Source organism: Phodopus roborovskii, unplaced genomic scaffold (genome assembly GCF_943737965.1).
Source record: "Phodopus roborovskii unplaced genomic scaffold, PHOROB, whole genome shotgun sequence".
Lineage (NCBI taxonomy): Eukaryota > Metazoa > Chordata > Mammalia > Rodentia > Cricetidae > Phodopus > Phodopus roborovskii.
Window position 1 is genome coordinate 1330558 of NW_026126439.1, and position 144179 is coordinate 1474736.

The 144179-nt window shown below is 41.4% G+C and overlaps 4 protein-coding genes across 6 annotated transcripts in view; 1 reads left to right on the plus strand and 3 right to left on the minus strand.

Annotated features, from left to right (window-relative positions):
• Positions 1-4244: 4244 nt before the first annotated feature.
• Aco1 (aconitase 1) lies at positions 4245-60198 on the plus strand. Its single transcript, XM_051187530.1, has 21 exons — positions 4245-4335; positions 21706-21824; positions 22559-22727; positions 25184-25321; positions 35173-35242; positions 35362-35545; positions 35985-36124; positions 36886-37057; positions 38154-38254; positions 39085-39201; positions 40248-40407; positions 41628-41763; positions 42417-42501; positions 43117-43273; positions 44731-44855; positions 47154-47258; positions 48331-48473; positions 49775-49922; positions 56647-56769; positions 57921-58106; positions 59415-60198. The coding sequence occupies exons 2-21, from the start codon at positions 21728-21730 to the stop codon at positions 59526-59528; spliced, it is 2670 nt and encodes an 889-aa protein (XP_051043487.1). The 5' UTR covers positions 4245-4335; positions 21706-21727; the 3' UTR covers positions 59529-60198.
• Positions 60199-66517: 6319 nt separating this feature from the next.
• Positions 66518-112883, minus strand: Rigi (RNA sensor RIG-I). 2 transcript variants are annotated; one of them, XM_051187531.1, is made up of 18 exons: positions 112713-112883; positions 103583-103717; positions 99787-99968; positions 98677-98824; positions 97405-97527; positions 96027-96134; positions 95497-95650; positions 89278-89536; positions 87415-87577; positions 86021-86125; positions 83288-83445; positions 82234-82369; positions 79593-79741; positions 78690-78780; positions 76496-76666; positions 75263-75414; positions 70268-70411; positions 66518-68742 (listed from the first exon to the last, which is right to left on the minus strand). In XM_051187531.1, the coding sequence occupies exons 1-18, from the start codon at positions 112816-112818 to the stop codon at positions 68446-68448; spliced, it is 2781 nt and encodes a 926-aa protein (XP_051043488.1). In that variant the 5' UTR covers positions 112819-112883; the 3' UTR covers positions 66518-68445. The 2 variants fall into 2 exon arrangements, with proteins under 2 accessions (XP_051043488.1, XP_051043489.1); XM_051187532.1 differs by lacking the exon at positions 97405-97527.
• A 12002-nt stretch (positions 112884-124885) lies between these two features.
• Positions 124886-135475, minus strand: Topors (TOP1 binding arginine/serine rich protein, E3 ubiquitin ligase). Its single transcript, XM_051187533.1, has 3 exons — positions 135337-135475; positions 133971-134168; positions 124886-128395 (listed from the first exon to the last, which is right to left on the minus strand). Exons 1-3 carry the CDS (start codon positions 135337-135339, stop codon positions 125459-125461), a joined length of 3138 nt encoding a protein of 1045 aa, XP_051043490.1. The 5' UTR covers positions 135340-135475; the 3' UTR covers positions 124886-125458.
• A 671-nt stretch (positions 135476-136146) lies between these two features.
• Positions 136147-144179, minus strand: part of Ndufb6 (NADH:ubiquinone oxidoreductase subunit B6) — a 9059-nt gene continuing 1026 nt past the window's right edge. Inside the window, exons 2-4 of one of the 2 annotated variants that reach the window (XM_051187534.1) lie at positions 142806-142898; positions 137085-137129; positions 136147-136322 (exon numbers count right to left, since the gene is read on the minus strand). In XM_051187534.1, coding sequence (XP_051043491.1) covers positions 136254-136322; positions 137085-137129; positions 142806-142898 — 207 coding nt within the window. In that variant the 3' untranslated portion in view covers positions 136147-136253. The remainder of the gene's footprint in view (positions 136323-137084; positions 137130-142805; positions 142899-144179) is intronic. The other variant, XM_051187535.1, reaches the window with a different exon arrangement.

Sequence of the window (144179 nt, forward strand, 5' to 3'; positions counted from 1 at the left end):
TCCTCGTACCCTAGCAGAATGTAATATTCTATGGCTTTCTGAAATGACACTACTCAAATATGAGTGTGCAGTTCTGCTTTACACTGGTGGTATTTCTCAGAATACAGAGAACACATTAAAAATATAGCTTCCCAGGTACCCTATCCTAAAGTGTCTGACCTAACCTCCCACTCCCCCCTTCCGCGCCCCCCCCTCTTAAAAATTACATCTACATGGTCATTTTCTACTGTTTTCCTGTCAGAGTCAGAAAACAGCCACTTTAACTTTTCTTCCCTGCTTAATAAAGGATCTCTCTGTGAAAACAGGTGTTTGGGTGTGGTTCATGCCTAATCTGGGGCCTAGAAGGGAGCCCCCACTGTGTGGGAGTCCCCTTTAGTTATTGTATAGACTGGCCAGACAGATGGGAAGGACAGATGAGAAGGACCAACATCTAGCTAGAGACTAAGCATGGTTAAAGACAGATGTCAGGGCTTTATTGCAAGCTCATTCCAAATGCTTAGTTTCCCTCCTAATAGGTTAAGCTGTTGGGGGCCAGACAGGTTGACCTTTAGATTGACGGCTCTACCAAGCAGCTCATCTTGGCAACTGGCAAACCTCTCATCAGGGGATTATGGCTGCTTTAAATGCACCATAGATGCTAAGGGAAAATGGGAATGTGAATAAATGTCTACTCACTTGACACAGGAAACTGATGAGAGACTAAAGTACAGACACTGTCAAAGTCCAACTTGATAAACCAATTGGATTTTATTTGTGTTGGTATCTTTTCACAAGAATAGATATTGGTGCCCGGGTGGGGTATGTAACAGCTCTCTTACCAAAGAAATCACCCATCTCTCTTTAAAGGCATAGGCTGTTGGGACTTAAGTTTTTCTTTTTAAGTTGCAAAAACAACATATGAATGTTACAAGATAGATACAAGATAGATGAGTAACTAATAGTACAAAAAACAAGAAGGAAAAGGTTCCCGATTTTGTTTCACCCGCATCCACATCTCAGAAATGGCTACTCTGAATAGTTTACTATTTCCCTTTTACATTTTTGAGGCAATTTTAAAATTCATGGGTATAAGATCACACATGAATACGACTTATGTATGTATACGGGTAACAAATATGCATATATCTACAGTATGTGTACAAATACATACAAATATATAACGCATATAATTATAAAATACACACGTATAAGGAAGATTTGTCCGTGCCCCTGAAGTCAGCATAGGTGTTAGAGGTGCTACTGTTTTGTGCCTACAGTCAAAATCCACACTGTATTAGGAAACAGGTCCATCTACCCCAGTATAATAATAGAATTGTATGTGAGGGGTTACTTATAGGAGCAGAAATTACTCAAATCCCATCCAAATCCCACCAAATCCCATCTTAGCAAAGATGACATTTCACAAAAGCCAGAGATCTGGAACACAACACACAGCCTACAAGCAATTCAGTGGTTTGGAGAATATCATTTTTAGGTGGCACAGCTAGTCTGAATCTCTTCCAGGCAGCTCTGCTGGTCTTTGCTTCTTTTAGGCAGTTCAGCTGGTCTTTGCTTCTTACAGGCAGCTTGACTTGTCTAAGAGTGACTCTGAACGCTTGGGGGAAGATGAATCTGGTCAGTTTCAGGGATTTACTGAAGCTATTCTGAGTGGTTTACTTCCTGTCTTAAGAAGCTTCCCTGCAGGTTGGAGTGTTTCATCTCCCTGTAAATATCCTATCTTTAGGATACCCTGTTGTTTCAGATCCCTTTTATAACTTACATCATAAGAAATTATCCTCCAAAGTGCAAGGTTGGGAGGGTACTGCTACTAAACAGATAGCTACTCCCCAGCGGCAAGGAGCACTACAACCACTGGCAGTTGAAGCATCTGCTCTGGGAGCTCCTGCTCTAGGCATGACCTCTTCAGCAAACTGCACCCGCTCTGGAAGACTCTGCAAGACAAAGCTAGTACAACTATATGATCCTGCCACTGGGAAGGTATTCTTTCTCCACTCTCTACAGACTCCAGAAGAAAAATAAACTGTGATTGGTATAATGTGAGGCTTGGTTTGTAAGAGAAGTTTGTCACCTGCTAAGGCAGCACTTGTGATTGGTAGAACTATGCATATGCAGGGCTGTAATTGGTGGAATTACAACCCTTACACAAGCATGCCATGGTCCTCTTCTGACTATGTAAGCAGATAATTTCCCCTAATTGTCTTGTTAGTCTGGAAGGATCCTCTCCTGTGTACTGCCTCCTGGGATTGCGATATTAGGCATAGTAACAGCACCTCATTAATAATCTCTTTGCCTACTTATGGTCTTTATCAAGCTAGGCAGGTTGAACAGAGGGGAGGTAAGACTTTGAGACATCCATCCGTGTCTGATGGCAATGGCAGCAGCATTGACATTGGCAGGGGGAGGTAGCTGAAGTGTTTTACTCACATGAGCTAAGGGACTCAACAGCCAAAGCTAAGAGTGCTAAGAATTCCAGAGTCCTCCAAGAGCTCTGAGCTATAACACTAGGGACTAGCTAAAGGTTTCCTGGGCAGGGAGGATGGGGCTCTGAAGAACAAAGTATGGACTGCAGATCTTGGTCTATTCTTATACAGAAATTCATGAGTTGTAACTCTACCTGCCGTATCTGGGCTCTCTAACATTCTGAGCAGCAGGCCTCAGCCTTGAGTACCTGGAGCAATAAGAAGCTTCAGGCTTTGACAGCTTGGAACTGAAGCCCAGCCTATGAGTCCCTGGAAAACTCAGGGTTTTCAACACGAAGGGAGCAACCTAGAGCAGCAGAACCCCATCCCTAGCCAGGTGTTTGACATATTAGTTACCAGCCATTCACCCTATATGTTGCTCATTCAAGCAACACTACATTAACTCAATGTAGAAATCTCCAGTGATTTTCCAAGTAATTTGGGCAGGAAAAGCTTACCACCTTTCATGTAGAGTTAGTCACATCTTTGAATTCACATGGACTTGAGAGGCTAACTGCATGTAAAGTACCTACGGAAGACCCACCCAGCGTCACTGCTCAGCCTAGACCAATGGACATGTATTATAAAGGCTCACAATAGGTTAAAAAGGAAATGTATACCTAGACATCTTGCCTTTTTGAGTAAGCCACAGAAATGTTGAGGTTGTATTTCTAGGGAGTATTGCTGAGGTCCACTTCCCATGATTTGTCCAAGTAAAAACAGGGAAACTGACTTTTTAAAAGGGCTGGGCATGCTGGGTCACACCTGCAACCCCAGCACTTCAAAGATGCAGGGAGTTCAAGGTCAGACTGAGTTCCACCCAACAATGAGCTCTAAGCCTGCCTGCACCCCATGGGATTCTTTCTCAAAATTATACCAAACCCTCAGACCAACTAAAACCCCACGAAGAACCCTAAACAAAACAAGAATTGGGGTGGGAACAAGAAGTGAAGGACAAGGGGTAGGGGCGGAATCGGAGGCAGGGAGATGAATGATCATGTAGTGTACTGAGGCTCTCAGAAAATGACGCCTGTACTTACCGCTAAGCTTTTAAAAGAAAGGTGGGGAAAGGGTACCTTTCTTCTTCGGGCTCCCTGCGCCAGTCGGGCAGTTACACATCACACCCTGCGCCACGTGAGCGTCAGCCAGCCTTCTCCCATGCTCCCGACAAGGAAAAGCCTACAAGTCAGCTATCCACTTCCTGGGACTGAGCCACTAGCAATGCTGGTCTCAGCCCCAGGTCCAGTTTCTCCCGCCTACGGGGAGGAGCCAGGAGGATCTAGGGCCAAAGCTCCTAGGCATTCAGCTTCAGGCCCAGGGGCCTGGGTAGTACTGATAGGGGCGGAGCAGGTCCCAGGCTCTGCCCCCGCGGGAGCCCAGATTCTCCGGAATCTAAGAACTGGGCGGGGCGAGCCCAAGCTCCGCTATTCGGCTTCAACTCCCCTAGGGCCGGCCCTCGGGGCGGGGTAGGTCACAGGCTCCGCCCCTCGATCATGGCCCACCTTCAGGTTCCATAAAGAGGTGTCCCAGGCTCTGTCCCTTGGCCACAGCTTCAAGTTCAGACCCTTGGCGGAATAGGTCCTAGACTCCGCCCCTTGCCTCGGCCTTAAGGTTTTGAAGGGGGTGGGGGGACTCCAGGCTCCGCCCCTCGGCGATGGCCCGCCGCTCCTGAAGGGAGGAGGGGTTCAGGCCCCGCCCCTCTGGGCGTAGTGAGCCCAGGCCCCGCCCCCTACGGCTGCAGCTGGTTCCGGCCCGCTCACTCACCGTCCCGCCTCGCTACAGGACTGTTCCGAGGACCGCTCCCCCGGAGGAGCGCCGAGTTGGCCAGGGTCCTTGGTAGCCCCAGCTGTGTGCTAGCACAGCCCCACTGTGAACGGTGAGTACCACGCGACCCCGAGGCGTCCGTGCAGGCCTTTTCACGTTGCAGACCGCGGAGACAAGGGACGAGCTGGGGGAGGCCGCGGAACTCGCTCCTGGGGTGACCTCTCCGCCCGCTCCTCAGCCTGCGCCTCTTTGGACTGGGAGTGGCTCTACTCGGCGCCCCGGGAGTTCTCGCCTTAGCTATGCGAGCCGCGCCTGGGAGTATGCCACGCCTGGCCTACGGGATAGAGAAGGCTGCTATTGTGGCCGGCAGATTAGGGACTCCCCTATAGGGGACGAAGGAAAGTGGGTTGAGAGCGAGAGACTCTCTTAAAGGAATGGTGGAGCTCAAATCCCTAGAAACCCAAGGAGAACAGGAGAACGGGGCTGTACTAGCTGGTCAGGCCGGTACACTAGAACCACACATCTCCCTGCAGCACTCATGACAGCCTCTAAGCAAAAGTTGATGAACCTTTGGACTTAGGACTGTTTGCACGCTTAAGGAACCTTTGTTATATGGATTGTACCTATTGATATTTGCCGTGTATAAATAAAATTTATAGACACTTAATGTGCTTAATAATTCAGAACAAACCAATTATATTTAACATTACACTTTCTAAAATCCTATATTTTCCAAAACAAAGTTAAGAGTGGCATTGTTTTACATTTCTGCAAATATCTGCTTAGAAGAAGACAAGTGGAAATTATTTATTTATTTATTTATTTATTTATTTATTTATTTATTTATTTATTTATTTTGAGACAGCCCTAGCTGACCTGGAATTCGTTCACTTTGTAGACCAGGCAGTCCTTGAACTCACAGAGATCCTCCTGCCTCTGCCTCCGGGAGTGCTGGGATTAAAGGATGCACTACCACCACCTGCTGACAGGTGGATTCTTATATCTGCTTCTGCGTTGTAGTATGACATGTCATGTAGCTTCTGGAGACTTTCGTGGAGACCTTCAAGTACCCTCCTGAAAATGTAACATCTTCATATTGTTTGGAAGTGGTTTTGACCTTGCAGATACCTAGGTGTTCTCTGTATCACACATTAGAACCATTGTGGTAGGGTATGCTTGGGAGGCTTAGTTCACAGGGTTGGCTACTTTGTTTATGATGAACCTTCTACCCGGCACCATGGAGAGTGTTAAGTGTTAATCTCTGACATGTAGGACCATTTGACCTCACTTTGGAACTAAGTACTGGATCCCCACACTTGATGGCTTTGGCCTTCTGCAAACTCAGTGGTGTTTATGTGTGTCTTGGTGCTTCTTTACCTGCTGAGGTGACCCATATAAGCATCAGGATTGCAGGACTGATGTGGCAAACTGGACCGGTGGGTTCTGAGAAGTGTGTATAGAGAGACCTTGCCAAGTATGTACAGATTGGTGTAAGATTGCCAAGTAGTTGAGAGGTCATTTCTAAAGTATCAGGCTGTTGTGCCCAGTGGTGGTGTTGCAGATCTTTCTTTAATCCCAGCACTTGGGTGACAGAGGTAGGAGGACCTCTGTGAGTTTGAGGCCAGATACTAGGTCTGGAGTGTGTTATTCAAGTATTCCAAAATGTTTGATAGAAGAAAAACAAAAAACTGTGTTAAGAATATGCTAATATGGATCCACAAATTTCTTGTGTAAGGTAGCAGACAGCAAAAACTACAACCATGAAGTTCTTACACTGCTGTATGAAGGCAGCCATAGGCAACATGCCAGGCCAGCTCTGGTCTACTGAGGGAATTCCAGGACAGCCAGGGCTACACAGAGAAAGCCTATCTTGACAAACCTAAATAAATAAATATCAGGGTTTTGCCTCTTTTGCCGCATGGTTAGTTCTGTTTGTAGTTTCTAGATTTGGATTTGTTGAGCTAGGCTTCCCAGTCCTTGAACTCTTTCACGTCCACATTCCTGGCTGTCACTGTGAGAGGTCCTCTGTTGTCATTCATTAAACACTGTAGCTGCCCCCTAAGCAACTACTGCCCTTGTCGTTAATTACAACTCTGAAGCTACCAATAGGGGTTTGGCTGCAGTGGCCATAGCCAGGCTGGAATTCTGTTCCCTCAGGCACTGGTCTATCACAGTCACTAAAGTGAACTTTATGTAGGTCTCTCTCTCTCTCTCTCTCTCTCTCTCTATATATATATATATATATATATATATATATATATATATATATATCTGGATTCAAAGGTTGAGCTCAGAGATGCTACATAGCAAGTAGCTAACCTCTCTCCTAGCTCATCTCCCCAAAACCAGGTATAATTTTGCTTAGCCCCTACTCAGGAACCCTAGCTACACATGAATCCTCCCTACCAGTTCCTGTCAGCTAATTGCTGACTCAGCCTCCTGACCTCAGGTTAATTTTATTTAATCAAATATAACACATCTTTGCATCATTAAACAGATATTCCACAGTATAAACAAATGTAATACACCTTAACTTAATATTCCACAACAATCCTCTCTAGGCCCCATTAGAAAGCAGTTGTCCATCGTGTTTGTGTTTGTGTGATGCATGGGATCCTTTAATAGATTCTTCCCTGTGCTGTATGTTCTGTCTACACAAACTTGGAATATAATTTTTGTACATATTATCAATTACATATATCGAGACCAACAAATTTTTCTGTCCTCTACCCAAAGAGGCTGTCACATTCTGATGGAGCAGCTTCAGCACTTTGGCTGACAGAGATGAATTGTACACAAGCTGCTGTTCCCATAGGTGGGAGAAGGGAGTTAGGATCTGAACTCTCAGCACTTGTGTTCTTTGTCTATGTCTCCACATTGATGGTGGAGACCCACCCCCCATGCATCCCTTGAGGTGTTCATCTCATTCCCAACTCTTCTGCACCTAGGGAAGTTAATGAGGGTAAAAGATGCAGGGCCTGTCTGAACTTCCAGTCAAGAGCATAGGTAACGACTGGTCAATTGAGACAATTCCCTCTGTGAATGTGTACATGAAACACGGTCCAGCAAGAAGAGCAATACCCATTGTAAAGTGTGCTTCAGAAGCATATGTAAAGGAAACCAGAGGCCTAGGCTTTGAAGATGACAATTAAAACCAATATTTATTGCCAAGTGCCTGGCAAATAATTATCTTTTTGTCTTGTTTTGTCCATTCTATCTCTTAGGAGAAAATACCTCATCATGAGGCAGCTAGAGTCTAGACAGGAAAATCCCTACCAACCTGATGTTAGTTCTTGGACTAGCCTTGTAGAGGACACTTGATCTCTCAGAACCTTAATGTTTCTGACTTCACAATTAGGTTGTTGTTAGTAGGTTATCCCAAGCACCCATGGTTCCCTGAAAGAGATTTATGCTAGCATTTATGTATATTTCTTCTCAACTCTGTATTCAGCAGTGTTACCTTTCTATAGCTTGAAATAGGCCATGTTAAGAATATTAACACCATGGAAATCATCCAGCATCCCTTGTATGAGTCTTTTCTACTGGGGGAACAAATTGCTAAACATTTACCAGCACACTGCAGCTGTGGTTGGAGACAGTTTGCTAATATGGATCAGCAAATTCCTTGTGGAAAGGAGCAGACAGCAAAAATTACAACCATACAAGTCTCATGCTGCTATGTAAAAGTAATGTACGAGCAAAGAAGCATGGCAGATGCTGGGCCATAGTTTACAGACCTTTGTATTAGACTATAAAGAGGTACCTTGTTTCAAAAATACCTTCTTTTTAAGAAAAAGAGATTAGGCCAGGCAGTGGTGGTACATGCCTTTAATCCTAGCACTCAGGAGGCAGAGGCAGGAGAATCTTTGTGAGTTCAAAACCAGCCTCATCTACAAAGCTACATAGAGAAACCCTGTCTAAAAACAGAGGGGGGGGGGGGAGAGAGTCAGACAGAGAAAGAAAAGGGAAAGAGAGAAAGGGAGAGAGAGAGATTCTTTAGGAATTCTGGGACTGGAATCTCCAACATGGATATATATGGAAGTAGGAACTACAGAAGGCTTAAAATCAATCATAGAAGAATCCGAAGTAGGTTGTTCACAGAAGGACCACATGGAATGCACAGTGAGTGGGAATCCTTACTCCTGACTCTGGAGGTGTCTCTGATTATACTGGGGTAGATGGACCTATTTCCTAATACAGTGTGGATTTTGACTGTAGGCACAAAACAGTAGCACCTCTAACACCTATGCTGACTTCAGGGGCACGGACAAATCTTCCTTATACGTGTGTATTTTATAATTATATGCGTTATATATTTGTATGTATTTGTACACATACTGTAGATATATGCATATTTGTTACCCGTATACATACATAAGTCGTATTCATGTGTGATCTTATACCCATGAATTTTAAAATTGCCTCAAAAATGTAAAAGGGAAATAGTAAACTATTCAGAGTAGCCATTTCTGAGACGTGGATGCGGGTGAAACAAAATCGGGAACCTTTTCCTTCTTGTTTTTTGTACTATTAGTTACTCATCTATCTTGTATCTATCTTGTAACATTCATATGTTGTTTTTGCAACTTAAAAAGAAAAACTTAAGTCCCAACAGCCTATGCCTTTAAAGAGAGATGGGTGATTTCTTTGGTAAGAGAGCTGTTACATACCCCCACCCGGGCACCAATATCTATTCTTGTGAAAAGATACCATCACAGCAACTTTAGAGGTTTAGTTTCAGAGGTTTAGTCCATTGTTATCATGACAGGAAGCATGGTGACATGCAGGCAGACGTGATGCTAGAGAAGTAGCTGAGAGTTCTACATCAGATTCTCAGGCAATAGGAAGAAAGACAGAGTGCCTGGCTTGGGCCCACCCCCTGTGGTACACTTCCTCCATCGAGGCCACACCTCCTAATCTTTCTCAAACAGTGCCACTCCCTGACAACCAAGCACTCAAATGTATGGGGGCTGTTCTTATTCAAACCACCTCATCAAGTGATATTGCCATGTCACATTTCTGAACTAGTATGTGTAATACTAGTATATATTAACTCAAAAATACTCAGAGCAGACCCTCTCAAGTCAAAACATTTAATTATTCATTTCTGCTGTTTGACTTAAGCTTTTGCCAGAGGTTAGAAGTCCTAAAAATAAAGAGTTCCTTGATGGGCCCTTATGCAAACCCTTACACTGATGTTGCAAAAATCTGGTGTATGGTCTTTAAAGTAAAAAGTCTAAAAAGACTATTTCCCTTTTTTCTGTTTTGGAGGAGAGAAAATGTGGGTGTGTGTGAGTACATATGTGCATTGTGGGCATGTGTGTGTGTGTGGGTGGGTGTGTATGCACTCTCGCTCACCTGGGTAAAGAAATCACACTTGCCACAGTATTAAGTGGTTTTTCTCATAGTGATGTGGTTAACTTGGGTTTTGGGTTTAACTCAGCCTTGCTTATCAGTGTTTTCCAGCACAGATTCTAAACTTGGTTCTGATGAAAACCAACCTCTGCAGTTGTTTTACATAAACACACTAAGGAAAGAGTTTCTCCATTCTTATGCTGAGTTACCTGCAGCCTGCCTGGCAGCTCAGCTTTGCAGATCTTTTTCCCAGTGGGAAGGGGAGGAATAGAGAGCTGGGCATGGGGAACTGAAAGCAGGCACACCTCGTGCTGGAGTCACACGTGCAGTGTGGACTTCCCCCGGAGTCTGCTGTGACCCTTTGTCCTCTTGACTGAGAGTTGAGAAGTTCTTCATAGGTTTAGTGCCATCAGCTGGCCATCTTCCTATCAATCAGGTGCTCTCTTCCCTCCCCTCCTCCCTCCCTCCTTTCTACTCTCCTTCCCACTCCCTCCCTCCCTCTGCCTCACTCTCTTTCTCTCTGCCACCTCCACCCCCATTAACTCTCTGTCTCATTTTTAACTTTTATTAAGAAAGTTGAGGCACACAGTCCATGGAGAAAAAAGTGACTTGGCATCTAAGGTTCTGAACATAGCTGTTTGCCACACTCTCATTTTCATCCATGCTGTCTTCCACCTACCTCGCCTTCTTTTCCTCTGCATTTTCAGCTACTTAAATTAACAACAAGAAAAAACACTTTTCTTTGTTGTGTTTTTGTGTGGCCCTTTGTCTGTCTCTTTAAACTGCTTAATGTGATCCTGCCAAGCCTCCTTGAGTCCTTGAGCCCTGTTTGCATTTCTCAATTTCCACCTTTGCTCTCCCTCTGCCCCAATTGACTCTAGCTTTCCTAAAGCCTCCCTCAAATCCCATTGTAGTTATTTTTATCTTCTTTTCTCCTGTGGTACCTAGTAATTGCTGCAAAGATCCTCAAGAGATACATGCCAAACTGAGTTGACAAGACTCCTTGGAAGGGGGCTGGAGAGATAGCTTGGCAGTTTAAGAATACAAGCTAAACTTCCAAAGGGCATGGGTCCTATTCCCAGCACCCACATAATAGCTCACAAACATTTGTACTCTGGTTCCAATGCCTTCTTCTGACCTTTCCACGTGTACCAGGCACCCAAATAGTACACATACATACATGTAGGCAAATACCACTCATATGCATCAAATAAAAATATTTTTGCAGGGCAGTGGTGGCATACACCTGTAATTCCAGCACTCAGGAGGCAATGGCTGGTAGATCTCTTGAGTCCGAGGCCAGCCTGGTCTACAAAGTGAGTTCCAGGACAGCCAGGGCTACACAGAGAAATGAATAAATGGTAGGTAGGTAGGTAGGAAGGAAGGAAGATAGAATGAATAAAAAGGTATTTTTAAAAAGAATCATTGAAGGAAAAAAAATGAGTATAAAAGATACATTCTTGGACATTACCTATGGCTAAATTAAGTGTCTCTCATCTGCATAGATTTTTGAAAGTTTTAAAGAGCTGCGGTAGACCAGTTGTTTGCTTTGCTTTTTTTGGAGAGTTTTTTTGTTTGTTTTATTTTTTTAACATCTGTATCTGGAGCCTTAAGTCTGTCCAGCCTTATAATGCTTCTGATCCCAGGGAAAATACCTAAAAATGATACTTACTGGGTCACTTTTATTAGGTAAAAGTGCTTCTTGACTCTGCTTAATAAATGTGTTTTAAGATGTAGATTTAACTCTTTAGTAAGAGAAATAGTCTACTTTTCTAGTCTTACCAGCTCTGTGAAGTAAGGGAGTAACAATCTCATCAATTACTGTCACTCATGTCATAGAGCTCCTAGAATGCACTGTGCTGAGTGTGTTATCCCAACACCTCTTGCCATGTGGGAAAAAACATACAGGCAGGCATTGTGACCTTAAATATGCAAAGAAAAAAAGTGAGGTTTAACAAGCTAGAAAGAATTCTTTTCTATAGCCCTAAGGGGCAGTCAGACTAAGGTGCAGATTAGAAACCAAAGAATTGGGGATTAAATGTTACAGACTTGCATGGACATGAAACCACTGTGCTTTGTAAGTACTCTGATGACTTTGCAATCAAGAGTTTACCCACTCTGACAAGTTTGCAGGCATATGTCAATGTCCCTACTCTGGCTGTCTCTTGGTCTCTACTGACCTGTGACCAATGGGGGTAAGATTGTCTTTGTATGATTTGCCCTGGACCATTGCTCCAAATGACTTATACAGAACACTTAATTATTCATTGTCTTCACCCTTTGTGAGACCATTATAGAATTACAGAACAGATTATAGGTTGTGGCATGGTTCAGGAAGATGCATCACCCTACGTTGGCCTCTTACCTGACTCACTCATTTGAATTTTTGATTGAGAAGAGAAGCAGTGAATAGCTTTGATCAAGAACTGACAAGAATCCACCATGTCTGAGAGCTGCACCAGGGAGATATAAGAAAGGTTGAGATCAGAATTCCATTCTCGAGCCTTGGGACTCAAGATGGTGTTGCCTGCATCAGTTGCCCTAGTGCTGGTTTTCAACCCATCCTTTCAAAGATAGTATACAAATTTTGCCAAAACTTAAGGTCATTTTAGGGAGCTTGAGGCTGACTGTCTGCTCCTCACATAGATGCCTGAGAGTGTAAGATTATTTGTGGGTTTAATTTTTTGTTTTTGTTTGAGACAGGGTTTCACTGTGTAGCTTTGGAGCCTGTCCTGGAACTCGTTTTGTAGACCAGGCTGGTCTTGAACTCACAGAGATCAGCCTGCTTCTGCCTTCCAAGTGCCGGGATTAAAGGTGTGCACCATCACTGCCCCGCTGAGTTTAATTTTTTTAAGCACTATTTAATTTGGATATTTGTATGTGAAGTGACTCTGCCTGTAGCAAAGAGGTTGCACCCTGGGTGCAGGCGAGTTGGCTGTGGCATGGGGAGGCCAACTGAGTTCAACTGAGTTAGCAGTAACCTGATCCTTCTTACTGACTTGTCACCTATAAAATAGGAGAGTGGTGCCTTTGTGGATAGGTTGCCTAAAGATTTTATCAGCACTTGTGAGGTGCCTGGTGCTAAGGTGGTAACCCACACATATTGGGTAGTAGCTGTTTCTGGTCTGTAATGCTGCATACTTCCCAGCTTTGGTCCTGGCCCCACCCATTTCCTGGGCTCCCAGCCTGCTGAGCTGACTCTGATGCTTTCACCAAAACAGGGGCAATAATGACCCCTCATCGACCTCACCTGCCCTGTTTCACTTTTGTAACTCTCCTGTATCTTTCCTTCTTGCACATCCTCACCTCCTCCCCACTTCCAAGCTTGGGGACTGTAAAAGCACCTGCCTTCCTGACACCAGTCTAGCATCATGGCTGATAGGAGCTGCCTAACAGCCTCAAACACTGCCCCTTGCCTACAGTGTAAATTCAGCCTTGAGTGGGGTCCCTCGTGACCTAGACTATGACCATCCCTTTTTCTTAGTCTTCTCCCCTGTGCCCCGTACTCCATTCACACAGAAGGACTTCGTGATTCCGATGACATCACTTCATTATATATTACACTGTTTCTCTGCCAGTGTGTTCTCTTCAGTCTCCTACTTCATGTGATTCTGGAAGGTGCATGGTGTCACCTGTCCCTGGGAGCCTTCTCCATGATGGGCAAGGGTCTCTGCCTAGATGCTTCCCTATGCCCATTGCTGTAGTGTTGAGACATGAGATTCTTTCCTGGCTACTGTGGCTATTCTCCAGCCTTCTTGTTTTGAGTACGAGAGTAGCTGAGGACGGGAATTTCCTCATCCCTTTAAATAGCAAATGCATGAGTAAATCCCATCTGTTCCTTCTCTCACATCAGGAGATGTTATAATATGGATTAGGTCACATTCATAGCTATCCTAACATCCACAGGTTGGATATTTCTTTCTTAGATAGTCCAAAGAGTCAGATACCAAGATTTAATGTCACTCTATTACTTGACACATCTTGGTAAGTAGATTTTTCTTTGAGCCACCAACTCACAAAAAATGACATGGAGACTTATTAATTATGAAAACTCAGCCTATAGCTTAGGCTTGTCCCATTAGCTCTTATAACTTAAATTAACCCATTTATATTAATCTGTGTTTAGCCTTGAGGCTTTTTACCTCTCTTCCATGTAGCACCTCCTATTTTCTGTCTGTCTTCTCTGGCGTCCCTGTGCCTAGATTCATTTCTTCTTCTTTCTCTGTCTGGAAGTCCCGCCTAACCTCTTCCTGCCTAGCTATTTGACATTCAGCTCTTTATTAAACCAATCAGAAGGTGCTTTGGCACCTTCCCTCCCTCTCCCTCTCTCCAGAGCAGAGGATGAGGCAGGCTGTCTAGAATTTGAGGAGCCCTGCCTCAGAACCTCTGTTTTGTGGATGAGGGGTTCTATGTCCTGGGGTGACTATTTTTTTTCTAGATATCTCAGGAATCTATGAATGCTGAAATTCAGCAACATTTTATGAAACTTTTATTACCCCCCCCCCCAGTGATACTAAAAGTGAAAATGAGTCTTCTGTTGTCTTGTTTTGCTTCAACTAACTTAAAATGTGTAACTGGGTTAATCTATGTCTTTGAGATCTGGGTATGGACATTGCTCCCTCCAGGTTGGGAAGCCCCCAAGAGGAGAGAGCTTGTCAAGCACAGATGTGACTTGCCCTGTCCCCCAGATCCTGACGATATCTGCTAAGTAATACTGATCATTTCTGTGATGTACCCCAAGAATTTCCAATATTACTTAGTAATGAACTTCAGAAAAACAAAAGGTTAGGGTAGATTTAGGAATTAGCCACATCTTAATTATAATCTAATATTTTCTTACTGAGTTCATGTCTCATCAAATTTTAAAGAACTCTTATGTTGAAAACCTATAATTTGAATCAGGTAGACAGCCAGGAATGTATAGTGTTTATCAAAGCCATTCCAGTGGCTGTAAAACCTCAAGTAGCCCCTGCTATAGTCCCAGCTCAGTGTTTTCCCTTCTGTCTTTGCTCACCATGGCCTCCATGCTGTTCTCTAGTCCCACCAGAGGCTCTATCACAGGGCCTTTGCATGGTGTCTCACCCTCTTGCAAATTGCTCATACCTTGAATTGATAATTGCATGTAGGAGCAATGCCTTCAATTCTGCTTCAATGAGGAATCTTCGGTCACCTGATCTCCCTTCCCATTGCCCCTGAGCTGCCTACTGTCCTTGCTCTACTATACCAAGAACAGATCGCCACCCCACATCCTGTTTGTACACTTATTTGTTTAGTCTGTGTGTGTACTGCTCTATAGGGGAAGGAGTTTGGACTCTGTCTCTTTGCTGATGTCTCCCTGGGACCTACAACAGTCCCTGGTACACATTAGATAATATATATATACGTATCCATTGAATGCACAAGTTAGAAATTGTTTTTTCCTTAAAGATGACGTTTTACTTTTTGGCCATCTTTATTTTAGACCCTCAGTCTAGCTTATTTTATGCACTTTGAAAGTGAAGCACAGGAATGTTAACTGCCTAAATGAAAGCTAATTATTTAACATCTACTAACAAGTCTAGAAGTATATGGCTTAATCTGCTCAGTTATCTAGAATAATAGGTCAGATGACCGAAAGGAAATAGAGCAGTAACTTCCAAATGTAACAAGAAGAGACAGAGGGATGCTTTCACCTCTATGGCCGCCCCACATCTGGCATATAATTAGATGCTGCTTGAGCTGATGACTATATTGTTTTTGTTTATTGGTTGGGTTTGTTTTTTTGTTTTTTGTTTTTTTTGTTTTGTTTTGTTTTGTTTTTGTTTTGTTTTGTTTTTGAGGTGGCAGGGTCTCACTATAGCTTTGACTGTCCTGGAATTCACTATGTAGATTAGGCTGGTCTTGAACTAATAAATCCACCTGCTTCTGCATCCCAAGTGCTGGGATTAAAAGTGTGCACCATTATACCCATCATTTTTTTATGATTTATTTGTGTGTGTATTGGTATGCAAATGTGAGTGCATTGCCTGCAGAGGCTAGAAGTGGGCATCAAATTAGCTGGAGTTGGAGTTACAGGTGGTTATCAGCCATGGATGCTGGGACTCAAAACTCAGGACCTCTGGAAGAGTAGGAAATGCTCTTAACCACTGAGCCCTCTGTCCTGCCTCAGAGCTAATTGTTGTTATAGAACATTTGCTTTCTCTAAGACCTAATTTGCTCCACTGTGGTTTTCTATTCTCTCCCAAAATAGATAATTGTATTGGCTTCTCTTTCTAAGTTGTTTAGTTAGAAATGTCATACAGTTCCAAGGTTTTAGTTATAAGTTATGAGTTTTGTTTGGTTGAAATAGATTTTACAAACAGCTAGAAGGATCAGAGTTGCCTTATCTCACAAAATCCATTTCCCACAGGCACCCACAGCACATGGAACAACATAGCCTTTCTAGGGCTTTGCTTGTGAGAAAGCTGGGTGGGGACAAGCCATGATAATCTTCTTGGAGACATTTGACCTCCATTTATTCTGACGTAGACATCCTTGGAATCATTCTTTTCACAACAACAAAAAAAGCTGTTTATAAGTAACATAATGTTTAGACACAGAACCATCAGTTTGGAAATAGGACCAATTAATTTCTCTTTAAATAGAAAACGGAGCAGAGGCAGCAGAATAGCTGTATCTCCAGTGAACTAAAGTAACCCTAGACATGTGATGGCTTTGACCTTGGAGTTGAGCTATGAACATTCGGGCTGTCTTCATTTAGAAAGGACTAGGAAGAAAGAGGCCACACAACAAGAAATGCTGAAGAAACCTGCTCCCGTTGTCACATAGACTTTCCTCAAATCCGTTCCTGTTTTTCTCTGGGTGTCCCAAGTGAGAAATCCTGTAGGTATGCTGTCTGTGCTTCAGACCCCAGAGTGGTGATTCCTACCCTATCAGGCTTGTACAGAACATGCAGTTTCCAGGAAGTGAGTGTACTGCCCCAGGCAAAAACCAAAAACCCCAAACTGCCCTCACCCCACTACTAATGGGGTTCTGTTCTGCAGGACCATTTCTCTGCTTCCTCCTCTGAGGGTACAAGTGCAGTGTTGACTGTAGGACCTGTTTAAATATGAGGCAGCTGGACAGAATTCTGCTCTGATTGTGAGATGTAACATAGGCCTAGTTAATCTGGAGGCTGTGAAAGTGAAAAGAAGCATCCTTTTGTTTTTTAAGCCTGACTATTGGCAGTTAGCTGATACATCGCCTGTTCCAAACAAATCGGCCTTTGGTGAACAAAAATAGCCTGTACCCTTTGGTACTGATGCTACCTACCTAGAATATGGCTAGGAGTGCTTTTCAAGCAAGAGTGATGGTGTGGCCTCCATTCATAAGAAGTATTGTCTCTACAACCCTCTTGTAAGAGTTCTGCTTGGATGTAGAAGTTTCGTCTGGAACCACACACGGGAAAGCACCTTGACCTAGATGGGCATTTTGCCCACATTTAAACTGATGAGCCTCTTACCTTGATGAAGGCAGTAAGACTCCAATTTTCAAGCACAGAATCAGTTGTGCAGCACATTTTAGAGCTTCATTTATGTACTGGTGGGTCTCGAGTCCAGATAGAGTAGCAAGGCAGTTCCATTCTCTCTGTGATTACAGAACCAACTCTGGCCCACATTAGTATGTTGCTTACATTCCTTGAAGATGAGAACATTTGGTCACCAGAGGCCATCTCAGTTTGTCGCTCAGTTTGACCTTACTGGCAGATAAGCAGTTTATTTATTTATTCATTCATTCATTTATTTTGGTTTTTTGAGGCAGGGCTTCTCTGTGTGTAGCCCTGGCTGTCCTGCAACTCTCACTTTGTAGACAAGGTGTCCTCAGACTCATAGGGATCCACCTGCCTTTGCCTTTCAAGTGCTGGGATTAAAGGTGTATACCACCATGCCCAGCCTGGATAAGCAGTTTACAAATAAAGAAATTCATACATAGAAGAGAAATGGGAAATATACCACTTTACTAGCTGCTAAAGAAATGTAAGGATTGGCTTTTTTATCTCTCAACTTGGTGAAATGTAGGAACAATTATCTGGGCTGGTTTTTACACCTCCAGAAAAGGATCATTACACTAATACAGCCTTTCCTGGGTGCTTGGGCAAAGGCAGAGACATACAAATCCTTTCACATAGCTGTCCTGCTTCTTGGAACTGGCAGCCAACAATTTATTAAGTGGCTTAGGGGACTGCTAAAGCTCTGTGTACAAAGGTACAGCATTGTTTGGCAATATGTGCAAAGATCAAAGTGTGCCTAGGGTGTGAGGACAGTTAACCCAGGGTGGGTATGCACAAGCGAAGGCTCCAGATCCCCACAGATCTCCTACACTGAGGCCATAGGGCAGTTACCAGCAGGACCATAGAGCCCAGACTCAGAACTCCTCACCTCATGGCTCCCTCTTTATATATCTACTTCAGATTCAGCTACTTATGCCTGATGTTTAGGTTTTTGTTTGTTTTGTGATTTCCTCTAAAAACTCAGTGTTTGTATACTCTCCCCTGTTCAGAGTGAACTGTGAGAATCCTGTTGTGCAGTTCATGCAGCTGTCACTTCACAGAAGGTTAGCTTTGAACCATCATCTTACCAGATAATTATCTTTCCTTTCAGAATGTGGGTACAGTGAAGGGTTTCCTGCTTAGTACAAGCATCCCTTCATAAAATCCTGTTGTCTAAGAACTCTTAGCACCTTCACTAACTAGCCAGAGGTGAGTGTTCCACACTTAGTATTCAACTAAGCCTCCAAGGAGGATGGGCCCAAAATGGTTACTTTAGCTTTGCTCTTAAAGATAACGTTGCCCAATATTTTATTTATTTATTTTTCCCACCTCTTGAACTTGTTCACTTCTCCTCTTGCCTCTGATATCACCCCATTCTGTGAAAGGGAAAAGACAGCAGCCTAAACATACTGCCTTGTTTTCCCACTTCCCCAACAGAAGAAACTAAAATAATGTGCTGGCTTCACCCCCAAATCCACAGTTCACTTTCTGGTCCATTCCTGTCTCACACAGTTACTATATGCAGATTAGCTAAATAAAACAGAGAAAAGAGGCTGAAACAAAGCACAGAGAAGAGGAAAGCTAGAATCCATGTTTGCTTGAAAGTTGGTAGGGCCCCTCCTAGCCAGCTGGTGGATATAAAGCTGCAGATCTTGGGACAGTTTTGGAGATTGTGAGAGTATGGCAATACTTGAGGAGTGGGAATAGGTTAGAGTTTGACCAGGGAAAGGGGCTGACTTAAAAGGCATTAGCCATGCCTAGAGTCTGTGCTAGATTTGGACCTATCCCCAAGTTAAAGTTCTTCTCCCTCACTTCCTCATTGAAATGTGGTCATTTGGGGTTTCTTGTGGAATTACTGAATCACTGACACCTCCAGAGTAGATTGCACCAAGAGAGATAATGTGGGCAGAGCCTTGGTGTGCCCCTGGATTCTTGAGTCCTCCAGATTTATGGAGAGGGATTATTTCCCAACTTCTAAGCAAAACCAGTTTTTAGTTGCTTTAACAGTTACTATTGTTTTTTGACCTGTGGCTCAGTAAAGATGGGCAGGGATATGTAATAAAATATGGCTCAGAACCAGTGCCAGAGGAAGGAATAACTCCACCATTCAATACTGAGCTTGTCCTCAAGATTTCTGACAGTGATCTTCAGCTGGGGAGGGGGGGGTATCCCAGTCATGCCAGCATTACTATCACAGCAGGGAGTCCTTGTCCCCATAAAATGGAGTGGGGCAATGGAATCAGCCTGAGTTCAAACCTCAGCCTGCCTTTTCCTATGATAAATATGTTGTGCCATATCCCTCAGAGCTGCCTTTCCTACAGAGGTGAACCAGGAATGATGATGTGTTCCATTAATGGCGCTCCCACCAGGACTGCAGAAGACACATCTCTACCTCCAAGTCCCATGACCTCTCGAGTATAAAGAAATATAGTTTAAAACAAATCTTTGATATTATGTGTATTAATTGCAAGTATATGTATAGTTTTGGTATCTGTTAAAGAAAGAAGCAGTGGGATGGATACCTGTGTTTTGTTTTATATGAAGAATTGAATCTTGGCTGAATACTTGATCCTGCAGAATTAGAGTTCATTGTATTCCTATTTTGTAACCATCAGTGCTGAAAACACTGCTTGACATGAAGGCAGAGTATAAAATGGTAAACACATGCTTGGGGACATCTCAGAAGCTGTTAGAAACTATGGAAATCCTAGCTGGGCAGTGGTGACTTATGCCTTTAATCCCAGTACTCCAGAGGCAGAGGCAGAGGCAGCCTGATCTACAAGAGTTAGTTCCAGGACAGGCTCTAAAGCCATAGAGAAAACCTGTCTCCAAAAAATCCAAAAGAAAGAGAGAGAGAGAAACTATGGAAATCCCAAATCCAAAATTTATGTAATGGTTGGTTTTTAATGAAACTCAAGTTAGCAATCAAATTGCATGTTTTAAGATCAAACTTTTTGTTTTGGTTTTTTGAGACAGGGTTTCTCTGTGGCTTTGGAGGCTGTCCTGGAACTAGCTCTTGTAGACCAGGCTGGTCTCAAACTCACAGAGATCCACCTGCCTTTGCCTCCCGATTGCAGGGATTAAAGGCATGCACCACCACCAACTGGCAAAATCAAACATTTTAATACAATACAACCCAAAGATATACTAATTTGATATTTTCAAGAATGAAAGTAGATAAGCCGGGCATTGGTGGCGCACACCTTTTATTCCAGCACTTGGGAGGTAGAGGCAGGTGGATCTCTGTGAGTTTGAGGCCAGCCTGGTCTACAGAGTGAGTTCCAGGACAGGCTCCAAAACAATGCAGAGAAACCCTGTCTCAAAAAAACAAAAAAAAAAAAAAAAAAAAAAAAAAGAAAAGAATGAATGTAGAAAATATAAAGTCTTTGTTTTCCGTAATTAAATCACTTATGTTTCAATAACAACAGGAAAGTTTGTCTGCAGGTCATAATACACAGTAATCTTGAATCATTTGCCTTGTTAAATGAAAGCACCATTTATATGTGTGGTGGACCTAGGAATAGTGTCTTCCTGAGCTGGGGTAGCTGGTGTCCTGCAAACATATATGGGGAGTTGGAACCTGATCTGAAGCTCCAAAGAAAAAGAGAGACAGCAAGAGAGGGGTCACCTGTGTCACCACACTGTTCACCCTCAGATGCCAAGACAAAGCAGGAAGAGTCCTTACTGTAGTATTCAAGATTATTGAAAATGCTGCAGAGATTTTAAAAGCTGAAACACATAGAACGGTTTCAGAAAACAGTCTCTCAGTCCCTATTTCCACAGATGAAGCTTGATATAGTTCTACCAGTTGTAGGGGCTGTGCTAAGACAGAGGCAGAAAAATCACAAGATTGGTACAGATGTATAAACTCGCCTGCTGGCTTTCTGGCATCTGCTAAAAGATGAGTCCAGCTTCCAGGTCTGTTCATATAGCCAAGACTTTCTGTGAGATGCATCTTTGTTACCCCCTTTCCTATATAAAGTTTGTAGAAGAATGTTAGAAGATACTTGGGCTGTTTGCTGTTTGAGAAGCTAATGCTGGCTTTCAGACATGGTAGCTTCACAAGAAACATGTTTTGTTGAGACTGTCACTTTTATGTTGATTTAAGTCCCATCCCACCTTCTATTTTGAAAAGTTAATAATTATTTATATAAATGTGTTCCATAATTTCTACAAAAGGCCTAGCTTCCAAAATAAAAATTATCTTCTGTAGCACCTGTGCTACGATCTGTTCCACGAATCTGGCGAAGGCCTAGAGATTGAAATAAAGAGACAAAACAGCAAGTCATTCATTCAATGGCAATGTCAGAATGCTGACGCCGAATGCCATTTATTGAGAGAATGGATGGAACAGGCTTAAATACTGACTTACAGCACAGTGGAAAATAACAGGATTTTTAGGCTTAGCTCCTCCCCACAAGGTGTGTGTTATCAAAACAGGAAGAGTACCAATAATAGCTTTGGGGCAAGGAGTTCTGGCCAATAGCTTCAGGCTTGTTCAAGGTGCCTTGGGGGTCTTCTATTTTAAAATTTAATTTTTTATTAAGTCATGAGAATTTTATATACAAATAAAATATATTCATCCTCTCCTTAACCCCTCCCAATTATTTTGTTTTTCAGGGACACGTGACCAACATTAATCATGAAGAACCCATTTGCACACCTTGCTGAGCCCTTGGATCCTGCACAGCCAGGAAAGAGATTCTTCAATTTGAATAAATTGGAGGACTCAAGATATGGTGTGTTCACCACTCTATGATGTAATTGCTCTGTTAGCAACTGGTTTCATGTTTATATAATTGATTATGCAATTCATTTGCCTTTGGAGGGGGGTTGGCAAAGCTCATAGGAGACAATGGGTGAATGTAGGTTAAACACACAACCACATACTTTTCCAAATAAACATCTTATTATCTTTTCTAGTTTGTAGTAGTAATTTTCGTGTATTTCAAGACAGAATTTTTGTTTTGTAAATAGATTTCTTTTTAATGAATTATTGGCTATATACAGTGGCCATGCTACATTGTGTCTAGGGTGCTTAATTGTAAATGGGTCATTTTCTCATTTCTTGAGCATTAGTTTCTTAAATATTATTCTGTATATCTATAAAAATTCATATTGCTTGCTAAAATACCACACAATGAGAGTCTACACTGATGGTGAACTGTGGTGGCTTATGGGAACTTTTCTTTTTGTTACTGAATTCAAAATAAGCAACCATTTAACATAAATAAATATTGTTTTAACCTAGTCTTTGAGTATTTTCAATTACTGATGTCTCTTAAATCCATTCCCTATATATGGTTTTCACCATATATGCATTTTAAACTGACCAATCACTTTACCCCCTTACCCTGTTGGGAGAATAATCCATTGCCTTGTATCAAGTTTATCTAAAGATTGGCTTTAAAGGGAACGCTGAACTGCAGGTGCCCTGTAGTTAGTTTCTAATGTTTGCTACCTTTACTCTTAGGGCGCTTACCGTTTTCTATCAGAGTCCTCCTGGAGGCAGCCATTCGGAACTGTGATGAGTTTCTGGTGAAGAAAAATGACATTGAAAATATCCTGAACTGGAATGTCATGCAGCATAAGAACATAGAAGTGCCATTTAAACCAGCCCGTGTCATCCTGCAAGACTTTACGTGAGCCTGTCACTTCCCTCTCCCAACTCCCTTGTCAGCATCTCAAAGTTTTCACTTTGTCTCCCACTGGGGTGGATAGAAGATAGCATGCAGGGATGCTTTGTGGAGTGTTTTGTGCAGGAGTCAGTTGCAGGCTGCTATGACTGCACACATTTGCAGTGTCTGAGAGGAGAGGAGAGGTGCTTTGTGAGGCCTCACTTGCCACCCTCAGCTCACAGCCTGCTCCTGGAATTCGTGCTGCCAGTTATGCACAATTGCTCAGACATTATCCTCCCATTTGCCTTGGTGGACCCAGTTTCTTTATGTAGAGGAAAATCACCAGATTTTATTTATGTATGTATGTATGTATGTATGTATGTATGTATGTATGTATATGTATATATTTGCAGTCGCTGGTGTTTTGCCTGCAAATATATCTGTGTGAGGGTATCAGAAGTCCCAAAACTGGAGTTACTCCATAGATTTAATTTTGTACTTTAGGGCCAAAAGCCTTTGTACTGTGTGTGGTATAACACTTTTTATCCACCATTCTTTCATAGATACCTAGTTGGTTGCATAACTTAGAGGACAGGGCTAGGGTGGACACTGAAGTGCAGTGTCTCTGTATATGATGTGTTCACTTGGAGTCTTTGTTAAATACAAGGGTATGGCTGGGTTATTCGGAACATCTAAAAATCATTTAGGTTTTAAAGAAATCCATGTATTGACTGCCATTGTGGATGGACTAATTTACATTCCCACCACAGTGGTGACAGTCCCCTTTTGTCCATGTCCTCCATATATGTTAACTTTTTTCTTAATGACTTCCATTCTGACTGGAGTGAAATAGAATCCCGATGTAATTTTAATTTGCTTTTCTTTGGTGACTAGTGAGGAATTAAACATTTTAGTATGTTAATCAGACATTTGTATTTCATCTTTTAGGAACTGTCTTTTCATTTCATTGTTCTGTTTATTGATTAGGTTGTTTGCTGGTTTAGTTTTGAGATATGTGCATAGTCTAGATATTAGTTCTTTGTCAGCTGTATCGCTAGCAAAGCTTTTCTCCCATTGTGTAAGCTGCCTCTTGACTTGATAAACTATTTCCATTAGTGTGCAGAAGCCTTTTCATTTTATGAGCACTCATTTGTCAACTTTTGGCCTTATTTCTTGAGCAGACTGCAATCCTACTGAGAAATGTCTTGCCCACACTTATATCTTAAAGTGTTTCCCCCACTTTTCTTCTAACAACGGCAGAGTTTGAGGCCTTACATTAGGTCTTTGATCTATTTGGAGTTGGTCTTTTTGCAAAGTGCGATGATAGCGCGATAGTGGGATCTAGTTTCTTTTACATGTAGATAGCCAGTTTTCCCAGCATTGTTTGTCCTTTCTCCAACATAACGTGTCATTTTTCCAAAAACCAGGAGGCAGTACTTTGTGAATTTATATCTGGATCCCCATTCTGTTTTATACCTACATGTCTGTTTGGGGAGCAGGGTTGATACCATCGCCCTGCAGTATAACTTGAAATTGAGTATGATGAACCCTCCAGTGATGTGGGACTAGATGGATAAAGTCACCATTTGTATTCCAGCATTATTCTTTTTGCTCAGTGTGATGGTTGGTGTTGACAGCTTTACAGAACTAGAGTCACCTGAGACATAGGTCTCTGAGAATGTCTGTGATGAATTTTCTTGATCACATTAATTGATGATGACAGGGAAGACATGTCTTAATTGTAGGTAGGACCATTCCCTAGACAAGGGAGCCATGGGTTACAGTAAGCCTTTTCTCCCATAATAAGTGACATTTGTCAATAACTTAAACAACAGTGAGGAAAAAAGCTAAGGCACAGGGGGTTGCTTTGGCATCCTGAAGTTTTTTTTATGTGACCATGTGAATTTTAACATTGTATTTTTCTGTTTCTGTGAAGAATAACATTGGAATTTCATTGAGATTGCATTGAACCTGTAGATGATTTGGTAATACCATCTACAACAATGTTGATTCTTCCAATCCATGAGTATGAAAATCAGTCCATCTTCTTAGTGTCTTCAGGTTCTTTCTTTAGTATTTTGATGTTTCATTATAGAAACCTTTCACTTCTTGGATTAGTCTTATTCCAAGATATATATCTACTCCTTTAAGTTTGGTCTAAAATTGCAGGGATGATCTGGGAAGCAGTCACTCTAGTCAGGGTTCTTGAGTGTAAGCATCCAGGCTTTCCCATGGTTTCTTGTATTCAAGTTAATTTCCTACTGGAGTTCTACAAGGAAACTCTTAGCAGTTGTGCCACTTAGCACCTGTGTGTTTTTTGCTCACAGAAATATACTTAGAAACTTTTACACGTTTCTAAGTCACCTATTGCTGATGCCTCTGATGAGATTGTCCCTTGTCAGTATTTAACATTGGCAAACCTCCAAAATCCAGTCACACACATTTACGGTTGTTTTCTGCTTGCTTCTTTCTTTCCCTAGGGGTGTGCCAGCTGTGGTTGATTTTGCAGCAATGCGTGATGCTGTGAAAAAGTTGGGAGGAAATCCAGAGAAAATAAACCCTGTCTGTCCCGCTGACCTTGTAATTGATCATTCCATCCAGGTTGATTTCAACAGAAGGTGAGGATGGTTAGGAGGGATTCCTTGGTTTTCTTCTTTGTGAAAAGTCTTGGAATACACATTTAAAATAGAAAAATGTGTGTATGTGTTGGGCTGATGATAGCTCAAGCAGGTCAAGGTCCTTGCTGCCAAGCCTGAGGATCTAAGTCCCTGATATACAGTGTTGTGGCACACTCATGCCTACACATTCCCACATACAAATAAAGTAAATGTAAAGCAGTTTCTTAATGTGGGTGCATATTTAAGAATATCTTTAAAGGTATTGCCAGAAAACTAACTTTCCAGTGAATAATATTAGGAGAAATGGATTGTGTAAACACCGTCATAACTTGTCTGTTTGTTTTGAATAGTATGCATCTGGCAGACCTAGCTTGACTCTAGCTTGAAGAATGAACCGAAGTATACATGTGCATTTTGCTGTGAGAACTTGTCAGTGCAAGTGCATATCTTGCTCTTAGAAGAGTTGAGGTGTTTTAATCCATTTTATTCCTGTTTTTTGTTTTGTTTTGTTTTGTTTTAAATACAGGTAACTAACTGTTCTGTACCTGAGCATAATCCCCACACTAGTTTTGCCTTCCATCTCTTCTGTCTGGGATATGTCCTCATCCCACTCTCTCCTGCCAAAGTCCATGTCCTCTTTCCTAGCCAGCTTACAAGTCAGAAATCCGAATTGTCTAGCCTGTGTCATGATCATCTTGCAAGACTCTTCGTCTAAAGTGGACCTTGAGTAAGGCGTCCTTTGAGTTGCCTGGTTCACCATACTGGAGCTGTGTGTGTAATAGGCACTTCACATAACTAAGTGACCTTGAAAGTATCCCCAGGTTAAAGGAGAAGCTGAATTAACATCACTGAGATACCTTTACACAGGGGCAAACTAAATCTTTTCACCTGTCTCTCTCTCTCTAGCTTGGCAGCCAAAGGTGTGGGTAGTAAAATGTCTTTATAAAGAAATTAAACATAAAACTTTACAGTTGCAAACTTGCAACTTAGCATTTGTCATCTTAATAAACATTTAAATTAAGTGAATACTTCTTAAGCAAATATGTGCAGCATTTATTTATAATCCTAACTTGTGCAGATAACTGAGGTTTATGTTTATAAGTCAAGTAGTCTTCCTGAGCTATTTGTTTTATTGAACATTTAGTCTTCATTTTCATTTCATTCTCATTCTCCAAAAGCCTTTGCTTAAATTGGAATCATTGTGAGTGGGTCTTTGGACTAAATGGCATCCAGATAGCAAACATTACTGTGCATTTCCAGTTCCTTTATGATGCACTGGAAGGTGCAGAAAGCCTACCTATACCACAGTAGAATCCAGAATGTGCACATGGTACATTGTGAACCCAAAGGACATATGAAACTGCCAGGGTGTGGTAGCACACGCCTTTAATCACAGCATTCGGAAGGCAGAGGCAGGTAGATCTCTGTGAGTTTGAGGCCAACCTGGCATACAGAGCGAGGAGCTCCAGGACACCCAGGGCTACACAGAGAAACCCTGTCTCAGAAAAAAAAAAAAAGAAAAGAAGAAAGAAAAGATTTGCCTTTGCCCTTTGAATCAAAGTGGTATGGACAGACAGAAAAAGGATAAGAGGAAATGCTATTGTTTGTTATTTTCTCCAAAAGGCAGGGTTTATATTATTAAGCCATGAATGTTCTTATACAAAAATGAACATAAAAATCAGCTATTGTTGCCAGGCAGTGATAGTGCATATCATTAATCCCAGAGCTTGGAAGACAGAGGCAGGTGGATCTCTGTGAGTTAGAAGCCAGCCTGGTCTACAGAGTGAGTTCCACTACAGCAAGGACTATACAGAGAAATCCTGTCCTGAAAATAAATAAATAAATAAATAAATAAAATAAAATAAAAAACCAGCAACAACAACAACAAAAATCAGCTGTTGTATAAAAATAACTGAAGGATCTCAGGGACAGTCAGTCAGCATAAGAATTTCTTTCTCACATGTTTGCAGGTTGTTGGACATCTAGCTGACCCTGATGAGGGTGGTTGGGCACTTCTGTCTGGTGTGGCAAGGGTTAGGCTGGCTGAAAATGCCAAAATGCAGGGCAGCTGTGACAGCTTCATTCCCTTTGTGTTTCTTTGGCATGCAGGCTAAAAAGCAGTTCGCTGGTACTCTCAGAGTTGGGGGACAGAAACCGGAAGTGTCTCATGAAGCTCACCGAGTAGTTACAGAGCCACTTATGTTCACAGTGCTCATGATTTGGTGATGTGGTTGAGTCAAAAAAAAAAAAAAAAAAAAAAAAAAGTAGAAAATACAGTCCTGCTGTTGTAGGTAAGGAGGCTGGCATCTGACAGAAGTATGACTGCATAATGATATCTGTAAATGAAGAAGGAATTTTTCCACATTCTACTACATATTTAGTAGGGGAAGCAGTTTATATTTTAGTTTTAATTTAAATTAACTGGGTGTATACAGTAATTTTAATTATAAGGAAATAATCTGCATATGTTAAATGTGTTGACTAGAAAAGACTTCTAAATTTAGAATCAAAGAAAGGAAATAAGAGGGCATCTATAGATATAGTAGCTTCAAAGTTAATAAATTATTTGCAAAAAATAATGGTAAAGGTTATATCTTAATATATATAGTCACTTGGAAGGCAGGCAAAATTCTGTGAGTTCTAGGCCAGCCAGTGCTGCAAGGTAAGACTGTATCAAAAAAAAAAAAAACAAGAAATATGTAATCCATTTAGAAAATAGACTCAGCAGATAATTGCAGAAAGAACAATATGTTTCTTGCTTTAAAAAAATAATACAAGAGGTAAACAGAATGAAAAGCCCTTTCAACCTTGCAGATAATAAGAAAATGTTTCTAATACCATTTTCTCTTATCAATACAATTAAGATTAAACCATAACTATAAAAGTAGCATGAGGGAAACATCTATGTGTACTACTATTAGCACTGTAATTGGAAATTATGAAAGCAATATGTAATAAGATCTTAGAAATTTCTGTGTTCTGAGGCTGGAGAAATGGCTCACCTGTTGAGAGCTCATACTGCTTAGTTTCTAGCACCTATCTTGGGAGGCTCACACTACAGTACCTCTAGCTCTAGGGACCTGACACCTTCTTCTGGTTTCTGGGGGCACCTGTACTCATATGCACAGACACACACACTGACACACAATTAAAAATAAAATTAATATTGTTTAAGACAAATAAATTTCAGTGTCCTCTGTCCTGGGATTTCTGCAGTCAAGCACACTTTTAACTAATACTGGAGAGCCAGAAAAAGCTTCACGGCCAGTATACTGGCTAGTTTTATGACAGCTTGACACAAGCTAGAGTCATTAGAGAGGAGGAAGCCTCAAATGAGGAAATGTCTCCATAAGATCAGGCTGTAGAGGGCATTTTCTTAAATACTTATTGATGGAGGAGAGCTCAGCCCGTGTGGGTGGGGCCATCTCTGGGCTGTTAGTCCTGGGTTCTGTAAGAAAGTAGGCTGAGCAAGTCATGAGGAGCAAGCCAGTGAGCAGCACCCCTCCATGGTGTCTGCATCAGCTCCTGCCTCCAGGTTCCTGCCCTGTTTGAGTCCCTACCCTGACCTCAGTGATGGACAGTTTGTGAAAGAATAAGCCAGATAAACCCTTTCTTCCCAAGTTGCCTTTGTCATGGTCTTTTATCACAGCTGCAGTAACCCTAATTAAAGCAGCCAGCAATTAAAATGCTATTTTTAATTAATTTATTTATTTTATGTATGAATGTTCTATCTTCATGCCAGAAGAGGGCATCAAATCCCACTATAGGTGGCTGTGAACCACCATGTGGTTGCTGGGAATTGAGCTCAGAACCTTTGTAAGAGCAACCTAGACCATATCTAAATGTCCCATAAAGGAGAATAATATAAATTATGACATACCCTGAAGTGGATCACTCTGTGACCCATAGTTACATTTATGGATAATGCTCAGAACATGCTCACCTTGTAGCTCAGTATGCCAGAATCTAAATTGTATGAATTATCACTGCCAGATCCAGGCTTTTTGAGTGTCAAAAGAGGTACCAGGCTGCTAAAACAGCCACCTCTGGGGTTTTAACTGGTCTATTTGAAATTTTTAAAAAGTCAGTTAAAAATATACACACACATACAAAGATCCAAAGGGAAACAAAATCAACCCCCCACTGGAGATGAAAAGTAGTTTCCATACACTCTCAAAGGAATTAGGAAATAAGCCACTCCCTAATTCATATTGAGATATTTAAAACAGATAAATTCAGCATGAAGAGAGAGATGTTCAGTCTTTGATCTGACAGATGGTGGACACACTGACTTTCCCCACCTTCTCCTTTCCCTTGGCCCTGGAGCCATCCTTAGGTGTTGTCTCCCTCTAGTACCTCCTTTAAATCACACAAGCACTGCTCAATGGTTCAGTTTCGGAAAGAAGTTAAGTTAGGATTTTCTGAAGTCCTACCTCATAAGTAATAACAGTCACCTCACAAAGTCATAGGGACTTCACCTTAGTGGCTCACAGCTACTAAAGGACTTGTCTTCATTGTACTTTCCTGGAAGGTGAAGGGGCTGGAGGCAAAAATGTGGTAATTTTATGTCTGGCATGATGGCCTCAAACCCCAAGCACTCATGCTGTCAAACCCTCTGGGCTATCACTTTGTTTGTTTGTTTGTTTTTCATTTAAATGATCTTTCACTTTCATTACATGATAAAATGCAAGGGTGAATTCAAATACCATTTTAAATTTAGTGCACACATATTAGAAACACTTTCATTGTTAAGATTTTAAAAACCGTTTTTAGGTTGATTTATTTTGCATGCATTTGTTTAGGGTGTGGGTAGTACAGGTATACAGGTGAAAAGACATCACCTCCTTCCAACATGTGGACTTCAGAGATGGAACTTAGATTGTCAGCTTAGTGGCAGGTGCCTTTACACACTGAGTCAGATTACCAGCCCCAATTGTGGTTGGTTGGTAGGTAGGTAGGTAGGTAGGTAGGTAGGTAGGTAGGTAGGTAGGTAGATAGGTTGTTATAATGCATTTTTGCTTTATTTATTTATTCTGATTTTCAGTTTTGGAGATTGACCTAATCTTTTCCTTACCCTTTAAAAGAATTAACTGTGATATGTGCAGACTATTATGGAAGTGAATGCTTCATTTTTGAAATGAGTTGGGAATGTGGGTAAAGAGGTCAGGGTTGTACAGGGAGCTCTTTGTCTAGTTCGAATATAATTTTCCTTTTGTCCTCCTTAGCAACTGAGGACCTAACTAGCATGGTGCTGTCATATGTCCTGTATTTATCTCAGAAGTGCCACTGGCTTTTCCCCAAGAATTTTACAACAGTTTATGACTAGGTTTCATAAAAGCTATTTTATCTGTAAACATTACTTGTGAATTTCTATTCTGAGAGAGACTCAGACACTATAAATGTGAATTCATATCAAATAGTCAAGGAAATAATCCCTTCTGTTTATGAGGACATTCACATCCAGAGACCTCATTAAAAGTTCTCTAGATTGGAGCTAAGCATGTTGACTTTGTGAACTAGAGTATTTGTTTAACTATGTAAAGATGTGCTACATTTGTATACTTATGTAAAGGTGTGTTGCTTTTGTTTGTGCTGCATTTGTTTAACTGCTTAATGTGTTGCTGTTTCACCTTGCCTGCCTAAGGCACCTGATTGGTCTAATAAAAAAGCTGAACAGCCTGTAGCTAGGCAGAGGAGGTATAGGCAGTGTTGGTGGGCAGAGAGAAAAGGGCAAGACCACCAGCCAGACAAGGAGGAAACAGGAAACAAGATGAACAGTACATAGATGATGTAAACAAGCCTTGGGGCAGCACATAGATTAGTAAGAAATGGATTAATTTAAGTTAAAAAAAAAAAAGCTAGCTAGCTAGAAACAAGCCTAAGCTAAAGCTGAGCATACATAATTGGTAATAAATCTCAGTGTCTTGATTTAGGATCTGATTGGCCTGTCTCATGTTGACATCTGTGTATTCCTAGTACCTTAAATGCTGAGACAGGAAGATCAAGAACTTGAGGGCAGCCTGTCTACAGGCTACCCTGTCCCCCCCCCCCCCCCAAAAAAAAAAAAAACAAAAACAAAAACAAAAAAAAAAGAAAGAAAGAAAAGGCTCACTATATTGGGCTAATTTGGGAGAGTTTTGAGTGATAATAAAATAAATTTTAAAAATTTAAATTTTAGGTTTGTTTGTCTATCCTAATAACCATAACAAGGCTAATTGAGCCACACTTAGCACAATATGGTTTTGTTTTCATAGTGTTAGGTTTTTGTTTGTTTGTTTGTTTGTTTGACCTGAAATCGCATTTCTAGCTTCTTACCATTTTGCCCACCATGTTCTGGGGCAAGCATTCCCTGCTTTAGCTCCAACGGCCTCCTGATGCTGGAGGGTAAAGTCCAGAAGTGTTCATATGTCACAGAATACACAGCACCAGCCACATGATTCTCACCTGCACTGGTATAAACAATACTTGGAGGTCCCTTCTCTGGTGCTTTGGTTTTGTTTTCTTTTCAGTTTGACAGACCTGTGTTGTACCCATATTTGTCCAATAAACTAGTAAATTTCTAAAAGAAGGTTTAATGACTATATAACTTTAATGCAATTGCTCAGCGTGGTCACCCTGAGAAGGCACAAACCATCCTGACTTGGGAGCCAGAAGGCTTCCCAGAGGCCACTTGATCAGAGTCCTGAAGCGTAAACACAAGGAGGGACGAGACAAAAAGTCCACCCAATGAGAAGACTAAAGCAGCATCATCTGAAAGCTGCCACACAGTGCTGAGAGCTGGACTGGAGAGTATAAAGGGTCTGGTAAAGCTTAGGTCAGGTGAAGACCTTAGCTTTTTAAACAAACTATTAGAATATGGCGAGCTGATAATGATCTGTGTACATAGAAAGCTCAAGGTGAGCTTATGGGACTGAGAAACTAGCTGGGGGTTATGTTTATGATAATTATTTTGGTGGTTGTAGGTGCTAAATAGAAAGAGAGGAGATTGTTAGATGAAGAATAGATAGAGGAAAAAGTACAACAAAGAAGGCAGGGCACTCAGGTTTCCCCTTGATGCAGATGCACCAGGGACTAGAGTCCTCAGGAAAACAGGGACAGGTGAGGATGAGGACTGGCTGCAGGCATCTGGAGAACCCGCTGATATGGGTGTCAGCTCCAGCAGAGCCCCTTTCTCCATCTTTCTTTGCTTTTCTCTAACATGTGTTTTCTCAAGTGTGGTAACATACTATTTATGATTTATTAAAGCTTGCCTGAGAATTCAGAAAGAAAAATCAGCCACAAACCGTAGAAGCCAGGCACACACCTTTAATCCCAGGATTAAGAGGTAGACGGATCTCTGTTAGTCAGGTAGCCACACTGAGCTACATGAAATACATTGAGTCCTAAAGAGAAACAGCTCACACAAAGATGATCTCAAAACTTACACATTTAATCCCAGGATTTAGGAGAGGTGTTTAAGACGGGAACAGGGTCTCAGAGCTGGCACTCATTCTCCAGCCTCATTGAGGATGGGGTGGTATTCCGTCTCAGGACTGTCCAGCCACGCTGAAGAGAGGCAGCAGTTTGAGGCTTGGTGAAGAGCTCATGGATCGGCCCTTTCAGCCTGAGCTTTTCTGATCTTCAGCTTGAAGTTTGAACTCCAATATCTGTCTTTGGGTCTTTTATTTATTCGTGTTAACACTCAAGGATCAATAAATTTTTTTTTCTACAAAGTTCAGAAGTAAATATTTCAGGTTTTGCTAGACACTATCTCTGTCATATAACTCATCCCAATCTTTAAAACAAAAAATCATCTTGTCAGGATTGAGTATAGTTTATAGACCCTTGCCCTAATGTGTCTCAGAAATTGGTCCCATTAAAATAACTAATAATTATTTTGGAGAATATTACCATTACAGTAGAGGTCGGGGTCAATGTATTCACTAAAAGTCTTCTTGAGGTAAATAATATATACATGCTGGCTGTGTTTTGGGTTTTTTTGGGGGGGTTATTTGTTTCATTTTGTTTTCTTTCTCTTTTCCCACACAAGCATAGCTCTCACTTCAAAAGGAGTAAGATAGTTTATTCTGAGCCAGATATAAGTTCCCATGGCCTCAGAGTGCAGATCCGGTTGCCCCTGAACAGCATGTTGTACGTGGAACTGGTTACATAAACACCTTCATGTGTCAGTGCATTTGCAGTACACATTGGTGGGGCCACCAGATAGGCAGCTAACAGAAAGCAGGGGGCTCTGATGTGCTTAGCTTTTTGGATGGTGAAACCTAGTGGTCTGTTAATAGTATATTCCAAAGGCTCTACTTGATAGTCAAAAGAGTGTCAGGTCAGAAACAGGTGGGTGATGCATATCTGTTAAAAAAAAAAAAAAAACAAAAAACTAACAATGCCCTCAAATAATCTTAAATAATCTTAGCTCTAGGTCTGCAGCATTCCAACTCTGCCCAATCAAAAGTTCTAAGCAGAGCAGAGTGCATATCCTTCAACATTGGGCTGGCATTTTCAGGGAACTTCAATTCACTTCTTCTTGAAGAGTCTGTCTATCTGTCTGATTTTCCTTGGCTGGTTCCTTTCATCCTTCTGCCTGGATTGATGTCATTTCCTTCTGGAAGCTTTGCTAGTCTGAGTTCATGTTCCTTTCTACACACTCCATGTTGTATGTCCAGAGTTAATAATAACACCTCACTATCGCTAGATTTCTTCTCTTTCCCACCAGGCCCTGAGCTTTACCCAGGCAGTAAAAATGCAGCCTTTGCATTCCCAGTAGCTGATTTGTAAGTGAAAGGAAGGCTGACTATGAAAGGGAGACTCCAAGGACAGACACACTTGGGTTCAGGTGACCGCTCTGTAATTGATCAGTCATCCGACCATGGCAAGTTATCCAGCAGGTGGAAGGAAAGGAACTGTGATAACAGCATGGTGAGATGATGGATATAGAGCTGAGCGTCTGGGCACTTGGCACCTACCGTTGTTACTGTGACGATGATTGTTGCTACAGCCCCAGTCTCCCTGACTGTGCCGGTAGGAGGTGATAATGGAGAAAGTAAAGAGTGTGGACTCTGATGCCTCGATTTCAGTTCCCTTTTCACCATTTACTAGCTATGTAGCACCCAGCAGCTTTCCTAACTTCTGTGTATCTCATTTGCTCATGAGTCATGTCCAATCCAAGATACATACACCCCATGAGAAAATTAATCAAGCAGTTAGAGTAGTAGCTGTTTCCTACTAATGTCAATAGTTAATGATTATGTAATAATAGGAGCTTGACTTGAATCTTAGCTGTGTATTTAGTGTTTCCTCGATCCATCAGATACAGATTGTGTGCCTTCTCGCTTCTAAACCTGCAAAAGTGTGACTTATTCTACCTGAATGACCTTGCATGTAATCCAGGGTTTACAGTTGTTCATGGAGAACCTTCTGAAGCAATGGGTCCTTGGCCTTGCTGTTTTCTGTTTCCAGCATAAACACATGAGCATGCCACCCACATGTGGTTCAGCAGAGAGAACCCATGGGGCCATAGATGAGAAGCAGGTGCAGAGAGAGGGTTCCTGACATGTCTCTGCTGCTCTTGTCATATGTGTCTCGAGTTTGTCCCTGAGAGTCAGACTTGGGGATTAGCTTTCAATGGAACTCAGCTCATTTTTCCAATGTGTGTAAGGGCTTTGAGGGAATCACTTGAAACAGGTAATTTGTTACATGTTTTTTACAGCTTACCTCGGTTTTCCAGCTGGTAATAGGTGTACACCAGTCTGCCCGCTTGCAGATGCAATTGCTGTTCGACTGATTCATCACCAGCAGATTGGATGGGTGACATGTGAAGCCTTGCAATTTATACATTTAGTCTTTGTCTCTGACAGGACAGACAGCTTACAGAAGAATCAAGACCTAGAATTTGAAAGAAACAGAGAACGATTCGAATTTTTAAAGGTATGGGCCAGAGTTTGGCTTTACCTTTTGGTTTTCCATGTTTGTGGGGTTTGAGGAGAGGTGTGCAGATGACTAAGTTAAAATGTCTTCACTGTGTTCTTTCTGTTGTTCAATCGTAGTGGGGTTCCCAGGCCTTTCGCAATATGCGGATTATTCCTCCTGGCTCAGGAATCATTCACCAGGTGAATCTGGAGTATTTGGCAAGAGTAGTATTTGATCAGGATGGATGTTATTACCCAGACAGCCTCGTGGGCACAGATTCACACACTACCATGATTGATGGTCTGGGAGTTCTTGGTTGGGGTGAGTCTTCCACAACATTCCTATCACGTATGCGCTTCTGGAGCATGTTCCTCGTTCATGGCATGTGTATTCCAGTGCTCACAGAGGAAGCTGTGTTTGTCTGCTTTGCTTACTGCTGTATTTTTCGGTGCCCAGAAAACAAGACATTCTATTTAGAAAAATAAACTGAATTACATTCGAGGACATTTGCATAAGTAAAAATCATATAGGTGTTCCTTAACAACAGAGCCTCCTAAATCTACTCTCCATTGAGTGTGGCACTGAAGAGATTTTGGTTCAGGCACTGGGGGAGGACACTCTATAGAGGGAGTAGAGAAAAACAAGTGTTCCTTAGGAAAATACAGCTCTGTACCAGATAAGCATACTGACTGGGTTTCATGAGTCTGTGGCTGAGGGACAGTGAGGTCTCTGAACATTTCTTCTGTGCTGTTCACTGCAGGTGTAGGTGGTATTGAAGCAGAAGCTGTCATGCTGGGTCAGCCCATCAGCATGGTGCTTCCCCAGGTGATTGGCTACAGACTGATGGGGAAGCCCCACCCTCTGGTAACATCTACGGACATCGTGCTCACCATCACCAAGGTAATTATCTATAGATTAAAAAATATGTGTGTGTATATATATACACACACACATTACACACAGCCACAGATTCAGATTGTCACAGTAGTTTTCAAAAATGGACTAACAAGGCTGTCCCCAAAAGTTTGGAAGAATGCACTTAACTGACAGGCTTTTCCAAGAACATAGCTATCTGTGAAGCTGACCTCCTTGTAAAGTTAACTAACCAGACCTGGAGCCCCAGCCCTAATTGGTGGCTTAAGTGGAGAAGACAGGAGATGGGCAGTCTGTAGGATTTGTAATAGCAAGAATTGTGTGTGCATTATGTCCTTAAAAACAAATCAACTATTTAAATACTGTGATTATATTAAAAAAAACCAGTTTATCTAAGTTGGAAAGAATGTAATTTTTTTTTAATTCTTTCAGTGTTTCATCCTAAATGTTTGTTATTTAGAACAGCTAATCCTGATGTAATTCATACTTGTGGCATTCTTTTTATTTTTAAAAAATAAGAGTTATTTTGGTACAATCTCAGATTTTTAGTAAGGTTGGTGGAGAACTAGTAAAGTACCTGCCCATTTCTTCCCAATTCCCCCATGTTCACGTCACAATGGCCTTTTTAATGTTGATACACAACTCTTAGCTACAGCATCACCCATCCTTTGGGGGCATCCCTGTTCCATCCTGGGATCCAGTCCCTTTAGGGAGCATTGCAAAGGGATAGTTCTGTGTTTTAAACGGGCTATCAAGCCTCAAACTTTCCTGTTGTTTCTACTGTATAGCACCTCCGGCAAGTTGGGGTTGTGGGCAAATTTGTGGAGTTTTTCGGGCCAGGAGTGGCCCAGCTGTCCATTGCTGACCGAGCTACGATTGCCAACATGTGCCCAGAGTATGGAGCAACGGCTGCCTTCTTCCCAGTTGATGAAGTTAGCATTGCATACCTGCTGCAGACGGGTAAGTGAAGGGCTGAGAGCAGAGCCCCTGAGAATCCTACCCCTGCCTTCTGCCTCTGCCACACCATGCTCTCATGTTAGACTTACTTGTCCTCTCTGTGGAGACAAAGTATGTTGTTGGATTTAAGGAGGTGTGAAATGAACCTATGATAGCCAAGAAAAACAACTCTCCCTCTGACCCCAGAACCCAGATATGTATACTGCTTTTCAACTGCCTCTTGATTTATATTGACACAAGAGATCTTAGTGATGGTAACTGTTGTCTCTGGGGGGTCCTGTTGGGTACCAGGCATTGGTATCCACTTACTGCCTTCCCCTTCATAGATAGATAGGATAAATTGATGGATTACTTGCTTAAATGATAGGATAGAAAACCCAGAATCAGAGCAATGTAATTACCCAATGCTAATTAGTAAGTGGCAGAGCCAGAATCAAAGCTTATGGCCATCGTACTCAGAACAGCAGTGGGTTCCAGGTTGTATTTCTGGCAACAGGGCGCTGAGGATTAAGACTTTGGGTGTAAATTTAGGTTCTTTGTTCTTTCGTTTCCTAGCTGTATTCCTTAAAGAAGTTACCTAATGATTTTCCTGCACTAGCATTTCTTCATCAGTAAATGAGAATAATAATATTACATGCCTCATGGGATCATGATAAAAGACCAGAGTTAGAAGTAATTCATTTGAAGCATTTAGCACCCAGTTCCAGGCACACCACAGTGCTTATGAGCTGGAAGTGTGAGGTGGTCAGGATGTATTTTAACAAAGTAATGCCAGGAGTGACTGTGTCAAATTGAGGACAGATGCATGGGTGCCCTTCAGCTTTCAGCAGTGGGCTCAGGCTTAGGATCCTCTTGAATGAGGGCTGTCACCAAAAAGATGAAGCCTGTCTATACATAGAGCCAGGATCTGTTCTGTACACATTGCTTTGGTAGGAATAACAGATGACGCCTGATGGAAAGCAGTCCAGAAGCCGAAGGAGCAGAGCTGTTGGTGTGTGTCCACTTTAGATGGCATGACCTACAGAATTGCATGTGGGCTCTCAGTTTAGTCTTTAACCCAGAAATTGTAACGTGTTCATTTGTTACTAATGTCATTTAGGTCGGGAGGAGAACAAAGTAAAGCACATTAAAAAGTACCTTCAGGCTGTAGGAATGTTTCGAGATTTCAATGACTCGTCTCAAGACCCAGACTTCACTCAGGTATAGAGCACCTTGGAAACATTGATTCTTCTTTCTGAGGCTTCAGTTGCAGTGGTGGTCTGTGTTTCTTCATGGTTGGAAAAATTGTGGTAAATTAGTCACTGTTGTCATTATAAGTGAATGAGGTGATAAATGATGGAAAATGAGAAGGTTAAGGACATAACATATAAAAGTAACTTCTAAATGTGATTGTTGACCTGACCTTTGTGAATTGTGTGTACCCTCCCCCAATTACTGACTGACACTAATGTTAGACAGCTGCAGTTATTTAAAGGCCAAGCCTATCACTGTTACACTCCTGTAAAGAAATGGAGGCATGAACATGTCATTGGTTCTGTTTACCCAATGATTTGTTTTATTTTCTAGGAATACAAACTGAATCCATGTTTTCATAAGCAGCCAAGATTTAGAGAATAAGCCAGACTTGGAGTCCCAGTTTTCATGTACCATCAAGGGAAGGAAGTAGTTACTGAGTTGACAGCCTGTCTTCTGCAGTGATGGCTTGTGGCTACATCCCTCAGTAGAAAGCTCATTTCAACCTAAAAGCAATATGTTAGCTACTCTACAGAGCAGCAAGTGGAAGAGACCAGGCAGCCAGTGTCTGCCCTGTCTCTCCAAGGCAGCAAAGAGTCCTGCCAGTCCCATGCTGCTCCCATGCCCATCTTAATATTTGGAAATTAATTTTTGATGTGATAAAAAGATCGCTGGATCCTCTGATTTGGAACATGGCAGCTTGTTTGACTGTTTATTGTTGGGATGTTCCAAGGTCTCTGGTGTGATTGTATTATTTTTCTGTAGATTCTATAATTGCTTTTGGTTTGGGTGAACAGGTTGTGGAGTTAGATTTGAAAACAGTTGTGCCTTGCTGCAGTGGACCAAAAAGACCCCAGGACAAAGTTGCTGTATCCGACATGAAAAAGGACTTTGAAAGCTGCCTTGGGGCCAAGGTAGGGCTCTGGACTCTACCCCATAACCTGCTCTTTTGTGCCCACGCTTTCACCTTGTGATGAATCTTCCTGAAGCCTGATGCCAAGGATATTTCTTCTCCTTCCCAAACTCCTTCATGATTTCCCATTAGCTATGAGTTCAGCAACTTCTCCATAGCACATCTGCCTAGAAACATTACCCCTGTTTATGCATATACCCTTTTCGTGTGAAAACCCGCCTCCTGCAGTGTGGTTCACCCTATGCACGCAGGCTCTTGTTCATGCCTCTCTGTGTGTGCATGTCTCTGCTTCATACCTGACATCCTATTCCATCCCAAATCCATAAAGTTCTGTTCAGATACTCTTCTTTGTGACATGGCCCCAAGCGTCCCCTAGTAGGAAGTCATCTTCCCTCACTTGAAACTCCATGGTGTGAGACCTGAAGCTCTTCCCTTACTGACCTGTACCTTTGAGAATAAGGTGTAGGTCGTTATAATTGCATCATAATCAGTCTGCTACCCACGAGCTCCCAGCGTGATGGCTGATACTCAAATTTTCAGTGACTGTCTCCCAAATGAGAGGTTGAGTTGGAGTTTATCCATGAGGCATCAACATTATACCAGATGTTCAGTGGTATCTTACATTACTAATTAGAGTTGTTGAAATCGATATTAATACGAGTCACCTTTCTCCAAATCTCCATGAGATCAGAATCCATAGTCTCAGTTAGGCCACGAGAGCTAACTTTGAACTGTTAATAAATTTAGTCTCCTATTCTTGAGGAGGGAAGAAAGCAATTGTTACTGATTTTGTTGCTGAGCAAGATTCAGGACTCAAGGCTGCCTTTGTAAATATCTAAAAATAATAAAGTGACATTTAAGTTTTCTTAATTATTTCAAAGTTTACTCATAGAAGTATTTATTTTGTTAATAATTGGCACTTAAAATTACTATTAAACTTCTTCCAAAGTGAAAATTTTTGATCACATATATTTTCCTTTTTATAGCAGATTGTGTGTGCCCAGTTTCCTTCTTGCATTTAATATTTTCAACCTTCCTTTCCCACAGCAAGGATTTAAAGGTTTTCAAGTTGCTCCAGACCATCACAATGACCAGAAGACATTTATCTACAATAACAGTGAATTCACTCTGGCTCATGGCTCTGTGGTAATTGCTGCCATCACTAGCTGCACAAATACAAGCAATCCATCTGTGATGTTAGGAGCAGGTGAGGGCATCTGGTTCCATCCTCCTGGTCTGGGAGGAGAATTTTACATTTCCAGATACACAGATTTGACCAGAAAATTCCCACAGCCAAAAGCATCCAAAACAAAAATTTTGAAATAGAATTCATAGCATATGGCAGCCTTTCCTTTTGTAATTAGCACAGAAAATAAGCAGAGGAGAGCAGAGAATCTGGGTCCTTCCGGAGGAAGAATAGAAAAGAACCTCTTGTCCTGCCATACTCTGCCCCTGTAAGCCCCCAGAAGTAGGACTCTGCACTGTCTTCTGCATTGGCGGTTGCAGCTAGACCAGGGCACAGGTCACTGGCTGAGGTAGCTCAGTGAGCCAGCCTGTTGTGCAATGCTGTGAGGTAGTTAATAGTTACATGTAGAGTTCAATGTTATAAGATCACCTTAGTTCTGGTGTTTAATCACCCTTGAGAGCTTCCCTTGGGTCCAGAGACCAGGGTCAATAGTTATTTCTTAATGGCCTGTATGAAAAACCTTTTTAGAGTTCATCTTTGCCACTAAATTTTCCATACTTAACTGGAACAAACCAGGTTTCTAGGGAACACCAGCAGCTGTCCATGGCTTTTGTATCCTTGTTCCCTCCCCTCATTTCTTCCCCTCAGCTCTCATGCTTCCTGAGTCAGAGAATGCCCATTCCATTATGGTCCTGATCAGGCCCCAGGTCTCTGATTTTTGCTGTAGGAATATTTGTGGTCTAGATATACTATAGGCTATGTTCCCTTCCAATCAGGACACAGTTTGTGTATCTCAGATAAGGCCTTTCCTGTATAATTTCCATCAATATCCAACATAATTATAGAGAATTTTCCCTCTAGAAATTAAAAACTCAGCAGATATCCCTAAGTGGTTTAGGATTTATTTCTTTTGTTTGGTTGATTGGTTTTGTTTTGGGCACTTGCTATGTAAGACCAGGTTGATCTAAATAAAAAGGTTCTGCCTGCCAGATGCTGGAATTAAAGGTATGTGCCACCATGCCAGGCAGGGGCTCATTTATTAGGAGGAACAGAAGCCCACCTGTGTCTTGCTTCATCTCCATGACTCATTTGGGCTTACTATGTGCATGAACTGTCTCTGGGTAGTGAACTTTTGACCTGTTGGTCAAGAAATGTAACTGGAAAAAACCTGGTCTTTTCCTGAAGTGTTCTTAGCACCTGAATAAACAGCCATCCATGTGTGTCTGCTCACTGCTTCACAGGACTGCTAGCAAAGAAAGCCGTGGAAGCAGGACTGAGTGTGAAGCCTTATGTCAAGACCAGCCTGTCTCCTGGAAGTGGTGTGGTCACCTACTACCTTCGAGAGAGTGGAGTCATGCCTTATCTGTCTCAGCTAGGGTGAGGGAGAGGGGTTTATGTTTGGTTGGTTGGTTGGGTTCATTTATGCCTTAGCCATTGTCCTAGTCTTTTACCACCTGTGTGCAGCTGTCACCTTATCTGATCCTATGTACTTTTCACAATATTTTATCACATGGTACACCAACAAACCCTAGCTTTCCTGGGATGGTTATGCTATAATTTATCAGAGTGAACCCTGTGCTTCTGTGTGGCATTCCCTCCTGTCCCCAGAAGAGGGCACCTTTCCTCTTGCTGAGAAAAAGCATGGTCTGGTAGTGGCTGAGCAATTGAGCCTGCCTTAAGCTCAAAACTAAGTACTTGGCTGCAGACATACTAGTCCTTGAGGCAGATGAGTGATTATTCATCATAACAGTTTCTCCAGTTACCATGTTATTTACTAGTTTGTATAACATCTGTTTTCTCCGTGTGTTTCATGTACAATAATAGGAAATGGAGATATTAAATGACACATCTGGTTTCAGCTTTTAAATATTCTAGAGCATTCACCTCCTTGTGATACAAGTTTAAAAATGTGGATAGCATCCTTCTTAGGAAGGAAAACTTTTTGGAATGACCCTGTCTTAAACTCACTGTTACTGTTGCTTTATGACTCACTAAGAAGAACCATTTCCTGTGCCTTGTTTGACACCTAGGTTTGATGTAGTAGGCTATGGCTGCATGACCTGCATTGGCAACAGTGGGCCCCTTCCTGAACCTGTGGTGGAGGCGATCACTCAGGTAATGGCAGAGGAGCCTGTCTTCTGCAGACCTCTTGTTTGTGTTTGTGTAACATGTGGCAAATTCTGGAAGTTGTAAGGCAGCCCTTGGAATCTGGGTGTGGTAACAGGAGCAAAATTCACAAGGAGAAATCACTAGCTGTGTAACTCTAACTGGTCTGTGCCTTGGTTTCCACAACTATAAATAGAGATGATCGCAGCTGTTTTTGAGAATCATGATGGTAAAGAAAGGCTTTGAGCAGTGCCTGCACCCAGGCAGGGTTCAGTGCATGCTGGCTTTGACTACAAAATGTTTGTTGCTGTTTATTACCCAAATTTCCTTAGAAATGAATGAAAACTACATTGTGTTGGCTTGGTTTCTGTTGCCATAGATCTGTAGCCTTGAAAAGTACTGTTGGATGTGTCATTATGGCTTCCTTCAACTGGCAGCCTCTGGTAGCCTCACCTGGTCTTAGATTCTAGCAGCAAAAACTATGATGTTAAATGCTGACCTATCTGGTATTTTCTCAAGACCAGAAATCACTGACCACTACTCTCTCCCCTTGGGATACCCCTCCCTTCCCTCCCTGCAGCAGTGCCTCCCTTTGTGAACTTATAGTTCTCTTGCCTCACACAGGGAGACCTCGTAGCTGTTGGAGTGCTGTCTGGGAACAGGAATTTTGAAGGTCGAGTCCATCCTAACACCCGGGCCAACTACTTAGCCTCTCCCCCATTAGTAATAGCATACGCAATCGCCGGGACCATCAGGATTGACTTTGAGAAAGAGCCTTTGGGTAAGATTTTGGTTTCATAACTCTTTTTCCAGGATTGAAAAATATGACTAGAAGGAAGTTGCTGCTGCTTTTGTTAATACAAAATGAAGTTTGGAATCTTGAGAGTTGGGTGTGATGATGGCGCTGCATGTCTTTAATCCCAGGACTCAGAAGGTAGAGGCAGGCAGATCTCTAGAGGTGAATTCCAGGCTAGCCAGGGTTACACAGCAGGACCCTGTCTCTAAAAACAAAGACTCTGGAGAGTATTAATCCCACGGGTAGAGAATAAGACCACTACCACAATTTAAAGCCAATTTTGAAGCAAGCTTAATTAAATACTGGCCATGTGGATGAGCCCTGGCCAAGTTTATCTCTGGTTTCCCAGAAAAAAAAAAAAAAATGGCCATGAGTCCTGGTTTACAGCAGCTATTTTCCATGAGGTCCAATCAGGGGCAAGCATACATCCTGATGTAAACCTACCACCCCCTTGTGGTCAAGCGCATCCAGTGCAGCTGGGCCAAACAAACTTGTCCAGGGGAATGAAAATATGTGGCTTGTTAGCTCCCATAACCAGTGGCCCCCAGCATTTCAGGAACTATCTGTCCTTGGGCAAGGGGCTTGCCGATCAGAGGCGTTTTGTTTCACAGTTCTCTAAAGCATAGTAATTAAAATGTAATTTTGGCTCTCACAAGAGGGAACAGAGAAGTCTTTTTACTGTTCTTCAGTATACACCCAAAACACAAAGGAAAGAAACAATATTCTTTTGGGGCCAGTAAGTGTCAAAAAAGATATAAGACCTAAATGTATGAGCAAATTGCTGTTCTGGAATCTTCAGAGGGCGCTGCCTTTCGCCTCCTTCTGGACTTCACTTTATGTACACCCTATAGGAGCACGCTGCAGGTCAGATTCTCTCACTTCTAAGTTCTGCTTTGTCTGGGCTTTTGCTCTTGACGGCCTCCTCACTCCAGCCCAAGGAGGTTAGATAATGTGGAGGGCATCCCTTTTGTGAGCACAGGGTGAAAGCTGGGTCACACAGTACACATTCAGTGTGACACAGCCTTCTTGTTCTGTAAGTCTAAGTAAATAAGCGCCCTTTTCACAGTCTAGTTACTGCTTTTTTTTTATACTTTTTGTGTATTTTTGTGATAATTTTGCTTTTTTTAGATGGCCCTGGAGCATAATACTGAACTAGTATCCAGTGTTCTATACACAAGAAACCTGTGATGTCCCTGGCATTGGCACAGACTTCATTCAGTTATGAATTAGTGTGCTATTGGCTCCAAGTCCCCAGTTAATGACAGAATTATACACCTTCCCCATGTCCATAGAGCATTGGCTTCAGAGACTTCTGAGGATACTGAAGTCTGCCAATGACTCAAGTGCCTAATAGAAAATGACAAAGTATTTCATATTATGCACAGTCATTCATTACAATGGGTGTTAGAAGAAATTTTTCATTGGTAACATGTTTTCCCCAGGAGTTAATGCACAGGGCCAGCAAGTATTTCTTAAGGATATCTGGCCAACTCGAGATGAGATCCAGGCAGTGGAGCGGCAATATGTGATCCCTGGGATGTTTAAGGAGGTCTATCAGAAAATAGAGGTGAGTCACATCACAGTGCACACATGCACGGTTTGCTTTGTGTTATCTCAGCAGACCTGAGGCCAACAGGAGCACGAACCAGAGTGAGACATTTCTTTCTTCCTCTGACTAGGGCAGGGCTACAAGTTACTCTTCTTCCATGACTCACCTTTTTACAAAGCCCACATGACACAGATTGGGACAGGGATGTGACACATTGCCTCAGTAACAAGCTTTAGATCCATGTTTTTGGTACCTCCACTCCTTTTTCAGACATCCTGGAACATCACCTGTGTTGAAGACCATGGTAATCACTGTATTTTGTTACCAAGTGCAGTCAGTTGATTGAATACATCTCAAAAAAAAAAAAATTATCTGAATGTTAAAAAGTGTTAAAATCAGGATGGATCACCTTGTTGAAATGAGAGTAAAGTTGCATATTCTAAAGTAGGAGAAAAGCCAGGCATGCTGGCTCACACCTTTAATCACAGCACTGGGAGGCAGAGGCAGGTGGAACTCTGGGAGTTGGAGACTGGCCTGGTCTAAAGAGTGAGTTCCAAAATGAATGAATGAATGAATGAATGAATGAATGAATAAATAAATAAATAAATAAATAAATAAATAAATGGCAGGAAATAACTGGGGTTCAGTCCTCTTTACCAGGCCTCAGTTACACCCTTCCTTGTTGTCCAAGGTCTTCTGACAGGGGAGGGGGGATAGTTGGAAATGAGAACAAGACTGTAGGACAGGGGTCATGGTACAGAATCCTCTCACTGCCCCCTCCACAAGCATCTAGGAGCTTGTCGGTCATCTGATTGAGTATGTTTCTGCAAAGATCAAGGTAAGGGATCTGGGAAGAAAAGTCAAGCCAACTTAAATACATGCACAGTGGCTGCTATTTTGCTATCTAGTATCCATGTGACCTGGATTAAATGTATATATTCATTATCTATTGGTCCCATCATGGACTGGGGTGGGATTCACAAGTCTCCATTCCTTCCTGAGGAGCAATGACAATAATTAATGGTTGCTTGGAAAAGAAGAGTCATTTTCTTCAGTAGTATAGCTACTGATAAGCTATCCACCTGACCCATGTTCCTACAAGCAATGCTATTAAACTCAGCACATCAGAAAAAAAAAGAGAGAGAGAGAGAGGCATGAAAATAAAAGGGAGATTAGGTGGGAAGAAGTGAATACAGTTAGAGTTGGAAGGGGACATGAGAGGGTAATGGGGAGATATGCCCTAGGACATTGTATTCATGTATATGAAATCATAAAAGGGGATATATATATATATATATACACACACATATATTGGAATATATGTAACTAAAACTTAGCAAATTAAAACAAAAGCATTTTGTGTCTATGTGCAGAGCCAGTGGGAGCCTCGGCCTGTACAAGCAAAAGTCATCCCATCTGGAGTGACATCATCAACTGAGGCTCACCCTGGGGATTGGACTGAGGTCCTCAATTTCCCACTGACCATTAGCTGGAGGCTTTCCCTCAGCACTGCCTCCATGGCTTCTAAACAGCTCATAGTAGATAGCACAGTTCAGAGCAACTGTGAGAAGGCAGTGTCTTCATGGGACGGTCACCTGCAGGAGTAAGGGTTCCTACCTTTTGCCAGGGCTTGCTTAAGATTCCTGTCACTTCAGAAGCAGACACCCACAGCCAAGCACTGAGCTGAACTCCTGGAATCCAGTTACAGAGAGGGAGGAGTGATGAGCAAAGAGGTCAAGACCAGGCTGGAAAAACCCACAGAATCAGCTGACCTGAACAAGGGGGAGCACATGGACCCCAGTCTGATAGCTGGGAAACCAGTATAGGACTGACCCAGTTAGGATCTCAGTTAGGACTGGGCAGACTATGGGGGCCTCTGGTAGTAGATCACTATTTAATTACTAATATGGATGGACTTTTGGAGCCCATCCCACACAGAGGGATACTCCCTCAGCCTAGATACATGGGGAAGGGCCTAGGCCCTGCTCCAAATGATATGACAGATTTTAAGGCTCCCCATGGAAGGCCTCGCCCTCACTGGGGAGCAGAAAGAGGATGGGATGAGGAGGGGTAGTACAGGAGAGGACAGGGAGGGTGAGGGAACTGGAATTGACTTGTAAAACAAGCTTGTGTCAAATTTAAATTAAAAAACAAAAAGATTCCTGTCACTTAGCAAGACAAAGGAACCAGGAACCACTTTGTGTTTGACATAGAACCAAAGTAGCTTTTAGTAGACCTCTTCTGGATGTTTTGTATTTATATATCAAGTTTTTCCTAGCCTGGAATGTGATTAATTTTCCCCCTTTCTTATTTAAGACTGTAAACAAAAGCTGGAATGCCTTAGCAGCCCCATCAGATAAGCTGTATTCGTGGAATCCCAAATCTACATACATTAAGTCACCGCCGTTCTTTGAAAACTTGGTATGATATTTTACTGTATTTTTCAATATTGTGTATTTAAATTGTATTTATTATTGTGTGTCTGTGCTGTTTGTATGTGAGCATGGGCACAGGTGTGCCATGCATGACACAAGGGTGGAAGTCAGAAGACAATTGGCTCTCTCATTCCAGAGAGTTCCAGATTCACACTCAGGTTACCAGGCTTGATGCTGGTGGCAAGAACATTATCTGAAGCCATCTTACTGGCCTAACATGTTTTCTTTAATGTGTATGAGTAGTTTGCTTGCTTGTGTGTCTGTGCACCACATGTGTACTGTGGGGGGCAGAAGAAGGCATCTGATCCCCTAAACCTAGAGTTTATACAGTTGTGAGCCACCATTTGGAAACTGAAGAACAGTTGGTGCTCCTGACCTCTAAGCCATCTATCCAGCCCCTGGCTTTTTTTTTTTTTTTTTTTTTTTTTTTTTAATGTAAGCTCTTTAAAAGCTGTTTTTCCTTGTACAGTCTTACCCCACAGCTTTGTGCTGGCTGCTCATCACAGTAAAACCTTTGCATACTCAAGCAGATAAGGCTGGGAATTATGTAGAAGGCTTGGAGATCTCAATGTAGGCAGCTTCTCTAGCCAAAGGTTCTGTATGACTGCCGAGACATCCTAGTGAATAGATAAATACCACCTAGATTAGGCCCAGCTAAGGTCTGCAGGACTGGTCCAGGAGAATATCCAAAGGACTTGCCATGTTGATTTAATCTTACACCCCATGATGGATTGCTATGGAGGGAGTAGGAAAGGATGTCAGAATCTTCAGATGTCTTTGACATTTGAAGAAGTACATGGAGCTGCAGAAGGAATGTCCTTGTAGCTGCATGCCTTTGTCTTTGAGGGTTGATGCTGATATTTCACCTTCTCTCCAAGGTTTGGATGTGAATGTTTTCAGTTTACCTTACTCTAATCATCAGCAACGTTGCTGTGAGCCAGTAAACTAGAATTGTCCATGCATTGATTCAGAGCTCTCAGTCTGGCCCGCCTGGTTGAGCTCACCTGGTGACCTGTCTGTGAAACCTGGCAAATGCTGGCTTGTGTCTTCTTCTGTAGACTTTAGATCTCCAGCCACCCAAGTCTATAGTGGATGCCTATGTGCTACTAAATTTAGGAGATTCAGTAACAACAGACCACATCTCTCCAGCGGGGAATATTGCAAGAAACAGTCCTGCTGCTCGCTACTTGACCAACAGAGGGTAAGTATGGGTGAGGCAGAAAGACTTGGAGCCAAAGGGAGGAAACACGGGGAAGCTGGCATTTCTCTTTTCACATGCTGCTTTTGGGATCACACTGTTTTCTCTCTTTACTGAGTTTATTTGTTGCCTAATAGCACCATAGGAGAACTCACAGTGGCCAGGAGTGACAGCTTCCTAAGCAAGTGTATGCTTTAGGCTCACTGCCAGCCCTCTCCCAATCCATGGCAGAGCCTGTTTAGATCCAGCAGTGATATAATCGGGCATTCATTGCCCTGTCCTGCTGAGACAGTGTGAACAGAATTGCCTCAAGAATGTGCAAGTCACTCCCCCATTCAGCCCCTCAGACGTGCCAATATCCATAGGTACATCGGCACCATCTGCTGCTGGCTGAATACAGACAATGGGTTTGGGGGTTCCCAAGTCTGATGAGACTCATGTGAGGTAAAAAAAAAAAAAAATCCTGATTTCTGTCCTCCCTTTCAAATCAGTTCCCTTGGAGAGAAGGCTCGGAGCAAACTTGAGAAGCAGAGCAAATTTTCTCAGAGGGTGATTGTCTTGACATAGGAACTCCTGAGGAAAATGAATGCAAGCAATTATAATGTTCTCCTAACCACAGTGTACAAACCCAAAACATTCTGAATAGGATTTCAGAGGTTCTGAGGCATATATAGTTCTAACAATAAGGTAGTGTTAACATTCATCCCAGCATTGTAAAAAAAATAGGCCAGTGAACTGGCTACTGTGCCCATTGAAATAAGCTGTTCTTGGTATCACAAAGTTCCTTTCATTGGTTCTCATGCATAAGGAACAGACATTACTCTTATGCCTCTAGCCCTGCCATGATTCTTTTCCTCTGGAAAGTTATATGCTGTATTGCCACTGTGTTGCTTCCCTTTGCCTTAAGGCCCTGATTATTCAGGAACAAATCAGGCCTATTTCTGGTTAGTTTATGGAACATATTTAGTTGTCTACCATTCTCTGGTCCATCTGACTGGCTTCCCTATTACTTTTAATTCCGTTTTCATCTAATATGTGTGGGCATCCTGCTGAGTTAAGAGGACAAACTCCTTGCAGAATTCTTCTAATTTTCTATCCAAATCTGAAAGACTCTTGAGTTGACCCTGGAGAATACTTATCCTGACCTTCTTTGCCCCTGGTTGGCTCTCCAGCTGAGGCTTTGAAAGCAGCCTACAGAACAGTACTTGGCAGATTCAGTAACATGCTAGGTTTATGATATTTGTGTGTAAACTGTGTTTTCTTTACTCACATCAGTAAAGAGCTCCTCCTGCTTCTGTTATTAGCCTGACACCACGAGAGTTCAACTCTTATGGCTCCCGCCGAGGAAATGATGCCATCATGGCACGGGGAACATTTGCCAACATTCGCTTGCTGAACAAGTTTCTGAACAAGCAGGCACCACAGACTGTGCATCTTCCTTCAGGAGAAACCGTGAGTACAGTCTCTCTTCCTTCAGAAACCAGTGTCTGTCAGGATTGAGAGCCGGGCTCTTCATAGTAGCTTTCTTGGTTTTTGCAGTTGCAGCCTACCTGATTTCCTACAGTTCTTGCTAAGTGTCCATATGTGTGCCATTTATCATGATAGAAATTACAGTCTCTTGCTGATTAGTTAAGTACCATGGTTCAACTAAGTTTCATTTCCTGGAAGTTGAGCTCAAAAAAAAAAAAAAAAAAAAAAATCTCTCAGTGAAATTTCATATGTATTTAAAGTACTTGAAGGCTAAATTCCAAATTATTCAGGTTATTTATCAAGATCAATAGTGTATCCCCACTGGTATTTGTTTTAATTTACTGCATCCAAAGCAAAAGAAAGGCTATGGGAGCCCTTTGAGGTTTGCCCAGTCCTGAAGGACCTGTTTGAGGCTAGTATATATGCTGGAGTTGTTTATTTGTGGATGTGGGTGTGTGAGGTAGATTCTGTACTCAGAGCCACCTGAGGTAGGGTCCTAGCACGAGTTACTTACCTCTCTGGGCCTTTCTATAAATTTTTGACCTAGAAATAACACCAGTCATATGTGGCTCGTGGCTCTGAGGATTAAAACAAGATGGGATGCCCAGTAAGATCTGGGACAGTAACATATCTGCAGGTCCCCAAGGAGTATCTGCCTTTTTTTTTTTTTTTTTTTTTTTTTTCTTCCTCTTTTATTGAAAATATATACATATTTTTTTTTCATACAGCATATTCTGATTACCACTCCCCAACAACAGCTTCTCTGAGTTCCTCCCCAATTCCCCTCCCATTCAGGTCCACAAAACAAATCAGAATAGAACACAACAAAGAGGCCAGGCATTGGTGGCACACACCTTTAATCCCAGCACTTGGGAGGCAGAGGCAGGTGGATCTCTGAGTTTGAGGTCAGCCTGGTCTACAGAGCAAGTTTCAGGATAGCTAGGGCTACACAGAGAAACTGCCTCAAAAAAATAAAAAACAAAACACCCATCACAAGAATATTCATCATAAGAACACCCATCACAAGTTCATCCCAGGCCCAGGTCAACTTGACACAAAGTAATCCCATCTGTGCCACCATGGCTGTTTGTTCAGGCCACTAGTCATTGACAAGGATAGCTGAGAAAAGAGGCTGACTGTCCACAGAACAGGTGATGTTTTCTACTTAATTATTGAAATTTTCCTCAGATGAAGTTATCTTTTGGTGAACATTCATATGGAACACAAGTATGTTCACATACTTTGCCCATTTTGAAGAGATCTATTCACACACTTCTTCCCCAGATGTCTTTCTCACCAATGTCCATCATGTTCTTTCTAAGTCCCTGACCATCCAGCCAATCCATTGGCTACTGCCAGAACCATCAACAAACCAGGCTACAGGTGCATGTTTGGCAGCAAATGACATTGTAATGGGAGTAGGAACCATAGGCATTTGTACAGCTTCTTCATTAACTTGTTTGGTGCCTTCAGAACCTGCTCAGGCCCAATCATGTATATGCCACTTCCATTTGATAATGGATTGCTGCTGTGCATGTCCTACTTTATGACTTGGTAAGTCAGATAATACCCAGCTCATGATGAGCAGCTCAGGTCACATAGTCACTTGGTGATCCATTGTCAAACATTCTACTAAGGCCCAATAGCAGGGCCAGAGCTGTCTTCCAAAGGAAAAATGGTTGTCTACAATGATGATAGAGCCTTGCTCCAAAATCCCAAAAGTGTTTTCTGTGATTCAACCATAGGGGCCTGCCAAAGGCTCCAAACAGCTTCTCTATTTGCCACTAACACCTCAAGGACCATCACGTTCATTGAATCATGTGGTCCAAATGGTAAAGCAGCAGACACAGTACCCTGGACCTATTGAAGAGGCTTCTGTTCCAGGCCCCATACAAAGCTAGCAACTTTCCCAGCTTTCCAAGTCACTTGGTATATGATTCAGAGTAACACACCCAAGTGAGGAATGTGCTGTCCTCAGAATCCAAATAGTTCCACTAAATGTTGTGCTTTTTTCTTGGTGGTGGGAAGGACCAGATGTAAGAAGGAATATCTCTGAATGCCCCACACCACTTGTAATCTTAAGAATTTCACTGCGGTAGAAGGCCCTCATATTTTTGGTTGGGTTTATTTCCCATCCTCTGATGTACATATGTACTGCTAGCTTTGTGTGGGGCCTAAAATAGGAGAAGGCTTCAACAGGTCCAGAGTACTGTGCAGACTGCACAAGTCAAAAGTGGTTGCTACCTCTTGCTCCCTTGGTCCAAGTCAGCATAATGTTATCAATATAGTGCACCAATATGATATTTCATTAAAGACACAGTTGTTCAAGGTCTCTCCAAGTTATAACACAGGTTTGGGGAGATAAACTGTGAAGGTATACTGTTGGCTTTGCCAACTAAAAGGAAATTCCTTCTGGTGGTTCTAAATGTCAGGTTCCAAGATAAATGCATTTGCTAGATCAATAGCTACATGCCATGTTCCAAGAGGTGTGTTAATCTGTTCAGGTAAGGACCCCACTTCTGGTACAGCAGATGCTATTGGAGTCACTACTAGAGTTTTCGATAGTCAATGATTATCCATAATCCATCTGTCTTCTGCACTAGCCAAATAGGAGAGTTCGTGGACCCACCAGCCCTGCAACTTTCAAGTCCTTGATGGTGGCACCAATTTCTCTAATTTTTCTGGAGATGTGATAATGTTTTGAGTCACTATTTCCCTGGCAGAGGCAACTCTAATGGCTTCCATTTAGCCTTTCCAACATAATAGCCCTTACTCCACAGATCAGGGAACCAATGTGAGCATTCTGCCAACTTCTAAGAATATCTGTCCCAGTTACCTGGAGGTCACAGTGTTTCTTAGGGTCTCCTGCAATCAGCATCAATTCAGAACCAATATATCCAATAGATCCCAAAAAGTTTATTTCCTTTCCCCCATTGTATAAATTATTGTATAAATGCCATATGTTCCTCTGGGGAAGGACTAGAGATGGGATAACAGTAAAATCTTAGTGTTTTATCAAGGTCCTTCCTCAGAAGAACCTAGCCATCCCATCATTCAAGGGGTTCGGGGTCCACAAACTGGCTCAAGTAGGGAAATCGGTTCATGAGCCAAGATTCCCTTTTGCCACAATCCAGTGGAAACTTTCATTTGTTTGAGAATTTTTCCACTAACAGAGATCAAAGAAAAAATGATGTAGGCTTTTTATCTATTCCATGCTTGTAAACACCATGATTGAGTACCTAGTACCAAAGGACCATATGAGTCATGGCACCATAAAATTCACTTTGCCTATGCTGACCATTACAAATCAGGCCATTTTTGGACACTGCCTAGTCTATGCTAATTATAATCATGATCACCTTAACTATGGCAGTTAAGTGATGCCACCTGGCTCCTGCTATCCCAGTTAAACCCATCGCATTTAATTCATCCAACTGAGCAGCAGCATCACCACTCCTGAGGTCTGGCACAAGAAAAAGGGCATCAGCAAAGCTCTTTGGATGGGCTGGTGCCCCTCACCATTTCTCCTCTTACAGGGTTAGTGAACGGCGTGTCTTCTGGGCCTTCCCATTGTGGAGGATTAGGTTTCACACAGCACACTAACTCTAGCATTGCAATTTTCCTGAGCCTTAAAATCCCTTTACTTAAGCCAAAAGATATCAGGCACCTCCTACTTCTTTTTAGGAGGCTATCTTTTGACAGATGTTTCAGCCAACCATTCACACAAACTTTTGACATCTTTTAAACTTTGTGGGTTCTGTATTAAACCTAAACTCTCCTCTCAGTGGGCCCATAAAATAAACTCAGCCTGATCCAGTTTTATGTTCCTTCTACCATTATCTCACACCGTTCAAATCCATTCCCACACATGTTCCCCAGGCTTCTACATAAAGGAATTAGCAAACTGATTAAGCTCTCTCTTTAGGAGTCCTCATTGAGTACACTTTCTTTCTCTTCTCTAGGAGCCTGCTAGCTTTTAGTCTGGTTATAGGTCTAGAGACAACTATTGGTGGGCCCTGAGGGACATCAGTATTGTCTTCAACATTGGCATCTTCAGAGAAAGTCACACTGCTGGTTTATCAGATAATGAAAGATTAATTTCCTAAGTTATAGGTGGGAAAGGCAATATTTCAGGGGGTAGGAGTACATCTACTGCTGAGAGTGGAGACCTTGACAGCAGATGAATAATGAATGGAGATAAGATACTATATGATAGGGCTAGAGAGATGGCTCAGAGGTTGAGAGCATAAGAGCACTGGTTGCTCTTCCAAAGGTCCTGAGTTCATTTCCCAGCAAACACATGGTAGCTCATAACCATCATGAGATTTGGTGCCCTCTTCTGGCCTGCAAGAATACATGAAGGCAGAATGTTGTGTACATAATAAAAAATAAATCTTTTAAAAAAATTATATGATAAAATAGCACATTAGAGACCAAAGAAAAAGGCAATTACATGAAAGGGAGACAGGCCCAATCAATAACTATACTACTTTACTTCCTATAAGTGTGATAAAATATCATGGCGGAAATGACTTGGGGAGAAAAGAGGTTTATTTTATTTTTTTTTTTATTATTATGTATTTATTTATTTATTTATTTTCTGGTTATAAGTCATCATCAGGGAAGCCAAGGCAGGAACCTGGAGGCAGGAGCTGATGCAGAGGCCATGGAGTAGTGCTGCTTACTGACTTGGTCCTCCTGGCTTCCTCAGCCTGCTGTCTTAATTCAACCCAAGCCCTCCTGCCCAGGGGTGGCCTCACCCACAGTAAACTGGGCCTTCCCACATCAATCATGAATCAAGAAAATCACTGCAGGCTTGCCCACAGGCCAGTCTGGTAGGGGTATCGAGGTTTCCTCTTCACAGGATTCTAGCTTGTATCAAGTTGATGTAAAATTAACCAGCACAGTAGTCCTAAACATAGCAGCAGGTAGGAAGGAAGGAAAGGAGGCAGGACATGGAGACAATGCAAAAAGTAGGAAACTTTAAGAAAAACAGTGAGCTGGGCGATAGTGGTGGCACATGCCTTTGATCCCAGCACTTGGGAGGCAGAGGCAGGTGGATCTCTTTTGAGTTCAAGGCTAGCCTTGAACACTCTACAAAGTGAGTTCCAGGACAGCCAGGGCTACACACAGAGAAACCCTCCCTTGAGAAGGAAGGAGGGAGGGAGGGAAGCCATCACCACAAAGCAATTTTTTTGTAGCAATCAGAAGCCTTTGTTCATTAAAGAAAAAGATGAAGAAAGCATTAAAATATTCAAAGGCAAGGCTGATCTCTTTAGAAAATCTCTGGGAATATAGAGAGGGACAAAGGGAAGGTTCATGAAGAAGGACTAAACTCATATAGCATAACATCTGTTTAACGGGGGACCTGAAAACAAAATGGGAGCTGGAGAGATGGCTCATTAGTCTGTGACTTGCTGCTGCAGAAGGTGTTACCAGCACCCGCATCAGGCTGCTCACAGCCACCTGCAACAGCAATTCCAGGGGCCTGATGCCTTCTGGCAGACACAGGCAGCTCTACACAGGTGGTATACATATATTTGGACCTATACACACAAATTAAATACATCTTTAAAGAGAGAGACAGAAAGGAAATTACAAAATTACTGAAGAAACAACACAAGGAGTTTATTTTGAAAAGGCCCACTGAATACTAGCCACATGATTGTGAAGACCTTGTCAAGTCATAACATTTGAAATTAAGGAAAATAGAAATTAAGAAAAGCTGTATGAACTTCTGGAGGGAATGCAGCCTACAGTAACTGAATAAAGCTGCTTCCCTGCAGGACTCTGAGCGCTGCAATCTTGAGAGCACTTTTCAAGACACAAACTCCCACTCTGTTAATTCACATGGCTAGCTATTGCTGTCTTGGCAGGTAGGTTGTTTCCTTCTGAAGCTTGAGCAGGGGAAGGCACATCCTGTTGTGTAGCAGTTTCCACGTGCATGAGTTCTCTCTAATCGAGACATACAGAAGCTTTCCAGATTCAGGTGGTAACAAATGAAATGAACCCAGCCCACCCATCCACCCAGGTACTAACATGTTAGTTAAACCCTGTTTTAGAGTTTAGAGTCTTGTTGAGCCCCTTCAGTTGACTCCCTTTCAGGGTGTTTATTTTCTGATCTGCTTATCTGTAAACAAATAATTGTTCTTCAGTCACCAGCGATCCATCCCATCAGATGTCTGGGGAATTCTCAGCTCAGCAGAATATCCTGTGAGAAGCAAATTTGTTTGTGGAAGATGTTTTTGTCGTTGTTGTTTATTTAATTAGCTGACCCTTCCTGGCCTGTTGTTTCATGCTTCCGTGCATGCTTCTGCTACCTCTGCCTTGGCCTGCATGTAGAGGGGCAAGAAGACTGCATTTGATATCATTTCTAAACATACCATCTTCCGTTTTGCTACCTTTCCAGACTAGTCACTGCTGAGCCTCTAGTCCTGGGCCAGAACCCAGGTTTCAGGGGATTTTACCTTTTAAGTTTCAAATAGTTACAACAGTGAAAGAGGAGGAAGAGAACATCAGATGTAATTCCCTTTTTTCTGCCTGATGCCCTGGGATTTGAATTTATAAAATTGTACAGCAGTTACATTTTAGTCAGAATTAAGTTCACTTTGGTGGGAATGAGAAGAGTTAACTGGAGACTTACAGACAAAGCCCGTGGCCAGGATTTCAGTTTTTCATTGATTTAACTGTGTTTCTTCTTCCTCAGCTTGACGTGTTCGATGCAGCTGAGAGGTACCAGCAGGCTGGACTTCCCCTGATTGTTCTGGCTGGCAAAGAGTACGGTTCGGGCAGCTCCCGAGACTGGGCAGCCAAAGGCCCTTTCCTTCTGGTGTGTATGAGGTCGAGGCTTCCTAGTGGGAAGTCTATCAGAACTGGGGCAGGAGTGGGGACGGTACTTGGTGGCTTTGTTTCTAAGACATTAGGGAAGAGCAGATTGTGAAAAGCTTGTGATATTCGCCCAGCCTGCTTCTCTGTAGATCTAGACTTCTACTCAAAGGGCAACAGTCCAAGGAGAACTGGCTCACATATATCAGGTGGGCTTGGGCCTGGCAGCCATCAGCTCTGTGGGTAATTAACTTGGAGGAAAGCCTGTGAAGGCTAACACATTCAGAATAAAGCCAATAAATGAGGTGAACTAAAGTCTCATGCAATAGCCAACTTTATTCAGAGCCTCAGACAGTTTATACTGTGTTAAGAAAGGTCACATGAATAAAGCTCTCATGAGTTCAAGCTGTATACAGTCACAAAGACAAGTTGCATGTGGAAAAAAAAACATAGAGACATGTAAAGGATAATTTAAACATTTAATTGAATTGAATAACAGCAAGCAATAGTGAGTAATCTGAAGTAAACTCACTCCTATCCACTACACCTGGGAGGAGCACCAAACACATTCCAAGAGCAATTCCACGTTTTAAAGAAACTGGAGTCACAAGACTTTTGTTTCTTGGAGTATTCGCAAGCACTCAGAACTCTCCTCACATGACTCCATTCCTGGACCATGATCGACACATCATTTATTAAGACTGTTGTCCTCGGGGAATGTAAGGGAGCAGTGAGGAGTTGGGCTCCTTTAGAAGTGGCTTAAAGTAAGAGTGGGTGCTTTCATTCTAAATTACATGTGTTTAGTATGTCACTTGAGCATGAGTATATACGGTGCATACACATGAGAACACATACAACCACAGTCCGAGGAAGGATAACTAACTTGCAGTTGATTTTAGCCTTGTGGGACCTAACGCTTCATGGAAAACACCTTTACCCACTGAGCTGTCTCACCAGCAGGAAAGAAGTCAAGTTATTGCTTACGGAGTGCTGGTATATTGTAGGCAGTTGGATAAGACTCACTACCAAGTTATTTATAAGTAGAAAATAGTATTTTAGGTGGATGACTAGCAGGTACTTAGAAGCTGTAAGTTTTTGTGTGTCTCCTGAAGAAAAAGTTAGAGCTGTGTCCAAACTTCTCTCTTGGCTCACCAGGGAATCAAAGCTGTCCTGGCAGAGAGCTATGAGCGTATTCATCGCAGTAACCTGGTCGGGATGGGGGTGATCCCCCTTGAGTATCTCCCTGGTGAAACTGCAGACTCTCTGGGACTCACAGGGCGGGAACGGTATACTATCAACATTCCTGAAAACCTTAAGCCGCGCATGAAGGTTCAAATAAAGGTAAGCAGAGCTTCTGCAGGCAGGACCTGAGGCAAAGGCCTATTGCCTGTAGTCAGAAATTAGTGGAGGGAGGGGAGGTGACTGGGGTTGGCATTAGATATGAAGCCTACTGGTACTACACAGTTCTACACAGATTGGGTAATACCTGCTGATTATCATATTTGTCTTAATTCATAGTGTTTATCAGTCCGTTCTGAACTCCCATCCCCAATTAACCCCATTCTCTGTCTCTTTTAGCCCAAAGCATAGTGATGAAAGTTTAAAGATGATATTTTGCTGGTATCCAAAATTTTCCTTTTTTTTTTTTTTAATGAAAGTATGATCAACAGATCCTGTGTTCACTCCCTCCATGAGCCTCATCCTAGGCCTCAGACTTTAATTAACCCCATGGCTGTAGTTTAAGGGCGAAATGTCCCCCTTGGCTCTGGCCTTTAAACTCTTGGTAGCCAGTGGTGGTGTTGTCTGGGCGGTTTAGTTGTGCAGCCTTGTGGAGGAAGTGTGTTACTGGGGGCAGGGTTTGAGAGTTCAAAGCCTCACAATTACAGTTCCCGCTCTCTGCTTTCCACTTGTGGGTAAGGAGGTGAGCCCTCAGCTTCCTGCTCCAGCAGCCGCCTGCCACTTGCTGCCATGCCTCCCCACCATGATGTCTTATCCCTCTGGAAACACAAGCCAAGATAAACTCTTTCTTCTCTAAGTTGCTTTGGTCATGGCAGTTTACATAGCAACAGGAAGAAACTAATGCAGAGGTGGTGACACATGCTTAGGGGAGGCAAGAATAAACTGCCCAGCACCAGAGTCCCAGGGGGACTTAGCACTACAGAGGCAGCTGCTGAGGTCCCAGTGAGCAGCTGGATCAGATGCCGAAGGAGCAACCTCAGTGAGACCTCTGCTGCCCAGAGCATGTCCAGAAGAGGCTTAAGAGAAAGCCTCACTGTCACCCACAGCTGCTGTCCTAGGAGGCTGTCCTCTTCTCACATGCCTCTCACCTGCATCATAAATTCTGCAGTGCTTCTCAGCCTTCAGGGGGCTTGTTGAAATACACATGCTAATCCAGTAGGTCTGGCTGAGTGCAAAGGCTACTGGTTCCATATGCTTCCTGCACATTCCAAGAGCAATTCCATGTTTTAAAGAAACTGGAGTCACAAGATTTTTGTTTCTTGGAGTATTCACAAGCACTCAGAACTCTCCTCACATGACTCGAATATGGACCACACCGTAACTGAGGCTAGTGGGCAGCCAGGTGGGATTTCCCTGAAGCAGGTGTTTCGACCCCTCCTTCAGCAGCTCTTTGCCTCTTTGCCTTTGCAGCTGGATACTGGGAAGACCTTCCAGGCTGTGATGAGGTTCGACACTGACGTGGAACTCACTTACTTCCATAATGGAGGCATCCTGAACTACATGATCCGCAAGATGGCCCAGTAGGTGCTGTCCTCTCAGGATACCTGCCGTTGGTGCTAGACCCAACGAGGTACCAGGCCCCAGCTGGCAGAGGCCTGGTAAAGCAGCCACCTCTACCTCTAAAGAGGGTGCTGCCAAGATGAGCAAGTGGGCACTGCCATTCCTGGAGTCACAGAGCCAGGAGTTTCTACATTCTAGATTTGTTAATCTCTGTGTTTTTCTATAATTTGGAATCTAGAATCATGGGAAGGTCAGTAATACCAAAAAGAGAACTACTACCTTGTCTTTAAGTTACTGATCACCGGACATTGATTTTCACCCTGACTAATCTTCAGCTGAATACTAGCCAGTATTTTCAGACATGTCTCCTACCCTTTGTATTGTTTTTCTGTCCTCTGCTCAATGAAACCTTCCCCGGAAAACCTGTTCCTCTGTACATTACACCAGTGTTAACTAACTTAGGCAAGAACTTCTTCACACTTCAAATCATAGTGGTGACATCATCCCCTTCTACGTGAGCAAGGCCTGGTGCATAGGTCAGCCATCAAAAGTGTGTGATTATGTACTTTCCAATCAACAAGAGAACATCTTCTACCATTTTCAACATCTGTTGAGAGGGGGGCTTTGTTTGAAAGTAACTGGGAGGGGGACAGGATTTCTAATTTGAATAAGATTAAATATATTTTCATGGAAATGTGTTGGCTTTGGAATTGAGTTCTGTTGGGAATGTGACCACAGTGCTATGATGCTGAGAGCCATATGAGCCTTGAAAGGCCTTCATGTCTGCTGTTTCTATCACTGTATCCGGACAGCAGACACAGAGGGATCATCGAGGAACTAGTGTGTGAGCTGCTGTTTGAGAGCAGAGGACAAGAAAGCTCCTTCTACCTCAGGCACAGCATAGCAAGGAGCAAATCATGGCTTCTTGGTGACCTAAAATCTGTTCCCTCATTTTCATAATTGGAATTATTTCATGGCACGCCTTGTTCTGCTGCCGTAACAAAATGCCACAGGCTATAAATCATACATCGCAATGCTATTCAAGAGTATGCACATGCACACACAGGAGCACACACACACACACACACACACACACACACACACACACACACACACACACACACACCCCTTTACTTTCTCCCGGGAGGCTAGTTTGCTGCCATTCCCTTGGCTCTCACACTGTGAGCCTGGCTTCCTTGGGTCTCTATGAGAACTAGAGCTGAGGGTGTTACCTGTGCTGTGCTATTCATGGCCTGAACCCTGAGACCAGCCAGTGTACCTGTTAGGGATTAAAATTTCCTCTGGGGCAGGGGCTGCCTTGTATCTCTTAAGTTTTTATGAACTAAAAAGTAAATTGTATTTACTTTGTACATGACTTTTTTTAACTATGCAAACATTGTAGAGTGACTAATTTTTTATAGTTATTTTTTGTGGTGAGAATACTTCCAAGTATATATTTTTGAAAGAATATAAAAGTTACAGGTATTAATAGCGGTCACTTCACTGTACCACAAAACTCCTAAGCCTTCCTCCTAAATGAAGCCCCAATCCTTTCGTGTTTTCGTGTATGGCTGGCAATACTTTATCCCATGTCTTCCTCTCCCATGTCTTCCACAGCTGACTCTTCACTGGTCTTTTTTATGTTGATGCTCGTCTTAGCCCCTTGCAATTACTGCTGCATGCATTTAACTTTAGACATAATGAGGTTGTGCACTTATTTTTCTTCTGTGTATGGCTTTTTCATTTTACATAATGACCATAAGGTTCACCCAAATTGCCACAAATAGTATATTTGTGTGTACACACATGCACCCTCTATATTTCTTTGTTGATTCATCCATGGATAGGCACTAGACAATAGGCAGATTTCATACCTTAGCTTTTGTGAATAATGCTGAAATGAATATTGGTACAGGTGTCTCTTCAACAAGCTGATTTAATTCCTTTGGATGCATGGCTAGAAGAGGGATTTCTGGGTCATGACAGTGGTCTTCTTGTCTAGTGGGCTGCATGGGGTCTTTACATGTACATGGCCTCTGGCCATGTACGCACATACCCTTCCTCCGTGCTCTCCCTAGTACTAACCTCTTGTCTTTTTGACAGTGACCATACTAATGGATTTGGAAGTGCTAACTCAGGGTTTTATTTGCAGCTCCCTGATGATTAATGATGCTGAGTCTTTTCATATACATGTTGGTCATTTTGTGACTTCTTTTGAAAAATGTCTGTTCAAGTCTTTTGTCCATCTTTAATTGAATTATTTCATTTTGTTGTTGAATTTTAATGCCACATAGTCTAGATAGTAGCTGTTCATCAATGTTTTCACCTGTTTCATACTCCATCTAACTCTTAACTATTTCCTTGGCTATAAAACTCGACACAGTCTTGTGGGCCTATTTTCATTTTTGTTGCTTTTGTCCTTGAAGTTCTGACCAGAAAAACCATTACTATAACCAGTGTCATGGCATTTCCCCTATGTGTTTATCTAATATTTTTGTGGGGTGAGATCTTATGCTTATATCTTCTATCTACACACACACACACACAAACACACACACACACACACACACACACATACACACACGGTAATATAAAGATATAAAGGTCCAGCTTCATTCTTTTGCATGTGACCATTCATTTTTTTCCAACAGCATTTTTTTTTTTTTTTGAAGAAACAACTCTTTCTCCATGACTCCATGTCAAGTCATTTAACCATACCTGTGCAGGTTTATGTTAACAGTACGTTTTTCCTGCCAGCCTGGAACCACCATGGTGCCAGCCCCAATTAACACACAGAGACACTGTATTAGATATGATTCTGTTGGCCAGTTACTAGTTTCTTATTGGCTAGCTCTGTCTTAAAAAATAACCCATTTCTATTAATTTAAGTGTGTCCACGTGGTCTCATCTTACTGGAGAGAGGGCCAGTGTCTGCTCTCGCCAATCTCTACATGCTGACTTCTCCCTACTACTTCCTCTTTCCTCCTCGTCTCCTAGTCCCTCCTATCTTCCTTTCCTATTGGCCAATAGTGCTTTATTCATTAACCAATAAGAGAAACATATTTACAGAATGACATCTCCCATCAGGAGGGGGGTCTCTGTTCTTTTTCATTGGGTTATACATTGAGTTTTCCTGTTTTTATGTTAGCACCATGCTATTTTCACTGCCATGTCTTTGTAATATCTTTGAAGTTAGGTAACAGTAGTAACTCCATCTTTGTTTTTATGCTCAGTATGCCTTTGGCTAGAGGGAGTCTTGTGGTTTTATGTATGTAGTAAAGTTGCTTTTATATCTTAGAAAAACATCATTGGGGAAAAAATGGCATTAGGAATTTCATAGGATTACATTGAATCTGCAGATCATGGGGTTAGTGCAGACAGATTAATAACTTTAATTCTTCCACTGCATGGAATTCAATTTCCTTAATTTCTCCTTTGGCTCATTAGCTGTTCAGGAATATAATATTTACACATTTTTTGCACATTTTTAAAAGGCCTCCTGTTATTGGTAGGCAAGCACTTCCTTCCGTGTGGCTCTGCTTGTTTAGCAATGTGTTGTCCCTTTGTCTTCTCAGCACCGTCCCTTATGAGTAGGTGAAGTACCTCAGTGGAGTCTTTTAAGTATCTACCAGATATCTGGAGTTGTGCTCACCACAAGGCCTTCAGGGGGTCATGTTACACTGCAGGCTCTTTTAAAAGTGAGTGACACTCTGGTCACATAAAAACTGTCTCCCAAGTTTTGTATTTTAATGCCACACTTGACATGTTTTCATATTGTACATCTCTTAACAAATGGTTGTGACATTTTAACATTTTAATAGTGTTATCTTTAAACCTTAGGGTGGGAGTAAATGGTAGTAAAAGGTTTATATACCATACAGCAGTGTTTTCCATGGGTGTGTACCTACTTTCCCTGTGAGTTTCATGCTTTTGTCTTTTCTTATTTGTAACTTCAATTACACATAAGAGCTGCCTGTGGCATTTCCTGTGACAGCTGTGTTAGAAATGACTCCTTCATCCCATGTTGGGAAAACCTTTATTCTTTCTTCATTTTAAAAGAATGGCTGTTTTGGAAACAATATTCTTGACTGGCAGTTTTAGGGAAGAAAGTGTTTGATCCTGATCTTCTCAGCCTCCATTAATGTCTATGCTTAAGCTATCCAGACTGTGAGATTTTGTAGCAGCCTTTGTGGGCTAAGACACTGGTTATGAGGGAAGTTTCTTGTGGCTTTGACTCCAGAATGAGACCTTTTCACTCTTACCTCTATCTAAATGTATCCTCTGTTCTTTTTACTTTAGTATTTTTGGCCTGTGTCCTATGCTGGTCCAAAATAAAATAAAACTGTACAGCCTTTTACCAGAGTTCTCAAGGTGGTACTGGCCCACTTACTTTTCAATTGAAAGAATAGCTCTTGCTGGTTCCATTCCCTCCTTCCCCTTGAAAAGGGGATGATAATCGCCTGTGTGTTTATGATTTTCCAAGTCTATTACTGCCTTATTCTTCCAAAGGACAGGCATTCCTTGGCAACCAAAGTGAGTTAACTGGCAAATTTTACTTAATACAGTAATAAAGTACATTTTGGGGTGTGTGTGGTGTGTGTGTGTACATATACAACATTTGTGCTACATAAAAAATACTATATAAAGAATGGATATGTAGTCATGTCTGTCTCAGGGTGTTAGAAGAACAGCTCAAAGTTGATGGGGGATGTCATTATCCTGTGAATATATGTTTCCCTATTTGGTTGATGAATAAAGCTATTTCAGCCAATAGACAGACAGGATTTAGCCAGGCAGGAAATCCAAACAGGGATAGAGAAAGGTAGTAGGCAGAGGCAGAGAGATGCAATGTAGCTATTGGGGAGGTAGGATTCCCCAGGCATTCTCCGGTAAGCCAAGACCACGTGGAGATACATAGATTAATATAAATGGGTTAATTAAGAGAGAGCTAGTCAATAAGAAGCCTGAGCCATAAGCCAAACAGTTTATAATTAATGTAAGCCTTTGTGTGTTTATTTGGGACTAAACTGCTGAGGGACCAGGTGGGACAGAAATTTCGTCTTCACAAAGTTGGTTAAGCAAAAGAGAAAACTAAATTGGCCTGTGTTACTAAAAGGATAGTGACATCATGGCCTCAGGCTTAGTTGGTTCTGGTAACTTAAACTCGGGCTCTTTACCCATCATCTATCTCCCTCTCAGCTCACATTCTCGTAACTTCTGAGACACATCTATTTGTATTCTTCTGAGTTCCTCCATGGGTCAGGAATATGGCTACCATCCGCTGTTTGGTGCCAGTTAATCGTTTGTCATCACAAACATTTGCCGCAGGCACAGACAGGACTTTGTGTTCATCAGTGAAGGACCTTAACCTTGGCACAGCTTCTTCAAGACTGTATTAATGTCTAAGTTACTTTTCGTTTGTAGGAATATGCCTTGGGCCAGCTTCTTAAGGACTGTGTCAGTGTCTGAGTTACTCTTCTGTTTTTGGAGGAATAAGCCTTGGCCAGCATCCTCAGGAATGCATCAGTATCTGAGTTACTCTTCTGTTTTTGGAGGAGTACACCCTGACAAAAGCAGTGTACAGGACAAGGGGTTATTTTGGTGTAGGGCTCCAGAACAATACCACTCATCCTGGAGGAGAAGCAGGCAGGGAAGCATGAGGCAAAGGACAAGAAGTGGAACTGGCTATAGTCTCTGGATACATGCCCAGACTTCCAGAGAGGCTCCACCTCTGGGTTCCACAGCCTTCCCCAACAGCACCACCCTCTGAAGACCAAGTGTACAAACAGGGTGACTTCCGACCACAGTTGAGATAGTGTGGGGCAGCCAGCCCATGGGTTGTACAGGAGTCAAAAACCATTCCACTGGTCACTGCTGCTTTAGGAAGTTGTTAAATGCCATCACCACAGATGTGATTTGGCACTCAACGAATTTCTGTCTACTTAGGCAAATTGCCATAAACAAAACTAATCAAAGCTGCTCTTTTTATTACAGGTTTTAGAAGTTTGCACCCAGCAAGCCTGAACCTGTCTGTTAAATACAGATTTTTAGAGTGAAATGGTAGTTATATTTACAGTGTATTAAAACATGATCCAGAAGTTTATAGTTCACTTTGCTGGTATCCCAGCTACATATCTACTCCTGAGTTTCTACATGATGCTAATTAACAAACAGAAATGTTTCAGGACCACTGGCTTAAATGGATGTGGATATGACAGAAGCAATACTATGGTCCTGTGTGCTGTAAACACTAAGAAAGGTCTAAAAGCTTCCCAGGCCATGCATTGCATCCCTCAGAGGACCTCACAGCACCATCCCACAAGACTTGCTTGCAGATCCTGCCATCCGGTTGGTCTGTTATTTGAAATCTGGTTCATACCAAGGGTTTTAAGTACAGGAGTCAGGACTTCAACCTCACTGCATAATGATAAGACCTTTGAAGACTCCATTTCCAGATGTAAATGGAACAGTATCAGCACTTGATCACAAAATAGCAAGTCTATGACTGTAGAACTAGTTGTATCTGATCTCTAAAAAGGATTCATGCTGGCAATCTGTGAGGACTCTAGTGGGGACCGGTGGGTCATGTGCTCGTGGGAGGTTCCAGATGCAACCTTCCATTAGGAAGTCTAAAGACCAGCTACCAGCATTCTAGCATTTCTCAAACCCTGCCTATTTTACTCATGCAGTACTTACTAACCCAGAGTTTGCTCCATTCCAGGGTGTACCTGGAAGTGGCTTAACTTCATGAACAACAAAAATTCTCAGTTCTGTTTCAGCTTTAGTCAGCTTTTCCCCAATGGCAGAGAAGGGACTATTCCACTTCAACTAAATTATCACTGTCAGGGGCTGGAGAGATGGCTCAGCAGTTAGGAGCACTGGCTGCTCTTCCAGAGGCCCTGAGTTCAATTCGTAGCACCCACATGGCAGCCCACAACCATCTATAACTATAGTGCAAGGGATCCTATGACTACTTCTAGTTTGCCTATGTACATGCAGACAAAACACCCATATACACAAAATATATAAATGATTTTTAATTAAATCTTGTAATGTTTAAAGGGATTTTTCAAATAATTTCCAGTACATATTTCATACATGCTATTATGTTCTTAAGCTGCAGCAGCAAGGAAAGGTATCACATTAAAAGTGATGAATGAAAGTCACCTCCCAGAAAATTCATTTAATCCATTTATAACATATTAAGAATTTTACCAATAACCATTATCATATACCCAAAGGAGGCACATTCACAACACAATGACATTTGCTCAACTATGTTCGTAGCAACATTATTTGTGATAGCCAGATCTTGGAAACAACCTAGATGCCCTTCAACTGAAGAATGGATAAAGAAAATGTGGTACATTTACACAATGAATTATTACTTAGTGGTAAGAATTTTCAGGCAAATGGGCAGAACTAGAAAAAATCATCCTAAGTGAAATAACCCAGACCCAGAAAGACAAATATAGTTTAAGTGGATACCAGACATAAAGCAAAAGATACCCAGCCTACAATCCACAACCCCAGAGAAGCTAGAAACCTCTTCCAGAAACAGATGGAAGCAAATGCAGAAATCTACAACTAATCAATGAGCCAAGCTCCTGGAATACAATCAAAACAAACGGGGAGCAATAATATGAACAAAGGAGTCAAGACCATGATGGAGAAACCCACAGAATCAGCTGACCCGAGCTACTGAGAGATCGCTGACTCAGGGCTGACAACCTGCATAAGACCAAACTAGATACCCTTAATATAGGTAGCAGTGGTATGGCTTGGACAATATATGAGGCCACTGGCAGTGGGTCTAAAATCTAACACTAATGCACAAACTGACTTAGTGGAGCCCATTCTATATGAAGAGATACCTTGCTCAGCATAGACACTTTGGGGGACTTTGGCGGGAGGATGTTCCCCTGGGCCTGCCTCAATGAGATGATGGGACAGACTTAGTAGACTTCTAGGGGAAGCCTTACCCTCTCCAAGGAACAGATGGGGGTGGTAAGTGGGAGGAGAGGAGAGGGGATAGGGATTGGAATGTAAGAAATAAATAAAGGTAAATATTTTAAAAGAGGGGGGGCAAGCATTTCATCATAGCACTAGAGGGGCAGAGACAGATCTGTGAGGTCAAGACCAGCCTGGTCTACATATCTAGTTTCTGGCCTACAGAGATCCTGTCTCAAGGGAAATGAGAGAAAGAGAGGGAGAGAGGGTGCTGGGGTTGGAGGAGCACATGGCTTGAGATGTCTAATCAAGGATGGGAAATTGCCCAAGTTAAAATAGCAGACTTTAGAGTAAGATGTGTAGTAAATGAGCAGGACAGAAATACCTTCTCAGCAAGCATAGCTGTCCACTATAGTGTTTTAAATTTTAAAGGCATGTGTCACTTTAATACATACATTTGTGCATATTGAACCTTGCAATCACCTATACTGTCCACAAAAACCAATGAAAAAAGACTGGAAAGGAGCAGAAACCAATAGAATCCGAAGAAGTGCAACAGAGCCAAAAGCAAGAAAGGAGTCCAATGCAAGAACCAGAAGTGCCCATTGGACTTGGCAGTCAGTCTGGTGGCCTTGAAAAGAACAAATTCCTAGATTAAGGGCAAAGCCAGTGTGTGGCAGGTTGAGCAATCCTGATGTATTCAGTGGCTATGTGTTCACTGGTGGGCAGTTCTGAAAAGTATAAAAAGTATAAAAAGTATAAAAGGGAAGTTCCCCCCCCCCCCATTGCCAAGTGCTATGAGTTATTGGTGAATAAGGTTTTGAGTGCTACAGTTGGTGTGTGTGTGCTTTGTGTGGATGAGAACTGCTTGGTACAAACAGGTCAGGTCATCTGGCATTCGACACAGTGTAAGCGTGTGTGGGAAAGGATTGGTTCATTGCTTCTGCCCTCCAAGTCATCGCTCCCTGTGTGAGACTTGGGAGCCTCAAGGTCAATGAGACATTTCTGCAGGATCAAACTCTACCCTTTCAAAGTGAAAGTCCTTCCATTTTGAGTGCCGGCTCTGAACTCCACTTGCAATGTCTTCCACCACAAAACTTTCAATTTTTATGACTGGAATCTCGAACATCTTGTATTTCACATGGATTCCCCAATCATGGCGGCAGTTCTGGATGGCACAGAATATTTTTGCTTTCTTCTCGAAGCTATCATAGCTCTTTGGTTTAGGGTGTAGCTTAGACACAAAGCGCTCCTTAAAAGCCTTTCCAAGGACAGTGTAGTGGGATTTCTGTGAGGAAGAGATTGAATGCAAAAGGGTGTTAGAAGCAGTCAGAAAAGGACATAAAAACTGCTCACCAGCCAGCAAGGATGAGTGAGTGGGATCTCTGTCATTTTACAAATGCAAACAAGAGAGACTATGGACAGTCTCCTGCAGGTCAGGGAAGAGCCCATTTACTGGGAGGAGGTACAAGTTCTGTATGTTGAGCACTTACGAAAAGTGTGTGTGTGTGTGTGTGTGTGTGTGTGTGTAGAGGCTCAGGAGCTGGATTGTCCACAGGCCCGGTCGATAGTTGATTTAAGAGTGTAGATAGTTGGTTTAAGAGTGTACCGTGCAGAAACAAGCACAGACCCAGCATCCCATCCTCCAGGAAAATGGTCTAACAGGGCCACAGTGAACAAGAAGCCATTGAAACTGGATCTGAAAGGACCTTTTCCATCTGAAGAATCAGATTCAGAAAACAGATGTCACTCTTTATGCTCCTTGCCCAAATGGACCTATGTAGCCCATCCCCTAGCTAGTACAGCCATCCATCACCCTCCATTGGTAGCAAGAATTACACCAGCATTTATCTCTGGAGGTTTTGCTAACCTTTAATTAAAAGTTTTAAGGGGACAGACATGGTGGTGCATGCCATTAATCCCAGAACTCAGGAGTCAGGAACTAGTGGATCTCTGTGAGTTCAAGGCCAACCAGGGCTATATAGAGACCCTGTCTCAAAGGGGAAAAAAAAAAAAGTTTTAAGGGGTTGGGGGAGTAGATGGCTAACCTGGCAAGTGTTACTTTTTTGTTTTGTTTGTTTTGGTTTTTCAAAACAGGGTTTCTCTAAATAGCCCAGGCTGTCCTGGAACTCTGTCTGTAGACCAGGGTGGCCTCAAACTCAGAGGCCCACCTGCCTTTGCCTTTCAGATATTGCCATTAAAGGAGAGTGCCGACACCACTGCCCCCAGCTGTGTTATATTTTTACATTATAAACGTGCTCTCTGGAGGTAGGCAGAGGTAGGCAGAGCTCTGTGAGTTCAAAGCCAGAGTGGTCCACAGAGAAAGACTTTCAAAAGAACTAACTTATTTTTATCAAACTGACACAACTGTCAATGCATATGGTGTGCAGTGTGATAATTAATCTAATCATGGAACGATCTCATCATAGTAATCAGCATTCCCTTCTGCCTGAACAGTTGTCATCTCTTCATGTTACAAAGCTATGAATTTCCCTCATCTAATTTTTGCCAGAATGAACTGGAAACTGTAAGCAGTGCTCACCCTGCTGTGTGGTAGAACCCTGAAGTATCTATCCTGCCTGACTGGGGCAGCTGTAATTACATCTCCCTCCACTCCCTGGCCTATAGCACCACTATTCTGCTTTGTGCTCCCATGATATCAGCTTTTCAGGCTCCCACATAGAAGCAAGATTTTATTTCTTAATACAGGGACCATAGCCAACAATCACAACAGAATAGTGCCCTTCCCACAAACACTTCTCCAGGAGATGAAAAAGCTTTAACTAGTACTACAGCCTGCCAGGGCTACTCACCTCAACCACTCGGATGTCAGCCGTGTAGCACGCAAAGGCCTTGCACTTCCCACACAGCAGTTTCTTATTTTCTTTATCAGGGACAGGTTGTGGTTTGTGTTGACTGTCTCTGATGAATTTTTCATTCAACTGTATACCGTGAACCTACATGCCAAAAGAAAAGTCTCTTGAATGACCATAAATAACTAGCATGCAAGGATAAATAAATGCACAAGGCCACATCATATGTACATGTGCACACACACACACACACACACACACACACACACACACACACACTCAAATGTAAGTTCCATGAGCACACAGTATCTATTTGCGTTGTTTTGTTTGTAAAACTCAACTTCGTAATTCCTTTGGTTCTTTTAACTCTTTAGTAGTCAGTGTTTATCCTCCATTAATCTTTCAGTTACTTCCACAAACATGTCTGTTAAATAGTCACATGAGCAATGCTTTCACTTTAGTGGTTTGCAAAACTTTTAAAAATCTTCACAAATGGACCCATCATATCGATGCTTCAGGCATAAGCCAAAGGAATGGATAGAGGGGAGAATAGCCCTCTATCTGAAACCTCCCCTCAAACACAAAACATACTGCTGAATTCCAGTACAGTATAATGCCTGTATAGTACGTCTGTATTCTAACTCAGAATGTGGACTCTGGCTGAGGAAGGAAAGGATTGGGCTTTATGGCAAACCAAATGAAAGATTATAAAGAGTGAGGAGAGGGCAGACAGGCCAGAAACACTGGGGTCCTGGCAACAGCGTGATGGTCGATCCCTGTGTTTCCTTTCGTCCGATATGTGCAGACTTGAAGCTGAAGCAGCTGACATCAGAAATCCCAGAGGGAGAAACAGAAAGTCCCAAGAAAAGCCTGCTGTCCCCCAGCAAAGGACCAGAAAAGAGCAGCCTCACAGACAAAAATCTTTAGAGCCTAAAGTTTAGACAATATAACTGCTTTCCTCCCTGGGAGAGAGCACTGTGGCCCATCCCTTCCCTGCCTGTGCCAGTACCAAGGGGGAACTAAGATTTCTACTTTACAAAGCTTTACTTGGGCCCCAATTATCAGGATGGAGCAGGGTCATCAGCCCTGCTGATAGGAGGCATAAACCCCATTCCCCCTCTCTGCTTACCCACGGTCCAATAAGACCCTATGAGGAGACAGAAGTCCCCCTCCCCTCAGCGGTACCAGGTGTGTCCTTCCCCCTTGGTCCTATCAGAGGCTGGACATCTGCTTCCACAGATGGGGATGAAAGCAGTGGCCCTACTTCCTAACCAGAGCTGACCCAGGAGCCAGCTAGCACAGAGGTTCAGAGTGTCAGGAGCAGCAAATGAAAATGTCTAAGTTTCAACATCTGTATCATGAAATAGGAAGATGACGATCAATGATGCCGATTGCCGAAATGACAAGAATTATGTGGTGAGGAATTTAACAGCCATGATAAAATGCTTCAATGAACAATCACACACATTTGATTATGAGGAAATCTACATGTTCATAACAACCCAAACTAAAAGCTCAACAGATGGAATGGACTAGAGGGGACCAAGGAGCAACTGTGAACTAAAAACTAGAACAGATGCTGGAGGGATGGCTCATCAGTTAATAACAAGTCTTGGTTGCTCTTCCTGAGGACCTGAGTCAGTTCCCAGCATACACACAGCAGCTGACAACTCTGATGCTTCAGCTCCGGGAGATCTGATGCCGTTCTCTGGCTCCTTGAGCAACAAGAAGACATGTATGCTGACAACATGTGCATGCACACTAACACTATCTGTGTCTGTGTATGTGTGTGTGTGTGTGTGTGTGTATAATATATTATATATAGTATATGTACATACATATATTTAAACTAGAACAAATGAAATTACCCCCAATCAACACAAAGAAAATAGACTAAAGAAAAAAGAAAGAAAGAAAGAAAGAAAACAGACTCTTTGGAACACATGTGGCTACTGAAGATTTTTTTACATCTAAAATCTATGTCATTAGAGTCCAGAAACAAAGAAGCAGGATTTGGAAATCATAGAAATCATGGTGAAACAATTCTGAAATGTGAAGAGCAGTAAGATCTCAGATTCACAGAGCCAAACAAGCCCCAAACAGGATAAAGCAAAGACGTTTACTCCAAGGTACATACAGTTATGCTTTTGGAAACATGAAATCTCAGCATCACCAGGAAAAAAAAAAAGAACACTATCTCTACACATGAAAAAATAGTCTAGTTGACAGTGGGCAGTCCTCAGAAGCCACACAAGCCTGAAGAAAGTGGCATAATTGTTTCTCAAATGCTAAAAGAATTGTCACTCTTGCCCATCAAATCCACATCCCCAAAATGAAGGGGAAAACAAGGCATTCTCAGAAGAAAGAAAACTAAGAATTAGCCACCCTCACACCTACAATGAATAAGCTAAAAAATAATCAATGTATGATATTCCCAATTCCAAGCCTGCAACCTTCATGCTATCACACTGGGCATTATCTTGAACATAGGAAACATCAAAGCCCACTCCAACAATGACACACTTCCTCCAACAAGGCTATAACTACATCAACAAAGCCACACCTCCTAATAGTGTCATTTTCTATGAACTTATGGGGGCCAATTACATTCAAATTACTATATAGGGGTTATATTTCTGTTTAAAAAAAAACAAAATAAGTTTTCACTACTATGAAACCATTTATGACATGTACTTAACTCTTTATAAGTAACTTTGGATAAATTTCTAGAAGAAAATTTAAGGTTACATGATTTACACATTCCTTTATGAGTTTTTGGGTTGGGTTGGGTTGGGTTTTTCTAAACGGTTTCTCTGTGTAACAGCCCTGGATGTCCTGGAACTCCTTCTATAGACTGGTCTTAGACTCACAGAGATCCGTCTGCCTCTGCCTCCCAGGTTGTGGAATTAAAGGCATGTGCCACCGTGCCCAGATTTTAACTTCCTTTTTTAAGATACAGATCAAGGTGAATGGAGAGATGACTCACTGATTAAGAGCACTAGATGTTCTTCCCAGGTTTGATTCCCAGAACCTACATCAAAGCTCCATTCCCAGGGGATCTGACACACTCTTCTTGCTTCTCAGAGCATGAGGCAAGAACAGGGGTGATAGAAATGCACGTAGGCAAAACACCCATACATATAAAAAATAAAATAAAAGATTAAGAGCTTCAGATCTATTCGATATCTCTGTTAGGCTGGGATTGGGGGACTGTGACAGCAAAGAATAAATATATAAGCTTTCCCTTAGATATCCAATTGTCTTTCATTCAGTTAAATGTAAAGGCTCTTTTAAATTATATACTAAAGTTCAATTAAATACTAGTCATCTCAAGCTTCTTAAATGTACTGTTGATAATTGATCTAAATGCTAATGAGTTAAAGCTGTTACCCCTATAGTTAAAACTTTAAGGCAAAGCAGCAGCTGGTGGAGATGCCACTAAGACACTGCCCCACCTAACCCCACACAGGTGGCTGAAGAGAAACAACTCCACACACAGGCCATCAAGCTTGGTGGCGAGCACCCTCATCCACTGATCATGACAGCTAAAGATGTATTTTAAATTTAAATGTCTGTGCTTAAGAGATCTATAAAACAGAAATGCCTCTAACCAGTAAGCCCCACCTGCCCAAGGACAGATAACTTCCTCAAATGCTGGGAGCTGTTGTTCATATTAGATAACCAGCCATGTGTTTTCACCTCCAGAACCAAGCTTGGTTGCCCCAAAGACACAGGATGTGCTTGATCACACACAGGGAGGTACTATATCAGGGTGTATGCCTGCCCCTAACTGGACAAAGGCAGGAAGTATGTAGCCTTGTGGACTTTGCCTATATAAGCTTCTTATGTAATTTGTAGCAGTTCACTGGAAATCCTAGGTACGGACCTGGCCAGTGTCCATCACCCTAGCCAGTATTAAATAAAGCTTGCTTCAAATTTGGCCCAAAACTTGTAGTAGTGGTCTTATTTTCACCTGGTGGGGTTAACATGAGCCATCCTCTATGCCTATTCCCACCCCCACCCCCACCCCCATCCCCACAGGTGGAGAAAGCAAAGTGAAGCCCTGACAGCCTGGACAGCAAGCTGGAAGTCCTTCCTTCAGAAGGGACATTGGTGTCCTATCTTGGCCCCTTGAGGAAGGGAACACAGGCTTCTTCGTTTAGATTTCAGATTACTCTTTATGGTGGTTATAACCAGAATAGCCCAGTAATCTTCACCATCATGAATTACCTGAATTACCTTCGTGGCCTGAAGTTCCCATCGTGGACATGAGTTCTTGGCTTCCCCAGGACTGTACATGTTAAGCTACCACACGGTAATCAGAGAATTCTCCAGGGCACCGTACTCTAATGATGCTGAACCATACTCCATGCAACCTCCTAGCAAACTGACTCAAACCAATCTTCAAGTTCAAATCTAGCCCCAGTTCTCACCCCAAGAACCACAGTATCTTTTTGTTTTTCTCCTAATGGCATTTTCGCACAGGTCTATAAGCCATTCAGTTCTTATTGTCCCTCCCCACGCTGAGTTCCTCCTCAACTCTAGCTGATCTACTTCCCTTCCTATATGCCCTCCATTTCATGCCTCATGAATTCCATTACTCCATTTTTATCTCTAATTCCAACACTTGAGAGGTAGAGACAGGAGGATGTGAAGTTTAAGATCACCCTCAGCTCCATAGCAAGTTAAGTTCAAAGCAAGCCTAGACTTGGGACCCTCTTAAACACACACACACACACACACACACACACACACACACACACACACACACATGCACACTCACACCATACAACCCAAGCCACACATGCACACACACACACCACACACATGCACACTCACACCATACAACCCAAACCACACACACACACACACACACACACACACACGTACTCACAAACCACATACACTTGGCACCAACCATGTTCATTTGTTATTTCCAGTCAAATTCCAAAAGAGTATAGCACACACACACACACTAAAAGTAAAAAGACTTACCATTTTTTCAAATTTCATTTCATCCCATGCCTGAAGTCCTGAAATGGATTCATGCATTATTTTTTCCTTGAACATGTTTGCCTTCTCTTTTTCAATTACATCAGCATTGCTGGTCAGCAAGAAGCACTTGCTATCTCTTGCTCTTCCTCTGCCTGCCAGAAAACATTTTATTTGTACTTTTGATGTAAAACTCTAATGATATACAAAAATACATGCAAAAAAAGATGAGGCGTATCCCTAGAATTTGACTCTGTCTCACTGCCTCCTGCTTTCCAAGAAAGCAGAACTTCGGATTGGACTCAAATGCAGGTTTCAGCCTGCATGGCAAACGTACAGATAAACCGGGAGCCACCTGCAGCTCGTTTTCTTAGGGCCTCCAGAGAGGCAATGTGATTCACAGCCACATTATCAGAAACACTGAATCATAGATGGTCCAGCATGAGCCCCCAGTAAAAGCTCCCATGAGAAACTCCTACCTGAACCTTCTTGCAATGTGGAGAGAGGCTTATGCCCTACATTGGTGGCGCACACCTTTAATCCCAGCACTCGGGAGGCAGAGGCAGGCAGATCTACAGAGGGAGTTCCAGGACAGTCTCCAAAGCAATACAGAGAAACCCTGTCTGGAAAAACTCTTGGAACACAGGTGAGAAATTGTCGATGCTCTCGCAGAGACAGATATTAAGGGGCATGGACATTTGAAAGAGAGATCATCTGGGTTATGTGCAATGAAGACAGAAAAGGACATAAAATGCAAAGCCACAGCCTGTGAGAAATTTGACAAGCAATAAACAGAGAAGAATGAAACATAGATGGGAATGATGAATGACGGAGAGACATTATTCAAGAAGGGTAAAGTGGGACCTGTTCTTGGGGAAACAGGGAAAGGAGGGTTAGACTCTGGACCATGTGAGACTGAAGGAACCTGGAATACAGGAGCTACTCACTACTCGCCGACTGGCAAAGCCTTAGGCCTAGTGGATATTATACCCTCATAAATATGCCAGTGAATCCTGGGCATTAAGCAGTACCATTGTGAAGAGTCACAGTGAAGTGTTATGGCAAAAACCACAACCTCCAAATCCTGACCAGGGACATCAGCTTTTAGACTAATAAACAGTACCAGAGTCGAGTGTGCCAACAGTCACATAATATAGCTCAGTAAAGAAGAAAGGACAAACACCCACAAGCCAGACAAAATGGGAGCCAGGCAGGAATGGCGTCAGCTCCTCTCACCTCTAGTTTGGATCATTTTGATGACATTGCCCACATACTCATACAGGATGACCAAGTTGCACTGAGCAATGTCAATGCCTTCATCAGCAACCGAGGTAGCAATGAGAATGTTGTTATCCCCACTGGCTCTGAATGCTTCCAGGGCATACTTCTGTGCTGGGAGTGTCATTCCTGTGTTGGGTGAAGAGGTCACTGGACAACTTACTCATGAAAGAGTTATGCTCTTGGAAAATCAGCTACTAATTGGGAACCATTTAAAAGTGGAAAAGTTCTTTTTTTGGCATTTTTAAATTTAAATTAGAAACAATCTTATTTTATATATCAATCTCAGTTCCCTCACCCTCCCATCCTCCCATGCCCCCCACCAACCCCCATCCCATCCCTCTTCTGCTCCATAGAAAGGGTGAGGCCTTCCATGGGGGAACCATTAAAGTCTGTTGCATCATTTGGGGCAGGGCCTAGGCCCTCCCCTGTGTGTCTAGGCTCAGAGTAAAAGTGGAAAAGTTATTTTTACTGCACGAAACAAAGAAGCACACAATACATCAGATTTCACCTAACTCAGATTTCACTGTTCCCATTAACCCTATGAGTTGGGTATAATTATTATTTTTCTATTTGACAGATGAAGAAAGTAAAGCACAGACATTATAACATGTTTCACAACCCATGAAATAAAAGTGTACAGATAAGGAAATTAGAAAATGTTCAGATATCAAACAACCTGTAGCTTTTTATAAAAGTTCACTTGCCCACCCTCCCTTGGTTAGCAATGAAAAAAGAAGGAACCATCCAGAAAACAAAAATAGTCAACATCATCTTAGCCCACATATTCATTCATCTAACACTCAGGCAGCAATTATGGACTATGGTGTGTCAGATAAGACTATGATGACTAAAGATTACATTTTTATCTATAAGAACTGAAGATGGGAATATAGAGGGAGTTTGGCTCAGGTGTTACAGGACAAGGGTGGCTACTTGGTAGAAGCAGGGCACTGAGTATGGTCTAAATACATGATGGAAAGATGGATGGATGGATGATGCATCGATGGAAAGGAGAGAGAGAGGGAGGGAGGGAGGATCCACACATGCATGGATGAACAGATAAGAAAATATTATCTAAGTATCTATTTGCATGTCAATGACAAATTTGAAAATCAAGTCGGATTGATGTTGGAGAGATGACAAAGAACATTGAAATCCAGTCACAGGAGGGAAGCATTAGACTTGAAACCACACTTTCAAAACTTGAACCCATTCTATGTCTATGTGACCTGTAAATCCCATGTGGGAAAAGTACCAGAGCAATGAGTGAGGACCAAGACAGCAGGGTCGAGACCTGTTTAGTCTAAACGATGGCAGGAAGAACCCAGTGAGGATATGTCATGCATTGTGAAATATTCTGGGATTCGGGCCAAAGCTATGATACTAGCAGCACCAGATTCTTCCAGGTGACGATGACTTCCCACCCTGTGACCACACAAACTAAACAGAGTTCAGAATTTCCCAGACTGTTTTTAAACTATAAAATATGCAGTCAGTAGATAAAAATCTATTGTGTAAAGAATAAAGATACAAGAAACACAGTATGTTTTTATTTCCAGAATTTGAAGAGAGGGATCAGCTAAAAGAATGCTGAAATAGCTTTGTGTGGGGGACATAAGAGAAGGCAATTTCCTGCATGGAACTAGACTAGTGTGGCTTTTGGCATTTGGGAAGTGTCAGGCAGAGCTATGGTTGCAGCCATTCTTGTGGCTGCTGCTCTAGAGGGAGCCTGTAGACAGTTAAGATCAGTTGACACTGAGTTAAACCAGGAGTGAGTTCATCTAAGTGGGCTGGGCCTGACCTATTCTCATGACCTTTTGAACAAGGGCTTAGGTCTTCCCTGACCTCAGAGACTTAAACGGTTCATATGCTGAGAGTTCCAAGCTGCTCTTGGTTTCCATCTCCTAACTAAATACACTGCAGGCTTCAGGTTTTATTGCCAGCCTTATTTTGTGTTCGTTTTCAGGAACTCTCTAAGTACTGGCTGGATACAGACATAAATTCACATTCATACCATATACTCATGTGTAATCTACTAGTAGCTTTATCTCTCTGATTGAACTCTGACTGATATAAGCACAAAATAATGAAACATAGTATACACTTTATATACATACTATACTAAATCTAGTTCCCTATATATAAATACCTGTTGCCTGGTTTGTTTTGCCACGTCCAGTCAATATGCCAGGCTTTAGAAAGCTCAAGGCAGGATTTTCTTCAATCCATTTCTTTAAAGCCTAAAAGTGAGAAGCAATGACCACTTTAAACACTACTTATAAACATTAAACATTGCATTAATTCAATACTAAATATTATATAGATAACTAGATACATACATAGATGATAGATAGAATATAAAAACCGAAGACATAACTAAAAATCAGACTGTAGGCCAGCACAAAACAGTTCATATCCCCTGTCTCAGAGAGGACTTTTCTTGGTCATCCTACAAAAAGAATCTTAAAAACTTAACAATAAGATGGTATTCTATTTTCTTCCAGAACTGGGGATTAAACTACTCATGCATGCTAGGCTAGTGCTGAACCACTGAGCTGTAGCTCCAGCCCCAAAGCTCAACTTTGAGATAGGTCTTTTAATCTCACTAAATGAACTTTTTAAAGATGCTTAAGACAAACTTCTAAACATCCAAGATGTCCAAGCATATTAGTTACTAATGACATGTAAATCAATACCTATAGAATGGCCGAAAGTGAAAGTCTTAATGAACAGTTTTATAAAGGGGGAGTGTTTTCTCTATAGTGCCAAAACTTATAACTGTGGGTAATTCAAATGATAAGGTATTGATGTAAGGATAGACAATCAGCACAGACCCATGTATAAATGGACACTTGGTTACAGGGAAGTGAAGAAAGGGCAACCTTTTCAATAAAGTAGAGCCAATTTGTTGTGCATGCACATGGGCACAGGCACACACATGCAGACACTCAGACACAGACCACATACACACACACATGCTTGCTCACACACACAGAGAGAAACACACACAAGAGCATGTGCACACATACACATACACACTCACACAGCTTACATCCACAAGTGCTCTGGTTTTCACGAAGAGAATGGTTTTGGTCTCCGGCTTTAAGTGGTACTCCTCTTGTAAGATCAAGTAGAGGTCTCTGAGTTTAGGGTTCTCATTGCTGGGATCCATAGAAACTTTTTCTAGTTCCTCCAACTTTTCTGAAAATGGGGAGCATTTGTAAAAGGCTTATGAATGTTAAAGTTTTAGAACTGTGGTCATCTATTTCAAACAGTCAGCCTCACGCCAAAAATCTGAGGCATGAACACTAATATCAACTAGTGTACCCTTTAAGAAAAGCAGTTTAGCAATATAATGCTTGCAAATTCAAATTCTTTGATGAAGTAATCTACAGCTAGGAATCTGAAAACTGTGGAGAAGATTCTGAGGACTGTCACTGAGATGTTGAGACTATGAAAGAAATACAGAAAACAACCCAAACACTGAGTAACTACCAGTAACTACTCAGGGTACCCAGATGATGGAAATACAATGTTGCTATTAAAATTAAAGAGTTATATACACCCTAATATGGAAAGATCAAAAAGATACATTTGTTTGTTTGTTTGTTTTGTTTGTTTCTTGAGACAGAGTTTTTTAGGTAGCCATAGCTGTCCTGGGCTCTGTAGACAAGGCTGGCCTCGAACTCACAGAAATCCCCCTTTCTCTGCCTCCTGAGTGCTGGGACTAAAGGTGTGCTTTCAAAAAGATACTTTAAGTTAAAAACTGAACCACAGGACACCTTATCTTTAAAAAAAAAAAAAGAATGTGCAGTGTGCTAGGCCAGATCAAACCACATTATGATAGTCAATTGTTAAATTCTTGAGACTTGTGGGATGAGACCTGATTTAAATATAACCTTAAAAATTCTATTCTTTATCCTTGCAGCTGGATGACTTATACTAAAAGCATATAACACATAGCCAGGCTCATTAATTTCCTAATTCATTTTATTCCATTTTACTGTAAGTTATGCTCTTGAGTTGTTGTATATGCATAGATGTAGATATCTATAATGTATGTATGGCAGAAATGTCAGTCTGTGCTCAGTTTTGTACAAGTTCAATAAAATATTGGTGGTTGGAAATTGATTATAGTAGAAACAGTTATACATGGAAATGAAGAAATCGCTTACTTCATCCTTTGTTGGCAGTCTAGACTTTGTAAAATGCTAAGTACATAATGCCAATTAAATTGAGCTGTTAATTATGAACCAATTAAAAATGAAGAAATGTTCTCCAAGTGTTTGTAAACTATTTCCTAGTTCAGAGAAAAAGTTCCAGGACAGCTAGAGCTGCTACAAAGAGAAACCCTGTCTCAAAAAAAAAAAAAAGAAAAGAAAGAAAAAAGTTCTCATTTTACTTAAAAAAAAAATAATAATCAGCGAAGTTCCAACATGTTTCTGTTGTTTCATTTTGTTCTTACTCCTAGCATTAATATAAAATTGACCTGGCATCCACATCAGAACTACATTTATTTGGTAATTGCAATCTGTAGTTGGCTATGGATTCAAGGGTCCTGCCAAGACCACCAAAAGCATTCTGTGGGCCACAAATAGCTAAAAATAATTTATAGTGAAAAATTCCATGTTCTTTATTTGTGAGTGGGGTGCTACATTAGCCCCCATATCAGTAAAATTTATAATACATAAATGCAATTTGTGCATACATAACTGTATGTTTATCAACACAGCATCACTGGCTGTACATATGTATAGTAAATAATTTGGTATAGACAAAAAAGTTATTAGTAAGCTTTTGGCGGTGGTGGTGCACACTTTTAATCCCAGCACTCGGAAGGCAGAGGCAGGTGGATCTCTGTGAGTTCGAGACCAGCCTAGTCTACAAGAGCTACTTCCAGAACTGGCTCCAAAACTACAGAGAAACCCTGTCTCAAAAAAAAAAAAAAAAAAAAAAAAACAAAAAACAAACAAACAAACAAAGTTACTAGTAGTAATTGCTTCTTGGAAAGGAGAAAGAAAACATGTTCTTCCATTTACTACTTCCCATGTTTGGAGTATAATGTAAGGGCAGGAGGGGCATTTTTCTCATTATTAGAATATACGTAAGCCAGGCAGTGGTGGCTCACTCCTTTAATCCCAGCACTTTGGAGGCAGAGGCAGGCAGATCTCTGTGAGTTCAAGGTCAGAGTGGTCTATGGAATGAGTTCCAGGATAGTCTGGACCACACAGAGAAACTCTGCCTTGTCTTGAAAAACAAAAAAAGGAAGCATACATAAAACACAGTCTTCTTAACATCATTAAACACATGCTGGCATTATTAAATCTTTTTAAATGACTGAGTTAAACAGAATACCATTAGTTTTAATTGTAGGAAGCAGTTTTTCAAATCCCACTGTTTTCCCTCTTCCCAAATGAAAAGTGGAAAAGCTACAAACAGATAGATGTGTACGCACCTATTAGGTTTTTCTGAAGCCAACCCCTCCTGTGTTTGTTTGGTTGGTTGGTTGGTTGACTTTAAAGCTTTTGCTTTGATTTGTTTGTAATGTTGGGGGTTCAGCCATGCTAAGGTCATGTTCCATCACAGCCCCTATAATGTCTCATCTTAAACTCAGCACAAAAGCATCAGCGAATGGATATACCCCAAATGACGTGAACGCCACCAAACTCCAGTGACTTCCAAGTCACCCTCACCTTCAAAGTTCCGAGTAAGACCTTTCTCAGTCTCATCAAATGCTGCTTCTCGGACATTGCGGAAGAAGGCTTTGAGGTAATTAAGAGCATCTTTCATCTGTGCATCCTCACTGATGATGAGAGCATCATTGTATTTCTGTTTCAAATGAAAGGTGAGTGTCAACATATTTCCAAGTTCCCACATTCACTACACTGAAGTTCAACTGGCTAAACTTAGCCTAAAATCAGTTTCAAGAAAAGCTTTCTCAAATTGCACAGCTGAGATTTTAGAGGCAAATGCCCTCAGTGGTCTACTAAAAAAAAAAAAAGAAAAAGAAAAAAAAAAATCTGAACCAAAAGCTGCTTTCCTTTTTGTTTCAGCGAGAAATATTCGTTAAGTGGATTCGCTTTGTATTGTAAAATTGCACCTTGGGAAAGAAGGAAATCAGTGTATCATAAGAAACAATGGTAAAAGCAAGTCAGCTTTGACATCATACTGCATCATAGTGCTGACATTCCCCTTAGATTCCAAAACATACCTAAAGCATTCATGGACCTTTCAGAACAATGGCCCTTATCACCTATGTCAAAAGTCCATTGAGCATTAAAATTCCACAAACTCATGCTATGGAACAAGCCTTTAAATATTTCCCACAGCATAACAACAGAGGGATGGTTGTTACAGCTATTCCATTCCTCTGTGTTAACCATTGCCCCCAGGGATCTAAGTATGTGGCTTTAACAAAGTAAGACCACACAGGCTTCAGGAGGTGGCAACAGGAGCCACATCTTGAAGTTAGGGATGGTTCCCAATCATGTGTTTCGTCATCACCAAATTTTCCCAAACCACATCAGTAAGGCAAAGCTGCAGGCTTGACATAGACTCTGGGCATCTGTTCCAGTCTTGTAGACTTGCTGTGAAGTTTCAGAAAACAAACGAGGTTGGTGATGACTTTCTGGAAAGTTCTTAAGCTCTGGGCTAGGATGAGAAGCTAATGATCTCTCAGCTGCCACAGTGCAGATCCCAGGAGATGCAATGACCAAAGCATGCCATGTGGAGCAGCAATATACCCACCCGCAAGTGTGAAGTGTATAGAAAGAGCACTCTGCAAATCCTGCTCTCCTCCTCCTTGTCCGGCATCTGAAACACCATGCACGCTTTGTGGACCGCGACAATCCACTGCTCATATTTCTGGGTGCCGAACTCTCTATTTTGAATTTGAAATAAGTTTCCTAGACGGTAAAACAAATAAATAAATAAACACATAAATACATACATGGTTTGCAAGCACTGGTTCTAACATGCCTCATGTTCTAATTTTCTTTCTTATTCATTATAAGTAGGATATTTATCCTGGAGTAGACTGAGTTTTCAGCTGTGTGTGTGTAAGTAAATGATTATTTACTAAATCACCTAAAATCAAAATGCTTTACATTCATAATTGCATTTAATTTTTTTCTAATTTCAGGAGGCCAATATTTCATTTTAAAAAGAGGAGACAGGTTTGGAAGGACTGAGCAAGGTGTTGGGGAGACAGCTCAGCAGTTAGGCTCTTGTAGAGGACCCAAGTTCAGTTCTCAGCACCCAGGTTGGGTGGCTTCCAACCACCTGTATATTCAGCTCCTGTATATCCAACGCCCTCTTCTGGCCCTGGGAGCAACAGCACTCAATCCACACAGTCATATGTACATACACATAATTTTTAAAACAAATCCTTTACAAAAGGAAAACTAAGTAATTTATCCAAAGTCACGCGGCTCATACTGTGTTGGGTGTGGCAAGAATTCAAACCCAGCTATGCCATGTCTGAGCTCTACAAGCTTAAGGGGCTAACAGCCAAAGTAATTCAGAAATAAAAAAAAAAAAAAAGAACACAACTTGGCCTTTAAAAACAAAGATACCATTAGAATAATAAGTCTCAAGAGCTTCATCAGAGAAAGGTATATAAAAATGGGAGCACCGGTACCCAACACAGCCTTCCTACTTTCCTATGAGGTCTGACACCTCACCTCAGAGCAGTACTCAACACAACCACTCAGCAGAGCACAGAGATGCTTGTTCTAGATGCATCTGTGCACACCTGGAGCTAACTCTAGCTGCTTGATTCAAACACGTAGGGTCCACGGTGATCCAGACTCTGAGTGTATGACAGCATAGGAAGAGGACGAAGTGGAAACGGCCACAGTGGTTTGGTCTATTAGTTTAGTTTCCTGAACTTCTTGAGACAAGCACAGTAGAGCAAAATCCAAAGACCAGAAATGCATTTATGAGGTAATTGCCTCCCCTCACCCATTCTTAAATAATAAAACAAAGAACTGGGACCCAACAGGTAATCATGGCGAGCTTTTTCCCTGCTTCCATCCCACAGACAGGATCCCAGCATGTAGCCCAGGCAGGCCACAGACTCATAACCTTACAGATGGTGCCACCACACCCAGTTCACAATGAGATACTCTCCCAGTTCCTGAACAAATGAAGTGGCTATCAACAGTTACTCGATGTGAGGAGGTGGGACAGTATTCTACAATACTAGAAAATGAGTTATTGACAGGATTTGGACAGGAGGAAGTGTGGATGTTAGCTACAGTGAGTGGAATAATAAAGTAAAAGCCATACAATTCCATCCCTGTCTGTCCATTCATTACTTTAGTCAGACCATGTCATCCTGTTCCTGAGTGACCCATGTACCTTCTAACTGGTGTTTTTACCATCTGCCTTTTTTTCTCCAGCCTATTCCCTACTAAGTAGCTACAGCTACAGACAAGTTTCCAAAACTGTAGAGGAAAGAGCATGCTACCCTGTACTTTATGGCCTTTAGTAGATTGATTGTCTAAACTCTTCTCCCAGTGCTGCCCTCTGATACTGTTTAAGTGTCTTCTGGATGCTCATATGGCAAAAGGCTAGTCCCCAGAATGATGAGCTTAAGAGCTGAGGACAGTGAGAGAATGTTAGGTAATTGGGGACATTGCTTTCGGATGGGATCAGTGCAGATCTAATCGAATCCCAGTGGTGACACACATCTTGGGAGGAGGAGCAGGAAGTTCCCAACTCACGGTTAGCCTGCACTGTACACAAAGATTCTGTCTCAAAAGAAAAAAGAAAGTAAATTTAGAAGATGATTTAAAGACACTATTTTTCAGGTATGTATGTCCAGATTTAAAAAAGAAAATAAAGCAAAAGAGAATGAAAAAATGCTTATAAGGTACCTAAAATAACCAGAATTTAAGAAAGTTTACATATAAGCCAGGTATGGTGGTTCATGCTAGCAATCCCAGGACTCAGAAGGCTGAAGCAAGAAGACTTTGCAAGTTCAAAGCCAGCCTAGTCATATAGCAAGTTTCAGGCCAACCAGGGATACAAAAAGAGACCTTATTTCAGAAATGGGAGCTAGAGAGACAGCTCAGTGCTTCAGAGAACCAGCAGCTAATCTTCCAGAGAATGTGGGTTCAATTCCCAGAGGATGTGCAGCTCACAGCTGTCTGTGACTCTAGTTCCAAGGTAACTTACACCCTCTTCACATATGTGATGCACTTAGATACATGCAGACAAAAACACCTACACACGGAAATAAAAATCAATCTTTCTTAAAAGGGACTAGAAAAAAGAAAAAAGGTGGAAAAAGGATGAAAAGATAAAGAAGATATAGAGAGAGGGGAGAAACATGTGAATAAGAATAAGTCAGTCCACATCTGGATATAATCTCACCATTGAACCGAAAAGATGCTAATGAACAATATATGACTATCCCCAATTGGAAAGGGCACAAAAAAATGAGATTTATCTCACCATGATTTAGCACAGACTTACCAAGTTCCTCTGAGACATTCTTTGCCAGTTTCTCTGTCTCCCTCATCAGCTGAGATATGATGGACTTAAACGTGTTTGTAGTGCGTGATTCCACTTTCCTGAAAACTGGGGTCAAAGGAACAGGAGTAGTTTGAAGGAAGCACAGGTCAAAAGCTGACATTTCCAAACCCCTTCTCTGCCCTAGTTACAGCCTCTGAAAAGCCACAGGCAGGCTCCAAAACATAGCAAATGCTCAAAAGCCTTGAAGCAGCTTCCTGCCTTGAGTCTAATGTCTCTCCTGGTCTAGAAATAATCCAGCCTCTGGATAGCTATCCTGGTACCTCTACTCTGACAGGTCTGGCAGCCCTCTCTCTGGTTTTGGTAAATGCCACATCCAGCCCCATTTCCCTTCTCTCCCTTTCTCCTTCTCCACACATCTAGCCCCCAAGTGTGTTTCCATTGGTCTTACTATTCGCATTTGTGCACTTTTGGCAGAAAAAAGAACTGCCTGCCACATGCCATACTCTGGCGATAGAGTTGACAAGAATGTCCCCGATGCTGCACAGGAGGCTGATTCTTGGAGGAAAGAAAGGTGTGCTCCTAAATTCACCATCAGAGTCCTGTGATGCAGGTGCAGGCAAGGCGTCAGGGAGCAAGGGGAAGGAAGGAAAGCAGTCCCTCTGGGGAGGCTGCAGTAAGATAAGCACGGGAAGGAGAAAGGCGGGAACAGGAACAGTTGTGCACAAAGCTGGACACAAGCTCAGAATAGCACTGGAGTGTCTGCTGAGTCATAGAAAGCAACATAGTGTTGCCCTTCATGCTCTCCATGAGGGACTCTCAGGAATGAACAGGGCTGGGCCCTCCTTTTCCACTGCACCCACTGGGTCACCGACTCAGGGCTCAGGCCAGGATGAACCTGCCTGTAACTGCTGTGCCTCTCTGCTTACAAGGCTAGTTAATCGTTAATAATCTGCTGGGGAATCTCATTTTAAAAACTTGTTCTGGTCTTTCAGTGATAGCTATTATGATTCAGATTGTTCCAACTACAATTTTCAGATACATACAGGAACAAGATGATCCCACGGTACCTGCCCAGGGCATGGAGCCCAGAGCCCCCACCTAGCCCGCTGGCTATCAACGCGCTTAAATGGTCTCCCTCCTCTTGCTGGTGCTTGTGTAAAGGTTTTAGAGACAAAGAGCAAGGATGTTTGTTCGTTTCAGGCTACTTTTGAGACTCATGCTTCACTCAGGAGAAGAGGTCAATTAGAAAGAAGAAATGTGACTATTTGTGAAGTGTGGAGTTTTAAAATGTTTTTACCAAACAAACACAGCATCGGGGTCCATCCACTGTTTCTGAAGTGGGAGGAGCAGGGAGTTGCAAACTCCCCAGGGGTGTGTTGCTGAACCCCACTTACTTTTCTGGGGCTTATAAACAACCTGTTCCAGTTCTTCCACGTTGTCCTTGACCGTGGCTATCACTGACACATCCAGGGCGGCGCACAGTTTGCAGATGTGCAGCATGGCTTCATCTACGGTTTTGGCATCTCCAACACCAACTGAGGCAGTCAGCCCAATGACCTGTAACGAGCATCCCCAACACTGGCTCTCAGATGTTCTCCGGGATGTCATGAGCAGAAAGACTCCCAAAGTGAAGCTCTAAATAAATCCTCTCATCCAAACACTAACCAGAGTATGAATGGAGAGGAAACCTTGTCCGGGGAGGGGGAGGGCGCTACTCTTTCCTTTATCCCCCTGTCTCCTACTAAGGAGGAAAACATCATGATGGGAATGGAAAGGAATGGCATGTCCATTTCAATCCCATCCATGTCCCATTCTTTTTGTGAGCTTTGACAGGTACCTTCAACAATCAGTGAAGGGGAAATGGCTATTTAAAATGAGAGCCATGTAGATTCAGTGAGATAACTTCCTTCGGTAATAGCTGGATAGTTAGTGAATGATTAACTCACAGTAAGAAATCTGTTTGCCATCAACACGACTTGAAAAGAACAAGCTGCGGGCACTACACTAGATGTCCTTTAACCTGTACTTCCGAAATGAGTAATTCTTGGAGCTAAAGAATTGGATGCAATTGATGCTTTACAGCCCCCTTTGAACCCCTCATATAACACCATCAATCGTTATTGTATCCATCTCAGTTCTCATCCACTGCTACGATCTTCTTCACCCTCTCCCATTTTTATATTGACAATTTTCAGCAAAGCACCTGCCTCTCCTACGATCAAGAGAAAAAAGAATTTATACACAAGATTCCCTTCCTTCCTGTCCCATTTAAGAAGGACCCTCTGGAGTGACTCTTCTCATGCAACTCATTTCCTGTGCCAAGCCACAGACTTGCCCACTGACACTCTACCCTCCAGATGTCTCTGCAGGCATCGGTCATAGCTAACAGCTTTACAAGTTGTCCCCCTTTCCCATTCTGCCTCATCTGAGGCTGTTCCTTACCTCACACTCTACACTCAAGTGATAGTGAAGGGTTCTGGAGCATGCCAGGCTCTTTCATCCCTCAGTGCCTCTGGACACACAGCACCCTCTTCCTGAAAATCATGAAGCCATCTACCCAGAAAACGCCTGTTAGTTCCCCTCTTCTCTATAGGTCTTGCCTTACTTTTACTTATGTTCAGCCTTCACACTTCACCCATCTCTGCAGCAAACCTCATGATAAGCTGTGACATAACTATTATGTGCCCAGCTCCCTATGAAAACTAAACTGTATGAGAGTCAGCATTATTTCTTCTAGACCAGTGTCCCCAGGGGCCTATAATAGTACACAAGGTACATGGAAATCCATGATTCATATAGTTGGCCTTCAAATCCAGATGTTACAGATCTGTGAATTCATACAACTATGGATCAAAACTATTTTTAATATAATAAATTCTGAATGTGTATAAATTTTCCCACCTTTATTCCCTAAGCAATACAGTATAAGAACTTTTCTATAAAATTTGCATTATACTGTACAATATTAGTAATCCAGAGATGATTTAAAATATGTAGGAGGTGTGTAGATTATATATAAATGCAATGTCATCTCATACAAGAGATTGAAGCAGCCTAGATTTTGGTTTCTGTGAAGGGTGTCCACCCTGGATACCAAGGACAACTATTTGTCAAATGAATGAACCAAAACTAAACAATGACTTGTAACCTAGAATCTGAGAAGGGTAATCTCCTCAGATGGTTATGTGGCTACAATAGTAACTAAATGGGAGTCTGATGATTATGGCTCCTCCAAGAAGTCATCTGGCTGGAAATACCTGAGGCAGTGGATCTGGCGACTCTCCAAGTTTCTGATCTAGGTACCGGAACATGATCTGATTGTATGGGTGGTGTTTACTGGTGTTGTGGCATTCATCAAATATCATCAACGTGAAGACAGACAGAGAGGGGATGGTTCCATTGTTGAGATTGTTCACAAGAATCTGGGGTGTCAGGATGATGATGTCATTGATTTCAATAATGTGCTGCACTGAGACATTTTCAGTCGTTACCCCAGAAACACCTGCTACACTGTACCTGGGAAAAGACAGAAATCCCTTCTTACCAACTGCAATGTGAACAAGGAAACAAAGGTGAAACACTGTATCAGAGCAACAAATAGTGAAGCCCCCACCCCCAATCCAAAAGAGTACAACTGGGGAGTAGTTTGAGCTTTCACTCAAACCTGACACAAAGCCAGTGATTGGGAACTGTAAGCCGGTTATAACTGATCATGGCATAGTTATTCTTCAAGTCACTAGAGGATGTCACTAGAAGAGTCATGTGGGAGGATGGTGACTGCATGTGGGAGACCACTCATCCAGAGTCTACCAGTGTCCTGGTCCCAGCTACACCCATGGAAGGAGTCCCTCCACTGCCCATTGGAAGAGAGACATTGGAATATTGGACCTGCTTTCACCCGCCTGAAGAGAACCTTGGTCCTGCACTCACCAGGAAAAGGGGAGACATTACCAGTGCACACTGGAAGAAGGGATGGTAGATTGACAGTATAAGAACACAGTCAACAACAGAAAGATCAATATAACGCCACCAGAGTCTAGGGCTCCACACCAGCAAGACCTCAACATCACAACACAGATGAAGCAGAAGAGAATGGCCCTAAAAACAACTTTATGACAATGATAGAGACCCTCAAAGAGGTAATGAGAAAATCCCTTAAGGAAATGGAAGAAAAAAACAAACAAACAAAAAATTTAAGAAATGGAGGAAAAGACAAACCATAATTCACAAGAAACAATTCAAACAGTGCAAGGCTTGAAAGTTGAAATAGAGACAATAAAAAACACAGTCTGGGAAAATGATCAGGAACTACTGATACAAGCATAACCAACAGAATACAAGAAATGGATGTGAGAATCTCAGGCACTGAAGATACACCAAGAGAAAATCTTAAATCCAACAATATGGGACACCATGAAAAGGCCAAACCTAAGAATAATAGGTATAGAAGAAGGTGAAGAATCCCAACTCAAAAGTACTGAAAATATATTCAACAAAATCATAGAAGAAAACTTTCCCAACCTGAAGAAAGACATGCCAATGAAAGTACAAGAAGCTTACAGAACACCAAATAGAGTGGACCACAAGAAAAAGTTCCCTCACCACATAATAATCAAAACACCAAACATACAGAATAAAGAAAGAATATTAGGAGAAGTAAAGGGAAAAGGCCAAGTACCATATAAAGGCAAACCTCTCAGAATTACACCTGACTTCTCCATAGAAATTCTGACGCCAGAAAATTCGGGATAGTTTCTACCAACACAAAGAGATCACGGATGCCAGCCTAGACTACAAACCCAGAAAAGCTTTCAATTACTATAGATGGAGAAACTGAGATATTCCATGACAAAACCAGATTCAAACAATACATATCCACTAATGCAGCCCTACAGAAAGTTCTGGAAGGAAAATTCCAACCTAAGGAAGTCAACTATACCCACAAAAACATAGACAATAGATAATTCCACTTTACCAGCAGCCAAAAGAAAAATGGGAGGAAATCCACGTACAATACCACCACCAACAACAAATCCAAAACAAACAAGAATAACAATCAATGGTTATTAATATCCCTCAATATTAATGGTCTTAATTTGCCTATAAAAGGCACAGGCTAACAGAATAGATACAAAGACAGAATCCATTCTTCTGCTACATACAAGAAACACACCTCAACTTCAAAGACAGGCTTTATCTCAGAGTTAAGGGTAGGGAAAAGACTTTCCAATTAAATAGATGCAAAAAAACAAGCAGGTGTAGAAATCCTAATACCTAACAAATTAGACCTTAAACTAAAATCAATCAAAAGAGATGAAGGAGGTCATTTCTTACTCATCACAGGAGAAATCCATCAAGATGAAGTCTCAATTCGGAACATTTATGCCCCAAATATAAAGGCACCCACATTCATAAAAGAAATGTTACTAAAACTCAAATTGTACATAAAACCTCACACACATAGAGTGGGAGATTTCAACACCCCACTCTCAACACAATACAGGTTCACCAGACAGGAACTTAACAAAGAAACAAAGGAATTAACAGGATTTATGACCCAATTGGGTTTAACAGACACAAAAGAAGATACTTTCTTCTCAGCACCACATGGAACCTTCTCTAAAATCGACCACATACTCAGCAATATAGCAAACCTCAATAGTTACAAAAAAAATTGGAATAACCCCCTGTTAGACCACCATGCTTTAGAGTTCAACAACAACACAAATTGCAGAAACCTTACAAACTCATGGAAATTGAACAATGTGTAAATGAGCCATTCCTGGATCAAGAAAGAAATTAAAGACTTCCTAGAATTCAATGAGAATGAAAACACAATGTACCCAAACTTATGGGACACTTTGAAAGCAGTGCTAAGAGGAAAGTTCATGAAGTGCCCACATGAAGAAACTGGAGAATAGTCACATTAGAGACTTAGCACAACTGAAAGCTCTAGAACAAAAAGAAGCAAATTCACTCTGGAGGAGTAGATGCCAGGAAATAATCAAATTGAGGGCTGAAATCAATAAGGGAGAAACTAGGAAAACAATACAAAGAATCAATGTAACAAAGAGTTTGTTCTTCAAGAAAGGCAATAAGATAGACAAACCTTTTTTCCAAACTAACCAAAAGACAGAGAAAGAACATGCAAATTATCAAAATCAGAAATGAAAAAGGGGACATAACAACAGACACTGAGGAAATCCAGAGAATCTTCAGGTCATACTTTGAAAACCTGTACTCCACAAAATTTGAAAATTTAATGGAAATGAACAATTTTCTGGACAGATATCACTTACTAAAATTAAATCAAGAGCAGATAAGCAATTTAAATAGACCTATAACCCCTAATGAAATAGAAGCAGTCATCAAAAGTCTACCAAACAAAAATGCTCAGGACCAGATTGTTTCAGTGCAGAATTTTTCCAGAAATTCAAAGAAGAGCTAATACCAACACTCCTCAAATTGTTCCACACAATAGAAGCAGAAGATTCATTGCCAAACTCTTTTTATGAGACTACAATTACCTTGGTATCCAAGCCACACAAAGACACAACTAAGAAAGAGAACTATAGACCAATATCCCTCATAAACATTGATGCAAAAATACTCAATAAAATACTGGCAAATCTAATCCAAAAAACATATCAGAGAAATCATCCACCATGACCAAGTAGACTTCATCCCAGGGATGCAGGGATGGAGGGATGGTTCAACATATGAAAACCTATCAATGTAATCCACCACATAAACAAACTTAAAAAAAAAAAAACAAAAAAAAAATGATCATGTCACTAGATGCTGAAAAAGCCTTCGACAAAAAATACAACACCCCTTCAAGATAAAGGTTTTGGAGAGATCAGGGTTAACAGGAACATACCTAAACATAATAAAAGCAATATACAGTAAACTAACAGCCAACATCTAACTAAATGGAGAGAAACTCAATGCCATTCCTCTAAAATCTCTATCCATATCTCTTCAATATTGTACTTGAAGTTCTAGCTAAAGCTATAAGACAACAAAAGGAGATCAAGGGGATACATATTGGAAAGGAAGAAGTCGAACTTTCATCATTTGTAGATGATATGATAGTTTACATAAGTGACCCAAAAAACTCTACCAGGGAACTCCTACAGCTGATATACACCTTGAACAAAGTGGCAGGATACAAGACTAACTTAAAAAAACTCACTAGCCCTACTATACACAGATAATAAAGGGGCTGAGAAAGAAATCAGAGAAACATCACCCTTTACAATAGCCATAAACATAAAATATCTTGGGGTAATGCTAACCAAACAAGTTAAAGACCTATATAATATGACTTTAAGTCTTTAAAGAGAGAAATTAAAGAAGATACCCCAATGCTCTTGGATAGGTAGAATCGACATAGTAAAAATGGCCATCTTGCCAAAAGCAACTTACAGATTCAATGCAATCCCCAACAAAATCCCAGCACAATTCTTCATGGACCTTGAAAGAGTAATACTCCACTTTATATGGAAAAACAAAAGACCCAGGATAGCCAAAACAACCCCATACAATAAAGGAACTTCCAGAGGCATCACCATCCCTTACTTCAAACTCTATTATAAAGCTATAGTCCTGAAAACAGCTTGGTATTGGCACAAAAGTAGACAGGTGGACCAATGGAATAAAACTGAAAACCCTGATATTAATCCACACACTTATCAACACCTGATGCTGATAAACAAATAGTGCTGGCACAACTGGATGATGGTGTGTAGAAGACTGCAGATAAAGCCATGTCTATTGCCATGCACAAAACTTAAGTCCAAATGGATCAAAGACCTCAACATAAACCTAGCCACACTGCACCTCTTAGAAGAGAAAGTGGGAGGTACCCTTGAATGAACTGGTACAGGAGACCACTTCCTGAACAAAACACCAGTAGCACAGACACTGAGATCAAAATTAATAAATGGGACCTCCTGAAATTGAAAAAGTCCTGTAAGGCAAAGGACACAATCAACAAGACAAAACGGCAGCCCACAGACTGGGAAAAGATCTTTACTAACCCCACATCTGACAGAGGGCTGATCTCCAAAATATACAAAGAACTCAAGAAGCTAGTCACCAAAACACCAAATAATCCAATTAAAAAGTGCGTTACAGGAACTCTTGGAATCCAGTTGCAGACAGGGAGGAGTGATGAGCAAAGGGGTCAAGACCAAGCTGGAGAAACCCACAGAATCAGCTGACCTGAACAAGGGGGAGCTCATGGACTCCAGTCTGATAGGTAGGAATCCAGCATAGGACTGACCCAGACACTCTGAAAGTGGGTGTCAGTTAGGAGGACTGGGCAGTCTATGGGGCCTCTGGTAGTGGATCAGTATTCATCCCTAGTATACGAATGGACTGTGAGAGCCTATCCCACACAGAGGGATACTGTCTCAGCCTAGACACATGGGGGAGAGCCTGGGTCCTGCTCCAAATGATATGACAGACTTTGAAGACTCCCCATGGAGAGCATCACCCTTCCTGGGGAGGGCTAGAGTTTGGTGAGGGGGACAGGAGAGGAAGGGATGGTTTGAGAACTAGCACTAACATGTAAAACAAGCTAGTTTCAAATTTAAATTAAGAATTTACAATAATAATAATAATATAATAATAATAAAATAGTCTTGTCAGATGAAGTACAAAGTGTCATCTAAATGTTAACTTCTGCACCAAGTCATTCACTCTGTCCAGCAATCCATGTGGGCTTGGCACTTCTGGAGGAGCTAAATGAAAAGAGTTATTCCACAAAAGAGTTACTTCTAACAGCTAAGTCGTTAGTAATTTCTTTGAATCATAGCTTTTAAAAACACAGGATGTATCCCTGGTGCACAAAAGGATTTTAGGAGTACATTCCCCATGGAGGGATACTCCCTTAGCCTAGAGGCAGGAGGGAGGGCCTAGTCCCTACTCCAAATGATTTTACAGATTTTGTTGATCCCTCCCTGAAGGCATCACCCTCCCTGTGGAATGGGCGGGGTGGTGGGTGGGGAGGGGGGGTGGGTGGATGGGAGGGTGATTGGGAGCCTTGGGAGGGAGGAAGGGAGAGGAAACTTGGATTGATATGTAAAATAGGAAAAAAAAAAAAAACTAAAACACAGAACAGGAACTAGAGAGATGGCTCAGTGGGTTAAGAGCACTGGTTACTCTTCCAGAAGACCTGGGTTCAATTCCCAGCACCCACATGGTAGTTCAAAACTGTCTGTAACTCCAGTTCCAGGGTATCTGACACACATGGCAACAAAACACCAATGGGCATAAAATAAAAGTGATCCGTGCAACTGAAAGGTAAAAGTAAGAAGAACATATCTTCTAGTTCAACCTCAGCTGCACAGTAAGTTGGAAGACAGCTCTGGATACATGAAATCCTATCTCAGAAAAGAAAAAAAAAAAGCAAAGAAAAAAATCTAGAATTTAAAAAAGGAAAAAGCAGTTGGACTGATAGTAATACATACCCAAGTCTTTCAAAATGGCGTGAGAACACAGTTGCCTGCTGCTCATAGACAGGAATTTGATTAGCAAAAAAGACCACTTTCCCTTTTTGTCCATGTGGGAAGTTTTTAAGATGATGTTCACATATAAGAAGTGACACAAAGGTTTTCCCACAACCTTGTAATATGGAAGGAAAAAGAAACAGATAACCAATGTTAGATGTTTCTCTAGAATGTACTTATTTTCGGTTTCTCTGTCACCACTGGGATACAAATAATCATCTGCATTGATAGTGTCAGTTTAAACCATGGCTAAACACTATCAAGTTAATTCCAAGGTAACATACACTCAAACAACAAGAACTGAAGGCAAACTAAGAGGGCATTTCTCTTTCATTGTCCATGTTCCTTAAAACGATACATTGTATTGATAGGACAGATTTCCCAAGGGCAAATGCAACAGGGAAAAAAATTTTTGTTAATTTTATCACAGTACCCCCAAAACAAAAGAAAAAGCAAAGACAAAATTTCATAAGTTATAGCAACTGACTCACCAGTAGGAGCACATATTATTGTATTCTTCCCTTTCTGAGCAGGCAGAGCAAGCTCCAGCTGGTAATTTCTTGGTTTCAATGTGCTGTGCAAATTATTACAAGATTCTTCTACAATATAGAAGGAACAAAGTTACCAAACGGCTAGTGCACTAACTACTGTTAGGTGGACATGATTTCTGACTCTAGCAACAAGGGCCTCCTTTAGGAGATTTGGAATCTTGCTTCTTATTATTTGTCCCACTTTCCCCCTTGATTTGAAGCACACACTTGTCTCTCAGTGATAAAGTATCTATAGCAAGGAGACAGGAAAAGCCAAAGTGAGTTCATTATTAATCATGGAAACTTGTTAAGAAAAAAACGAAAGCAAGAATGGTTTAATTCAAAGCAAAGCTACTCAAAACAAAGTAAGAACAGGCTCCCAAAGACAACTGAAAAGGACCAAGCTGTTGCCATCAGGTTCTCCAAGCAACTTTAGCAAGGAGGAACCATGCTGTATGTTCCTCGGGATCCCAGATGGCTCAGCACAACCGGGAGGGCTAGGATCTGAGGGTTCATGTCAGCACACAAAATGTCAAGAGACAGCAGACCACAATCACCTCGTGTGTCTAACCTTCCCACTATAAAGGAAGAAACCTTCCAGAAGGTTGAGGCAACCAGATTTGCTTAAGACATGTATGGACCACTGTGTGTCTGAAACATTTAAAGCAACCCATACTGTGTCACTCTGGTATGACAGAAACCGTGTGCCATTCACTTGCTGATTTCATTTGTAAGGCATCTTTTTTTCTTTTTTTTTTTCCTAAAAAAATTACATAGTTCTTCTAACAATATTCATTACTCATCTTATTTCCTTCCTGATTTATTTGTTATGAATATGGTTTATCTTACAACCTTCTGATCTCTTTATGATGAAGATGTATTTCAAGGAGCATTAGAAAGAGGCCTTGTCCAGCCATTGGTAACTTTCACAGAACCATGCATATGAGAACAAGTTGATTTGAGCCTCCACACAGAGGCTGACAGAGGACACATATCCTGCTCATCGACTTGTGTGGCAGCTCTGGGATCCTGGAAGGAGACAGAGCAGGTGGCTCGAAAACAGAAGTATTCTTTTAAAGAACAAGGCTGCTTTGGAATGTTACAGACAGTGAAGTTCTGGGAACACTACATTAGAGCAAGACTCGGACATACATGAGTAGGAATAGAAGACAGGAACAGTGATTCTAATTATGAAGTCTCTATTGCCACACAATTTCTGTTGTTTCTTAATCATCCTTTAAAAAGGATTTTTCAAAAGGCATCACAGTGCTGGAGAAAGACAATTATTATGGTTCCTGAATGTGGGCAGGGATTCTGAGAACAAATGATGCCCAGGTACCTGATGGTAGGCAGGGATTCTGACTGAGAACCTGGCATTCTGGCTCTTCCTGTATGAAAATCTGTATGCTGGACATCTCCATCCCATCATCTTCAACAGCTTTACTTTCAAGCCTTTTGAAACCTTTGTGAGATTAAAAAAAAAAAAAAAAGCTTCGAATCTTAATGTAATTTGACTGTGAGTTAGTTGTGAAAACACCAAAAGTCCTAACACTAAAAATCTAAATTTCCATTGAGCGCTTACAACTATGCCCTTTCACTTTCTTTACATTTTATTTTTTAAATTCTTTTGTTTATTAGTTAATTTATTGTGTGTATCACTCACACAGGGAGTGCATGGAGGGCAGAGAACAACTTTTGGGAATTGCTTCTCTGTATCATTTAGGTCCTGGAGGCTGAACTCCCGTCTTCAGGCTCAGTGACAGGGAGGAGCCTTCATCTGCTGAGCCATCTCACTGCCCCCCCCCCTTTCACTTCTTAAAGCAATGGGAAGAATCATTTTTAGTTTGAAGCTCAACTTGGTGTTTGAATGCCAGTGTCACTTAGAACCATGTGACTCCAAGTGTGGAATGTGTCACTTATTAGCTGTATGCATCATGAACCCCTCCCCTCTTGGTAGCTCCTGTCAACACCACTCAAAAGAGATTCATTCCTAAGTGCAGGAAAGAGTCACTCATGCCTTTCATCTGGCTAATCCCTCGCCAAAGACATAAGACAGTTCCTACGATAATTTATGTTCTAAAGAAACCTAGCTGAAAACTAAAACTAGAAACTCAGGTATTTGTCAAACTCAGATTTAAAGCAAGAGTGAGTTTCCAGAAGCCAGATAAGATTGGCTTAATCACAGTGAATTCTTCATTCACTCCTGCTCTGTTGGTTTCAGATGGCTTCCAGGAAAGAGAACTAATCAACATCTGTCATTCTCAATACCCAGCCTCTGCTCTGGTAGGGAGATAAGTCTTGCAATTTGAGCCTTTAGGTCTGGAATTCTCAAGCTATTTCTCTGATTACTTAAATTTGGGCTGCAAGCTCTTTTTTTTTTTTCTTCTTCTTCTTCTTCTTCTTCTTCCACAGAATCTTTGGGCTGTGTAGGCGAATTCCCTCCCAGAACTCAAGCTTCCCTGTGCTTATTCCCTAGGGACTTAAGCCTTGGTTATCTGAAGGGAATAGAGCCTCTCATGAAAAGTAAGTTCTGGATGAATGTGGCAAGAAGTCCCATGGAGAATAGTGAAGGCCACAACATCGTCCAGGGCTCTTTCTTAAAGCAGCCCACCTTCATCAACAATCCACAGTTCACTAAACTTGTTGTCTTCTTTCTCCAAAGCAAATTTCAAAACCTTGGGCCAGTTCTCCTTATCGGATCTGAGAAGACATTCGACCATCTTCTCTGCACCTGCCATCATGCCTTTCGTGAAGCAGATCTGAGTGAGACAAATGCAGCATGTTGATCAGTTAGCTCAGCTTCCGCTGAAGGACCATCTACTCAAATAGCAGTTGATCAAAATCACTGTGAAGTATAGTTCAGTAGCTCTTAGTTAGCATCATGTTTACCCCACCCAGCACTAGCATTTAAGATATGCTTTCCTTCACCTTTAACCCTTATATGTGATATCAATATATTAAGCCAAATGTTCTCATCTGAATCCTTACACCTGTTACCATCAGCAATCCCAGGGTAAAAGCTAACCCATATGATAACCATTCACAATAAGGATATATTAGTATACAGAGTGATTTGAAAAACTTTAACAGCACAACAGTAGAGTAGGTATTCTATGACTTTTATTTCTAATGATAACTAAAATATACTGTGTGTTATTATGCATCAAGCTGACATAAGCACTTTATGTATATACCTCATTTAAGGCCACCAGCATGTTAATAAGGGACATTTTTCTTATTTTAGACATGAAAAACCAGATGCTTAGAGAAGCTAAATGAATTGCCCAGGATCACATCACTAGTTCAGTGACTGAAAGATTATAATAAATGTATCCATGTCCAAGAGTCCAGCAATTTTCTTTTCATTTGCTGTACTGTTCAATGTGATTTGCATGTGCATAAAACACTATTGAGAGAAAAAGTAACAGGCAACTAACTGAAAATAGGTTATACTTCAAAAGTCCAGCATAAAAGTGACCCCATCCGGAGGTCTTGCCCTTTCCATGGAGCAGATGGAGAGGGGAAAGGAGGAAGAGGGAACAGGGATTGGAATGTAAAAAATAAATTAATATTTATTCTTTTCTGGTCATAACGTCTTTTAAATGAGGGGGTTTTATGGGTTTCAGTTACCCTTTGAGGGCCTAAAACAATACAGAAAACAGAGGTCATTTCCAAGAGTCTCAGTATTTTTCTCTAAATTTGGTCCTTTGCATTAATTTACCTGTCTGATTTCTTCACATTCCTGATTAATTAAGCATTCAGACATTTCAGAAAGAATATCTGTTGGGTTGATTCTGGCCTTAAATTCTGGCTGTAAACGTCGTAAAAGTAATCTGTGTTCCTCTAACTTTTCAATTTTTTGGAAATCCCAACTTTTGATGGCTTCATAAAGTCCACAGTAACCTGAAAAGAAAGAAAAATGGGGTTTCTTAAATGAACCCAACATAAAACACTTTAACATCAAAACCATAGGTATTCTGTTTGAATCGCTGGTAAAGAGTCCTCAAAAGGAACTGCCACCGGCCTCAGCTTCTATAGTCTGCAGAGCAGACCGGGGATGTGAAGGCTGGGACCCTAGTGGGTGGTGTCTTTACAGATGACTGCACCACGCCAGCACTGGCTTCATCACTGTTAGCCCACTGAGTTTATACAGGAGGAGCGATTGAAAACTGTGGCCTCGCTGGTAAGTTACTCACTGCAGATGCACTCTGAGGATGCATCTTGTCCCTGGCTCCTTCTGATTGCTCTTTGTCTCCTATCCACCAAGAAGTGCTACTTTGCTTCACCTTGTGCTCCCCCCAGTGGGCCCTGTCTCACCACATGGATGCAGAAACCACAGGTCCACATGGCTCTGTGTTTTCTGCCTTCTATTTCCTCAGACATTTAGCCATAGCAGTGAAAGTCAACTAATACGGCTGTTCACATAATTTTCCAAAAAGGAAAATTTTGGCACCTAACAGTTCAGGTCTTCCCAAATTCATTATCTTTTAGGATGTTCTTCCGCTCTGTTAGTTGTGACCTTTGATATACAAAGATTTTTAGGAGGAGGTGAGGAGAACATGTGGGACTAGGAAAACTGAGTCAGGGGAAGAATAGATGAGAGAGAAAAAAATAAAAGAGAGAGAGAGAGACCATAATGGAGGGAGCATTATAGTTATGAAGATAAAACTGACTCTAGAGAAATGTTCAGAGACCTACAAGGATGACCCCAACTAACAATCTGAGCAACAGTGGAAGGGCTAACCTAAATTCCCTTCCCTGATAATAAGATCAATAACTACCTTATATGCCATCCTAGAGCCCTCATCTAGTAGCTGATGGAAACAGAAGCAGACACCCACAGCTAAACACTGAGTGGAACTCCTGGAATCCAGTTGCAGAGAGGGAGAAGTGATGAGTAAAGGGGACAAGACCAGGCTACAGAAACCCACAGAGACAGCTGACCTGAACAAGGGGGAGCTCATGGACCCCCCAGACTGATAGCTGGGAAACCAGCATTTGGACCTACCCAGACCCCCTGAATGATTGTCTCAGTTAGAAGGTCTGGGCAGTCTAAGGAACCTCTAACAGTGGACCCAGGATGTATCCGGTACAGGAAAGGACTTTGGGAGCACATTCACCATGGAGGAATACTCCCTTAGCCTAGAGACAGGAGGGAGGGCCTAGTCCCTACTCCAAATGACTTGACAGATTTTGATGATCCCTCCTGGAAGGCACCACCCTCCCTGTGGAGTGGGAGAGGGGAGAAATGAGATGGGAGGGGAATAGGAGGGCATGGGAGGGAGGAAGGGAGAGGGAACTGGGATGGATATGTAAAATAAGAAAAAATAATAAATATATTTTTAAAAAGAAAAAATAACCAAAGATTTTTAGATTTTTGTACAGCCCCATTTGTCTATCTTGTTCTTTTTGGCTGTGTGCTAGGCATCATATCTGCAAATAGAGGTGTTTCAGCTCTTATGTTCAAATATAGATGTTTTAAAATTCCCTTTCTTGCCTAAAAGCAAGACTTTTTCTAATAAATCTCATTTAACTTTCACTGTAAAAGTTAGATGTGCCACTTTTGCTTAAGAGACAAAGACTTAAATATGCAGATTAGATAGAGCTCAAAAGGAAAACAATGGATTCTCCTATGTAAGGGATGAACAAAATAAACAAAAGATGAGTTTACTTGTCTGTTTATCCCCCTCTGTACCATTTAAATTGTTAGGTAAGGGCTGGCTCAGCAATTAAGTTTCATAATGTTCTTGCAGAGGACCCGGGATAAGGTCCCAGCACCCATGTCAGACCATCACAACAGCCAGTACCTCCAGCTCCAAAAGAATGTCTGGCCTCTGCAGGCAATGCACTCACAAGTACACACACACACACACACACACACACACACACACACACACAATTTAAAAATAAGCAGGTAAGATAAGCCTGCATCACTGACATGCACAATAGGTAATATGTTACAGCGATGGTTTGTAAGGCAGAAAAAAGAAGCAATAACCAACTACTAATCCTAGAAATAGCAGAAAACCAAGCTTTATTTTATAATAAATGGAATTTAAATCCTTTTAAGTAATTAAAAAAAAAAGCATCCCTTTCATAAAAAGTTGCCATCACCATAGACAATGTAAGGCTTCCTGGGGACACAAACACTCGGTTTCTTGCAGCCGTGAGGCCCGCTCAGACTGGCCTCTAATTCACATGCCTCTGCCTCCCCAATGCTGGGATTAAAGTTGTGCACTAACAGAGCCAGCTGACAAATTTTCTTGTCTGTTAAATCATTCCCCTACAATGAAAATAACAGTAGTCTGACATGGCTTTCTTTTCGTTTTTCAAGACACATACACTGTGCCTGATTTTTCATATATGTTTTCTCGTTTGCTGCTTATAACACTGAAGAAATGTACCCTTTGCCTTCTTTTACCAGTGAGTAATCTGAGCAACAGAGAGGCAAGGAATGTGACTAAAATCCCCTAAGTAGCAAAGGCCTGACTGGATGCTAAAGTGGAATGCTTGACTTCTGCCCTCCTAATGTCAGTGCAGCAACTCAAACAGAATCAGCATCAGTAGATCCAGGTCCCAGCTCTGGCACTTATGCTAATCAGCTGTGTGACCCCTGGCAAAGCATCCCCCCAGACCTTAGTTTTCTCATGTACAGCAAAGAAGTTGGACATCTCTATGATGCCATCATCTCTAGATAAGACTGACTCCATAAGCTACCAACATCAGAGACCAAAAAACATGTAACACGATTGTAGTCCAATGTGAGCCAACTATTCCATTAGGAATTAGAATATTCCTGGCTGTGTGTGATGGTGCACACCTTTAATCCCAGCAGAAGCAGGCAGATCTCTATGAGTTCCAGGACAGTCTAGTCTACACACTGAGTTCCAGGACAGCCAGAGCTACACAGTCAGACCCTGTCTCACAAAAACAAAAAAGAGACATGCAAAAATTCCCAAAGAATTAGAATACTCTAGGACTAGGTGCACCTTCTGTTTCTTACCCCTCTGTCTCTTCATCAGAAATAACAACATACAATGTTTAACTTGTCAACTTGTTTGGTTTTTGTCTGAACAGTCACAAGACATTTGTTTGCTTTACTAACAAAATATGTTTAGTTTGGCTCAGGAGGAACTTTATAGCTATAATAACCTTGATAACTTAAAATTAAATACTATGTGCCCACAATTCAGATGGATTGTCATTTACATTCACAGAGCTTTACTGAGTATAACGGACCACTATGCAAACACTATAAAACTTACTCATTCTCCTCTTGAAAGATATATAGCACTCTAGTAATACTGCCACCTCTCCCACAGTTACAATAGTTGTGCAGTTTTTTTGGACATTTCTGGTAGGCAACTCTATCATCTGCTTGAAAACAGTGTTTACATTTCCTTGAACAATGAGGCATGAACTATATACCTCAAAATCAATCCCTTACCCCTTTTCCTTTCAGCATTCTAGTTCAGCAGTTACGTACTCTGATTTGTGAGTAAGATGAGGAAACCAACCTGCATGGTACAGAGCATCCAAAAAGGCCTGGAACCAGCCATCTGTCTGTATCTGCAGCAGGTACTGGAGGAACAGTGAGGCAGCCTCCATGGGTCCCTTGTTGTTTTTCTCAGCCTGGATGTACTGGACCTCATCTGCAAACAGAAACAAGTACAAGTGAGCATGCTCACTCCTCACTGGAAGATAAAACAGAGCAGACCTTCCCACATGGGCTGGAAGACATAACAAGCCACAGCAGAAGTGGCTTCGGGACGAAGCAGACTGCTTTCATTCATCAACACACATTTCCGTCCTTCACACATATGGGTGCAGAGTCTCAGAGTGCACCCTGTGAAAGGAATGTATTCAAGCCTTTTGAAAAAAAAAAAAAAAAAAGATCAGTTCCCCACAGTAAGCAGAAGTCACAGTGGAGAGTGTCACATGGAAGGAGAAAGGCTTCCTCATTCAAAACTTGAAGCAATGGCTGAACTAAGAGAGTGGGGTGGGTACACCCCATGGCATCAGTAACAGGCACAGCAGACACAGGGAGCAGTATGATCTTTTGTTCTGCATTTTTGCTAACAAAGTACAAAATACAGCAGAAAAGTGGAAGGAGAGGGAGCTAAAGAAACCTGTGAGATCAGGTGGCAGAAAACACTAGCGACTGCCAGTTTCAAAATGGTATTCATTTTCAATATACATGCTAACTCTACTTAGGAAGTAACCAAGCCACGATCCTATTGTGGCCTCACATACCCAATTTTTTCCACAGCAGATGGAGTACAAATCCCAAAGGAGGGAGTCAGTTGCCAGTGTGATTTTCAATACATTCTTAGAGACTAGGAGACTCGGCCTATAACACTCAACAAAGGTGTTTGGAAAGAGCAAGGAGCAGAAGTCTACCTACCTCCCATTTAAGGATCTCTGTCAACAGTAAAGTTACTGTCCTTCTGTATACTATTGATATATGTTTCTCAGATTGGTTAATGAATAAAACTGTTTTGGCCAATGGATAGACAGAATTTAGCTAGATGGGAATTCTGAACAAAGAGGCAGGGAAAAGGAGAGAAAGGAGAGTTGCCATGTAGCTACCGAGGAGGCAGGATCCCCAGACATCACCAGTAAATGAAGGCTATTAAATAGATTGATAGAAATGTGTTATTAATTAAGAGAGAGCTAGCCAGTAATAAGCCTAAGCCAATGGCCAAACAATTATAAAGATATATTAAGTCTCTGAATGGTTATTTCTTAAGCAGCTGTGGGACCCAGTGCGTGGAGGAAAACTGGTCCAATAGGACTGCGATAAATGGATAAAATATCCTTCTACATTCAGCAGTCACATTTTCTCTATTAAAGTGAAAAAAATTGATGGATTTTAGAGTTTGGACTCTATCCCAACTACTGAATTACAATAAAAAAGAAACCCTTTTACCATTTAGTAATCACTCTATTCCCTCTCCCCTTCACACTAGAGAGTCACTAACTGACTTCATTGTTTTTATTATTCAGGATTTTTCAGGCCTTGTGAGGCAAGTGCTCTCTACCACTGAGCCACAGCTCCTCCGGCTTCCATCTGGGCATTTGTGTGACTGGTTCTATGTAGTATATGGTCTTTGCAACTGGCATCTTTCATTTAACATGTTTTAAGTTTCATTCATCTTGTATATGTTGTCATTCTTTCCGTTAATAAAGAACCATGCTGTAAGATTGCAACAAGCCAAATGAAATTCTATTACATGGAGGCTGCACTTGTCCATTCAGCTGTCAACAGGGGCTGTGTCTGCATTTTGTCTATTATGAATAGAAATCCAATGAGTGCTTCTCTTAGTCACTAGTCATCATGACCATGGCAACTCTTATAAAAGAAAGCAGCTAATTAGGGGTTTGCACCAGGGGATAAGTCCATTATCATCATGACAGGGAGCATGACAGCATACAGGCCAGTGCTGGAGCAGTAACTGAGAGTTACATCCTGACCTGCAGGCATAGAGGGAGAGGGAGAGAGAAGAGGGGAGGGAGAGGGAGAGAGAGAGGGAGAAGGAGAAACTGAGATTGGTATGGGCTTTTGAAACCTCAAAGCCCACCTCCCCTCAGTGACACACTTCCTCCAACAAGGTCACACTTCCTAATTCTTCTAATCCTTTCAAACAGTTCTTCCAATCTGGTGATTGGTGGTTTCCAATGCATTCTTAGAGAGCGTATATGAGCCAGTCTCATTCAAACCGCCATAGTGCTCATATACAATTTTTGGGCAAGTGCTCTTCTCTTACGTACACATATAAATGTGAGACCACTGGGCCATGCAGTAATTTTGTTTTGAACATTGTACAGAATTGACAAACCATTTTCTAAAACAGCTGCACAAATATGCAATCTGATATTTATTTTCTGTACATCCTAACCAGTGCCTGTGACTGTCCTTTTCCTTAAGCCATCTGTATGAGCTTCCTGTGGCTGCAAGGACACTTTGACACAAACCACATAACTTTAGGCAATAGAAGCATATTTTTCACAGCTCTAAGCCTGTACTTGTTAGGGGCCATGAGAAACACAGCAGGTGATAACTGGTGTTCAACAGGCCGCTAGCAGATATGTACATCTGAAATTAAGTGTTGGCCATGATTCCATTGAGGACTAGAGCAAACACTTTCCTTGCCTCTTCCAGCTGAAGCAGCCATCAAGATTCCTCAAGTGTGACCTCTTGCGCTCCAGCCTCTGCCCATCTTCACACTGGCTTATAGCTCTCACTACACACCTGCCTCTATCTTCATTTTCCTTGATCTTTATGCTACACATGACTGTCATCTCCTAGGGATCTCAGTCACACTGTATACCACCTTACTCCAACATGATCCCATCTTAGCCAGTTACCTATGTAAAGACCCCCATCTCCAAATAAGACCATGTTCTGAGTTACTAGGAATTAGCACCCCAACATAATTCAACTCATGACAGCAACCCATCTGGTCGCTTCACCCAGCTTCCCTGGGTCCACAACCTTATCTCTTTGAGTCCATCTGTTCTATTAGTAATAGCTATTAGATGTCCTATTACTGTCATCTGTCCTATTGCTTACAGCTGTGCTCTTGCTTCCTATGACACCATCTTCCCTAAGAGCAGCCATCACTGATATGCCACGACAACCAGATGCATCCCAGCCACAGTGGGGGCCTTCCAGGTTAAACTGTCTTGTCATACTTTGCATTTGGTATGGCTCATCCTGCTGCTCACCATATCCAACACAACTGCTTACAAGTCAGTAATGATTTCATCCAAATCACCAGGATTTCAAAGCAGAAGAAACTCCATCTTTTGGAAAAATTGACAGCTCCCACTGTGTTTGCTGTTTTGCCCTAAGCCCCATCCCCCATGATGTCTTTCCTCAGCTTCCCAGGGTAGAGGATTTAAAAACTGTTCTCTGTGCCTCCCTATTCTCTTTGAAACCTCTGCAAAAGACAGTTGTTCACATCTACCTTCTGAGACTTGATTGAAACTCTTTCCAGGTTTGGAGATGAGCACACAGAGACTTCGCCTGAGCGGTGATGGGAGGTGGTGCATGAAGGGAGTCTGGATAACAACATTTAGCAGTTACTTTTCATTTTACAAGTGCCTTGTTGTCTTCCCCGGTGTTGAATTGATGGTGGAAACTACAGGTTAATTCCTGGGCTTCTTTGCCCTGAAGCCTAAACAGGCTGTGCAGCAAGGTGGAAAAGACCAAGCAGGGTCTCCACTCAGTCCTGCTAGAGAGTAGAAAAAGTCACCCTAATGACTGGAGTAGCTTGAACCCTGAAGACAGGAAACCCACGTAAGACATCTCAACATACAAGGTGGTGTGACTTCTATTCTTTTAATCTTCTCATTAGTGATTTACACTCACATACAAAGTAACGAGGTCCATTAAGGCATTTTCATACATTCCTGTCATTAGTCTTTGTTCTTGTTCATTCCCCTCTTCTGTTGCTTTTGTATCTCTTTTTACCTGTCCCTCCATCTGCATGGTTTCCTTGCCTCTCCCAGATGGCCCCCTCTTGTGCTTTCTTAGGACATGCATTCCATCACTCTCCCTCTGCCATCTAAGAAGTCTTCCTTCCCTCTTTTTCTAGTTCTGTGAAGAGGATGTGCAGATTGATATTTTTTTTAATGTGGATTATGTTGAATTTGTAGATTGGTACTATAGCCAGTTGCATAGTATCGATTCTACCCATCTTGGGAGATCATTCCATCTTCTACAGCCTTCATGAATTTCATTCTTCAGTGTCTAGAAGTTTGCCCAGCAGTGGTCTTTCACCTCTTTGGTTAGAGTTTGATGTTTGTTTGAAGCTATTGAGAACAGGACCCTCTCCTTTCCCTGATTCTTTCTTGGCAAGGTTGTTATTGGTATGTAAGAAAGCCACTAGTTTCTCTATGTTTATTGTGTTTCTTGCCAGTATCTTGCCATTGCCACTCTGTTGAAAGTTTTATGAGGGCTGAGAGTTTTCTGGTGGAGTCTTTGGGGTCTTTATAGGATTATATTGTCTGCAAATAGAGATAATTTGACTTCTTCCTTTCCTAGTTGTGTCAATTTTTATTTATGTCTCTTGTATTATTGTTTTTTCCTGAGTCTTCAAGAGCTATATTGAATAATAAAAGGACCAGGCACCCTTGTCTCATTCCAGATTTTAAAGGAAATGCTCTGTTTCCCCTATTTAGAATAATGTTGTCTGTAGGTTTGCCACTGTCAATGCAAAAATAAAAAATAAAAAAAAATCACAAGGAAGCACAAAAGACCCCAAACAGCCAAGACCATCATTGACAGGACAATGACCCCCAATCAGACTGGCTATCTGTCAAGGGAACAAGGAGCAAGACATGCTGACAAGGATCTGGAGGGAAAGACCCAACTGCTGTAGAGAACATAAACTTGTGTAGCTGCCGTAGAAATCACCACGGTGGTTTATTAAACAAAGAAACAAGCAAACAAACAAACCTGAAAACAGAATTACCATATGGCACAGCTAGGTACTGTTCTTGGACATATTCTCAAAGAAGTCTAAATCCAACATACCATATGGCTTATACACCACTTACTTATTCAGTGTTTCTTTAGAACCACTGAAATAATAGCTCTGTGGTTAGGGGAAAGGTTTTTATTATACATAAGAGAGAGAGAGAGAGAGAGCAAACAGAGGTATCTGGAAGAGTCCAGAGCAAGCAGACAAAAAGGCAGGCTGGCCAGGCCAAGGCAACTTTTTTAGAGGAGAGAAAATAGGGAGAAGTAAGAGAAGAAAACGGGGGTGGGGGGTTGTTCTTTTGATACAACTATTGCCTAAGAAACACAAACACGAAACTCAGAGCCCACATGGAGTTTATAGAGAGAGGGGAGAGAAACAGGAGTAGCTGGTGGCCAATGGAAAACAGGGGGGGGGAGAGAGAGAGAGAGAGAGAGAGAGAGAGAGAGAGAGAGAGAGAGAAGGCCAGAGAGAGAAAGAGCAAAGAGAGAGAGAGAAGGCCAGAGAGAGAAAGAGCAAAGAGAGAGAGAGAAGGCCAGAGAGAGGCCCACTTGGCTTGCTTGCTTTAAAAGGGGGGCTTGTGCATGCGTAACTGAGTCCCCTGAGCAGCCAGGTAAAGCCTGACTTAGCTATGCCAAAGCCATGAGCGTCCTGCCCATCGTCGGGGGCGGGGTCAGCAGACTGCTGATTCCCAACAAGGGGTTCAACCTGGGGGAGACACTGGATAATTAACAATGACTGGGAAACAGAACAGTCTAAAAGTCCATCAATAGATGATGGATGAAACTTCATAAAAGAGTTTGGGGTAACCTAATATGTATTCCTGGGCCATGGTCACTCAGAATGGCTCCAGAATAAACTGTCTCATATTTCCTTTAAGATGAAAGCAATTGTTTTGTTCTTTTGCCTTTTCTGTCTTGAAAGTTTGCACTGAAGTAGTCTTTCGACTCTTTGATTAGGGTTTGTTGTTTGTTTGAGGCTACTGTGAATAGTAACCCCTGTTACAAGCTAAGCCTCCAAACAGGGAAAATTACAGCTTAAGTGTATTAATTGGTAATTCAAAAGAATGAAACTAAGGAATTAGTGAAACTGGCTCTATTAAAACAAAGCAATGCAAACAAACAACAATAGCAATGAGAAACAGTAATAGTCAGAAAGACCCAAAGAAAGCAAGTCAGCTAAAATAAAGAAAAAAATGTCCCTATGAGAACTGGAACTAATAGAGTTCCTCTAGTCTAACTGCAAAAAGGTGCATGTTTTTATATTCCAGAATGAACAGTTAGAAATGAAACCTTTTCCTAAGACTCAAAGAACCCTTAGAAATTGAGTTCAAAAAGTGAGTCAACAACCCTTTCAAAACTGAGAGCACAGGATGTGAAAAGGAGAGTCAGGTTAAAACCTAGGGTGATTATTTAGTGTCTGTGTGGGGGTATGTGCATATGAAGAGAGTGTTGGATTCTCTGGAACTGGAGTTATAGGCAGCCTGATTTGGGTTCTGGGAACCAAAGGTAGGTCCCCTGCCAGAGCGGTACATTCTCCCTACTGCTGAGCCATCTCTCCAGCCCCTTATCATCCTATGTTTTAAACTGAGTCTTGTCAGCTGGGCGTTGGTGACACATGCCTTTAATCCCAGCACTTGGGAGAAAGAGGAAGGCAGATCTCTGTGAATTCGAGGCCAGCCTGGTCTATCTACAGAGCTAGTTCTAGGACAGGCTCCAAAGCAATACTGGGAAACCCTATCTTGAAAAACCAAACCAAACCAAGCAAACAAACCAAAAAACATAAGCTGGGCAGTGGTGGCTCTCACCTTTAGTACCAACACTTGGGAGGCAGAGGCAGGAGAATCTCAGTGAATTGGAGGCCTGGTCTACAGACCAGATCAAGTTCCAGGACAGCCAGGACTGTTTACACAGAGAAACTGTGTCTACAAAAACAAAACGAACAAATAAGACAGTGATAAAAAGAGGAAACAAATTATTAAGAACAACTGAAGTTGGATTGCTTTTGTATCTGCTTTACAAAGATTATTAGGGTCCAGCAAACTTTGGGTTATATTGGGGAATATGCATTCATGCATTGTGATAAAGGCCAGATTAGGATGCAAGTCTGTGTATGTGTTAGATCTCCCCAAGTTAGTTCATAGTTATACTACAGCCATGATAGAAGGACTTGAGATTGCCCAGGTGGTGGCAGCACACAAAAAGCAGAATCTGAGTTCGAGGTCAGCCTGGTCCACAGAGCAAGTTCCAGGTCAGCCAGGGCTACACAGAGAAACCCTGCCTTGAAAAAACAAACAAACAAAAGCCAAAAAGCAAACAATAAAACTTGCTGTAAATTAAAAAGATATGTGGAAGATTGTATAATTTTTTAAAAAACTCTAGTTATTAGAGATACATTGGAGTGTTTTGTTTTTCGTCTCTACATATTGAAGGGATTCTGGCCAACTCCAGTGTGACTGACATAGCTCTGACAGGCCTTGCCCTTCTCCCCCATTCCCTCTGCCTTCTTTAAAAAAAACCTTTAGATTACATTCCTGAAGCTAACCACCAAGGTCTATTCTCTTATTTGGCCATTTCCTCCTCCTGAGACTGACGACCAAGGTCCAGCTATCAAAGTCTAGAAATTCAGCAATCAGAAGCCCCCTTTGGCTCACCTAATTAACATGCCCAGTGAAAATCAAATACCTCATCTTAACACTGAGGTTTTCCCTTTTCCCTTTATGACCCATTTTCCTATGGGTCATGTATGTCTCCTCTCTATCCAGAGGCAGCCTTTGTCCTCTAGAGCAAAACTATCCATTCACAATCTCTCTTGTTCCTTTTCTGTATCTCTGGTCCTCTAACTCCTATCTTTGTCTTATCCCTGCCCTCTGTTTTTCTGGGGCAAATAAATCTCCTTTGTGCTGAGAACTTGGTCTTGGGGATCCTGAGCCCATACTTTTCCTTATACCTATCCCCCTCCCTCAGAAGCTTGCAATAAAGCTGGTTATATGAGGCTGGGAATGTAGCTCAGTAGCAAAGCTCTTATCTAGGCTGTATGAGTTTGTTCTGTTTTTTTTTTTTTTTTTTATTTTTAAGAAGGTGATCGTATCTTGCTTGATTATGTTTTTATAATTTATCATATTTGTTCATAAGTACTTTGTTTTCTCCTCTTTTTCAATTTTCTGTGAGATTAGTAATATTCTCCATTCTTTCCCTTGCCCTCTCTTCCTTGCACTGGCCCCTTTAGGTGCTTTGGATTCTATTGGTTGACGCTAATTTTGTAACAAATATATATATCCTATCAGTAAGGATGCATAAGGGACCTGGGACACTAATAAGTACTATGGCTGGGTATAAGATTTCTGACTTACATTTTTTGCTTTATTAGAAAACAGTGGGAATTTACTCATACACTCTCCACGCCTTTCCCTTTCATTATAACTTTCTTTTCAAATTTTGCTTTTATGATTATGAGCACTGGCTACACCTCATGAGAGAACTATTGAAAACATATTTCTTCTGAAAAACTTAGGTGTTTCCCTGTGTAGTGGAGGGCTTTGCTGATTCCCAGATGTTTCGGAGCAGGCCTGGGAGTGGGTATAGGGTTTTCTCCCTTTGGAGTCACATGCTTGCCCTTCCCCTAGAGGAGCACTGGATGGGTGGTATTCTCAGTATCCATTTCTTAGAAACACCTTCTGGACACATGGCACTGTGTTTACTAGAATGTAAAGATGAATGAAACATGTCCACCTCTACCTTTGCCCCAAAGTCTTGCCCTGTACAGCAATCTACCGGGGGAAAGGGGGGCAGTTAAAGGGGGGACATTATTATTTCTCAATCTCTCATACCAGGACAACGGGAATCATCACAAGACTAGTGTAAATAAAATAAACAGACGATTTCCCTTGAAGGTTAAAAAAAAAAAAAAAAAAAAGTGGCATCCTTACACTTTGCAGGAACTCTGTCCCTGCCCATCAAACCCAGATGCTGTCCATTCTAATATGCCTTGGGGTTCTGGCACAAACCCGGTATTCCTAGGTTAGTTACCCAAACTGGCCTAAAGAAAGCAGAAAATCTGGGAGAAACAGGCCAGGTTTTGGCCTGAGTGGTTCTTCTTCTTCTTTTTTTTTTTTTAACCAAGGAGGAGAGCCTGAGAGCCAGAGGCATCAGGGACCACTCACCATCCTGGAGCCAGGGACTCATGTAGCTCAGTATGTAGGTGGGGTCCAGAGTCTTCCTGACATAGTCTCTGAATGCTTGCAGATTCTGCCGCTGTTCAGCTGTCATTCTGTTGCTCCCCGCGAGTGATGAGCGCCCTGGCTCCCCGAAAAGACCCCAGAGATTAGCGCGGTGGGGATTTTCCAGGACACCTAGAGCGTTACACAAGCCACCAGGGCTGGAGAGAGGAAATCGAAACTGCCCTCCCGGCGCTGGGGGCGGGGATCCAGTTTCGTTTCTCAACCAGGGAGCCACTGGCCAGGAGGGACCCAGAGGCACCTTGGCAACTGGACTGCTTTTGGAGTTACGCGGTTTATATTATAAAGTGCGCACGGTTGAAGTGTACAGTTCAATGGATTTCGAAAAATGGAGACACCGGTTATCTCTTCCGACAGATAAGCCAGGTTCTGCAGAAATCTTCACTTTAACTTTATTAGGAAACTATACTATAACCTCTTTTCCAAAGTGACCATACCAGTTTGCATCCCCACTGACACACATGCATCTGCTGGGTACAGATGGTACCCAGCAGTTTTATTTTCCCATATAATTAATGATTCTGAACACATACCCGCATATTTTAAGCTATTATACTGTTTTACGTGTTACGTGTGTATATTGAACAGAAAAATTATACACACACACATATATACATATACATATATATATATATATTTAAATATCATCTTCCTGTTAGCAGCTTACCTCAACTTTCTTAAAGGTGCTTTTTGAGAATTACATTTATATTAATAAAATATAATTTATCAGTCTTCTTTCTTTCATGGCTTTATAACTATTAATTAAAATTTATTTTTGCTTTTAGGAAATAGGATTTCTTTGTGTAACCCTGGCTGTCCTGGAACTTGTTCTGTAAACCAGGCTGGCCTCCAACTCAGAGACTCATCTGCCTCTGTCTCCCAAGTGCTGGGACTAAAGGCATGTGCCACCCACCTTATGACTTTTATTAATTTCCATTCCTTATAGTTTTCCAACTCTTCATGCTTTTCATTTCCTTCTCTTTCCTTATACCACCCTGAGGCCTCTATTAGAAAATTGGTGAGAATAGACAAAGTTTATCACTAATCTCAGTTGGAAATGATCAGGGGTGAGCATATAATCTGCTTCCTGTTCCTGACCAAGAGTGTTTATTTGGTTTCCTACTTTCAAGTCCATCATCAGGGGAAGCCAAGGCAGGAACTCAAGGCTTTAGAAACCTGGAGGTTGGAACTGAAGCAGGAACCATGGAGGAATGCAGGTTACCGGTTTGCTTGCACCGGCTCGCTCAGAATGCCTTTCATATAGCCCAGGTCAACCCCCCTAGGGATAATAGTGTTTGAAGTACAACAGGCACTTTTGCATCAATTAGCAATCCAGATGTTTCAGTATAAGCAGGTCTCATGGAGGCCATTCTCAGTTGAGGTTCCCTCATCCTAAAGTCTAGATTTATGAAAGTTGACATAAACTATGACAGATGCTCCCTGTCAGATTAATGACATTTGTAGTTTTTAAATTTTTTTTTCTTTAGCATGGGTGAATTTTTCAATTGTCTTTTTCCTCATCTATTGAGGTGATCATATATTTTGTTAACATGCCAAATTTTATTGCTTGATTTTATTTTGTTTTGCTTGAGACAGGGTCCTATGTAGCCTAAAATGGCCTGCAGCTCACTATGTAGCCTAGAATGACGTTTGAACTGTTCCTCCTCGGGCTTCTGGAATGCTAGGATTACAAATTTGTGCTAACATGCTTATGTCATTGATTGACTTGTAAAAGTTAAACAGGTCTAGAATTCCTGGAATAAATTTCTTCTAATGATGATATATCATCTTTTCTATATGCTTCTTTATTCAATTTGCTAGTATTTTCATGCAGTTGGTTTTTTTTTTTTTTTTTTTTTTTTTTTTTTTTTGTCTGTGTTAATAATGGATATTGGTCTGCAATTTTCTTGGAATACTTTTTTGTGCTGGTATCCTAAGAGTCTATGTACTAGCAATATTTTTTCCCCTTAAGTATCAACAGAATTCACCAAAAAGACCATTTGGGCTAGGATTTATAGTTACATTTGTTTGGATTCAATTGAGTACATATAAGGCTATCCATATTTTTAAAAATTCATCTTGAACCAATTTTGGTAAGTTATGTTTTTTTTAATGATAAAAAAATAACTAAGCGAGAATTTATTACACTGGAGCAACTCAAAGACTCAGCAAAGGGGCCTTAGAAATAGAAGAGGAGACAAGTTCAGCCAATTACAGGTAGCCAAGTAGTTGGGTTTTTTGGTCTTTTTGTTTGTTTGTTTTTTGAGACAGGTTCCAGGAGCCTGTCCTGGAATTCACTCTGTAAATCAGATTGGCCTCGAACTCAGAGATCTGCCTGCCGAGTGCTGGAATTAAAGGCCTGTGCCACCAACACCCAGCTCAAGTAGGCCTTCTTTACATCTTCTTGAACTGCTCCAGGGAAAGGTCCAAAAAAGACAATTGCTCAAACTTCAACCAATCAAATAACTTTGCTTCCCTTGTGGATTGAACCACAAACAAAAGAACTTTCCACCAACACCCTCCAGCCAAGCTCTGAGCTGCACCATTTTGTAGGTGCTCAAGTAAGCACCTTAAATATGTGACGTGGTCCAGGTATCTTCCAACACAATACATCTGACCATGTCTTCTAAATTGCTAAAATATCGGCATTCCTTAATTCCTTTTAAAGCCCTTTTAAAAAACCAATCCATCCATGCTAGACATTTTGCCAATGTTACCTTTTCATAGAACCAACTTTGTTTTCTTTTTTGCTCTGATAAATTTCTTCATTATCATTCCATTTTCTATTTCATTGATTTCTGCTGTAAACATGCTTTTTTTTCCACTTGCTATTATTTACCATTTTTGTACTAGCTTCTTCTTTTTTGTTTGTTTTTTCAAGATAGGGTTTCTCTGTGAAGCCCTGGCTGTCCAACTAGCTCTGTAAACCAGGCTGTCCTCAAACTCTAAAGATCTGCCTGCCTCTGCTGGAATTAAAGGTGTGTGCACCACCACCCTGCTTGTACTAGCTTCTTGAAATAGGATTCTGGATTACTTAGTTTATACAGTTGTCCCTGTATAAAAAGCAGGTGAATCTCATTTTGTTTCCTGTTTTCAAATGGGAATCTGGAACATTCCATAAACCTTGATGTTTCTGGTGTCCTTGTGAATTCTTGACTTCTAAATAAGAATGGTAGGTATTTCCTAAACAGCTCAGAGCTATCGACTTCTGATTTTAATCTGTTGTGGTCATATACAATGTAATATTTTAGCTTTTTGAAATTTAATGAAACTTGTTTAGGAACTGGGCATATGAATTAACTATTTTGAAATATGTTCCAGAGGAATTTAAGTTTAAAATAGTTGGGGTTTGGGGACATCGCTCAGTAGAGAAAGTGCTTGTCACAAAAGCATGAGGATCTGAGTTTAATCCCCAGAGCCCACACAAAAATTCCAAGCATGGCAGCATATGCCTGTAAACACAGCATTGAGGAGGCAGAGTCAGGAGGATTCCTGAGTGACACCTATCATATGCATAAACACAAAAACGCACCTACACAGCATAAACATGCATACAGAGAAAGGGCAGGGTTCCACAGCTTTAGGGCTGTGTTCTATGTCAGTTATAACACTACCTTGGTCTATAAGGCAGTCCACATATGCTAGTCTTATACCATCTCCTGGCTCTATCAAATACAGAAAAGAGAATGTCAAGTTTCCATCAATGATTACTGTTTTTCACAAGTCCTTTTGTTGGATCAGTGTAACATGCGTTTCAAGTTCTAATTGGCCTTAATAGTAAAAGCCGAGTCAGATATTGGGAGAAATGCTGAGAGATCAGAGAGAAGGAGCAAACCACAGCCACTTTTACCTTACTAGCTTCACAGCGGGAAAGAGACCAAGTTCCTGTTTCCTCCCGCCTATATTCCTTTCTCTGCCAGCTACCTCATTTCCTGTCTGTCTGTACAGACCTCCATACCTCTATGGTTAGCTAGTTGCTAGCTCCAGCCTCTGATCTTCAGACACGTTTTATTTGTACAAACAAGATATTACCGCAAGTTAAGTGTTTCACAGACATTGAAACTGTTATTAGACACTTTTAGGACTCTTACCTGGTTCTATAAATTATGCTTCATAACACCATTTTCAAATATCTTAAATCAAAGTCTACATCATGTGATATTCCTACCCTGTACCAGCTTTCTGTGCTTATTTTTTGCATGCCACATCATCTTCTTCCCTATGTGTTTCAATCTTCTACTAATATTTAAGATTGTGTGTGTGTGTGTGTGTATAGTTCAGCATGGCTTCTTACTCATTTTACCAATCTCTGGCATTTAATTGGAACACGCCTAATTACCTTAGCCAGTTGGTGGTTGTGCATGGCCTTTGATCCCAGCATTCAGGAGTCAGAGGCAAGCAGATCTCTCTGAGTTCAAGGCCAGCCTGATCTACAGATCAAGTTCCAGGGCTATACAGAGAAACCCTGTCTTTGGAAAAATAAATAAATAAATAAATAAATGAAAAAAAGAATTCCAATTACATTTTATTGGTATGGTTTTGAAATTTTGATTTTGCTGTTTGTTGTACCTAATTTTATTCTTCTGAATTTCATTCCTTTGAATTACTCAAATATAATTTTACTTTTTCACTTGTAGTCATATATCCTTCCTCATCTGTGTGTGTGTGTGTTATTTAATGGTTGCTCCAAAGATTATAAACACAGCCTTAATTTACTTCAGTTCACTTGGAGTTAACACCATACTTCATCAGGTAAAGACTCCTTATAACCAGGAAATTCCTCCCCTTACACACACCTCCTGTAGACTACTATTACAAACTTCCATTCCATGCAGTGTAAGACATAATAGACAGTTATGAGCTTTATTCTGAGTTGATACCTTTCCATTGAAACACAAAACAAAAAACCCAACCAATCAGTCATCATCCTACATACCATTCTGCTCCCAACCCGGTGCTAGCCAATCTCCTGGAGTCCTGGAGGCACTGCTTTCCTCCCGACCCCAGTCTTTCTGCTTCTCCAATCTGCTGTCAAGGTCAAGGGTTGTTTCACTTTTTTACTTCGAGCATTTTTTTTTTTTTTTTTAAATCAGTTCTAGGATTCCAAATGGGTTCCTCCCTCTAGGTTCATTTCCCATGACTCAGGTTAAAACCTCTATCTGCTCATTCATTGTAACCATGTTTTGTTTTGTTTTTGAGTTTACATATATACTTCTAATAATAGCTTTAACGTCCAAGACAAGCCTGGCAGAGCAGGCCTGTACTTTGGTCTACCTGGGAGGCTGAGGCTGGAAAATATTAAGACCAGTCTGAATAATTTAGTTACTTCCATCTCAAAAGTGAGTAGAGAGTTAGAGATGCAACTCTGGTAGAGCATTTGCCTACCATGTACAAGGCTCAGAGTTCAACTGATCCCCAGTCCTGGAAAACTAAATCCTTGTTTGCAAATTCTATCATTGGGTTACTATTTTTTCTCTTGATTCTGTGTCCCCTCACATGTTTAACAATTTAATTATATACTGGGCATTGTGGATAAATTACAGAATCTCTAGATTCTATTACCTTAATCTTGTGACTGTTGCCTTTTGTTCTAACACACTAAATGATTAATGCTTCACTTTGAACTCCCAGAAGCTTTGTTTACTCATTGTGGCAGCTCTGTTCTGGATTGTGTCACTCATGAAAAGGCCTGTGTTTCCCAGCCCTTCCAGACCAACTTCTACACCTTGTCTGCAAGGGCAGCTCAGGAGGCAGGCTCTTCACTCTCCAGCTTTCTTACATGGTCCCTTGGTATCTTCCCCATACAAAGGCATCTCAGAGACAAAAACTACAGTGAATCTTTCATGTACAATCAATCTCCGGGCCCTCACTAAGTGCCTTTAAGACAGGGTTTCTCTGTGTAGCCCTGGCTGTCCTAGAACTTGTTCTGTAGACCAGGCTGGCCTCCAACTCAGAGAGATCAGCCTGCCTCTGTCTCTTGAGTGATGGGATTAAAAGTGTGTGTCATCACTGCCTGGCAAGTATCTCCTTTTTGAGATTTCCCCTCAGAATCCAGTCACCCTGGAAGCTCCATAATACATTTTATAAAACAATAATTATAGCTGTCTCCTTAGAGTCTAGCTTCCATCTAGCCTAAGGCTTGCTCTCATAAGAAAAGCCAAAGAAACTATTCTTATACAGTGAAAGTTCCCATCTTTCAAAGGTTCGATTCTGTCCTATTTCTTTTGGGTTTTTGTCTGAGCCTTTATGTAGACGTTCTATTTTGTACACTTATGTATGCTATGCAAACTCCTGTGCTACTGCCTAAGATTTTGAGTTGGTTTTGGACATACTAGCCTTGAGCTAATGATTCTCCTGATTCAGCCTCCCCACCTCTGAAATTACAGGCATATGTTATCACTCCTGGTTTAGGCTTGGGAATTTTTGTCTTAAATACTCAAGATAGGGTGTGTCTATACAGCCCGGATTAGCCTAGAATTTCTCACATAGTTGAAACCAGCTTTTAACTCCTGATCTTCCTGTTTCTACTTCATAAGTGCTGCGATTACAAGATATGCCACTAGATTAGGTCCTAAGTATAGGCATTTAACTGAGAAAAAACAAGATCAAGAATTGCTTTCAAAAGATAAAGGTGTAGCTGAACATGGTGGCACATATATTTAGCTTCCAGACTTGGGAGGCAGAAACAGGGATATTGAGTCTGAGCTTCAGATCAGCCAGGCTACACAGACTGTCTCAAAACAAAAGAGTAAGGATACACTTTTGTTTTAGGCTCCCATTGGGGAACCCTGTATCCTTGAATGGTGATGGATTTATTAAGCCACAGCTGTAATCAGATTCCTAGGTAAAACATAACCAAAGCCAAAGAAGAGGTGCCCCAGGATGGTAAGAAGAAATATTGAAATCTTGGACCCTCTATTTGCCTGGGCATTACTCCTCAACATATTTACAGAGTGAGTACACATCAAAGCACTTCAAGACCAGGAGTTACATGCAACTGAAAGATTTTAAGCAAGGGTGACATAGCAAAATGGCATATTTAAAAGAGCTCTCTGGCTCCTGTCTGGAATAAGTAGACCAGTCTGGAAATGATTTGGTAAGGTGAGGGCATAGGAAAGACAGTAACAGTAGAGAAACAGTTGTGGAGGAAGGAAGACTGAGTGACTGGTAGTGTACAAGAAGAAAAGACATGTGGGAAGTATGTTGTGAGCATCTGGCTTAGGAATGACAGTATCCTGAGAGACAAGAGACTTCAAGCTTCCCACATTCTGGTGTGGGAGATGGACAGAAAACGATCCATATAAACACAGAGAAGAAACAACACAGGTTGATGCGCTGGGATGCAATGGGGGTTATATTTATTAGATGCTTTAGAGAAGAAACAACACAGGTTGATGCGCTGGGATGTAATGGAGGTTATATTTATTAGACGCTTTGGTCAGAAAAAGACCTTATGAAGGCAGGAAGTGAGTGTTGTAAGTGAAGAACGTTCTCCCCACAATGAACAGAAAGTGCAAAGACTCTTAAGGCAGAAGTACATGAGCGCCACCACGCCCGACTCCCAACACTCTTACCTTTGCATCCTTCCTACAGAACGAACTTGCTCTAGTCCACTAAAATTGCTGTCACTGACTTCTTTAGGTAAACTGGATGGTGTAATAATCTAATTGGCCATATCGATTCTAACCTCAACCTACTATTAGCAATGGGGAGATCTTTCAACACAAAACATGATGACTCCTTTGCTTAGAATTCTTCCCTCCTAAAGAAGTCTGATCTTTCTTTTGTGCCCAATACTCAGATACCAACTTTGCAGCCTCAGCAAATCCTATCACTTCATACACCAACTCCTCTTAAATTGTGTATTGCCTCAGCAACCTCCTGTGTTCATTTGTGTCACTGCACAGATAGTTTTTTTCAAATTGTAAACCACTTCCCTTACCACCATCTTGTACTCCTTGAAGTGATGTTTCACCATTCAGACACAAACCACAGGCTGCCTTATCTTTTTAGCATTTCCTGTGGCCTGCCAACATACTGCTTATTGTGTTTTAACTCCGAGAGCCATCTGAACCCTTTCCTGCATCCCTTACCATTTTAAGGTGAGGGTCACTTTTTTCCCTGTTTGCATGTTGTGCTCGTGTATTCAATCATGACCTACACTAGGCGTCATTATTTTACACTTTTTAAAATGAATTTTTATGTGTATGAGAGGTTGCACTTATGTATGCCCTGGAGGAGGCCTCCTCGGACTGGGTCCCCTGGAACTGGAGTTGTATTTGGTTATGCACTACCGTGTAGGTGCTGGGAACTCAAATAAGATCCTCTGCAAGAACAGAAGTGCTCTCAAACTGCACAACCATTTCCAGAATCCCTCTTCCCTTTTTTGGAAACCCTTTCTCGAAAAACAAACAAACAAAAGAAAAAAGAAAAAGCTATCATTTTGTATACCATATACATATTGTATATTAATAAAAATTTCAAAAGCAGGAAAAAAAGCAAATATATGTGCACATATACAAAGTAAAGATGGAAACAAGAGTGATAATACATTTGCAGATTGCTAGTTAAGAAAGAGTCCTATAATCCTCCTGCAAATAACTTGGCAATATGAATCAAAACCATAAAAAACGCATAAAAACTTTTATCCTCAACTGGAACCAATATGGATATAATACATTAAAGGAGAGAGTGTTTGCAGTCTCACACTTATGAGACTGACTGGATGGCTGGAGCTGAGGAATTAAGACACTGACCTTAGCAACATAGTTGGACTCTGTATTATAGCTGGGGAAAAGCTGCACACATAAAAGTATTTGTACCCTAACTGGAATGGAAAGGAAATCAAAATGCTCAACTGAAAAGGACAGGACACTGAGTTACAATATACTACATGTTCTTTAAAAAATTTATACTTGATGCACTGCAACTAACAATTAACCAGGAAAACAAACAAACAAAAATCAATGTTAAAATAGGATCGTACTCTAGTGAAAACTGCAAAACATGCACCTAAGAAGCCACACTACAAATACATACACTATTACAATGACAGGATTTCATGGTTAACTTGCCAACTTCTGGCAATAAAATCATTACTTGAATCATAAACTGTAAAAAACAGTATTGTATGTACATCGTCTTAAGCATTTGTGTACTTTAGTGTAACAATACAGCAGTATATACAGCCATAGTGAGCCTTTCAGGCTGATGAGGCACTTTTATAACTAATTACCGGCAACTGTTTGAGCCTACTGGTACCAGGTAAAAAATGGAAGTTACAAACACACTTAAAGGTCAGCCAGAAAGTCCAGTTCTCAAATGAAGAAAAATACCACAAATGAAGTTTCTGGTGGTGCAAGGAGCAGTAAGGGATTGTGGAAGGTAGAGTAAAATGAGGTAAGATGAATGCTGAAGACAAATTTGGAGCCTAGCCTCAGATTTCTAAGCCACTTTGCCACTCAGGATTTTCATCTTATTATGGCCTGTCTAAAACATCATAATAGGAAACTTCTGAAGTATTTTAAGTAGGTAAATGGAAACTTAAAACTTCATTTTTTTTTTTTTTTTTTTTTTTTTTTTGCATGATATCTTAAGAATGGGGGTGGGGGTTATGAGCTTTAGCGAACAAGAGGATAGGAGGCGGATTACAAATCAGAAATGCTGACTGGCTAGACCAGATACAACAGAAATCTTAGAGAAGAAAGCTGGTGACTAATGAAGAGAGCTCAAGAAAATAAATGCCTGGGGCACTTAGGCTTTCAAACATAACTACTCTATAACCCCCAACAAATGGAAGAGTCTCCCCCCCCCCAAAAAAAAAACAAAATTAAAAACACAAAAACAGCCAGATAGTTTCAGTCCAAAATTCTATCAGACTTTCAAAGAGTTAATGCCAATACTCCTCAAATTATTCCACAAAATAGAAACAGAAGGAAATTTTATGAGGTCACAATTACCCTGGTATCCAAATCACATTAAGACTCAACAAAAAGAGAGTGACAGACTGACTTCCCTTCTCAGTAAAATATTGTGCAAACCAAATCCAAGAAAACATCCAAGATCATCCACCATGATCAATAGGCTTCATGCCAGTAATGCAAGGATAATTCAACACATAAAACTATAAATGTAATCTACTATATAAAACCGAAAGACAAAGACCACATGATCATCTCAGATGCAGAAAACAACTTTGACAAAACTTAACACACCTTCATGGTAAAGCACTTGAAGATTTACGGATATAAGGGACATACTTAGGGTGTGTGAAACATAAGAAAGGCAATTTACTGCAAGTCAATAGACAACATCAAATTAAATGGAGAAACTCAAAGCAATGCCACTAAAATCAGAAACAAGGCTGCCCATTTTCTTCATACCTATTCAATATAGTACTTGAATACTTAGCTAGAGCAGTAAGACAACTGAAGATCAAGGGGGTACAAATTGAGAAGAAAGAAGTATTGTTATTTGCAGGTGATATGATAGTATACATAAGTGATCCCACCATGGAACTCTTACAGCTGCTAAACATTTTCAGCACAGTAGCTGGATACACGATTGCCTCACAGAAATCCTATATACAAATGACAGGTCAGATACACTGCACCTGACAAAAAAGAAAGTGGGGAATAGTCTTCACTCATTTTCACAGGAAAGTAAATTCCTGAACATAACACAAATTGTGCAGGCACTAAATCAACAAAACTGAAAAGCTCTGTTAAGACAAAGGACACCATCAGCCCTATATAGGACCCAGAGCTGATGCTGCATGCACAGGGCTTGAGCATGGTCCTTTGTGTATATATTATGGCTTCCAGTTTACTGTTTATATAGAATTCCCAGTGTACAAATGAGGTTTATACTGTGCCTCCTCTTGAGCTCTTTTGTTTTGTTCAATTCTGATTTTTTAGATTTTGTTTTATCTCTTTTACTATTATCCCTTAGAAAGCTGGGGATTTTTTTGTTTTTTTTTCTTTTTTCAAGATTTATGTATGTATAGTGTTCTGCCTCCATGCCAGAAGAGGGCACCAGATCTCGCCATATCTCATTATTATAGATGGTTGAGAGCTACCATATGGGTGCTGGAAGTTGAAACCAGGTCCTCTGGAAGAACAGTCAGTGCTCTTAACCCCTGGGCCATCTTTCCAGCCCAACTGTTTGCTTTCTAATGAGACAGAAGGGGAGTGGATTCAGATGGGAGGGGAGGAAATGGGAGAAGGGAAAGCAATCAAAAACACCAAACCCTACAAAGCTTCTTGCAATTACAAATCCCATTCCTCACTCGTCTTTCCACTATTTCTCAGTGTGATTTCAAACTGTTAACATCAACCTTAGAGCCCTAAAATTTGGGGATTTTTTTTAAACCGAAGTTGATTCTACACTTTCAGCAACCCTGCTCTAACATGCTAAGCCCCAGTCCTAATTTCAGATACTATTGCTGTCAACTTAATTTCTGGATTCTAACTCAACTATTACCCCCAATCTTATATTGTATCTCCATTATATATCCATATATGTTTACATAATAAAATACAATTACATACACATATGTATCTTATCTGTATACAAAATTGTAGCTTCTCCTCAGAGAATTTACTAAAGTTTGTAATGTTGTATTTACATAATTGTTTAGCTAAACAATCTGAAAAAATCCTTGAGGGTAAGGAGTCTCCCTGCCTTGCTCTCCCACTAAAACCCAGTAGACTTGCCAAGCAGCAAGGTTTCCAATTTCCACTAAAGAATGAACACAGGTAAACAAGGAAAATTGAGGTCCAAATTTGAATTATGTTCAATCTCTGCTGTTTACTGAAAATCCTTTTATTGGGTTAGATATAAAGCCATATTATTTTCCCTAAAGATTAAAAATCAAGAGAAACTTGGTGTGAAAAACTGTAAAGGAAAGTTAGGCCAAGGCTTGTGTCTGTAATAAGCAAAATGCTCCAAAGCCATTTTCAAGAAAATATAATACTCCCCGTGAGTTAAAGACCTGAATCACCCACTGAAACTGGGACCTGTAAATGCTTACCCTGTTTTTAAGACTTTGGCTCTAGCAAACTTTAAAGAAAGCAATGTTGCACAGGAAAATATCTGAGTTCTTTTACAATGTACTATTTTATTGTCTTTTGTTGAATACACATTTGTTTTACTGCCAGTCCAGATAAACAGGTATATAAACAAAAAATACTAAATTCTGCTTTTGGCAGATATCAAGATAACCTGTGCAGATTAAAATGACGTATTTCAGCCCAAGAAATGGTTTTGAATCATACAAATTTTTTTTATGAAAAATAACTGTCCAAAAGCATTCTCCCAGCTTATAACACATTTTCAGAATAACTCTTGAAAAAAAAATTCAAAAATACTACCATAAAAATATGTCAATACCATATGGCTTTATGAAATAACTTCTAAATTTTTTAATTTTTATTTAAAAAGATTCCCAAGTTTTAAATAAACTGCTAGCAACATTTTTCTTTCACTTAAAAGTGCATATATCTGGGACATACATAACTTTTTGAACAAATAATTTTACAAATTAACACACACACACAAACACTTAAAATATTTTGAGGCCAAGTTTTTCCAACAAAAGTCACCCAGACTGCAGTAGATGACTTTTCCCCTCATTTTCTACACTGAATTATCAATGAGATGCTTTGGCAGTTTTAAGACATATCACAGTCTGTACCAAGAGACACTGACAATGATGAGGTCCGTGGAGATGGCAATGGTCCTGATGGCTCAGTCTGAATAGATGTATTACTGGACTGGCTCTCCAAATCCGAGGCAAAGGTGCTTTCTTCTCTTACATCAAGAGTTTTTTCAACTGAGACTGCTGGTGGTACACTGTTAGCCACAGTTCGGCTGGTATTCAAGTCATCAGTAAGTGCAGTAATATCACATTCTTTGTCCAAGACACCAAGCTCATCTTCTATTGTGACAACGTCTTTAGTTTCAAATGCTTCCAAGGAAGGAGTCAAAACTTCACTGTGTACAGGCTGTGGAAGATTACTATTGCTATACTCCATACCTGCCTTTACCTCAGAGTCCTTGTCACTATCACTGTCGATGGTTATAACAACTGGGGAACGTAAAGTATTATTATCTCCATGGTGTTTCTTATGCTTCTTCTTATGTTTCTTCTTTTTCTTTTTATGGTGTTTAGTTGTGTCAGTAGTTTTTCCTTCATAAACTATCTCTACACTTAGGCTCCGTGTCCTCCTTTTCCTTTTCTTGTGTTTTGTCTCTCTGTCTGATGATCGGCTATCTGAAAAGCTATCACTCTCATTTTTATAATTTCCATCCAGTTTTGATGATTTTTGGTAATGACTGTCCTTCCCTTTAGTAGCACAATCACGAAATGGTTGAGCCACTTCATTAGTGCTTTCCAAATGCCGGGTTTTGTACTTTCGTTTCCCCCCGGGCTTCTCATTTCTCACCCGGTCAGGCCCAGTAGATGCAGTCCTTGACCTATTACTAGACAGGCTTCTTGATCTGTGCCTCTCATAGTAGTAATATTTCCTTTCACTGTGATTCTTCTTCCTGGCATTTGTTCTTTCAGAAAAAGACTGAATTCTGAATTCTGGACTTGAAGATTGTCTAGAATAATGGGACCTTGAAAGAGTCCTCTTCTTATATGATGATTCATAACCATCCCTGTCTTTGTTTCTGCTATAATAAGTGTATTCCCACTTATATTTGCTTCCGTAATTATTTCTCAAATAATAGCGATCTCGATTTCTGCTTCGTGATCTTTTGCCATGATCACTGCTACGAGATCTTGATCTACTGGTGCTCCCACTACTCAGAGAAAGTGTCTGGCTTCTTCTTGACCAGCTGCTGTCTCTAGTTCTTGATCTTTTTTTGTCCCTCCTTGCTCTAGGTCTGCTGCTACTTTCCCTACTTCTGGATCGTTTATTCTTCATTCTTTTCTTCCCATGATGCTTCCTATGATTTCTCTGATCATGTCCACTTCTACTCTGGGAACGGGAATCTGAACTTCTCGATCTTCCCCTCTTCCTGTGTCGATGGTTGTATGGGGAGCATACTCTGTCTCCTCTCGTAGATGAACTGTCCCTGGGAGTTGATGACGATGTAGATCGTTTCTCTTCTTTCTTTGATTTTATTCTTGTCTCAGAATCACAATGGCTTTTACTCACTTGCTCATCCTTTCCAAGAACAGAACGTGGAGATGAGCACTGACAAACATCACTGTCATCAGAGCTGTAAGACTGCTCTTGTTCCTGTGACTTCACTGTGTCCACCTTCTCATAAGAGCCCAACTCTTCAGAGTCAGAAGACAGTTCAACAAGTTCTGGGGTCCTTTCAGCCAGTGGTTTAACAAACCCAACAATGACACAATTATCTGATGATGAATCACTGTCATTATTCAGGTCGTCATTGGTCTGCACTCCCTGTATCTGAGAGGTGGCTCCTGTGGGGACAAGTTCCTCATCTGAACTGTCTGAAGAATTTAAAAGGGAAGACATACCAACATGCACTTGTTCTGAGCTTGAGTAAGATGGTCCAGGAGTTTCGTCATCCCATGGTGCCTGCCTAACAGTGGATACATTCACATCCACCTCCTGAGTCTCAGTCTCATCTGGTGATATTGTTATGACTGAAGAATCAGAATGGCTCCCTTCTTCAGATGAAGGAGGACAATCATAATTAGCATGCTGGTCAAAAGCTGCCATGTTGAAGGGAGATCGAGCAAAACTGATAAATTCGTGTATAAAATGCTCAGTTCGATTAAGCAAAAATGGTCTCAAGTCAGACACAAATGCCTGACTCTCCAAATCATAGCGAGTTACGTTACTCATAATGATGTGCTGAACAATATTGACTAAAGACCCATGGGCTCCAAAAAGAACCGTAAGCTCACGTTTCAACCAAGGGACTAATCTATGAAGGCAAGCTGGGTTCCTACGGAAGAACTCAGCTGAAATATCCCTGTAGCGGCCACCATCTTCAATGCTTCTAACTCGAACACCAGCTCGATAAAGAGTTCGTCTAAAATTAATGATATCTTGTTCTTGAATTTTCCGCAAAGATCTTTCATCTGCAGTAGTTGTACCCCTTAATGCCATTTGTCTCATAAATTGAGGTATTTCAACATCTCGAGGTCTTGCTGAAGAAATGCCTAACCCTTCAAACAGTACTCCACTGTCTGGTGGGGTAGTTGTTCTTCTATTTATGGTAGCACTAGCTGTGTAAAGAGAAGTATTCCGTTCTCTTGTCATAGTTGTGCGGTAGCGAAATCTTCGAACCTCAGGAGCAGGAGTAAAAGAACCATTATATGAAGAAGACCTTAGGACATATTCCTTGAAGTCATCTTCAGCCCTCACAGAATGGAAAATAGAATCAAAGGGCTGTTTACATAATGGACATTCAGCTTTGTTTTTTGACCACTCTTGCACACAGCGAAAACAGAACTTATGTAGGCATCGATCTAAGTAAGACACATTATCAAATCTATCCAAGCATATAGGACACTTAGAATCTGGAGATGCATCAGCTGGTACTGTCTGTTGCAATTTGCTAGTACCAGCTTTAGGTGAAAAGTTGTCCGTTTTAAATTCCTTAGTAGCGGAGGCCATTATCTGTAAAAGGGAAAGAAATATATCAGTAACTCAATAAAATGGTAACTGAACAAAAAAGGATTTTGTTCATACTTAGGCAAAAATGAATGGCTTAACATAAAAAGGCAATACATAGTAAAAGCATTAACAACATAGCAATTAAAGCACAAGCTCCAAGATCACATTTCCTAGGATAAAATCCTTTCCTGTACTCTCAAGTATTACTTCTGTACTTTAATGTCACCTGTCCCAGTACACATAGTAATTTCTTAGATACATATTTGAAACCAACACAGAAACACAAAAGCAAACACATACCCATGTTCCCCATTCAGACTTAGTAAGTTACATTTTCAGTGATCCTGTTATTTCTGATGCTATGGTCATTATGTTTCTTTCTAGACCTTACATTAAAAAAAGGCTTCTTGTCCTCAAGTGTTATTTTCATGTATAGTTTTGTATTATATATATATATATACACACACACACCCCCTAATACCATGGTCTAACTATCATATGTGCCTCTAATACCATAGTTTAATTACTTATTAACAGTCTGACTACTAGGTATTTACATATCCAAAATATCTATGAAATAATTTATGTGTACTCAATTTGTTTTATAGGATACAACACATGACAAAGTCCACCTGTTTAAGCCAATGCTATAGCTTTCGGTGAAAGCTTCATTCATTAAAAAATGGTCTTTCAGTCTAATAGCAATGGAAGGTAGCATGTGGCTCCAAGAGCTGAGTTAATGTTAGCTGTAGTGATATCAATAGGACAGCTTATGTCTAAGTATTTCTTTTTCTTTTTGAGACAGGGTTTCCCTGTGTAGCCCTGGCTATCCTGAAACTAATTCTGTAGACCAGGCTGGCCTTGAACTCACAGGAATTCACCCGCCTCTGCCTCCCAAGTGCTGGGAGTAAAGGCACAAATGAGCCATTACCAACCAGCATTTATTTTTTTGTTTTTAAAATTTTTATTTAAATTAAAAAGAACCTTATTTTATATATACCAATCCCAGTTCCCTCTCCCTCAGTCCTCCCATTTCCAATCCCACCCCACATCTTTTTTATTTAAAAAAATTTTTTTAATGTATTCAGTATTTTGCCTGCTGGCCAGAAGAGGGCACCAGATCTTATTATAGATGGTTGTGAGCCATCATGTGGTTGCTGGGAATTGAACTCTGAACCTCTTAACCACTGAGCCATATCTCCAACTCCCCAACAGGCATTTTTAAGTATTTCTAAGAACCAGTCATAGCTTCTTTTGCTGCTGTCTTGGTTTGGTTGAGGCTGGGACTTATTATGTAGTTCACACTGGACTCCAAATGTGTAATGCTCCTATTGTTGTTTCCTGAATTCTACGACTGTCAGTGCAGGCCACCAGACCTTTTTGCTGAATCTAAAAGTGAAACCACAAGGTATATTATATATTTGATGTCTCTTTTCTTACTGTCTGCACTCCCATCATGAGACTGTTAATGGTCAGTTTTCTTTACATATAACCTATCAGGTTGTAGCTTACAAAATCAGTTTGTTGGAGCTGAAATCAAATATCCATTGATTTTAGCCCTCTCATTCATAAATCCCTTTTACACTCCATTTTATACTAACCATCTTGTACATATTTTTAAAATCCCCTCCTTTAAATTTCTCTGAGCTGTGTGGTGGTACACACCTTTAACCCCAGCACTTGGGAGGCAGAGGCAGACAGATCTTTGTGAGTTTGAGATCAGCCTGGTCTACAAGAGCTAGTTCCAAGGACAGCCTTCAAAGCCAGAGAAACCCTGACTCGAAAAACCAAAAAATAAAATAAATTTCTCTGGGCCTATAGAAAACTCCATCACCACTCAAATGCTAAATTGACTGAATAATAGAATTATCACTTCCTAAATAATCAACTAATTGGTCCAAGAAGGGAAAAACAACAACAAATTTACCAAAGGCACTTAAAAAACTATTGCAGAAATACAAGTATTCCACCAGATTTTCCAACTTAAACATGTTCACTTCAAGCATTTTGAATTTCTCAGAACAATACCTTAAAAGGAAGCCAATTAGCTGGGCAGTGATAGCAAAGGCTTTTAGTCCCAGCATTTGGGAGGCAGAGGCAGTCCGATCTCTGTGAGTTCGAGACTAGCCTAGTCTACAGCGTGAGTGCCAGGATAGGCAGACTCCAAAGCTACACAGAGAAACCCTGCCTCAAAAGAAAAAAAAAAAAAAAAAAGGAAAAGAAATCACAAACCAGCATCATTTAAAGGATACTAGACTGTAAATTTCAAACATCAATGAAGTATACTTTATGAAAAATGAAATCTTAAATCTTTCCTAATTTTGAGAAACATGTTACTTTGACAACATCGGAATAAAGAATGACCAAAAGGTAAAAAGAACAATTAGATTTTTTTCTTGTGTTTCCATACAATATATTTAGCTATACAATACAATGCTAGTTAGAAACATAAACTAGCAATGTAATGATAATATAATCAAGAGATTACTTGTTCAAAAATCAGAACTAAATACTAAAATTGCCAACTACAAATGAAGAATAATTTAGCAATTTATTTCTTGGTACTTACTCAAAAGAAACTACTAAACACACCAAACAAAACTCTTAAGTCACAGATAAGTTACTAATATCTCAAATTTGTAATTGAAATGTTCATCAACTGACAGATTAACAAAATGTGGTTTGGTAACTACCAACATGGCCAAACCCAGGCTGGGGAAGTCACTGGCTCAAGGCGAGAACCTGATGGTTTTGCTAAAGCTTCTCTCTCAATCTTGGTCAGAGCTAGTTTTTGTAATGCAGAGACTTTTTACTGGTCAAAGCACTGAGAATAAGCAACTATGAGTGCCTGACAACTCATAGGAGCTATGGTCACCTGTACAAGTTTCAAGCCATTTAAAAATTACAGCACAGGGCTAGGGAGATGTCCCTTTGGAAAGGACCCAGGCTGAGTTCTCATATGAACATGGCGGCTCACGATCACCTATAATTCCAGTCCCAGAGAATCAAACTCTGTGTGTGTGTGTGTGTGTGTGTGTGTGTGTGTGTGTGTGTGTGTGTGTGTACACATCAATATACCCATACAGCAAATATGCATATAGGCAGCACTGACTGGATCCAGGGGGTTTTATATATATATATATATATATATATATATATATATATATATATATAGATATAGATATGTACACAAGATTACTTAGCAATAAAAAAGTAACAAAGTACTGACTACAACAACATAACATTCTAATAAATGAAAAACAAAACACGAAAAACCACATATTATGTGGTACTATGCATACAAATGACCAAAACAGTCCAGTCTATAAAGAAGGATGACTTGAGCTTGTAATGAGATTTCTTTCTGGGAAGATGAAAATGTTCCATAAATTAGAACTGGATGATAACTACACACCTAAGTAAATACATTAACAACCTTATTGGGATAGCTAGGAAATAGGCTGAGATGGGAGACTTGCACAAGGGGTCCTTATTTCGGTGGCAAATATGGAACCATTTATATTTTGTATTTCAAGTTCTAGAAGAAGCCTCATTAATGTCCCTCTACCCTAGTAACCTAATTTAGGACTGACTACCAGTTAGTTCCTCCAGAGAAAATTAACCAGCTCTGCTCCTACTTCCTGAACAGCCAAAACCAAAACAAAGTCTATTACTTTAGGATGCACTGAACCTTTCCTTTCCTAAATCTTCAAATCCACAGATTTTAACAAAGATACAAACCCTTTATACCATAATTCAAGGGACATTTCAGATAGCAGGGTCAAACATACCCAGGGAAAATAGGTGGAGACAAAATCAGAACTGAAATCCAATGAAAGCTAGACTGGAAAAGTGCATGAATTTCAGGTTCCTCCTTTCTATGAAAGTTATCTTCTATACTATACTATAATTTAGTATTCCTTAAATTATTACTGGACAGAGAATTTAACCATCTGGCTGTACTTTAGTGATGTTAACTCTAATGCAGCATCAGTCAATACTAAGAATTTTTAGGGTGGTGGGAGTAGGGAAGAACTATGTAGCCCTGTCTGGCCTGCAAAATCAGATCTGCCTGCCTATGCCTCAAGTGTTGAGGTTAAAGGTGTGTGACATCACATCTAGTTGGAATCACCATTTCTTAGGTTGATTCCCCAGAGTCCAAGGTGGGACAAAGTTTTCTCTCAAATATTCTCAATTCTAAAATGGAATACCAGCAGTTATTTGAATGAGGACAAAAAACGTTGTTCAAAGGGATATAATTCATGTAAATAGGAGCTTAGCACAGTGCTTGATGAATAGTAAGAATTCAACATAGTAGCCTAAGTTATGGAAAAGTTTGATTTTGAGGGTGATCATCACTTGGCCAGGAGCTGGTGGCGCATGCCTTTAATCCCAGCATTTGGGAGGCAGATGGACCTCTGAGTTCAAACCCAGCCTGGTCTACAGATCGAATTCCAAGACAGACTCCAAAACAATACAGAGAAATCCTGTCTGGAAAAAACAAACAAAAAAAGCAATCATCACCAATAACTGATAGGTTTCTAAAGATCGTCCATAGTAACTAAAGAACAAGAATTATATACCTAATGTATCTAATGCAAAGTGGTTAACAACATTCACTAGTAGATGTAGATAAATTGAAACAATGGCTGCTAAAGGTTATCTGGGTTCTACTTGTCTGAGTAGTTTAATCAATTCTAAAAGTTATAGGACATAAATGACCAAATTTAATTTTTCTTTTGAGGGGTGGTTTCAAGGCAGGGCTTCTCTGTGTACCTCTTGTGGTCCTGTAACTTACTCTGTAGGCTATGCTGGCTTCAAACTCAGGGATTAGTTTGCCTATCTCCCAAGTGCTGGGATTGAAGTAATAAAAAGAATTCATCAGAACTAGGCACCCTGGAACACCCTGCAATCCCAGCACACTGGGAGATGAAGGCAAGAGTAGTTAGAAAATCAAGGTCATCCTGTGCTACATAAGGAATTCCAGACCCGCCTCTGCCTCCTGAAAGCTGGGATTAAAGTTAGCCACTGACACCCAGCTCTCGGTTTCTTAATCTAAAAACTTACCCACCAAAATTGCTTCCCAATTTCCATCTTAAATCCCTTTTATGTCTTCACTGTCCCTCTCCAGGCTACAAATCAGAATTAGCAGCCCAGAAGGAAAGCTTCACTAACTAGATGTGTGATGAAGTCCCAAGACACACAAACCCTGCCCACACGTGTAACACTGCACAACTCCGCTAGTGTTAGTGGCTTCCTTGCCCTGAAAACAGCTAGCAAGGATGGAAAGACAGCCACACGGATGTACGTTACATAACAACGATCAACTGAAATAAATGCTACTCCCATGTCACAGACAGGGTCCGGGGGCTGGGGACCTGCCAAGGTCACACTTCTGCAGGGACACACAGCTCTTTCCAGTACTCAGTCAAGCTCGCGCTCCTCGGGTGGCGCCGTGGGACACTCCCCTCCTTCGCCCACCGCCACCGATCCACAGGTGTCCCGGTGTCGTCGCGACCTTCGGAGGCCCGGGCAGCGGCAGGCCCAGCCCGTAGCCTTTTGTTTCCACCCGACTCACCTCCGAGGGCGCGGCGGCAGGCCCGGCCGGGCCGCTAGAGGCCAGCTCCCGTCGGCTCAGTAAGCTTGGCCGGTGGCGGCAAGATCCGCGAAGGCGTACCCGGCGGCTTCGGCGCCTCCCCTCTTCCGCAGGCGCCAGAGGGGGCGCTTCACCCTCCTCGCGAGACAGCGGGGACCCCGGCGGCGGCGGCTGCGACCCCTATGACGTAGAACGCTCATCACCATAGGCAGTTTGGGGGCGGAGAGAAGGCGAGGCCCACCCCCTCCCGCCCGCCCGCGCAGCCAGACAGGCCCCACCCCCACGCCCCGGCGCGTGCGCCGTGGAAGGAACCCGCAGGGGGCGGGGCCCAGGGCAGCCGCCAGACCCTGCCCAGCCCCCACGGCGGGGGGCGCCTGTCTTTGGGGAGGAAAGGCAAACTCATCACTGTCAAATATGCGAATAAACCGAGACCTCGCCAACTTCGACGACTCCCTATAATTCTCTCTAGTATAACATGGATTGGGCCGAGTCCCACAGAGCCCTCGTCCTCATGTCTTTTTTAGCTGGGATGGACACCAGGCGTCGAGCCCTTGCCCAGCCATTACCTTTCTCCCAGCGGCCTGTCTCCCCTTCCCACTCCCCAAAATCCAGACTAAAACTGCCTGACACATCCGCGCCCAAAGCCGCGCAGTCCAGGCTCTGCCAGCCAGGCCTCCACTGTGAACACCGCCAGCATCCTCAGGCCCAGCTGCTCGCCTGCCAAACTGCCCTTCTTGGTACTTAGTATTTCATACTTGCTGAGGTCCTAAACTCAATTAAACGTCCCGTCTACACTTGTTGACTGGCAGATCCACCATGCGGGTAGCATATTTTTTAAAATGCCACATATTTAAAAATATTTAAAGCAATAAGCGACAGCATTTTTACTAGACGTTTTTGATGAATGGCCGAATTAACAGTTTCTAACGATTCCTTAGTTACACAAGGAGTGGATTTTGTTCAAACATTAACATATAAACGTTTATCCACATCTTGTGGAAACCGATGTGGGACGGCAACTTTAATTCTTCCAGCGTGACTATTTTCAAATACGTTTACATGCACACGATGGCACACTATTTTGCCTTAATACAGCACTTCGACGGGAGGAAAAAAAGAGAGTCGAGAAATGTCCATCTAAGCGCAAAAAACAAGCGCAATTTTAACATTTTTCTCTTTTATTTCCTCCGCTGCCTGAAAGGCGGGCTAGGCCCGGATCACGTGACGCTCTGCAACTCCGGGCGGAAGCGCGCCTGGAACCGCAGAAAGATGGCTGCTGCAGCGGGGTGGACGGCTCCCGGGAGCCGGCTCTAGGGCCCGCGCCACCCCGTCCCTCCTGCTCCCTTACCATGAGGCCAGTGAGTCGCCGCACCCTGGACTGGATTTACTCCGCGGTAGGTAGCGGGGGCGATGGAACTCCCAGGCGCCGCACCCTATGGCCCGCGAGGCAAAGGCCGACTGTTTGCTTGCAGCTCGGAACTCTAAAACCTAGTCCTAAATTGAGCGTTTACGCCCTGCCCTCGGCTCCGCCTCTTCCTGGAGGACACGCTTTTCCGCCTCTGACGTCAGGGCTGCCGCTCCACTGGCCTGGAGTCTGCCTCTGAGTGTCTGACAGTCTGCTCACACCTGTAGCTGGTAAACTGGCCTGAGCAGGCAAAGTACCTAGCTCATTGGTTTTTCTTTTTGCCTTCCTTCCCCTCTTTTAGTTGCTACTTGTGATCGTCTTGCTCTCCTGGGGATTCGTCATCTATGCATCAACTGTAGCTGCACGACGACAGCTACAGAAAGCGTTTCCAGACAAATTCTTCGAAATGAATGAACTTTGGTAATTCCCAGCAAACACTGTTCTTTTCCTCAGATGGCACCTATGTAGACTTAAAAGTAAAATTCACAACACAGAATTGTGTGTGGTCTTTTGTGATAATCGTTGGCATGCTAATTTTTCAGATAGCTCAAACAGCCCCTTTGTATCAGGTCACAGATTTTCATTCTAGTCCATCAACCACTCATTAACCTCATGCCACATCAGTGTGTAAACAAATCTATCCTGTGACTAAAACGTGTTTTGCATTGTTTATCGAAACGTACAGGGAAAAAGCAGCTGATAGCTTTTTAGAATTTGTCTTTTTACTGTCAGTCTCAAGAAATACAACAACACTCTGAGAATAAGCTTTATTAGTTATTTTTACAGGAAACAGATTCAGTAAATACGCACTACATGAAAACTTTTGCTGTTACACAAGTCTTTTATGTTTTAAGTGCTCTTTAATGATGTTGATCAGGAAAATCTTTCATTGGTGGAATGACTTCTCCAGTCTCCAGAATTGTATCACCCTAGAAAAACAAGTAAATGTTTAATAGATTGTAAAATATTTCAACATCTATTTAACACAATAAATTACTGTAAACATATTTTACATTTTGCTAACTCAAATTAAGCCAGACATAGTAGTGCACACACATTTAATTCTAGCACTCTAAAAGAAGAGGCAGGTGGATCTTTGTAAGTTTGAAGCCAGGCTAGTCTGTACAGCAAGTTCCAGAATACACAAGACTACATAGAGAGGCCCTATCTCAAACAAACAAACAAACCTTCAAAATTATTTTCCATTTTACTTTGAACATTTCAATTTGGGGGCTGGAAAGATGGTTCAGTGGTAGAAACTCACTATATAGCACTAGCTATCCTGAAATGCACTATGTAGACCAAGCTGGCCTCCAACTTACAGAGATCCTCCAGACACAGCACAGGAGTGCAGGGATTAAAGGTGTGTATAAGCACACCCATCTTAATTTAAATTTGAATTAACGAAAGGTATAGTTTCAAGCTTATGCTATAGTCCTTTTCCCATGAAAAGCTGGGAGTTCCTTCTGCTCTAGAGAAGTCAAGGTCATAAAACAAAGGTTGAGAAATACAATGTCCATTCCTTATTTTCAAATTCAGTTGCTATTCTCCTTTTTCCTCCTACAATAATACACAAACACACTTAAGCTGACAGTAAGAAAGGATCATTTTATTCTAATGAGCTTGACAATCATTTGTAGAATGGAAGGGGGAATAATGTACAATCGAAAACCTGGAGTTTTCAGACTTACTGGGAATATTCTGGGCTTCGTGGCAACGATGGCATATGGTTTCGTCTGCAATAAAAATAATTCTGTATAAATTACAGTAGAATCACTTGTGAAAATGTTAGCTTGTATCCCCAATTTTTACTTAATCCCCTAATTTTCCTAGAACTCTGGGCCCATGTAACTGTTAATTCAACATACCTACTTATGTCAATACGCATCTCAAAGTTAACCACATTCACAATTTAACTTCCCCTAGCCCCACAACTGCTCCTCCTCATGTTCCCTATCTTAGCTAATGGTATTCCCTCAGTGCTAAAAGTCAGAAGCTGTAACTCCTCAGCAGACACTACTGGAACCACCTTGCTCAATACCTTGTATCTAACTGATTTGCCCCAGCTAACAGTACCTCCTTTGCCCATGCTCTTGACATTTTGCCAGGACTGCTCCTACAGCAACCACTAGCCAGTCCGTTTCAACTCATGCCCCCAACAACACAGGTAGCACGACCCTTTCAGCATGGCTCACATCTTAGCTTACAATTTCATATTAAGGAAAAAAAGATGGAATCCTTGCTGTGCCCTCTAAAACCCTCCATGATTTCACCGCTATTTGACTTTCTATACTCTCTCCCTTATTGTACCTTAGTCACAGTGAGTCCCTAGCTATTCGTCAAATCAATAAAGCCTGTTTGTGTCCCAAGACTTTAGTGCTCATTGATTCCATTAACTGAAATACACTCTTCCTGGGTATCTGCTTGTCCCCTCACCTCATTCCAGTTAGGTATCTTTTAGTATCACTTCTACAGAAAGGCCCAATTAAAACAGCAGCTCCCTGTTATTCTCTATTCCTTTACCCTGCTCAATTCCACTTCTAGAGAACTGATCACCTCCTATAACCATATATGCCTCTTATTCCAAGATAAGAACAAGTATTTCACTAGGCAGGGACACAATTTGCTGTGTATATGGCTACATCTCTATTTTCGGTGCTTTGCATATAAAAGGTTCTTATTATATAAATGTAGAACAAATAAACTCATAAAGTATGTATGTCTGTCTGCACAAGATATCACACCAAAATATTTAAAAGATAATTTGCATGATATAAGACAAGGGTACCAAGATTGTTAGAGAAACTTAGATTATGATACAAAGAAAACAAAATGTCTTTATTATATGAACTGTGGCCAGGGCCAGGGAGGTGACTCTGGGGAAAGCATACAGACCTTGCGACTAGAGTTCCATCTCTAGAACCCACGTGAAGATAAAAGGTGAAAAACCAACTCCATAAAATTGTCCCTTGATCCCCACAAGCATTATGGGGCAGCTGTACCCCTACCCACACAATAACAATACATATTTATATTTTTTATCCTAAAAAAGAACTGCTGCCAAAGAAGACACTAAATGTCTTCAGAAAAATGATGAATTCAGTTAATGAAACAAATGTTACTATAATAAAGCTGCAGAATTTACCTAAACTGAGAAGAATAAGAGATAAGTGGCCCCAGATCCCACAAAACATAAAATGTTGAAATATGACCACTAAGCTAAGCATATGCCCTCAGCAGACGCTATCGGAACCACTAAGCTAAGAAAGCATGAATCCCTCAGAGAAGTAACCATATTAATGTCTCTTTTTGTCAACCCAGTACTGTAGCTTATTAAATATACTTCTGCTAGAGAGCAAATGTCTTCAATCCTAAGACAAATTGGCCACAGAAATGATAAGGAAACTACAATCAATATAAATAGGTAAATGTCAACTTTTAAAAGTTGGGACAGGCCCTGCTTCACATGACCTGTCAGATCTACATGACCCCAACTGGATGGCATTCCCCTACATATGGAATTGGGATGGGGGGGGATGGGAGGGGAGGGTGGTTAGAGTGCATGTGAGAGGGTAAAAGGGAGGGAAAGAGGGAAGGAGGAAGGGAGGGAGGGAGGGAGAGGGAACTGGGATCGACATGTAAAATAATAAATTAAATTAAAAAGAAAATGCTTTGACTCCAAAATTTAAGTTCAAGGACAAGTTACTGGGGAAAAGGATTTCTATTTTTGTTTCCACAGAAAATGAAAAGATGTGGATTCCTTTGAGACTAATGTGGTTTGATCACGCCAGACCACCTGAAAGAGAGTACCAGGTGATCCTACATTCAAAACAGCTGGACAAAGCAGCCTTACAGACTACAGCCAGGATTTCTGAATCTTCTTTGAATCCCCCATGACAGCGCCCCTTGCCAGCAGGAAGTAGTTTGGAAAGAACGACGCCCAAATTCCCAAATATTGTCTATAAATGTTTGTTTTCATTTAAATGGACTTGGTTATATAAAATAAATAAAAAAAATATAAAAGTTGGGACAGGACTGGAGAGATGGTTTAGATGTTGAAAGCACATACTACTGTTGCAGAGGACCAGAGTTCAGTTCCCAGCACCCAAATTGCTTGGCTCAGAGTTGCCTCTAACTCCAGTTCCAGGGAGATAACTCCTCTGGCTTCCATGGGCATCTGTACTTATGTGTACATATCACATATACACAGACAGGCAGGCAGGCATATATGCACATGCACACACAAATGGAAAATCTATCTTTAAAAATTTAACTTAGGGTGGGTAGGGGAGGGAAGTGGATCTGGGAAGAGTTGGGAAAGAGATGAATATAATCAAAACATTATAGTTGTATGAAACTCTCATACAAACCCCAAAGAACCTAGGTAACAAAGAGAGACATACATGGATCCACCTAGGAAGGAGAAAAAAACAAGATCTCCCAAGTAAGTTGGGAGCATGGGGGTGGGAGTGGGCAGAGGAGAGGGTGGAACAGAGAAGGGAGGAGGGAGAAGGAATAGGGCAAAATGTATACCTCAATAAAAGCAAGAGAAAATGGTAACTAAAAAAAAAAAAAAAAAAAAAAAAAAAAAAGTTGGGATGGTCCATATTCTATTGTCAGAGAAATTATAATATAAAAGAATCTGGCTACTTCTAACAATAGGCTCAGGATTATAATGAAATGTATAATGAACACACTTCTGATTTTAAAGTTGAAAAAAACCTACTCCTTAGAGTAGAGGCATCAATATACCATACAAATACCTAAAACTAAGATTGAAAAAATAAAAATTTATAAATGTGTTTAAAGTGCTTAAGAGATTGTGTTTACACTTGTAAGTGGAATTGCCTTAAGAGTTCAAATTCGATTAGTTCCAAGGTGGTAAGGACAGAATAAGCTCGTTTGTATTTTATCAGAGGCATGGCCATTTAAGCAAGATAAAAGTACACTTTAAAAGATAAAGCTAACAAACTAAATTCCCAGGCAATATTTTGACCACTTCTGTACAATAGCTGCTTTCAGATGTTTCCAACCTTCCTGCCAGAAGGCAGGCAGTCTTCTTCTCTAGAGGTCACCATGCTAAAACAGGGAGGAAATAAGTAAGAAATAAATAAGTGACAGGAAGAGGTCCATGGAGTTGCGCATGGCTTTCAAGTCCATCAGTACAGAAATGTAAACCATTCTCTGAACCTTAGAGATATAAACTGTTAGTCCATTTTATTGTTGCAGAAGGGCTTTTGGCTGGTTTCTGAAATGAAAACAACCCAATTCAAATCCCTACGAGTCCATACTAACGTTACTGCGGACACATCAGACAGGCCATGACAACCTGGAGCTTTCAGGGACTATTATGGACATGGAAGCATGTAATTTCAAATCACTTTGCTTTTTTTCCCCCAACTTCTAATGCATACACCAAACTGCAAAAGCCTCCAGCTGATTTGCCTGGCACAGAACTTTGCTTCCTTTGGTCTGTGTTAGATTTTTTTTTTACATTTCCTTCACAACCATTATGTCATTTTCCCATTTAACAGTGGAAATTTCAGCTGGGTGTGGAAGCTCATGGATGTCATCAGGTGAAAGTGAGGAGAACCACAGTTCAAGGCTAGCTTGCAACGTATGAGATGTAGTTTCAATGCATGCACATTGAAGAGTTCCCACAGTTTGTTACATGTACAGCTCACCTCTTCTCCCTAGATTGGAAACTTTCTCTAATCTGGTCTCAGCTTATTGGATCAATAGAGAGAGATATCTCCTCAGGCTGAGGACTTATGATCACGCTCATCACTGACTTTTTGTCTTTCCTTCTAACTGGCATAACTTGTCCCCTCCACACTCTTCTAACAAAATACATATTCCTGGATGTCCAAGACTTACTTTTCTATATTCTTTCTATAACAAAAAGAGGGCATACTAGGTACTCCATTCTGGTTGCTCAAAAGATATAATGTGGGCCAGGAAGATAGCTCAAAGGGCAAAAAAGACCACATGGTAGAAGTGGAGAACCCAGGTCCTTCTAGCTGTGTTCTGACATTCTCCAACTTCACAATCTTACTTTCAAAGGATGCAAGCCACTAATCTCGCTCCACTGGACATTCCCTCCAATAGGGCTTGTTTTATGACTCCTGGTAACTGAATTCAGATGATGAACGTTGGGCAGCAATACCACAAACCTGGGGCAGCTTTCTTCTTGCTGCTTCTGTCAAGCAGCACAGTTTCAGTTGTCTCATGGCTACAATACTGAGATGCTGCCTGCTAGAGTGTAACTGAGGACAGCACTGTTCCCAGGTCTTCTCAATGCAGATTAGTGAACATGTATACAAGTGCACATTCACACACATGGTTCTCTATCTATGAATGCACAGTAATAACTATGAATTCATACTAATACTTCCAATTCTAACTCCATTTCCCCAAAGTGATCAAAGTGATCTCCCTTTTCATTTTCATGGAAATAACCCTTTCTACCTGTGTACTTACTGGTTCAAGCTCCTCACAAATCTGTCACCATCACCAATCACCACCCATTTCCAAGTTTAGCCTTCACACCTTATTTGGGCTCTGATGTCTTTTTTTTTTTTTTTTTTGGTTTTTCGAGACAGGGTTTCTCTGTGGTTTTGGAGGCTGTCCTGGAACTTGCTCTTGTACATCAGGCTGGTCTCGAACTCAGAGATCCACCTGCCTTCTGCCTCCCGAGTGTGCCACCACATTCTTACATTCTGCTACCCTACACCAGGCTGCTGTCACTAAGACTTCCCAAATAGGCATGCTCAGCCTACTCTTAACAACTCTCACTGAACACAATAATGCTCTATTTACACTATTTGAATTCCAACAGTCAACACAGTCATCATCACTGGTCCTTCTTCCATGACGTCCCGGGAACTATATGCCCTTCTCCTACTGTCTACAGTCCAACACCATATCCAACCATACCGTTATCCCTTGTCTTTAAAATATGGCAAGGGGCTCCATGTAAGATCTTTCCGTGAAAATGTTAGTATTTTTGGTCACCCTAGATTCTAAAGAAAGAAAATTATGAAAATCAGGCAAAAACAAAGGAAAGGAAAATGAAACAATGACAAAACCTGTTTTGAATGATATGCCATACCTGACCCGCTAAAAAGTTAGCAGAAATCATCTTCCCACCTCCTGCCCAGGACTCTAGCTTTAGACACTCTGACTACTTCAACTTATAAACCAATGTACATAATCTTTAGAATTTTAAGTTTTGAAACTATTGTATATAAGAGTACTTAAGTTCCATTAAACCTTTTACCCCAAAGAATCCAAAGAACTTCAAATCAACTTAAAGTGGCATATTATTTCCTGAGTATAGCATAGCCACAGGAAATTACTGTAAGGTATTAAAAAAATTTTTTTTGAAAAGCACACATTTAGCACATACTTACAGCTAGATGATATTTGACATAATAGTGAATAAACCAGAGAGGGATAAGTATATGAGAAACGGCAAAGAGACTGGACCGGTATGTCTTAAAGACCTGTGGGGGGAAAACACAGCACACAAAATAAACAAATATGCTCTTTTAAATGTTTCATTTCTTAGATTTATTTACTTTATGTGTGTTAGTGTTGTGTCTGCATGTGTGCATGCATGCATGTATGCATGTGTGCCACGAGTGTGCCTGGTGCTCTTAGAGATCAGACAGAAGAACGCACTGGATTCCCTGCAACTACAGTTGCAGACAAGTTTTCAGCCACCATGTGGGTGCTGGGAAGCAAAACTGGGTCCTCGGCAAGAGCCAAGTGGTCTTAAGTACTCTCCATCTCACCCATCCCTCATTTTTACTTTCCATTAATTTATTTTGAGACAGGGTTCCTCTCTTTAGCAATGGCTAACCTTACTCAACCATGTAGCCCAGCCTGGCCTTGAATACACAGCAGTCCTTACTCAACCTCTGGAGTTGCTGTGATTACCAGCATGTGCTAATTACTATGCCTAGCATGAGATACCTCATTTTTCAGTGTGTGCAGAACAAAAAGAAAAACAAAACCACCAACAAGAGTGTGATAATTACTTTACAAACTTCTAAATGGAATGTATTTCCTGACAGATTGGTGCTAACCTACTTACTCCAATATTTTCACTACCTCTGGGACTTTGGGACATCCATAGACTCCAGAGCAAACAAGGCTTAGGATGAATTACATTTTGCAAGACTTCGAGACAAGGTTTAAGATAAATAACATTCTGCAAGATAGAAGGCATTCATGTTCAAGAAAAAAAAGCAAGGTTTCTTACTAAAGTATTCTAAACTCACTGAAATCTCTCCTGGCACACCTTTTTAAAAGGGAAAGTCAACAGACAAAAAAAAAAAAAAAAAAAAAAAAAAAAAAAGGTGGGGGAAGCATATCTATGGCATCTAATTTGACTAAAAAAAATACCCTTTCAGAAGAAAAACAACCTAGAATTTATGAATTATAGCAGATGATTATAGAAGAAAAAAAATCAACCATTCAAAGCAAGGTAAGACAAAAAATCAACAAATGATTCCTTCCTTAAATCACTGGCTAAAAGTTATCAACTTGCCACCAGGTAATGCCAGATACACAAGAAGGAAGAGACAGCTTGAATTAGCGTTGAATTTCACTACCTTAAGTATGTGATACCCTTTTAGACTAATTTCTGTTGCACTACATTTTGTAGCACAGTAAGATAGTAGATCATATGTGGATTTCAACATGAATTCCTTGGAGTGACCAGGAGCAAATCCTTCAATTATTTCTTTAATGTTTCTCTTTCCTCGCAATTAAAATGAGAA

What these genes read in the sequence shown, in the direction of transcription:
- Aco1 (XM_051187530.1), top strand. Translation starts at nt 21,728, where the DNA reads ATGAAGAACCCATTTGCACACCTTGCTGAGCCCTTGGATCCTGCACAG. An exon ending in ATCTGTGATGTTAGGAGCAG is followed by an intron (nt 40,408 to 41,627) that starts GTGAGGGCATCT and finishes ACTGCTTCACAG; the next exon opens with GACTGCTAGCAAAGAAAGCC. An exon ending in CCAAAGGCCCTTTCCTTCTG is followed by an intron (nt 56,770 to 57,920) that starts GTGTGTATGAGG and finishes TTGGCTCACCAG; the next exon opens with GGAATCAAAGCTGTCCTGGC.
- Rigi (XM_051187531.1), bottom strand. Translation starts at nt 112,818, where the DNA reads ATGACAGCTGAACAGCGGCAGAATCTGCAAGCATTCAGAGACTATGTC. An exon ending in GAGTCCCTGGCTCCAGGATG is followed by an intron (nt 103,718 to 112,712) that starts GTGAGTGGTCCC and finishes TTCTGTTTGCAG; the next exon opens with ATGAGGTCCAGTACATCCAG. An exon ending in GGATGCTCTGTACCATGCAG is followed by an intron (nt 99,969 to 103,582) that starts GTTGGTTTCCTC and finishes CTTTCTTTTCAG; the next exon opens with GTTACTGTGGACTTTATGAA.
- Topors (XM_051187533.1), bottom strand. An exon ending in CTGCCGCCGCGCCCTCGGAG is followed by an intron (nt 128,396 to 133,970) that starts GTGAGTCGGGTG and finishes TCCCTTTTACAG; the next exon opens with ATAATGGCCTCCGCTACTAA.